Genomic DNA, 113,711 nt, shown 5'->3' with positions numbered 1-113,711 from the left:
TTAACATGATTAACATGACTAGCATGATGTTATAATGATTAGCAAGGTACTAGCATGTTGTTAGCATGCTTATAGGATTATTAACAATTTACTAGCATTTGACTAGCATGGGGCTAACATAATTAGCAAGTTACTAGCATGTTATTAGCATGTTACTAGCATGATTAGCAAGCTACTAGCATTTTACTAGCATAGTGCTAACATAATTAACAAGCTACTAGCATGTTGTTAGCATGATTAGCAAGTTACTAGCATGATTAGCAAGTTGCTAGCATGTTTCTAGCAAGATTAGCAAGTTAGTAGCATGTTGCTAGCATGATTGTAGCATGATTAGCATGTCGTTAGCATGTTATTAGCATGATTAACACGTTACTAGTATGTTACTAGCATGATTAGCAAGTTACTAACATGTTGCTAGCATGTTTCTAGCATGACTAGCAAGTTACTAACATGTTGTTAGCATGATTAGCAAGTTACTAGCATGATTCTAGCATGATTAGCAAGTTACTAGCATGTTTCTAGCATGACTAGCCCGTTACTAGCATGTTTCTAGCATGATTAGCAAGTTACTAGCATTTTGTTAGCATGATTAGCAAGTTACTAACATGTTGCTAACATGTTTCTAGCGTGACTAACAAGTTACTAGCATGTTGTTAGCATGATTAGCAAGTTACTAGCATGTTTCTAGCATGATTAACAAGTTACTAACATGTTGCTAGCATGTTTCTAGCATGACTAGCAAGTTACTAGCATGTTGTTAGCATGATTAGCAAGTTACTAGCATGTTTCTAGCATGATTAGCAAGTTACTAGCATGCTACTAGCATGTTTCTAGCATGATTAGCAAGTTACTAGCATTTTTAACATAATTAGCAAGTTACTAACATGTTGCTAGCATGTTTCTAGCATGATTAGCAAGTTACTAACATGTTGCTAGTATGTTTCTAGCATGATTAGCAAGTTACTAACATGTTGCTAGCATGTTTCTAGCATGATTAGCAAGTTACTAGTATGTTGCTAGCATGTTTCTAGCATGATTAGCAAGTTACTAACATGTTGCTAGCATGTTTCTAGCATGACTAGCAAGTTACTAGCATGTTTCTGGTTACTAGGCATAGATAGATAGATAGATAGATGAGTTTGAATAAGTTTAAATGGATTAGAAATACAGTACATAGAAGAGAAGCTTGATTGAGTCTCAAAGGATTCTGGGAGTTTTGACAGTTGGAGTTTGAATAGTGTTGGCTCATTTGAACATTCCGTCAATGAAAGTCTATGGGATTTTTCCCAATTTTAATCGTCATTTTTAGGAAAACCGTAAGTCCGATCAGTAAGAAAAGACAACTAACTTCAGATCAGTCTGAAGATCTGGGCTGAGTTTGGAGTTTGTAGAGTTAAAGCTCTAGGACGAGTTAGTGTCGACAGATTTAGTCTCAGAAGAAAATAGCATATCAGTAAGTTGGCTTTCTCAAGCCAACTTAATAAGCAAAAGCAGGAAACAGAAAAAGCAAACCATTTGGTTTCTATCAAGAGTAATCATTAATCATTAACTACAGTAAAAAAATATTTTTATGTTCTTGTGTGATTTAATTCATACCGTTTTTAATTAATTAATTATTTTATACTTTATTTGAAATTTATTTCTTTTTCTTTTGTATTTTTATATTTTTGTTTTATTTTATTTTATTTTTTTGGCACGTGTGTACGAACTTGCCGGCCTGTTAAACTGTTAATGGGCAGTTGTGAGCAGGTTTAATCTCTGAGAGCAGGAGTAGCGCACGACAGACCCCCGGAGGCCGATCCACATGTATCGATTAACCCGCACGGTGGATGCGGAGGAGACGATTAACCTCTGCGGTCATTTTACAGTCTGCTTCCCTGCATTGCCAAACGCAACACACCCCTCTCTCGTGATTCCGCTCTCCATTTGCTCTGCGATAATACCAAAATCCTGCTCCGTGCCCCACTCCACAAGTCTGAGCCAAGAAAATTACCCCATCTTTCCAGCCCAGGTTGATCGATACACCGCATATCTCAGCGCGCAGACTCCAGCACATCTTCATTCTGCAGAGGCCTGACAAAACTTCTCAATTCTGAGCTGCATAGACTTTCAGAGTGCAAACACATCTCCTGCTAAGGGTTCATGGAGGGCCAGCAGTGAAGAGACTGCAAATAGGTTATCATGCTCAGAATAAAGCTCACTGCTGGGTGTGTTTGGCAGGGAATGCTCCTGAAAATATTCCTTAATGGCAGAAAAGAATCATAGTTGAATAGCTGAATGGAGGAATGCTGAAAGCAATCTCCAGGGAGAAAATATGCCCGCTAACACCGGCATCGATCACATTGAAGATGACACAGCAGTAAGAAAATGAGACAAAACTCAATTCGAACAGTTCATATTCCATTTTTCTCCCTTGCAGCTGAGGACTAAAAGGGCAATTACCTAGCACTTCAGAAATGCTTCTTTCTTTACAAAGAGATAAAGAGAGACGTACCCCGGGCTTGTTGTTTTATTCTGTGGGGATTTGTCATATCGGAGACATTTAGCCATTTTCTCAACTGTCAACTCATCCTCTCACTCAGCTCCATCATTTTGTGGCAACATTCATCATATCCCGATATCAGCGGGACAGTATGTGTGTGCGTCCGTGGAACAACACTCAGCTCGATGGGCTATTTTGGTGGAGATTTCAGCTTCACGGTGGATCTCTCACCTCACCGAATTTAGTATTCCAGCGTAAATCTGCAAAAAAAAAAGGACAGTGAAAAGGCAAACGCCAGTCTTGCGTGTTTTAGAGTGGGAGTGGAATGGCAGGCCGAGGGGTAGGTCACGCCAGAGGTTAGTGCTGAATTACGGACTGTCACTCCTTGGACAGGGAGCGCAGACGCCAGGGGACCCTGTCATTGTGTCCAGACAAAGAACAAGCCGCAGTCAGACCGGACGGCCAAACGTTCTTTCTATAAAACAGTATTGGACTTAGACTTTGCTGCTGTCAGTGCGTAAGACAAGAGACAGCTTTAAATAAATTGCACTTGCTATAGATACCACATTTAGGCAGCGTATTTAGACTGCTAGATCTCTAATTCATCTTCACCTCTGTGAGACAGGGACAGGCCATTATATCAGCATTTACAGTTTCTTTCAATCCAAACAGCCTAACATAATTAGATTTTAATAATAATTATTATTATTATTTATTGAAAGCAGCCTGTGCCTTTTATTTTCAGCGTGTATTTTATAATATTATCCATTACATTTAAAATTATTATTATAACTACTACTACTACTGAGTACATAATATTATAAAATACTACTTTTATTATTTTTATAATATTATTGATATTAAAATTCCATTGTTAGATGTAATAATAATAATAGAAATAATAAAAGTAATAAGGATGATGTTTATTTTAAACAGTCAGTGCTTTATATATATTTTAGAATATTGTCCATTACATAACATTTTGTTATTAAAAATGACATTATAAGATGTAACAACAACAACAATAATGTAAGTAATGGTTTATTTTGAAAAGTCATTACTTTTTTATTTGCAGAATATATTTTATAATATTGTTCATTACATACAAAATATTATTAGTATTAGTGTTACTACTACTTAGTACATAATATTTTTTAATCCAGTTATTGTTTTTAAAAATTACATTAGATGTAACAAAAATAACAACATTAATAATAATGATGATGATGATGATGATTTATTTTGAACAGTCAGTACTTTTTTATTTGCGGAATATATTCTATAATATTGGTCATTACATAAAAAAATTAATATTAGTATTACTACTACTTAGTACATAATATTATAATTTGTTTTATTTTTATAATTAAAAAATACATTATTAGATGTAACAACAAAAACAACAATAGTATTTATACAATAATATTTATTATTGTTATTAATAATAATAATAATGTTTATTTTGAAGTCAGTGCTTTTTATTTGCAGAATATATTTTATAATATTATTAATATACATAAAAATATTAATATTAGTATCACTACTGCTTAGTACATAATATTATATTTTTTATTTTATACAAAATATTGTTATTATTGTTAATAATAATAATGATTATGTTTATTTTGCATAATATACTTTATAATATTGTCATTACATAAAAATATTATTAGTATTAGTATTAATACTAGTATTAGTATTAGTACTATTTACATTATTTTTTAGTAATATTATTGTTATCAAAATTTACATGGAACAACAACAGCAATTAATTATTATTATTACATTTGTTTTGTATAATATTATTAATTATATTAGTACATATATATATATATATATAATATTGTAATATAATATAATATAATATAATATAATATAATATAAGGCTTTCATTTGCTGTAATACTAAATGATTTATAGAATATTTTCAAGGTGACCTGCTTTCTTTGTGTTAATATGGTAATTCATTAAAAGTCTGATTAAAGCTCCATTCACACCCCCCCCCCGATAACGGCCTCATAACACACAGATGAAGGGAGAACAGAAAGACAGCATTGTATCACCTCAGGGGCTCCCATTAGACCGGTCATCTGTGTGTCCCTTAGTGTTAACGTTTGAAGAAACTTAAAAGGTGAAGATGCTGATGCTCTTCAACTGCAACTTCACACTTTTCCCCCAGGAGTCTCTTTTTCGCAGGCCTTGTGCTGCTTTACACACCTCTGGACCCTGACTCCATATCCTTTCATCATAGATCCTCACACATCTAACATGTCTGAGAACTACTTCCTGCTCTCATTTGCCCACGAGGACCTGCATCCTGCTAGATTGTTTAGCCCAATAAACAACTCAGCAAGACAAGAAATGATAGTATACCTCACTGAAATACTCTCCTGACCTGTACATTTTAATCTGATCGTAATAAAGCCCATTAAAGAGATTTGGTGTGTTCCTAATACTTCTTAGCAAGATGACATGCATAAGGAGTCATGTCATTACATGGGAACTTTTGTTTTTCCGCTGATGCCATCAAGAGCGAGGGCTGGCACCGGCAAGCTATATAAGCAGCACGATTCATCCCACTCTTGACTGACTGTGCTCATGCAGGAAAGGTAAGTGGGTGCTTTAGGTGTTTTCATCAGTTTAACTCTTGCACTGGCTTTCAAAAATGTGCTGTTCACTCATACATGTTTATATTTCCATTCCAGGCAGTACATGTCCACAGCTTCTGCCCATCATGGTCCGGTTGCTACAGGCAGCAGCAATAATCCTGCTGCTGGCCTCCCTACCTGGATCACTCCCTACTCCATCACAGCATCTGTGCGGCTCCAACCTGGTGGATGCGCTTTACCTTGTGTGTGGGCCTAGAGGCTTCTTTTACTCCAGCAGAAGCAGGAGGGACCTGGAGACTTTGCTGGGTGAGCAAACATGCATTTTTATGCAACAGGCATATAGTATCTGAATAGTGGAACAAAACCGTTTTAATGGAATATTTACTTCCTCTTCCAGCCATGCTCTCAAATTTAGCAGATTATGAGGTAGCTGAGGCTGATCCATTGAAGCAGAAGGTGATGATGAAGATGAAGAGAGGAATCGTGGAACGTTGCTGTCACAGGCCCTGCACCATTTACCACTTGGAGGACTACTGCAGCTGAACAAGCAGTAATGCTATAGAAAGATTTAAGATTTTAATAAACGATCATTACATGCAAGAACAATGTGTTTGGCTGTTTGCTTGTAATTTTGAATAGAAGCTTGTAAAATCAAGAAAGTTTCTCTGGAAGTATATTAAATGACAGAAACATGTTCTGGGTTTTTCTTGTGTTCTAGCACCCTCTGCTGGAACATTTATGAACTTCAGCTCTCAAACTGACGAGAAATGGATGTTAGTTCACTTCCAGAATAAAAATGTCCTGGTAATTTACTCAAACCCCTGTCATCCAAGATGTTCAGGTCTTTCTTTCTTCAGTCGAAAAGAAATTAAGGCTTTTGAGGAAAACATTCCAGGATTTTCTCCACATACTTAAATGGGAGCCAACGGGTTAAAGGTCCGAACTGCAATTTCTACACAATCCCAGCCAAGAAATAAGGGTCTCATCTAGTGAAACAATTGTTCTTCTTAAAAAGCAAAAAACAATATTGTACATACCGTGATAGTACACATACATCACAAGGACGTCTATTTGACGTCTGCATTTACATCTGGAAGGTGTATTTTTTTAGAGGGTTTGCTCATCTGCAGTACGTCTATAGGACGTTTCCTATCAGATGTCAAATAGACGTCTATTAGATGTCTTTAAGATGTTTATGATTTAGAATCTATGTAAAACTTACATCTTACAGACCTCAGTCAGATGTTTGTACACAGCAGATGCTTTCCAGATCTAGTGATCTTTAAGAGACATCCTGCAGATGTACATGTGCTATCTGGGTATTTTTTAACCACATATGCCCCTGATAGCACACAGACATCTCGGAGATGTCTATTTGACATCTAGATTTACATCTGCAAGACGTATCTTTTAGAGTGTTTGCTCATCTGCAGTACGTCAATAGGACGTTTCCTATCAGATATCAAATAGATGTCTACTAGATGTCTTTAAGATGTTTATAATTTAGAATCTACGTAAAACTTACATCTTACAGACCTCAGTCAGATGTTTGTACACAGCAGATGCTTTTCAGATCTAGTGATCTTTAAGAGACATCCTGCAGATGTACATGTGCTATCTGGGTACGTTTTAACCACAAATGCCCTGATAGCACACAGACATCTCGGAGACGTCTGTTTGACGTCTACATTTACATCTGCAAGACATATTTTTTAGAGTGTTTGCTCATCTGCAGTACGTCTATAGGGCGTTTCCTATCAGATGTCAAACAGACATGTATTAAATGTCTAAGATATTTATGATTTAGAATGTAGGGGTATATAAAGCTGTTTAAATTGAAATAGTTGTAACGCACTGAATATTTATTTTACCATAATAAAAGTAAATTTCTGGCTGAAGTAAATTTTTCTTCTCAGTTTTTAGTATTCATTTCAAATGAGGCAAATCTGCTATTATTTTATTCGCCAAACTGTTGTTTATCAGTTTTGATAGTTTATTAATGCTTGGCAAGTCAGCAGAAGACACAAACCAGTTTTATATTCTAGTCGCGCTGATGGGGAATGTTGTAACACTGCGTTACAATTTGCCCCCCCTATATTAAACTACGCTATTCTATGACATGGCATAGCCATAGCCATGTAATTTTCACTATTTACTTTTATGGATTTTAAAAAGAAACCACAAGAAACAGGTAATAAGTTTGTGTGTCTCTTGTTCTATGAGAGCTGTGTTTGGAGGGAGGGGTGTGTTTTTTTTAATTGTCTTAATGTGATTCATTTATTTGCTCACATTGTTTTGAACTATACTGTATAGCTGTGTTTTGCAATCAAGGCCGTCCCACGCATGGCTGTGATGTGTTCATTGTGAACCTTAAAAATTAGATTTTTTTTTTTATTCTTAAAAAACGCCATTATTTTATTTGAAAAAGTTAATCATTTTATTTTGTTGACAATATTTTAGTTTGTCGTGTATATATATATTTTTTTTTTCATTCGATCAGATAACATTTTAAGCTGTCATATGGTCATGTTACAACATCCCCTCACATGTTACAATGTACCCGCTATACGGGGCATGTTGTCACTTTTCACTTCCTTTTTTTTTTTTAAGGTAAATAACGAAAAACGTATACACTGTAATTATGAAACAAACATATTTGTACAAGAAAAGAGTGAAATTAACGTGGATAAAAAAATTATACTCTGAACCTGGATTTACACAAACTGAGAAATTCAAAAAGTGTTAGGTTAATTGTGCCCCGCGCTCCCCTATGTAAAACTGACATCTTACGTCTGTCAGAAGTTTGTACACAGCAGATGTTTTCCAGATCAAGTGATCTTTACCTGACATATTGCAGACATACGTGTGCTATCTGAGGCTCATCTTGCTTCAGCTCTAGCTAGGAAGATGACACGCGGTTAGTTCTTTGTCTGTTTACTTTGGTTCAAAAAGGTAAGGGCGAAAAATAAACCATGGTTTTAGTACAAAACAAAAACGTGTTACAATAGTTAAACCATGGTAACCACAATTTACAAGTATCTATCTATCGATCTGCTCTTAAAATTTTTTGAAAACCACTGGTGTAGATAGATAACAGCCATCTGGACCTTCAACCTATTGGCCACCATTGAAGTTCACTATATGGAGAAAAATCCTGGACTGTTTTCTTCAAAAACCTTAATTTCTTTTCAACTGAAGAAAGATAGACATGACATCTTGGATGACATAAGGGTGAGTCAATTATCAGTACAAGTCAAATAGAAAAAAACAATATTTTATTTTATTTTAAAATGATTCCACTCACACTTTCTACTCTTTTAAAATAAAAAGACGACACATACAATTAAGACATATATAGTTTAGACATAAAAGGGACAGTCCACCCTAAAAACAAAATGGTTTAATTGTTTACTCACTCTTATGCCGTTCTAAACCTGTATGACTTTCTTCTGTGGACAACAGAATGATGCGTTTATAACTAAAGTTTTGGGAATCAGTGGAACCAAAATGGTTTAGTCACCAACACTCCTCAACATATCATTTATGCTCCACAGAATTAAAAAAAAAAAAAAAGCATACAGGTTTGGAACCACATGTGGGTGAGTAAATTATGACAACTTTCATTTTTTGGTGGACTATCCCTTTAAGACCAGTGACAGACAAACAATCAAATTAAGCATTAACATTATAAAATATTGCAAGAACTAAACTTTCATAGAAAAGAGGACTAAACAGAACTGCTCCTCAAAAGGCTCTCTGGACACTTTTAAACAAAGAGTGGGCTAATTTTGAACTTTTTTTTAAAGGTTCAAGATAATCAGACACCTGGTGCTGAACAAAAAACAGAACATCCCAAGTGAATCAAAGCCCATTTAAGCCCATTTTCACCACTGTAATCAAATCAAGACCAACATCTAAAAAATGTTGTCAAATATACATAGATATTGAGTGACAATAACAATGGTAATACCACTGTATTAAATTCACACACAAAATAAAAACATACATAAATAAGATCAGCATCATCGTAGAGGCACAGTCAGGACATCCGAGCGCTGAACTTCCCCGTCACAGTGCTCGTGTTTCAAACTCGCCCATAGGCCACAGGCATTACACAGGAGTAGTCCGTGAGTGATCCTTCAATACAATTTTTTGTTGCCTTGGAAACAAAGGAAAAGCATAATTAGATTAGATAGAGCAAGTTAGTCTATCATGTGCTGTTTCACTGTTCTCTTTAGTTAGTCACCTGGTGTAAGAGCTGAGGTGGGCTGCTGGTTTTCTTTGAGCTCGTGTTTGAAAGCCTTGCTGGGGTCAAATCTCCGAGATGTCTGACTGGACTTGAGCCTATCGAGCTCTTGCTTCTGTTTCCCAACCTGTGCCCTTAGCTTGGACACTTCCTGCAGAACACATGAACACAGTCAGCTACAAAGCAAAAACATCAGCCAGTGACGACTGCCTTATGACTAATGCCTTACTTGTTTGAGCTCCAAGTTCTCCTCTTTTAGTTTGACCATGTGTTTGATCTTCTGTTTCTGGTTTTGATGACCCATCAGGTTGGCGTAGGCATCAGCTAGCTTGTTCAGTTCGGCCTGCGTGGCTCCTTTCTCACTCAACAAAGCGTTCCTTTCTGCCGCAAAGCGGTCCAGCTGTTCCTGAGGACCAGAATAAGCAAAATAATTAAATACATAAATTTCTGTTTTCGCTATATAAACCAAGTGGTGTGTAGCACCTTCCACTCTGCACAGCCTTCACAATATCAGGGAAAAAAAAACAAAAAACAAACAAACAACCTCACTAATCATTTTAGTGTGATCTTGACAGCATATATATATATATATATATATATATATATATATATATATATATATATATATATATATATATATATATATATATATATATATATATATATATATATATATATATATATATATACATACATACATGTGCGTATATATACACATTAGGGGTGGAGCCGAACCCGAATACGGTATTCGGAAAGGCACAAATAGCGTGTTTTTTACAAATACTTATTTCGAACAAATACTCAAAAAAATATTTGTATTCGGGAACAAGAAAAACTTTATATCAAAAAGCTGCGTTTCCTCCTGAGACTGCAGTGCATGCCCGCATGAGCGAGTGAGTGAGTGACATTCAGGAGTCGGAGGGGTTGGGGGCAGGGCTCGAAATTGCGACCGTTTTGGTCGCATATGCTCCCAAAATTTAATCTGCGCGACCTCAAAATATATTTGGAAGCATTTGACAATTAAAATGTCTCCATAATCTGCTTTTGAAGAAATATACTATATTTTGTGCTACAGCGCACATCCTGGCATACATTCACATCAAATGATAACTCCACTCACACAGGGGCGTAATTTCCACTGGGGACACACTTTTCAGAATCCCGTTTGTGTCCCACCACTTTTAAATTGTTTTGTTAAATTAATGTCTTGTATTGTAGAATGGACGGTCAGCACCGCAGAGAGTTTCGCGCCATCGTTAAAACGAAACCGAAAGTAAAACGCGCGCGCGCATTCAAAAGCAATTTTAATACCCCACGTTTAGAGAGCGACTCCCCAATTAACCTTAGCATAGCTTCCCGTCACTCATTACCTTAGTTGAAACTCCTCACATGGATTTGGGCAACCAAATAGAAAAGAGTGTGGCTGCTGCTGAGCCATCTCTTGGTCCTCCACCAGCCAAAAAAAAGTGTGTAGAAGTGTAACACAAAAAAAAAAAAAAAAAGGATTTTTACGCCTATTTTGAATTTTACTCGAATACAAATACAAATACAAATACTTTTCCCCCCTCAACAAATACAAATACAGATACAAATACCGGCTGCTTTGCACACCCCTAATACACATACATATTTTATATAAAATATAAATATAATTTTATATAAACATAAATAAATATAGAAATATTTATCTAAATATCGTAAATTTATAAATATTATCTAATAGGAAAATGAGTAAAAACTAACATCAACTGCGGAAGAAAAAAAAAAAAAAAAAAAAAGTTCAATTGTATAAAGGGAATTGATTAACAATAAAAATAAATAAAAAAAAAAAAAAAAAAAAAAAAAAAAAAAAACACACCCAAACAAAAACTATTAAAAAGGTTGTTTTCTTAAAAAATTACATATACATCAAAAGAAATTGAGAGAAAAAAAAAAAAAAAACAACTAATAATAAATTAACTGGAAAAAAAAAAAAAAAAAACCCCTTAAAAAAAATAAAAATAAAAATAAAATAAAATAAAAAACAATAGAATAAAAAAGTAAATAAATTGATAAGTGGAATAAAAGGGGAAAAAAAACCCAAAACAAACAAACAAAAAAAAACAAGGGAATAATTAAGTAACCAAAAATGGATGAAAGAGAGAAAAAAAATAATAATAAAAATGCTTAAAACAAACAAACTTGAAAAACAAGATATACATGATACGAATATGAAAAAACAATTTTTATTTATATATATACACACACACACACACACACACATAAAAAAGGGTTAAAAAAAAAACCAAACAAAAAAAAAAAAAAAAAAAACAAAACTTGTTAAAGAGAATCTTTGCTTACCTGGAATGGCTTTACTTTAGCGTAGAGCTCTTCATACAAGTTTCTCCAGTGTTCAGTCTCTGCATCACACGTGCTAGGGGTAAATGAAACAGTATGGGATTAAATAAGAACAATGCAACGCACAAAGTGACTGAGCACTGCACGTCTTAGTGCATGGGGAAACCAAGACAGACTAGAGACCCTTCTAAGTGCATCCTTTCAACTTCTCAACTTCCTCACCTCTGCATCTGAGCCTCTGCGAGTTGTTTGTGGTAGTCTTGTCTTTCCTCTTCCATCTGTCTGCATAGCTGTTGTCTCTCCTGCTGCCATTCCACAGCATGACGGCGAGCAGTGTCTCTTTCCTCTTGCACCTGCCTGTTCAGCTCTGAAACCTCATCTTCCAGTTCCTCCACGCGACCCTGCAGACTGCTGGCTTCTGCAGAGCGGCCCTCCACCGACTGCCTTCTCTTCTGTTCCCTCTCCAGCTGGGTCTGAGCCCGCTCTCGCTCTCCTCTCTCCTGCTCCACCTCCGTCCGCAGGAGTCTCAGCTCCTCACTCCAAGTCTCTGCTGCTCGCTTTGACTCTTCCTCTCTCTGAGCCAGCTTAGTCTGAACTTCTAAAAGCATCCTGTAACACAGCAAAACAACCAGCAGTTTAGTCACTGACAGACATTTCAAAACGGTGTATATTCTGAATAGTATGCAGTGGACATATGACCTGATGTGACTATTTGCAGGCTAAACAAAGTGCTGGTCTATGTCATTATGTCAGTAATGAGCCACAAAACCGTATTTGTTTGAATTTCTTAAAAAGAACATTTTAAAGCTGAGACTGTTTCATACTAGAAGTAACCTGCTTTGTCTTGTCTGTCAGTGTGTTGTCAGTTTCCTCTTTGTTCCGATGCATTTTTCAATGCATGAGAACATGGGTAGTGTGAAAGTGGCATTGTTTGTCAGATATAGCAACAGTAACTAAGGAGGCGGGTTTCTGCGAAATTCTCCTCTCTCTAAATAGTAAGATATAAACCCAATTCTGAGAAATGAAGTCAGAAAGTATTGTAATTTGATAAGTTTTGATGAGACACAAACTCGCAATTCTAACTTTTCTCAGAATACAGAGATATAAATTAAATTCTGAGAAGTGAAGTCAGAAAATATTGTATTCTGATGAGATACAAACTTGTAATTCAGATTTTTTTCCTCAGAATTGAGATCAACTTGATTCTGAGAAATGTCAGAAAATAGTGTAATTTGATATGATTTGATGAGATACAAACTTGCAATTCAGATATTTTCCCCGGAGAATTGGACAAACTCAATTCTGAGAAATTAAGTTAGAAAATATTGTAATTTCATCCGACTTGAGATACAAACTCGCAATTCAGATCCCCCCCCAGAACTGAGATATAAACTTAATTCTAAGAAATTAAGTCAGAAAACATTGTAATTTGATGATGAGATACAAACCCGCAATTCTGACTTTTTCCTCAGAACTGTAAAATATAAGCTCAATTCTGAGAAATTAATTGGAAAATATTGTAATTTAATACAATTTGATGCTGAGAAATACAAATTCAATTCTGAGAAATAGTCAGAGAAAAAAAAAAAAAAAAAAAAAAAAAAAAAAAAAAGTAATTTGATATGATTTAATGAGATACAAACTCGCAATTCTGATTTCTTTCCTCAGAACTGAGATGAACTCAGTGAGATACTCAATTCTGAGAAAAGTCATCAGAAAACACTGTAATTTGAAATGATTTGAGAGATACAAACTCGTAATTTGGATTTTTTTCCTCAGAATTGTGATATAAACTAATTTTTGAGAAATGAAGAGAAATGGGAAAAAAAAAAAAAAACCCAACAACAAACAAACAAACAAAAACAAAAACAAACAAACAAACTTATTTTAATATAATTTGATGATACAAAATCTAATTACATTTCTTCCCCCCTCAGAATGGTGATGTAAACTCAGCCCTAAGAAATGTCAGAAAATATTGTTTGATATGATTGAAATTTGATATGATTTGATGACATGTACAAACTCAAAATTCAGATTTTTTTCCTCTGAGAATTGAGATATAAACTCAGTTGTGAATTATAAATGTCCAATTCTAAGGAGGAATTCTAAAAATATTTTCTCAGAATTGCAAGTTTATATCTTAATTCTGACTTAACTCACAATTGCATGTCAAAGTCAGAACTTCAAAATATTTCACAATTCAATAGGGAGAAAAAAAAAAAAAAAAAAGGTCCGAATTGCAAGATAAAGAATTTATTCATTGGAGGAAACTGGCTTTCATAATCCCTGCTAATAAACCAGTTAAAAAAAAAAAAAAAAAACACTTTTTTTTTAATATAAATATTTAAAATACTGCATTTATGCCGTTTCCCCTTTAATGTGGAGATTAAATGCGAAAATATATATGCTAGAGAGGTTTGTTTCACGTTTGATAAGACAGGATTTAAACATAACCAGCATCAAATCATTTCAACTTACAAGCAATTATAACAACTGATTACATTTTTTTTTTTTAAAATGTTTAAAATTGTGTAGTATCTTTTAATCAGAAGGTCTATTTAAATCTTTGAATTTATCATAATTTTTATTTGTTATATTAACAGAGATCAGTTAGGTGATTTGGTCACTGGGGTGCAATATAAAGTTGGTTATTTAATGATATTATAAATTGTTATTTAAAAATTAAATTTAATAACGTTAATACATTTGAATGTATAAAAACATTGATTTGTCAATTACCCATTTATTAATATACAATACACTCATCTTGTTTATTTTGTGGTTATAACTGACTGAACATTACTCCTTTAACTTGGGCCACGTTATCAATTATGTAGGAGCTGCCCATATATAGGAAGCATGGCAGATAAACACCATAAATCTCTGAGACAGGATACTGACCTCGCATGCTCCTCTCGTTGTTTATCCTGCATCTCCTGGTAGCTTATGAGTTTCTGCTGGTCCTGCTGCAGCTGTTGCTTCAGTTGGTTCATCTCTTCCTGCAGCTGATGGGCTTGAGCCTCTGCTTGCACCTTCTGCTCACCCAGAGACCGTCTTGTGCTTTTAGAATTTGATAACATTTAATGCACACAGTTAATTGGGAAATCCGGAAGTCATTTCAAATGTCTATTGACAGCATTTTAATAAACAAAAAAGTGTGTAAAGTAACACCTCTCAAAGTCAGTAGTCACATCTCCCAGCTTAGCAAGACAGCTGTTGTGATCCTCTTCTAGTTTTTTGATTGTCATCACATGAGCCTCTTCTAAAGCCTGCATCTCAGCACACTTCCTGGCAAAGGAAAAACAAACACTGGTCAGCTTTAAACCAACGAGAAGTGATCCATTTCAGCTCGGTAATAAGTTGTTCTCACTTCTCTAACTCGATGCAAGTGTTCTTCAGCTCTTGCTCCAGTGTCTGGTTCTTCTGCGTGAGGTGCTGGATGGCCTCCTCACTACATCGTTCCTGCTTCTCCAGCTCCGACAGCTCCTCGAGCGCGTCCTCCAGCTCCTCGCCGAGCTGTCTCCTGTCCGCCTCAGTCTCATCTCTCAGGCGCTCAAGCATGCTAGCCAGGGAGCCGCTGTGAGTCTGCAGCAACACACATTAGAGGAGCTTAAGAGACATTAGCCTAATCCACAAAGTCGATCAGGGAGACTTTGACTTCCTGATTGAGAGACGACACAGCACAACCTGCTTAAAGTCTATTAAGATGCACTCTTCACTTAATTGTCCCACTCACGCAGACATAAATCACATCACAACTTTATTCACTATCGATTTTTCCTCTGAAAGTACCACAACTAATCACAAAATGGCATGTTAGTAAACTTTCCCTTGTCACGTCCCAAGATACAGATACTCAAGCTAATGAAATACTGGAATACAAGAGGGGGAGGAAAAAAAAAAAAAAAAAAAAAAAAAGCTTTTAAGTGCCCTTCATACCAAGGGACTGAACAATAAATGTGCAGCAATGAACTGAGGAATAAAAGGGAAAGAAATCCCAATAATATAATGATTTCTTTGTAAACTAATTTATGCTTCCTCTGTGCTGTATTAATCTAGTGTGCTGATTTTCTTTGAGGCCTCTCAGAATGAAAAATCTTTAATTTGTTTCCCCATTTTTGATGAGCCCTGCGTACACTGCCATTCAAAAGTTTGGGATCAGTAAGATTTTGTGTTTTTAAAGACGACTTTTCTGCTCATCAAGACTGCATTTATTTGATTAAAATACAGAAAAAAAAGATAATATTGTGAAATATTATTGCAATTTAAAATGGTGTTTTTTTATTTTAATATACTTTAAAAAAGGAATTTATTCCTGTGATGCAAAGCTGAATTACTTAAGTCGTCAGTGTCACATGATCCTTCAGAAATCATTCTAATATGCCCATTTATTATCAATGTTGAAAAAAAGTTTTAATTTAAGCTTAGTTTTTATTTTTGGAACCTGTGATACTTTTTTCAGGACTTTTTAAATAAAATGTTAAAAAGAACAGCATTTCTTTAAAATAGAAATCTTTTTGTAACAATATACACTCTACAGTTCAAAGTTTGGAGTCAGTAAATATTTTAAATATGTTAAATTGATAAAAAGTGATAGCAAAGACTTATATTGTCAGAAAATATTACTATTTTAAATAAATGCTGTTCTTTTTAAAATTTTTAATCAAAGAATAAAAAAAATAAGCAGCAGTTCCCAGCATTGATATTTAGCATATCAGAATGATTTCTGAGGCATCATGTGACCCTGAAGACTGGAGCAATGGCTGACGAAAAATAAGATCTACACCACAGAAATAAATTACATTTTAAAGTCTATTAAAATAGAAAACTTATTTTAAGTTGCAATAATATTTCATAATTACTTTGTATTTTGGATCATATAAATTAAACTTTGAGCATAAGACTAAAAAACAAACAAACAAACAAAAAAAAAAAAAATTTAAAATCTTACTGATCCCAAACTTTTGAATGGCAGTGTATATGCAGTGTATTAGAACACTAGTATTTTCACTAGCTAAAAAGTGGTTTTAAGTCATCTTTTGCTGTAGTGTGTCAGAAATATCAGTTTACATTTCCAAACATTCATTTTGCATTAATTTTAATAATCCAGTGAGATTTTTGTTTGCACAAGGAGTCTGACAACAGCCAATGCTCAACAAAGATCTGATCTCATCGTCATCATCCAGTCTGTCTGGAATGATATGAAGAAACAGAACAAGCCGAGACAGACTAAATCTAGAAGAACTGTGGCAACGTCTCCAAGATGCTTCAAGAGACCTACCTGCAAAGCTACCTGAAAAACTATGTGCAAGTGCAGCTAGGGCAAAAGCTGCTTTAAATGCAAAGGATGGTCCCACCAAATGTTGATTTAAATGTAGTTACTAGACATTAATTGATAAAGAAAAATTTATGACATTTTTGACAGAATCCTTATTTTACAGCATTTTTACACAAGTGCCTAAAACTTTTAACAGTACTGTAAATCTAATGTCTTTATTTTATTGGTTTAGAATTAAAAACATTAAATCAAACAGGCCCAAAAAAATTAATTTATTGCTGTGAAAATGAATAAGATTAATTAACAAGATTACCTTTTCTTCTTCCAGCTGTTTGGTCAGTGCATCATGTTCCTCCTTCAGCTTTCCAAATGCTTCTTTCTCAGACTTCCTACTTTCCTCCAAAGAGCTGATCTCTGCCTTCAACTCTTGTACCCGTCGCAGACCCTCCTCCTGTGTCCTGGCTGCACACAACCATGGACAATCAAATAAAACTGACAATGTGCTTATTCATGTGCATCTCAAAAATACTCCAGCTTAGTTTAATGCCACATTTTAAAGCCAAATCTCAATTCACCCCTTTCGTCTTCTAGAACCAAGCATCGCTCGCCCATGAGCGCCACACGCTGATCTAGCTCGTCCTCGGTCCTCCTTAAGATCTCCTTCACGCGGGCCAGCTCCTGCTCCTGTTGCCGTACCACGCTCTGGGAATCTTCAAGATCCTGAGTTGCCCGCTGAATCTGCTCCTCCAGCTCTTTTAGTGAGGCCTGTGAGGCATGGAGATCCTGCACATGCTGCGCCATCTCCCTCTCCTTCTCTTCTAGAGCCCTCTGGGAGCCCTGCAGTTCCTGCTGAGACCTCCGCAGCTCCTCTTCCTTTGCTTTCAGCACCTCCCGACAGTCCTGCAGCTCACTGGTACGTTTCTCCAACTTTTTCTCCGCATCACTGCACAAGCCATATAGAGCTGGATGAGGATGTGAGCACTGACACAATAACAACAAAAACAACAATATGAAAATGCACACAGTTCTAACCTGAGGTTCTCTTGAGTGTCGGAGAACCGGCGCTCCATGGTGGATTTGTCCTGGAGCTTAATCCGCAAATCCTTTGACATTGGAGAGTGAGACAGACAGCTTATCTCAAACCAAGCAGCACTTCAAAGTCTGATGATTCAACCTAAGCGGTGAGTAAATGTCATCTGGCTTAGGAGAGTCAAATTCTGTTGACCAAAACCAATACCTGAATCTCTTCATTTGCTGAGTCCAAGTAACTCTGCAGGGCTTTGATTTCCACCCTCAGCTCCTGGATTATGTCTTTATTTGAAGACAGAAGAAAGCAAGATGTAGCCAATCCGACTGACAACATAAAACAAACACGGATCTTAGCACACAAACTTACTATGCAGTTTATCCATCTCATTCTCGAGCTGCTCATTTTGGACTCTGGTCTCCTGATGAAGGTCCTCTGAAAAACAACATACTTAGTAATTATGTGACCCTGGACCACAAAACCAGCCATAAGGGTCTGGTTTTATTTTTTTTTTAAATCAAGATTTATACACCATCTGAAAGCTGGTGTAAATAAATAAGCTTTCCACTGATTTATGGTTGGTTAGGATAGGACAATATTTGTCCAAGACAGAACTATTTGAAAATCTGGAATCTGAGGAAGCAAGCAAGCAAACAAATAAATATTGAGAAAATCTCCTTTAAAGTTGCCCAAATTAAGTTCTTAGCAATGCATATTACCAATCAAAAATTAGGTTGAGATATATTTACGATAGGAAATTTACAATACTTCTTCATGGAACATGATCTTTTCTTAATATCCTAATGATTTTTGGCATAAGAAAAATCGATAATTTTGTCCCATACAATATATTGTTGGCTATTGTTACAAATACACCCATGCTACATGCTACTAGGGCTAGATTTGCGGTCCAGGGTCACATGTAATTTGTGCGCAAATTCTTTATGAATCAAACAAATACATTAATGGTTTCTAAACTACCCGACTCAAAGTCTGAACTGTCAATTGTCACTTTGGTTCCAACACGCCTATACAATTCTACTTCTAAAACAAATGCATAAGGAGGTCATGTGAAAATACTGATGGAAACACTTACTGTAAGATTCAGTTTCACTTTATTTTTAAGTGTACATTCTGTGCAGTTTCCAGCAAGTATTATATTTGGTTGTGAACATGGTCTGACTTCAGCTTAGAGACACTGAACACTTGTCAGATCGATTTTATGAAGTGGAACTGATCCAAAAATACACAATATCAGACAAACTTCAAGGTAACTCACCAAGATCTTTGTTCCTTTCCTGGAGAACTCTAAAAGTTGTTCTGGCGGTCTCCAGGTCCGTTTCCAAGACCTTTACTTTCCCCTCTGAGCTGATCTGAAGGAAACTCAGCTCCTGTTCACAAACCAAAAATTACACTGAGCAACTTGAAGTTACACAAACTCCTCTCCATGTCTAAAGAGACTAAGATAACTTACTTTGTCTTTGGCATCCAGTTTATTTTTGGCCTCAATAAGCTCCATAGAAAGAGAGTTGATCTTCTTCTTGGTGATATCCGCAGAGACCTGTGAAGATCAATGCACCAAGACATTCCTTAGTAAACTTGTTTATGTGAAGTAATTCCTCAGTAAACTTGTTTATATGTATGGGCCAAAAAGACTAGTCACCTTGGTCTTCAGGAACTCATTAGCCTTCTTTAACTCTGCGAGCTGCCTCTCGAGAGAAGCCACATTGGCTGCGAGGCCCGTCTTCTCTCTGACAGCCACAAGCAATTTAGACTCCAACTTCTTCAGCTCTTGCTCCAGGGTCAGCAGCCTGCGGTCCTGCTCTCCTCTCTGCTGCACCAAAGAACGGATCTATATGCCAGCGTTAGCAGTGACAGTCAAGGTTAGGAGAAGAGGCCATAGAAATTGATCGGGCCTCAAAGCAACAAACGGGCATGAAGGAAATGTTCAAGACATTTTGAAATCTACCTCTTTCTCTAGAAGTCTCTGATGTTTCATCTCAAGTGTGAAACTGTTTTTGTCCTTTTTGGAACTTAATGCATCAGCCTATATAAGGAAAAATCAAGAAAAGCAAACTGTAAGAGCATAGGAATGATTGGCCAATATACTGGACAGACAAAAATAATACTGACTGTCTGTTTTTCTGTATACACTTTGGTGAATTCTGAACAATTCTGCTTGTTCATCCAAATCAACATTTTATTAGATATCTGAAAGGTCTTAAAAACATGGCTATTAAATAAAACATCTAACACTTATAGACAATAGACCTGTAGACAATATAGTGGTTTGCCTTGCAAAATAACCAACTGGTCATACATTAACCGGCAATATTAGTCACATAATATAGTAATTATATTAATTGTATAATTAAATTATAAACACTACCAGTCAAACGTTTTTGAACAGTAAAATTTCTTTCTTTCTTTCTTTCTTTTTTTTTTTTTAAAGAAGCCTTTTCTGCTCACCAAGCCTTCATTTATTTAATCCAAAATACAGCAAACACAGTAATATTGTGAAATATTTTTAATATTTAAAATAACTTTTCTATTTGAATACATTTTAAAAATGTAATTATTCCCCTGATCAAAGCTAAATTTTCAGCATCGTTACTCCAGTCTTCAGTGTCACATGATCCTTCAGAAATCACTCTCATATCCTGATTTGCTCTTCAAGAAAAATTGTAATCAATATTTAAAACAGTTGAGTACACTTTTTTTTTTTTTTTCCCAAGATTCTTTGATGAATAGAAATATCAGCATTTATCTGAAAAAGAAAGCTTTTGTAACATTAGATAGTATAGCATTCAAAATCTTGGAGTCAGTATAATTTTTTTTTTTGGTGGGGGCTGTGGAAGAAATTATAGAAATTAATACTTTTATTTAGCATGGATGCTTTAAATTGATGATAAATACATTTTTAAATGTTACAAAAGAATTCAATTTCAGATATATGCTGTTCTTCTCAACTTTCTATTTAAAGAAAAAAATATTCTACTCAGCTGTTTTCAACAAACTTTTTTTAAATAGTAAATCAGAACATTAGAATGATTTTCGATTATGTGACTGGAGTAATAATGCTAAAAATTCAGCTTTGAAATAAATAAATTACATTTTAAAATATACTCAAATAGAAAGCAGTTATTTTAAATAGTAATTTTTTTTTACTATTTTTGCTGTACTTTGGATCCAATAAATGCAGGCTTGGTGAGCAGAAGAGAATTCTTAAAAATAAAAAATAAATAAATAAAAAATAAAAAAAATAAAAAACACTAACATCAAAAATCTTACCACTCAAAACATTTGACTGGATAAGCAAGAAATTACTTCTTAAGGTCTTAAAGATATTTGACAATTTACAAAAAAATTAGACTAGCAATAAGACAGACCCTGGAACAATATTTTAAACAAAAAAATAATTTTAAAAAGGGATAGTTCAGTCAAAAATGTTTACAAATCTGCTTTAATTTACTCAACCTCTTGTTATATGGACTTACTTTAGTCTGTGGAACACATAAGAAAACATTTTCAGACATAACATTTCTGTCCATTCAACGAATGTCATCATGGTGTTTTCTCTGGACTTTTATTATATGTCCACAAACACTTTTGTACAGATTTGTCACAAACATTAAAGTTAGAAAATGTCAGAATATAGCCGTTTAATAAGTGTTCTTGTAATTTTCTCAACTTTGTGTACTAATAATTAACTAATAATTCAGGTATGGTCGACCACAAGCAAATAACTACAAATACAGCTCTTACCAAACCATCAACAGACATGGTCCTCCGAACTGGAGACATGGGTACTTCTTTTGATGGAGAAGGCAGGGGTACCTCTTCTAAAGAGCATTTTCAAAAGGAAGTAGACATTATAGAAAAGCAATGTTTCTCATTCATAACCTACAAATGGAAAATGAACTCAAACGCCAAGAAAAGCTGCTCTCACTTTTGGAAGCTGTCCTGAAGCGCTCTGCTTTATGAAATGATGCAGGTCCTTTCACCTCACCAGACTTCACATCATATGTACCAGGTGGAGGAGCACAGCCTAAAGATACAAATAAAAGTGATCAATAATCAAAGACTATGAATATAAATCTCTAACTATCAAGGAGACAGCTGACATATCTTAACATATCCGCTCAGCTGTGAGAAATAAGTTACATGAGCAGCATGAATGTCGGTTTTTCGATCTTCATTGTGTTATTGAATGACAGATTGATTAGTTAATGAATTAATTGATTTAATTCACAAAAGACTACACGTCGTGCTATTTCTTCGTCATGACGTACGGTTGTGTATTTGACAAACTTTGTTTGATAGTCTCTGGCAGATAATCGACTCGTCGCAGCTGCAAGAAGACATCCGTTTAACAACAACAAAAAACTACGAAATTATAAAGATGAGCTTGAAATAAGTTTTGACAGTGAGAACTAAGCAGATACCTTTATTAATATCCCTTTAATAATTTCATAAATATGCTCTTTAAAGCACGTAACAGTTGCTCTCAGATTCATTCACGTCGTAGAATAGTAAACAGACGAGTTTAACTTACCGACATGCTCGTTAAATCTCTTTAATGGAGCTCTTGAGAAAGACATGACCGACAAAAGAGGTCGAAATCTGGAAGACTGTGGAAAACCCTATTAAAGATGTTAAAATGGTTAAACTTAAGTGTTAAAACTTCAATACGCCCGAGCGTCAAGAACAACACACTCACAGCCGCTGAAATTTTGAATTCGTGAGCCCGCCCAATAACACAGACGCAACGGCTTTAGCCAATGATATTGAAGAATCTGTGACGAACAGAAACGTAAACCAATCAGTAACGAAATCTTGCTATACGTCACATCTGGTTACGTAGAGTTCCCCCAAATTCAAACTGCATGCAGTGGGGTCAGTAAATATGAAAACATCGAATGGAAGAAAATATGGTCAATAACAAATTTTTTTAAAAAAAGTAATAAAGTAAAAGAGGTAACTTTTAAAACATTACAAAGAATTTACCCTGTTAAAGAGTTATTTGAACGGTTCGAACTGGATATGGAACACTTTTTGGAAAAAAAATGTTAAAGAATCTGCGATTCATCTTTTCTTTCAGTGTGTATACTAAAGATTATTTTTGGTAGATATCTTAATTTCTAGGACGTTTGAAACATTAATACAAATCGAAATGTATGTTATATTTGTTTTTGTACAAGATACCATTGATTGTAAAAGAACAATTAATTTAGTTACAAAACTAATTATTTTACTTGGAAAAAAAATATATATATATTTTTTAAATTTAAAGAAATGGGCTAAAGCGAAGTAAAAATTAGAACATTTTATAAAACAAATTAAACAATATGGTGCGTATATATATATATATATATATATATATATATATATATATGTGTGTGTGTGTGTGTGTGTGTGTGTGTGAGACCCTGGACCACAAAACCAGTCATAAGGATCAAAATTTTACCAAATTGAGATTTATACATAATCTGAAAGCTGAATAAATAACCTTTCCACTGATGTATGGTTTGTTAGGATATGACAATATTTGGTCGAGATGTAACTATTGGAAAATCTGGAATCTGAGAGTGCAAAACAATCAAAATACTTAGAAAATCACCTTTAAAGTTGTCCAAATAAGGTTCTTAACAATGCATATTACTAATAAAAAAATAAGTTTTGATATCTTCATGGAACATGATCTTTACTTAATATCCTAATGATTTTTGGCATTAAAGAAAAATCAACAATTTTAACCCATACAGTGTATTTTTTGCACTATTGCTACAAATATTGCTATTGCTACAAATATACCCCAGTGACTTAAGACTGGTTTTGTGGTCCAGGGTCACATATATATATATATATATATATATATATATATATATATATATATATATATATTATATATATATATACATACATATATACATATATACATATATACATATATATATAATTGCAACAGTAGTAGCTATGTGAAATATTCATGGATGCAACTGATCAACTTAGGAAAAAAACACTTTGAATACATTACAAACACTATATGTGACCCTGGACCACAAAACCAGTCATAAGTGTAAATTTCTCAAAATTGAGATTCATACATCATCTGAAAACTGAATAAATAAGCTTTCCATTGATGCATGGTTTGTTAGGAAAGGACAATATTAGGCCAAGATACAACTACTTGAAAATCTGGAATCTGATGGTGCAAAAAAATCTAAATATTGAGAAAATTAAAGTCGTCCAAATGAAGTTCACAGCAATGCATATTACTAATCAAAAATTAAGTTTTGATATATTTATGGTAGGAAATTTACAAAATATCTTCATGGAACATGATCTTTCCTTAATACCCTAATGATTTTTGGCATAAAAGAAAAATCGATAAATCCAATCCAATGTATTTTTGTCTATTGCTACAAATATACCCGTGCAACATAAGACTGGTTTTGTGGTCCAGGGTCACATATTTGCTTGTGACTCTGAATAAAAACATCTGCATAAATGAATAACGTGAAATCACACAAACACGCAAGAAAGATTTGTTTACTTTTATTCAAAAAACTTACTGTCTCCAGACAGATACAAATCAGAAACATTACAGTGGATAACAGAGGACAGGGAAACGGTTATGTATGAGTTTATATCTCTGAACAGGGAAAAGGTGATCATAATATGTTTTAAATGTTAACAGAAAAAAGCACTAGAAAATTAAGCTTTACGTTTAAATGCATGTATATTTACACAATCTATTCAGCAGTTTAATTAATGTAGTGGTGAGGAACAGAAGACAGTTTAAGCCGAAGGGCATTTACTATCATAAATTCAAAATCTGTCTGCACACCTTCTTTTAAATAATTACACTCATGCCATTTTAGAAATGCACTGCTCCTTTTCTGATGCGAAAGGAATCCAATGTACCTCACATAAAAGTTTCAACATGGAAGATTTGCGTTTAACCACCACCTTCTTTTCCTTTTTAAAACAAGGATGTTTTAAGGCCAAGGCATGGAATGATTAAAAAGTATACCCCAGACAAAATGCACATGTCTGCAATATAAGTTAACGTATTAATGTATTAGTCAAGCTTCATAGAGCTGCCGAATGCAATGCTGTAACATTAAAGGATCTCGTAGGATGTTATTGTTACACTCTGAATATTTCATATCGGGAAAAACAAACTTAGCTGAATGAAACAGTTCTGTCCATGATTTGCAACCAAACTAATTTACAATTAGGAAAAAAGGTGAAACCTAAAAACCTCTTAAGACTGACCCAAAAAAAAAAAAAAAAAAAAAAAAAAGATTCAAACAATACACACACACAAAAAAAAAAAAAAAAAAAAAAAAAAGAAAAAAAAAAATATATAAAATATCTCAAAACTTTACTTGCTGCATGGCTACACACTTTCATGTTTAGACATGTTCTTATACATTTCAAAACCTTTTAACTCTAAGTTGGAGTTTTAAAAATAAAAAGGGAAAAACAAACAAACAAAAATAAACTAAAAGCACAATTATAAAATCAGCACCAATTTATATATTTATATATAACTTTATTTAAATGTAGATGTCTACATAGCTCTAATCAAGGAGAAGAAAATCTCCACCAGACATACTACACTAAGTTTTGTTTTATTAGAGACAACACAATGGCACTACTGGAGAGATTTCCTCTTCTTTGCTTGATCTTAGATTTTAGAGGGACAAGCGAGCAGATCTGATCTTTGGATAAGCCTTGTGACTCAGCGGAAGAGTTAAAGTCCTTTCTGCGCATCTCCACAGAGCGACTGGGATTCGAAGTGCCTGATTTACTAGAGCGGTTGGCACATAAAAACAGTTCTGCTGGTGCAAAGACAGCAACAGGGCCACTGAATGGTCGAGGCATTTAACGTACACCAATCGCTGATTCGTGTGACTGAAATTGCACCAATTCTCAAAAATGCACCAAAGGCGGTAATAAATCGGGGTTTGTTGTGTTTTGATTTGTGTTGCATGTCATGATTTTCAAGGGTGGAATAAAAGGAAACTAAATACTAGATATAAAGACCTGGAGGTTTTCCTCCATTTCACATATTAGATAAGAAGAATAAAATATATCAATACTCACTATGATGAGCAAAAACCTGCTTATAAATTACTACTTTACACCAGATTACTCACTATTACAAAAGGGCTATACATAACAAAGTTGTCTTTAAGTTAAAAAAGATGCATTCACCCCCGGTTTCAAGAAATACCACAACTCTAAGAGATCTCACATATTTTTCTTCAAACATGATGACGTTCAACTGTGAAATATTTATATATATATTTATATATATATATTTTTCTTATCATAAACTCATGTATGGCTAAGGACAGTCCGAGATTCCATGGCGTTCAGTATCTACTGTCGCTGTTTTGCACGATCAGGGAAAGCCCACACAATGATTGCAAAGACTTTGAATTGCTCCTTTATCCTTTCTGCGTTTTAGTAAGTGTCAATGGTACGAGCTGATTTGGATGCCAATCACTCCATTGAATTTAATTCTCTTTAGAGAATCAATGTGAATTCACACAAAATGTCTCTTCTCTTCACACGCCTCCAATTATAATCTTAAAACATGGGCACTCCCAGGACCTACAAAAGAAAATGTTCAAATTCAGTTCAGTGTTTAGAGTTACCAAACAAACCTTTCATTCAATCATCAGTCCAGATGGGTCTGATTTAGTATTTATAATAGTGAGATGCTCTCCCCCTCTCTGTCTTTTTGCACAAGGGCAATTCAAACTATCTGAAATCACTCCTGCTAGTGCCATCTAGTGGTGATCTCTCTTTTACGTCCTTAGTGGCGGAGTGAACGAGTCCCCCATTACCGCTGAAAAGCATCATAACCCAGGAAATGAGTGCTTCTTACAGACTCATCCATGATGGAGGCAGGGTCGAAAAAGTCGGGCTTCAGCTCCGATCGCTCTCGTCGATTCTTCGATGGGGGCTGCAAGATAGGAAAGCGCAGACAGTAAGGACAAGATGTGGTAAAAGCTACAAAATGCTCATTTGTGACCACAAAACCAGTCATAAGAGTCCATTTTTTAAATTGCATCTGAAAGCTGAATAAATAAGCTTTCCATTGATGTATGGTTTGTTAGAATAGATAAATCGGGAGTCTGAGGGTGCAAAAAAAATCTAAATGTTGAGAAAATCGCCGCTAAAATTGCCCAGATGAAGTTCGTTTTGATATATTTCTGGTAGGAAAATTACAAAATATCTTCATGGAACATGATCTTTATTTAATATCCTAATGATTTTTGCAATAAAAGTAAAATCAACAATTTTGACCCGTACAATCTATTGTTGGCTATTGCTACAAATGGTTTACCAGGGTAATTTGTGGTACAGTTATAAAATGTGTCATTAAATTGCATTAAATTTAAATATACATACACAATACTGTTTGAAAGCTGGATATATTAATACTTTTGTTTTGAAATAAATTCATTCTAAAATCTATTGACTTTTTTTTCAGCAATGATTGTGTAAATTCATTCCAAAAAAACTTAGCAGCACATCATGTTACACTGAAGACTGCAGTAATGATGCTGAAAATTCTGCTTTGCATCACAGGAATAAATTACATTTTGAAATATTTCAAAATAGAAAACCGTTATTTTAAATTGCAAAAATATTTCACAATATTACAATTTTTACTGCATTTTTTAACAAATCAATGCAGCCTTGGTGACCATAACTTCTATCATAAGCATAAAAAATAAATATCACAAACTTTTGAACAATATACAGTCACTTACACAAAAGTCTACTTTTAGAGACCACAATCATAATGACTAATTAGTATTAGCATAAGTTTATTACCAGATCAATATCCATGGTGTCAAAGTCCATGCCTTCATTGAGATCCTCAATTCGGCCTTCTGATGACATCATCACATCTTCCACAATGGGCTCCTCATCATCCTCCATAAGGCCTGTTCCTCGACGACTGCAAGCATTTGAAAACCAATGCCACCATATTTGTCAAAAACATGTTTTTGTGTGCACTCAAATAGCATCTACGTGCTGAACATGAAATGCAGTGTGAACTTCTCTTACATGGCATGCTGAAGGTTGCTCCTTAATTTGGCGTAGTTCATAGCTCTCTCCTGCTGCTGTCTGGCCACCTCCTCTTGCTGCTGTCTCTGTGCTAGCATCCAGGTGACTTGTGTGCTGTAAAACAATAACATTACACCTCACTATATCCCTTCACTCCCAACCTAAGCACACGTGCATGAACATTTCATTGCTGAAACTAGCTGTACAAAATCTAAAGCTTGAGCATCAATGCTCTTACTTGTAGTCCATGGATGCTTGGTGGTGTTGTGGCTGAGGGGTCTGAGGGTGCGCGTGCTGCTGTTGCTGATCGGGGGTCATGGTGTATACCCCCATGTAGCTCTCCTCAGGACGCAGGCGTTTGGGCTCTCTCATGACGGTGGAGGTGAGGTGGGGTGAAGGCATCATGACGGGCGTCTGCATGGTCTGCTCACGGTTCATCCATACCTCGGTGCTGCTGCTGCTGCTCTCCTCTGCACACAGACAGCAGGACAATCATTAAAGTATTGATACAACTGAAATGACAGATCTTTTCTTCCATATTGTGATGTACATTTGAGTGTAAGGGATAATAAAAAAGTAAGGCATAGGATTTTAGTGATTTGGTCACTGCATTCAAAAAAAAAAAAAAAAATTAGATGAACATGAGTTTGCAAGGGTGGATTTAAAGTGATTCACAGGAAAATTAAAATTCTGTCATTTACAGCTCCTGGCCCTCACTGACTTCTATAGTCAATGGAAGTCAATGGGGACCACCTACTGTTTGGTTACGAAGGGTGAGGAAATTACAGGATTTTCATTTTTGGGAGAACTATCCCTTTAAGAAGACTGAAGAGATGACATATATATGAAGAGATGATATATATGATATATATGTACACACACACAAATGATTCATTCACAGTGAGATTTATAGCATGCATTTCCAAAACAGATGAATTATCATTTTACGCCGACTTGCTGACATCACGAATAAAAACTAGCATGATTTACTTTTTAAAAAAATGTCTACAGTGTTACACACTATCAGTCAAAAGTTCTTGAACAGTAAGATTTTAAATGTTTTTTTTTAAGTCTATTCTGCTCACCAAGCCTGCATTTATTTGATCCAAAATACAACAGTACATTTTTAAAACATTTTTACTATTTAAAACAAATACTTACTTTTAAAATATATTTTAAAATGTTATTTATTCCTGTGATTTCAAAGCAATTTTTTTGCATTATTACTCCAGTCAAATGATCCTTCAGAAATCATTCTAATATTCTGACTTGCTGCTCAAAAACATTTATTATTATGAGTAGAATTTTTTTAGGTTTCTTTGATGAATAAAGAGTTCAGAAGAAATCTGAAATAGAAATCTTTGTAAAATAACAAAATGTTTTTATCATCACTTTTAATCAATTTAAAGCATCCTAAATAAAAGTATAAATTTAATAACAAAAAAAAAACTGACTTCAAGCTTTTGAATGGTATCGTGTATAATGTTACAAAAGCTTTTATTTGAGATAAATGCTGATCTTTAGATTTTTCTATTCAAAGAATTCTGAAAAAAAAAAAAAACTGCTGACTATATATACTCAGCTGTTTTAAATATTGCTAACAGTAATAAAAAAAAGTTTCTTGAACAGCAAAAAGAATCATGTGACACTGAAGACTGGAGTACTGATGTTAAAATTTTAGTTCTGATCACAGGAATAAATTACATTTTAAAATATATTCAAATAGAAAACAGTTATTTTAAATAGTAAAAATATTTCAATATTTTATTGTTCGTGCTGTGCTTTGAATCGAATAAATGCGAGCTTGGTGAGCAGAAGAGATTTTTGCCTGGTTGTGTAGTGCACGATGCATCAATGTATGTTATTCGGTCACACTAAATATATCACTTGTCTGGTTGTTGGAATTCAAACTGTTTTACCTTCTGGTAATTTCCTCTTGCCAGTGGCAGGTTTAGCTTTTTTACTCCTGACAGAGGAGCCTCGGCTACTGATGCCACTGACCACAGACATAGTGTCATCATCACCACCCGCCTGCAGTGAGTTCCTGTAAGAGATGAGCGGCAGCCAGCAGTCTTCTCTCTGCAGGGCCATCTGAAATGTCATGAAGCGCTCCAAATACATGTGCCTTTGGAAACAGAGAGAAAGGACCAACATTAGATCCAACAGTTAATGACACAACTATAACACACATGCTGAGATCAATAAATGGCTGCTTACACAGTGCGCTTGTCCTGACGCATGAGTTTGGATGAGAACTCGCTGAGAATGTCAAGAAAAGCCAGGTTGAGGGGAGGATGTCCCTCCCCTTGAGGATTGGGCTCTTTGAAGGCAAACTCAATACCGTCCCTTTAAAGAAAAAGCAGCATTTGGTGTAAACATGCAATGTAGCTCCACACACACTTCCTCCAAGAGGAACTAAATGGAGGCTTACTTGTGTAACATGGCGATAGCCTCTCTGGTTTTGAGCTGATCCAGACCAAAAGTCAGAGAAAAGCGTCGAGCGAGCTCTTTAATGCCGCAGAAAGCTGAGGATGAGCGGTCAAAGCTGGGTCCCAGATCTGACAGCATCTCATTGAACAGCTGCACTCAGCAGAGGGGGAAAGACAAGTCAAGAGTCTGCAAGTTAAACCAGTTTTGATGGCAGATATGAAACCTTATAGTCACCAACCTGCTGTAAGCTCAGAATGAGCGTCTTTGCACACTGGATTTTGTCGATCTGTCTCGTCTTGCTCATAGTTTCCTTGATGATGTCACCGTAGTCATTGTAATACTGGATGGGAAACAGAAAAACTTGCGTTTGAGTGAATGACAAAGAGAAGTCAGGGTATTTGCGACTGAAAACTACTGCGTGCAACTGACCCGATCAGCATATGAGTGCCTGCGCTGACGGGAGGTTTAAAGGTTTTTACATGTTTCTGTAACATTGAGTAATGTATCACAGACATATCTCATGAATTCTTTCATAAAGTGTATAAATAAGAGATTCATTGTGCAGTGTAGAGAGATTCGTTGATTATAATGGAACTTTGTGAGATCGCGATGAACTAAGATGAGTGATGGCCTTTAATGATTTTTAAGGGAGTTTGTAAATGAGATACTGATTTAATACAACAGTTAAATAAACAAGAAGTTAATATTAACTGACTTTCATTGTCCGACTATAACACTGTTGCCTAATTTTGATCTTTCATTGTTAAAAATAGTCTGAAACAAGTCACAACTGAGCCACTTCGCATCTCCATTCAAACACAGCGTTTCATTTATGAATGAACATGTCTTTTCAAACTAATAAGTCGTGAGTCAGTGATTCAATTACCCATTCATAAAGAGTCACTTGCTTTATTCCTGAATGAATCAGCCGTTCGAACAAATCAAATGAATGATATGATTCAGTAATTAAATCAGTGACTTGCCACCACCTACTGGCAGAGTTTGTTTGTTTTAAAGTATCTTTTCAGTTATTTAAATCATTTAATATTTCTGTATTTAAAATGTAATATTTAAAACATTAATCTCAACATGAATGAATGAATTTGATGCACTCCTGCCACCTCTGAGCCTCATTAAACATGAAAATACACCTACAAGCCACTTTTGTGTTCTTCTGTGCCACTTCTGTAGTTAAATTTTAAAGTTTAAAAGTGTAGTTAAAGTTCTGTATTAATTTTGTTAATACTGATTTCATTTGTTTGGTAACTTATTCTTATTATACTTGTTCTTATTCTGTTGTCTTAATTGGAAATTTTAAAAATCTTATAAAAATATATGTATTTTTTAAAATTTGACAAAAGATGACACTTTTAATAAAGTCAGAAAAATGTCATTACAAAGGTAAAAAAACAAAATTCCCCTGTAAATCACTTTAAGGAGTTAAATATCACCTTGTAATGGGAAGGCTATTTTTAATCAGATGTTTTGATTGAGTCATCAAAGTAAGCGTAGCGCCCTGGAAGCAATGATCTAAAAAACGCATATTCACAGAATGAACTGAGAACCTCACCCTCATGTATTGCTTGAAAATATCTGCACCAGTGTTCATCTCCACTACATTGTAGATAATGAGTTTGCAGTATGCAGCCAGCAGGTTTCGCCTCTTGTGCAAAGCTTCGATTTTCCCGGCTTCATCATCCTGTTGCCCATCTGTTAGAAAATAAATGACAACAGATGTTTAAAATACTGCTTGCACTACAAAGAAAACTGCTACCCTCTAGTGGTCACCTTTTAAACGCGCTTCTTGACAACAAAACTTTGATATTTGTCCAACAACTCCCCTTTGAAACCAGTCAATCTTCTTCAACAAAGCTAAGTTCACAACAGGATTAAGTGTTGCTACAGTCTTTAATCTCTAAATCTATTAAATGCTTCTAAAGCCAATTCTCGGTGCTGTCTTAGTGTTAGCATTGAACATTAAACAGCCAGGGGTGCTAAATCCATTCAGCAAAGCTTGTTAGCTCTAACCGAAAGTCATTAACAGTGATAGACCTGTGCTGTTGCTGTCTTCATCCTGGTCAATGAAGACGTGGTCCAGGATGAAATTGAGAAGCTCGGACTGCAGGGATGCCTCGGGTGTGTATACTAGGGGCTCGAGAGCTTCCCTCCCTCCTGAGATGATCTGATGGCTGAAGATCAGCAGCAGGTCACAGAGGATGGTGAAGGCCTGAGGGAGAACACACAGTCAGGTACAGGATGTTTGTAGCATGAGGGATAAAGACTTCTTGTGACCTTTGATACCAACCTGCTCTTTGACGGCGGTATTGACGCTGGTTAGGTAACGCTGGCACATTAGACAAAACGCCCTCATCTGCTTCCTCAAAGTCAACATGTCCTCCTACAGAGACCAAATGCATTGTTGACATCCAACAAATCACCGCAAATAAGGAGAAAGGATGAATGCATACAAATCATATGACTGGGAGCTACCTTTTTAGAAGTGCCCTCAGAGACCTTGGCTAAGCTCCAAAGGATGACGTAATGTGTGCACTGCAGTGCGTGAATGACAATCTGAAACATAGAGAGAGACCGTAAAGTTACCCGACAATCATGAGGCAAATGCAAAGTTTCAGCTGTGATTTCTATAAAAGCTTGTTTTTATCTTAGAAAAAAAGAGTAAGAAAAAAAAATACACTCTGAAACTGCAAGTTGCAATTCTGAGAAATATAGTTCTAACTGTGAGAAAAGTCACAAATCACAAAAATTTGTCACAGTTATATAAACAGGACACAATCACGAGAGCTGTGAATATTAAGTTGCAACTATTACAAATGAAAGCCAAAAAGTGAGCCTTAATTGTGAGACAAAGTCACAACTGTGAAAGATGAACAATCGTAAGAAATGAAAGAAAAGTCAAAGAAAGTCAAAATGAAGAGAAAAAAAAAAAAAAAACAATCCACAATTTTGACAGATGGAGTCAAAATTGTTGGCTATAACATTTCAATTAAGGGGAGATACTGCAGGCAAAAACACTTTTTTCGTGCACATGTCAAGTTTGAGATTTTGGGCTTTTTGGTTTTTCATAAAGTGCTTGAGTTGAAAGAAAACATCAAAAAAAAAAAAAAAAGGGTTAAGTGTTACCATTTTCTCAAAATTAGTTTTTTTTCCTCCTACACTGAGCCATAAATCTCCACTTAGCACTCACACACACCAAGACTTACATTTTTATTTCTGTCTATATCCTGAAGGTTTTTACAGAGGGATTTGTTCCTATATAATTTGCTTGATTATATACTACATTTTATTCCCCCAAAATTGTGCAAATATATTGTTTTTTGTCTGTTCTAAGTATTTTCTGAATTATGAAGTGACAAAATGAGATTCCAAAAATCCCCTCTGCAAAAACATTTGACTAATATGTCAATAAAAAAAAAAATTAAACAAGAATTATGAAACTGACTTCAACTAGTGTTTTGATTTTTTTTACTAGAAATGTATACAACTTAGCATGTATTTCATTCAATAATGTCTTATTTGCATATTCAAACCTAACATTTTAAAAAAACTTGTACTACAAAAAATGTTTGCAATTATCAATGTAATTAATCAACTGGGTAAGTAATGAGATAACAGATTTTTTTTTTACCCTATCCACCTGCAGTGTCTTGCGTTAAGAGGAAAAAAGTGGCAATTGTGAAAGATGACGTTAACAGTTACAAGAAACGAAGTCATGACTATGACAACTGTGAAGGAAATGTCATGGCCCAGTTAGCCACTACCTCAAAAATTATTCATATGCGCATGAATACCTGCTCAGGCATGTCTCCGTTTTCAATACCAGTGTTCAGTAACTTGTAGTTGCTGGTGAAGAGGTCCCATTTGGTAAGATCATGAGCACTGAACAAAAAAAAAGGTGCAGAATGGGTGTTAGAAAAGTAAATTACAACCTTCACCTAAGGTGATAATCTGAGATGAAACGCTTGATAATACTCCTGGGAGTGAAACAGGGAAGCCTTACTTGTGGAAAGCTGTGATCCTCTTCAGTGTGGACAGAACTTGATAAGCATCATCTTCATCTGGGTCTTCACCCTGTGGAAGAAAAAAGCTATATATTAGACAACCGCAACTTTCTGAGCTTCTGATTGTGGCAGCATTCAGAAAGAAATTGTATGAATCAAGTACTAGGGATGCATAAAATGTACTACTTCCAATACTGACTAGTCAGAAAAGTCTATCTTGAAGTTCACTTCCAAAACAAAAACTCAGGTGGATGCTTTTTGTTTGTTTTTTCTTAAATTGTAGGTTTTGATATAGACAGGGTTTTTGCAAAAACAAAACATCCATATAATCTGTACTTTAACAAGACAAATAAACAAATAATATGGAAGTAAACATAAGTTATTACACAAACCCCACAGAGGGGGAAAAAAAAAAACAGTGAATAAATCAAAACAGAAACAGAAAACAGTATCGCCATTAAAAACAAATAACAATAAAACAAAAAAAAAAAAAAAAAAGTACAATACGGGCAGCCTTTTTAATCTTTCCAAGCTAAATTCTGGATTCCCAAAGTTAATAATCATGTTTCTTTCACCCCCAGATAAATGAGAAAAGGGTCCCATATACGAAATTGAAAGGTTTGTCCTTTAATGGCTTCACAGGGAATTTGATTTTTAGCTGTGTTTATCCACTGAATAATTGACGGTGTTTGATCTGTTATCCAACATACAAGTATGCATTTGCAAGGACAGTACAAGAGAATGTGCAGAAGGTGAATCCCTTGGAATCTGAAGAGAAAATTCCTGACTTATACCTAGCAAACATGCTTTTGGTCCAAGTTGTAATGGACAGCGGAATATATTCTCAAGTTCCTTTAGGACGCCCTTCGATTGTTGGATCTTCATACAATTCCAAAAACAAGGATGTACATTTTATATTTTTATGTTTTATATATTTTATATATACACACATTCAAACATGTGACTAAACAGTGACCAGCAAGGCCTAACAAAGGCATCCATCTTTACAGAAGCAGCGCGGAGAGCCACTTCTGGGACGTTTCTAAAACTGAAACGAGCCGCGGCGTGCCTGGTATGAACACAAGCACTGACTAGAATGGCTGCGATCAGCTCTGCAGACTTGTGCAGTGCAAATAGCAAGGAAGGAAAACCACTTATGAGCCCTTTATGAGGAGTATTTTTGAGGTTATAGTACATTAAATGATCATGTGACTTATGTAAGCAAGGTGAACTGTAAATGTGAAAAAGCCACTTCCATTGCAGTTTTGTGAAATAACTGCCTAAAAAAAAACAAAAACACACCTCATGTGAGCTTAAAACCTTTTTTGCAATATATGGGAGTTTTTGCGAAATTGACATGTTTACATTAGGCATATTTTCAATTTGCAATTTCAATTTGCGCAATTTGACGGGTAATGGAAACACAGCTACTGTGTAAATATATATTAACTGAAATAGTTAGGATAGAAATGGAGGACTATTCAGACTCATTCGTACACAGAAACCGCCAGAAAAACTGACACACAGTGTTACGGTAGAACCAGAGCACAAATACTCTCGCCAAACTGCCGTTCCTATACAAACACAGAGGACAGAGCAACATCAAAGTGCTCCTGATGCTCCACCCTGAGCCGCCTGCTGCCCTCACCTCCTGCAGGAAGTCTTCCAGTAGCCTGTTGAACTTGTCCACTTGCTCATCCAAGAGCTGGCTACGGGCGATATCCACCCGGTTAAAGATAGTGAACTCCTCGTTGCACAGGGCGTGGTAGGTTTTCGAGCAAGCCTCGAGCACATCTGTGTCCGTGTGCTTCTCCACAATCTCTCTGATTTGTCTTAACAATGAATCCAGGTGCTATGAGAGAAAAAAAACGGCTTTTATTCATATGCTGCACAATCAGCCCATTGTGAAAAATCAGTGTTCATTCTGTTTAAAAGATATGCGGTACAGACCTTTTCCAAACGCCCTGTGGTATAGATCTCCAGATCAAAAAACTGGGGCAGCTGCAGCAGATTTGTCACTTTCTCTGCATCCACAGAGTACTGTGAGAGAGAAAAAGAAAACACATCTATTAGTTTCAATGCTCTGTAAAAGCCATTTTATGCTGCCTTTGATTTTTAAGACTTTAACCTTTGCAAGTAAAGCTGGCAGTGCTATAGCGAAGAGCTCTGTCATTCTCGTTCGGTCATCAAGCTGAGTCTTCTTCTCCTTCGCTGTCAGAACCTGAAACGAGATCAAGTGAGAATTGAGAACAGCATGTAACGGGTAACGTGTGAGAGCAGGGATCCGTCTTCAAGGGCTGGCCGATGCGTGTGGCATCAGGTCTTACCCTCTTGCCTGTGCCTCTGCCCACAGGAGGATGGCACTCTGCAGCCTGACGGATGGTGCACAGCATGATCTCTATCAGAGCAGTCTCCTGTCTGTCTGTCAGAGCTGGAAAACACACACAAAGGTAATTAATCTCTCACTCCCTTTGGAGCAACCCTGTATGTTCTGGTGGTGTGTCACTGGGTCGAACCTTCCTCTCCAGGCAGTGGCTCGTCCAGTAGTAGGCTGATCATGCACTCCCAGTCCTTCAGGATCTCTGCTGCACAGTCCCACATGCTGTCTACTAAGTAGGCTGCATGCTCATGAAGCTGTGGATTAAAAAAAAAAAACAAAAAAAACAAAAGACACCTTATAACATCTTTGATTTATAACAAAAATTATTCTTCATTGCATATTAATATGACTTCTGAAGGATCTAGTGACACTGAAGACTGGAGTAATGGCTGCTTTTGTTTTGCCATCACAGGCATAAATTACTTTTTAAAATATATTCAAAGAGAAAACATCAATACAATTAGAACATAGTTATATAGGGCTGACATATTACATTCAAAATATAGACTTAAGACTACCACGCCTCAATATTAAATTGTATTTCCCTTAAACTGTATAAAATGAAAGAAAACTGATACACCGCAGCACACACTCAGGGCCCTATGATTTCCATAATGTAGAAAATGCAGACCGAATCGAGTCATAAAAATGGAATTTACTGTATAACGTTGAATGTTACAGAATTGGCCAAATTTGACATGAATAAATCAAAAGTAGCTCAGTACACAAATCAAAATGCGATATGAACTAGTGTCTGAATATTAGGCTGCTACATACTATGCAGTTTTGTTTACTACACACATACTGAAACGCTTGTGATACTTGCTGGGTTTTCAATAAATGAGCCTCAATATGAGTACATGAACACATAATGTCTAGAACTGTTCTAAGAGTCACTTCGTGAGTATTTTACCATTTCTTTGGAGAAAAAAAAAACTACTGTCATATCACATACAAAACAGAAACTTTGAAGGTCTGCACAGCAACCTGTCAGAATACGTTTGGTTTAACTTGAAGAAACTGTGACATAAATTACTTAATGCAATGATAGTACTACTACTAATACAACTATTAAACTAATACAAAAGAAAAAAAAAAAAAACGACGACCTTGGAAAAAAATACATTTCATATATTTATAGGACCTTACACACTGTATGCAGAAGGTGTGTTTAATAAAACGGTCTAAAAATCATAATTTTTCCAACGCTGTTTGGTGACACTGGTTGCACAGAAATTGCACGCTTCAACTTCATCATACACACAGCACTTGATTTACTGACACTTTATTTTTAATGATGTTCTTTATGTTAGCTCACCTCACTCTCCAGGAAGAAAAAGACAGTGGTTTTGATGAGGTTGGCGTTCACACTCTGTCTGCCTCGTCTCTTGGGCATGCTGTCATCTTCAGGGTCTCGATGACTGAACAGTCTGCGAACAAAGTTGAAAATGTAAACCTATTCAGTTTACCTCAAGCTATTGTTGTCTAAATCACACACGTCTCCACTCAGTCTAAATGCAGTGAAAAGCTTTATGACTTTTGGTAGGCTGGCGACTGGGTTTATAGAAAAAGAGAAATGTGAAGGGTCCTATACAGCTTCATGGGATATGAATGAGGGAAACTTACTTCTTAAAGAGAAACTCTCCTGCTGCCACAGCCACGGGTCGGTGGGCTGAATAGACTAGGTGGTACACGCTCTCACAGTCTTCTGCAGTCAGAACTTCATCGCTGCTACTGTAATAGCAAACAACAAAAGCATATGAGCATCCCGTCATGCTGATTATCACACCTGAGTTGTGTCTACAGTGTTTCTTGACAATTATCTTTTTTTGTACAACAAGTACACTTATTTGGGACCCTGGACCACAAAAGCAGCCATAAAGGATTTTGTGAAATTAAGATTTATGCATCTAAAAGCTAAATAAATAGGCTTTCCACTGATGTCTGGTTTGTTAGAATAGGACAATATTTGGATGAGATACAATTATTAGAATATTTAGAATCTGAGGGTGCAAAAAAAAGTAAATAAATATTGAGAAAAACGCCTTTAAAGTTGTCCAAATAAAGTTCTTAGCAATGCATATTACTAATCATAAATGAAGTTGAGATATATTTATGGTAGACGATTTACAAAATATGTCCATGGAACATGATCTTCACTTAATATCCTAATGATTTTTGGCATAAAAGAAAAAATATATAATTTTGACCCATACAATGTATTTTTGGCTATTATTACAAATATACCCATGCTACTTAAGACTGGTTTTGTGGTCCAGGGTCACACTTCATTTGAAGTTGTTAATAAAGTAAAGGTTCATTTTGATTCAATAACCACTCTGAAAGATTCAGTGAGCTGAATGAACCATTCGACTGAATCAAAACAATATACTACATTTCTGTTCAAAAGTTTGGGGTCATAAGATTTATTCAAGTCTCTTATACTCATAAAGGCTGCACTTACTTGATAACAAATAGTGTAAAAACAGCAAAATTGTAAAATGTTATTACAATTTAACATTACTGTTTTCTATTTTAATTGTTGTCAAATATAATTTATTCCTGTGATCTTAAAGCTGAATTACAGCATCATCACTCCAGTTGTCACATGATCCTTCAGAAATCATTCTAATATGCTGATTTGCTGCTTAAGAAACATTTATTATAATCAATATTAATAAGCAGTTGTGCTGCTTAATACTTGCTTGGTAACTGATACATTTTTTAGGTTCACTGATGAACAGAAAGTCGTTTCGTAACAAACAAATGCCTTTTCTATTACTTTTAATCAGTTTAATGTGTCTTTGCTGAAGTTAGGGTTTTTAATAGAGAGTATTAATTTCTTCAAACAACAAAAAAACTAAAATAAGTGTTGTCTCAACAGTATTTTGTGGTACAAAATATTTTGTACTTATACCTCAAATAAAATCTGATTTATTTTGGTATTATGCATGAATCTGCTACAGCAATAAGTGTATTCAGTGTCTGTTTTGCACGTACTGTAACACCAGTGTGAGCAGTTTTATTGCTTGCACTGCAACGTCGTACTCTTTGTCCAGCGTCATAGATACAATGCGGTCCTGATGAAGACAAACAGACAATTTATTTTAAAAATATTAAAAGGATACATAAAAATACATTAAACCATTTAATGAAACCGAGGAGTACTCTGATGACTAATTTCTGTGTTTGCTCTATTTTGGATGAGAAGCTTCCCCAGATGGTTCTCTCACCTTGAAGCGGCTGGTGAAGAGCTCCAGCTTGGCATTGAGCTCGCGGTTATAGTACAGCCCCTGCAGTGCCGTGAGACACTTCAGACGCACCTCACCTTGCTGAGAGGGAGAGAGGAAGAGAGTTACGGTTTGGTTCCAACTCCAGGATTGTGTCGTGACTGACTCCATCTGACACTATATTTAGGGATTAAAGAAATAGAAGAGAAAAGCGATTGAATTCTCACCTTGTCGTGCATGGTCCAGCCCACGTACTTAAGATAGCTGTCGTTAAGAAATGCATCACTGTACATTTTCATCCACACGCCGATTTCCTCAATGCAGATCGCCCGGATCTCTGCTATTGCATCACTGAGGAGGAATAACAGAAGCACTTAAGCCCACAGACACCCACGTGAACACATTGGAGCATTATTCAGTAATCACTGAAGTAGTAATTGGTGATGAGAGTTTGTGCTGGTAGAAAAATCAACACTTGTGAGCGTGCATACCGATATCGGTGAACAAAGACACCCTTGAAAATGGCATTCATCATGTTTTCAATCTCATCTTGATTTTCTTGCAACTGTAAAGAAAAAAACAGTTCATTATAATCATTGATGTAGGCAGCACTTGATGGTAACCTACATCAATAGTCAAAAGTTTGTATCAATCAAACGTATACTTTATATTTGAGCTTCTTTAACAATTTTGACTGCAGCTCTGCTCACTTTTCCCTCTTGCTTTTCTTTCTCATTTCTAATTATTATTAGTTTCAATAAGTGGGAATAACAACTCTCTCTCTCTGTCTCATTTCAAATCAAGGGCTCACAAATATGCGAGTCATTTAGTTTTATCCATGCATATGGCCATATGTGACCATAATCGTACAGGCTGTTGCTCTAACCTCAAACCCTCTAGCATTAATTTAAAACAAAACAACAAAAGGTCAGAGATATTTCTTAAAGAACCAAGGTTAATACAGAAAACTTGGACATATGTGACCCTGGACCACAAAACTAGTCGTAAGTAGCATGGTTATATTTGTAGAAATAGCCAACAGTACATTGTAAGGGTCAAAATGATCTATTTTTCTTTTATGATAAAAATCATTCAGATATTATGTACAGATCATGTTCCATGAATATATTTAGTAAATTTCCTACCGTAAATATACCAAAACTTAACTAGTAATATGTATTGCTAAGAACTTCATTTGGACAACTTTAAAGGCAGTTTTCTTAATATATTGATTTTTTTTTTTTGCACCCTCAGATTCCAGATTTTCAAATAGTTGTATCTCGGGCCAAATATTGTCCTAACAAACCATACATCAATGAAAAGCTTATTTATTGAACTTTCAAATTATGTATAAATCTCAGTTTTAAAAAAAATGGACCCTTATGACTGGTTTTGTGGTCCAGGGTCACATATGAGGTAGTCCACATTTTTAAAAAGTATTATTTTAGATCTGAGAAAAAAATAAAATTACAAAAATGCCCATGCAGTTTTAGGTTTTATTCAAGAATATACATTTTAATCTATATCTATGATATTTTATCGTGTTCTAAATGTAAAATAAAGGAATACATTTAAAAAATGGTTAAAATCTTTATCCAGTAAATCAAAAATGACTAGAAAAGTCATATAAATCCACTGGTTATAAAGAGTGAAATTCCTGAAGCAACTCAGCACTTTGAACTTCTGGAATTGAGAATTTTAATTATTTTAATTTCATCTATAATTAAAATTAAATGAACTAACTACAATAATTATTATTACTTCAGTACACTTTTATTTGACCTAGAGAGGTGTGTCATTATCCACAAACACTCCTAATTACCGTAAATAAAAAAAAAGCATTGTTTTGAAAAAGCATTACAGCTGACATACTGAGGAAACCTACTATCCTACATAGGGAAGGAGTATTTGAATATTTTATTGTTGGGAGTCAGATAGGACATACATTCTGCAACTCTACAGAAAACAATTTGGATTCTTAGTTCATAAAAACAATAAAAAAACAAAAAACAAAACAGTGACCTATAGGGGTGTATGCTTGCTCTACTGACTTCACCCATTTTTCTGTACATATATAAATCGACGGAATGCCACAGATGCTGTCATACACCTCTAAACTAACTACATTACAACTCATCTTCTCTGCGTCCACGTGGTTTAATTCAATACTATCAAGACATCAATAAAGCCTCACACACGCAGATGGTATAACAGCAGGCCCTGTTATTACATAACCCAGTTAATTTACAGCGCCAGTTAAACACAGCTTTCGTACTCGGCCATTCAGGCGAGCTCTAACCCCACGGGCGCTGACAGCGCGAGAGTGCTGCGGTTGACCCAAGAGCCCGCAATAACACAGAGTTCTCATTAGAACAGGATCTTTTTTTAATCACTTTATCCATGTTTACTCAGCTTTAAAGTATAGGAAAAGAGTACAGATGAAACGTGCTGAGTGTTTGGTTGGTTGTGTGTTTTTTTTTGTTTGTGGATGTTGGCCAACAGAGGCGTAGGTGTTTGGAAGGAAAGCAGCAAATGCTGCAGTGACCTGGCAGCCTCACGCAAAGGGAAGTGAGTCTCCACAGGGAAGAGTGCAATGAATTCCCTGTTCCTCTGAAGGCTTCATTTATTCCCCTCTTCCCTTTTCAGCTTTCAACGTTGCTCTAAGATGCAGAATTTACTCAGACGTATGCAGCATCTCTGTCTCGGCCGACACTCACCTCCTTGCGTTTCTGCAGCAGGAGTTCTAGTCTGTCATTGGCCCTCTTGCCAATCATCTTGTTTCTCTCTGCTTCATACTGCCGCTGAGTGTTGTCCATGTTGATGCTGAGGTTCAGCGCTACATTCACAAGGGCCGTCATCAGCTTCATAGCTATGGGGAATAAAACACTGCATTTAGTTACTAATCAAAACAAAGCTCAGATTCGTAGATCAGCAGGGATACTGACCTGCCAGTGTGCTGGTGTGTCTAAAGGCTCGGACTTGAGAGTCAGAGAGTCCGGTGAGCAGTGAGATGACCGTGTCCATCATGTACTCGTCATAGATGATGCTGTACTGACACTGCCGCACTAACACGCCAATAAACTCGCAGAAACTAGACTTGAACTTCTTCCACTGCGGTCCGGCCATGGTGAGTGGGTAATCACCGCTGTCCTGCAACAATATCAAATCTCACTGGTTAACACGTGCACAAAATTAATAAAACACACTAGTGGGTGATGAAACATGTTCTTGATGAGAGTCTTGTTCAGGGTTGAAGTGTGAAGATTACCTCATCAAACTCTTCTGTCATTTTCCTAATGATCTCAGAGTTTTGCATGTTGCGGAACATCTCACCAGTGACAACACCTGCAAAAATAACACTCAAAATAAGACTTAAAGTTTGGAAGGTTTCAAAAAGTAATAACATTAAGAAACAAAACTAATATAAGTGAGCCTAAGTTAGCAAAGTTGTACCAAGTTTATGTTGCACCAGTCAGTTCATTTATTTGTAGCTTTTTTTAATGAGTAAATGAGTGCGCTACTAGGGATGTAACAATATTATCAATATTGTGGTATCCTGATAGCAAAACTGTCTCGATATTATTGTGGCCACATGATGATATGAAACGATATGGGTCTTTCAGGCAAAAAGTGTAGATTTTTTAAATATTGTAACATAAAAGGTCTTTAAAGTTGAGTTTTGGGACATTATGCTTTGGCACAGTATCTTTCAAACTGTGAATGAATGCAGTGAACTCTTTTATTGCATGTGCTGTGAGTTTAGCACGTGTTTGGAAATGCAACGGCCACCAGTTATGCTTTATTTTCACGGCAGATGATTACAGCATTTCATTAGATTTGTATTGAGACTGGAGTTTTCTGGCAAAATAAAAGCTCTACTGCCATTTCCATCACAATAAAAGCTTAAAAGTGCAGTATGAATTGCTGACAGCGAGTAGTTTAAATGGGCAACGTTACTGCAGTCCAAATTCAAAACATCTCTTTCAAGTGTAGAAATTAGAAAAGAAGTATTGTAATTTCCCTACTGTAGTGTAAAGCAAAAATAATATACCTATGAAACATTTATTTTGCAGTGCAATTGTTTTACAATATATGGCTATTTCTGTCGTTGTTATTATTATTATAATATTTTAATTTGTTTGGCTTCCTAAAACACCAGCGTGAATGTAAATTACACTGAGACAGGAGACCACATCTAAAAAGAGGGTCGAGTCCCCTCAAAGTTCAAGTACAAGTCAATTCACTGACTTTTTTTCTGACTTAAGTTTTCTTAGTTGAGAACACGCGTTGAGGCTCTTAATTGTGAACTCTCAAAAAGCATTAGATTTAGAAAAGTTTAAAGAATTAAACTTTTAAATGCACAAAATTGTCATTTTTTCCCATTTGTCTTTTTTTATATAAATAATCACAATAAATATTGTATCGTGGACTTCATATTGTGATATCATCGTGTCGAAAGCGTTACATCCCTATTAATGAATAATGACTTGGGCTTACATTTTGGTATGTTCCTCATACAAAGCTATCATATGGATTAAAAAAAAAGATGGAATATAGCACAAGAACCACTTTTCTGATTGTTTTATGCCCTTTTTGGAGCTTGATAACTCCAGTCCCTATTTACTTTCATTATGTGGAAGACAGCACAAAAAGTAATGCAGTTTGGTGTGAAATGAGGATGAATGTCTGTCACAGCATTTCTTCGAGCACAAACCAGATCACATGAGAAATGACATTCAAACCTTTGCAGCCAGAGCACTGGATGAAGAAATTGATCAAGTCCAGAAGTGCGACGTCTCTGTCATGTTTGTAGGACTCAATCCAGTCATCAACGACCGACTGCAAAAGGGGAGAGCAGAAATCTCGCAAAGGTCAAAATCTGCTCAACTACACAGCGGTACATCTGTCTGCATATTCTCCTGCCAACACTCAAATCCCACCAGAAGCCACGAACCCACATGAGGGAATTTAAGATGTGAATGCCAGAGCGAGACAGAGGGCAGTGTAAAAGCCGGTAATATGCTCACTGACCTGCATGGCACTCTTTCCCAGCCTGACCACTTCAAAAAGCATGACATTTTCCATGCCGTTTTCCTGGTGGTGACCGTTCATGCGTCCGGCTCCTTTCCCCACTCCTTTCCCCTTCTCCCCAGGGCCCTTCTTTCCTTTCTTCGCCTGAAGCAGAGTGACATCACAGGTCAACAGTGACGAACTAGATCAAACTCTCCACAAGTGAAAACAGCTAAATTCAGAGATTGTAGTAATAAAAAAAACAAAACAAAAAAAAAACAAAACATAATGGCTACACCAAATACAGTTCCCAGATATCATGTGCAAATCAGTAACTAGAATTTTATATATTTAAATAATTTCAATCATATAATTTATGTTACAAAATGTTTTAGAAACATATGTTTTATAAAATATGTTCGTTGGCAGGTTATATAGATACATGGTTACCTCATCATTAATTAGTTAAAGAAATAGCTGAAACATTTGCTGAAAATGCACTCACCTTCAGGCCATTCAAAATATGGAAGTATTTGTTATCAGAACAGATTTGGATAAATTAAGCATTACATCACTTGCTCACCAATGAATCCTTTGTATTAAATGGGTGTCCAATGAAAATAAGTGCATAATTAATTGTCCTCTCATATCAAAATGCACTGACATATTAGTTTAGAAATGTTTTGAACTGTTTTCTCTTGTAAATTGTGCTTGATCTGTGCATATGTCTCTTCTGATTCAGCAATGGTTAGAAGTTAAAAATGCCTTGATAAATTTAGTACAAACTCTCAGCTGTTTGGACTCTCATTCTGACGGCACCCATTTAGGATCAATTGGTGAGCAAGTGATGAAATGCTGCATTTCTCCAAATCTTTACAGATGAAGAAACAAACTTATCTACATCTTGGATGGCCTCAGGGTGACTACATTTTCAGCAAATTTTCATTTTTAAGTGAACTATTCCTTTAAGTCACAAAAAGTTCACGACCCCTGGCCAATTATTAGCTCCAGAACCCTTTCCATGGAAAAGGGGGTAAAAGGCCATTTAAATTAACCTTGTGAAATCTTGTAAAGACTTTCTGACAATCAAAAAAAAAAATGTCAGAGTCCACTCATACCTTCCCTTTCCCAATGATGACATTCCTCCCATCAGGATCATCGAAATCAGTGTCTGATGAGAATCGGGTGTCAGTGTCCCTGTTCACACAAACAGATCAATGTTATCAGAGTGCAGGAGAACGTGTGAACGCATGCATATACACAATCTGTATTCATTACTCCTGTGTGTCTGTGCACTCACTGAGGGTAATGAAACTCTGTTTGTAATTCCGGTGCAGCTATCATTTCTTTAACATCTTCTGGTCCACTTCAACTTATCAAGGGCTTTGTCTTCATGCACACAGGGCAACAGCGGGTACTTTTGTCTCATAAACCTAAAACACACACACGCGCAAACGGAAAAACATTAAAATCTTGTTAAAGAGGTTAAAAACAAGCACACATACATTAGCAATATATTAATTCTTGCCTAACATTAGAAATCAACTCTGGCTGTTCTGAATTCATTTTTAATTGCTGGCTTATTCGCATCTCACTTTTTTCATGTTCTCAAGCTACGAGAGGTGCATTTTAATACAGTCTGAATGTCACAGTGTACAGTGTTGACAAACTCCTGTGTGACAAAACAGTTTGCAAGGTCTCGTCAAAAGTTAAGGCGTAACCAGACAAAATTAAAAACCTCTGACACACTTCTGATACACAAGGAATGCTATTATTGAGTTTTCATGTTCATCCTTATCCAAAAATTATACATCTAACATAATTATAAATGTTTCAGTACTGCAGTATATGGGGGCTATTAAAATCAATCCAAAACACTTGTAGCAATTAGTTTGGTCGCTTTACTATGTCTACAACTTCAATCAGTCTGTCATTATGGTTAGGCAGAATAAATGCATTTATATTATAGCCACAGGGGGGCAGTATGGCTCCATATCAGCACTTCTGAGCCGATCACTCAGACAGAGAGACTCTTTCAGTCAGCGTGAAGGAACTCCAGTGAAAGCTGCAGGCGTCTGCACCTCTTTATTTCTAGTAATAGCACCATTTCAAAACAACGATAAGAATAATGAATACATAAAGCAGACAGTTTTGCCTTCAGAGTCATTTCTTCATTTCTTAAGTTAATGATATTTAAAAGCACACTTTCACAGAAAGCTACAGACCATGTTTTAAACACAAGACTACCCTCCAGCAGAGGAGTTCAGACCAGAACATGACATGTTAAAGGGATAGTTCACCCAAAATGACAAATCAGCTATCATTCAATCTCCTTTGTGTCATTTTAAACCTGTATGGCTTTCTTTCTTCCGTGGGTCATAAAATAAAATATAAAAAAAGAGTGGTTTTTTTTTTCCAAAGGGGGAGTAAGTTTTATTTGTGGGTGAAGTATCACTTTAAATTTTCTCTATGAACTACAACTGTTTTCTAAACCAGTAAGTTCTCAAACAAAAAGAAAAGTTCTTCAATATGTACAGTAGAGGAGGAACATATCAGAGCAATATATTATCAGCCCATGAGTGGACCACAGCTTTGCAGTGAAACATGTACACAACAACACATGTGCACACATGACATGTACACAACAACACACTGTAATAAACCATATGCAATTTAATGTAACACTGACTGAAGAAAAGACTACCATTATTATCCTTAAAGACCTAAATGGCTATTTCACACTAAAACAGGACGCCGATGCTGGAAAATATCAAATGGCATTAATAGCCAACAGCACGTAGCTCACATAACAGCCAAGAACAAGATCTGCTATTGCTAGTCAAAGACAGGTGGTATTAGAGAAGGGGGAATTGACATTTTAGGGATCATTTTAATAAACAAAAACCTGGATACACCATCAGCACAGAATGACGTATGAGCTCATGTTCACTTACAGTCCTGTTCATCTACCACTACTCAGACATACAGTCCCACCCTAAACTTAAACCTTTGGCTAATACTGCACTTTATGCACTTTCAGGCAATCAAACAAACAATCAATTAATTTATATTTGCCTCTTAAGCTGGGTCAGGAGCAATCTTTTTTTTTTTTTTTACAATGCATTTTTATACTAAACCTTTAAGAAAGCGTAAAATCAACAGCCAATATGAATCAACAGAGCATTTCTCTGATAAACGCTAAATATTGTGAAGTGGTACTTTCACTCTAATGCATCCTGCATTATTTTTGTCATTTGACTATATACTTCAAATGCCTGTGGTTCAAAGGTACACATCAAAAGATATTTTACTCATTCTAAAAACATTCTGGAAGTCACAACAATGCAGCTATATGTTATGTCACTAAAAATTAGGCACAAGTTATAAAATAAAGATCCCCCCATCCAAAATAGCAGGTAAATTGGCTAATACAGATACAGTTTTTTGCTGCACGTGTTACTATGAGTTATAAAATTCTAAAAAAGGGCGTGTGTGGCAAAGTGTTTCAGATGCATTGGGGTAAACTGTGTCACTGACAGCTAATATTGCTAGGAAATTGCCAAGAAAAAACATTAATTATATTAAACACTACACAAGTGTTGATGTTTGTTTGCTTGACATATTTAAATATTGAAAGCATTTGTTTGTTTTATGAAAAATGTGAAAATGTCAGTTGTACCTCTCATTTCTCCTTGCTCAGAGGACCATAAATAAATAAATACACACAGTTTACCCCTCACTGAATGTATGAATATAAGTATTTTTTAGGTGCTTTACTGAGATACCACTTCACCTAGCAGCTAGGTGCCACAGAACACTAAAGAGCAGACGGCATCTGTGTTGACACAATAAGTTTTTTTAATCAATCATTTAGCAGGTTTAGCCTTTACTATAGAGGCACTTATTTCTTCAGACAGCACTGTGGAAATAATACAAACGACTTGTAAAAACGCCACTAATTTAAAAAAAACAGCACGAGTGTGGAGAACTACAGTGCCATGAAAGTGATACAGGCTGTTCTGAGCCGTGCGCTGAAGATGTGCCCGCGGTTCAGAATGAAAACAAGTGGGCGTGGCTCGCAGAGTCTGTCATATCGCGCCGCTTCCTTGCTGATTGGCTATCCAGATTCCACCGTTTCCAGGAAACATCTCCGAGAGCCGGGGCTTCACGTCTACCTCTGTGCCCATATAAGGAAGTATCACGTCCGCCCTCCTTTTCACCGCATCCAATCAGAGGCCGCCAGTAACATTTGTGGACGTAAACATGAACAGAGCGAGAAGGAAGGAACCGGGCCACCGCTGTAAAAATGACGCATTTAGACACGAACCATTATTTCAAACGGATCATTTTGTTCGTTTAACGAACGTTCTACTAATATTCCAAATGAAGGATTTATTAAAAAACATTCCAAAGAGAGCAAGTATTCTAAGAACAAATTACCCGCGACCCCTTTTGATTCCGGCTATATATGTGCATAAAGAGGTGTGGCTTTCAGCACTCGAAGGAGTGCGAATTAAATAAACCAAGTTACATTTTAAATAATCACATAGCACATTATCAGTCACGGAAAAAAATAGACATGTCGAATACGATGTCCCTCTCTCTGCACCAAATACAGGGCAAAGCGTGTGCTGAGAACGTGAGATATCAGTTATGTAATACCCAGCAAGTAACAATAAGCGGCATTTATGCGCGGTGCACAGACGCAATAAAGCTTAATATTCTTTGAGAGAATAATCGGCGGTAAGGCGGGAATTCAAAAACCACGGCATCATCATTGACAAAGCGTTCAAAGGAAAAGTGGCGCCAAATGACGCTTCCATCCACAGCCATTGTAACACACACACACACACACAGAGACAATGACAGCTTAGCTCAAAACTAACACTGCACCATTATTTCATCCCATGCTTTCCGGTTCACGTTCGCTACAAATGTGTGTACAGATCAGTTGTCTATATAATGTCAAATACATATTTGTAAACACGACCTGGCCTATATATTAAAAAATCCGTATAGATATGCATCCGCTTACTCTTCTATCATACAATGGCAGTCTAAAACAACTGGTTTTCACTTTGGACACTAAGCCAAGTAAGCAAATCAAATATCGGAATGTTTTAATATCGCAGTGAACTGCACAGACCCCGTTTCACGTCCCATTCATCCTATGCCAACTTTATAACAACATGCAGCAAATAGAGTATCAACTATTAGCCATTTTACCGAGTGACAGATGAATTTGCGCCAAAATACCGTAAAGTTTGATTGGACGTACGGCCTCTGACGTCAACAACAAAAGATATGGGAAGTGTCTTTTCCACCTTTAAAAAGTTGATCATCACGTTTATTTTTGCTGCCCTACATATGTGCTATTGCACAGTTAAAGTAAGCATTGTTTCAGAACTCTATCAAAACATAAGTGACACCCATTTTTGGGTCACGACCCACTGGTCTAGAGAAGTGAGAAATAATGGGCTCTGCTAATGTATGGAGCTAGTATGTGAAGTTGAGTGCTGAGATCAGGCGGACGCTCGCAAACTCCTCCTCGTCGCACTTCTTACCACGATATTACTTCATTACTCGCGGTGTTTTACTTCCAACGCACTATTAACAACGTTAAACGACGAGCTTGTCAGCACAAATACAGGCTACCGTCGCGAAATCGCACATTAGTTTGACGGAACGATTAAAAACACGATCAGAAAGGGAAAAAATCTCCATCTTGAAGTCAATCCAGCACAGCTGTTTTCGGGATTCTCCATTTTGGCTCCGCTCGTTTCCAGTCATTATGCCCGCGCACCGACCACACGCTTACATATAACGCGTAAAAATGGCCAGCGAGTGTGTTTAAAATTGACAATGTGATGAAATTAGCATAATAGGTGCGACATCAGCTTTTCCATCTCGGAAAAGGGGGGGAAAACATCGCGTCCTCGTCCTCCATCTTGCTTCTCAATTTGTGTTCCTGACTGTGCAGGGTAAGGTTAGCCCGCTAGCTAACTGTTTACCAATGAAACGACACAAAATACACAAACTACATTCGTTCGTGAACCCATAACACGGTTGTTTAAATTCCTAAGGAGCACTGCGAGGTGGTTTTTGTTGTTTAAATACGACAACGGAAGCACGGCGGCTCGTTTCGTATCCTGTCCCTCGCTTAACAGGCTAGCGCGGCTAACACATCATCCAAATAACCCTAAAGCCACTAATTTCTATAAATCTCTCCGCCATTTTACCACTTACCCGATCGTCAGGGTCGGTTCCGGATTGTTTATAAGGACTTCTTGAAGAGCTAGATGGACTCCAGTGGCTTTAAAGTGCGCATTCGCGGCTATTTCATGGATGTAGTTTGAAAGTGGCGGTCAGAGGCGGTTTTGGACACGCTCTTACCCCGCTTGCTCCGTTCGGTTTGTTGTTCCGATCACTCAGAGACAAACTGCTGGTGTAGAGCTGCCACCTCGTGGACAGTGGAGGGATTGCACAGAGCTCGACACTGACATTTAGTGGTCGAGGCCTTTAGGTGCAAAACGCTCAGTGCAATACACGATAGTATGAACTTTTTATTATTAAGGGGCAATATTTGCCTCATGATTTTTATTTTTTGGGGGGCGTTTTATGTTTTGTTTTCTTTCATGTACACTACCAGTCAGAAGTTTTTGAACAGTAAGATTTTTAATGTTTTTTAAGTCTCTTCTGCTCACCAAGCCTGCATTTATTTAATCCAAGGTACAGCAAAAACTAATAATTTGAAACATTTTTGCTATTTAAAATAGCTGTTTTCTATTTTCTGATTTCAAAGCAGATTTTTTAGCATTGTTACTCCAGTCACATGATCATTCAGAAATCATTTTAATTTTCTGATTTGCAGAAAATTAAAAACTTTCATTATTATATTTATGTTGAAAACAGCTGAGTAGATTTTTGTAGGTTTATTAAATAATTAGAAAGTTCAGAAACAACATTTATCTGAAATAGAAACATTATAAATGTCTTTATCAGTACTTTTGGTCAATTTAAAGCATCCTTGCTAATTAAAAGTATTAATTTCTATAATTTCTTTCCCTAAAAAACAAACAAAAAAAGTACTGACCCCAAGCTTTTGAATGGTATAATGTATATTGTTGCAGTAGCTTATTTCAGATAAATGCTGATCTTTTGATCTTTCTTTTCATCAAAGAATCCTGAAAAAATGTACTCAGCTGTTTTAAACATTTATGATAATACTTGTTTCTTGGACAGCAAATCAGCATATGATTTCTGAAGGATCTTGTGACACTGAAGACTGGAGTAATGATGCTTAAAATTTAGCTTTGATCACAGGAATAAATTATATTTTAAAACATATTGAAATAGAAAGCAGTTATTTTAAATAATAAAAATATTTTTACTATATAACTGCTTTTGCTGTACTTTGGATCAAATAAATGCAGGCTTGGTAAACAGAATTCTTTAAAAACATTAAAAATCATACGGTTCAAAAACTTTTGACTGGTAGTGTATATCTGAACATTTGTCAAACAAATGTATTTTTAATAAATGCATTCAGTAATCAGTTTAGTAATCTGAAAGCAAAATGTCACTTGCAGAAGCATTTACAAAACCCATAAAATATATAACACAGTAGAATGAAATATATAAAGTGAAATACTTTAACTTCTAAGCGGTCAGATATTATGGTGAGAATTGTATTCTGCTGTAAGCATAACAGCTTTTAGCCTTTTTTTCCAGTTTATCAGTTTTAAAACTGACAGATGAAACAGAACAGAGAACACTTACTTTGAATTCCACTTTATTGTCATTATAATGGATGAAAAAAAATCATTATTCAAGGAATTATGACAACAGAAAGGTTTCAGAAGAAAAAGTTTGGACTGGTGAATCAAACTAGAACATTATTAAAAGTCTCAAGCAATTATTATTTTGTAAGAAATAAATAAAAGATCAAATACAAATTGTAAAACATGATTATGTTGAAATGTTAAACAATCAAAATGTTCATTAAAAGTAGTCTACATAAAAGGCACTGTGGTAATTTACATCAATTTGAGACTATTTGTATTTGAGGGAAGCAGCTAAGGAGGTATGAACAGGTAGATATAATAAACATGTCTGTCCCTTCAATATATTATGTAGTGTCCCTGCCTTGAAACAAACAAACATGTATGTACAGCTTATTCAGAAGTCTTGCTGAAAAAATAAAATATCATTTTAGTTTAGTACATCTACAGATGTATATCTACATATATATACACACACACACAAACACATCTACATGCAAATTTAGGAATGATTACACCCTGCCACTTTGAATAAACAACAGTGTTTCTTTTGGAGTGTTGGTCTCTTTGTCATTTAGGCATTGTAGGTCTTGATCTTCTGTGTGATGGCGGCACAGCAGATGGGACACTTGTTCAGGGGTTCTGAGCATTTCTGACAGGTGACCAGGTGTCCGCACGGAATGAAGACGATGTTAATGTCACTGTCCATGCAGACTTTACAGAGTTTCTCCCTCTGGAGTTTCTCAAGTTTCGTCATGGGGTCATCTGTAGAAAATATGTAAGAAACAAATGTTAAAACAATAACAGAATGAAAGAATTAAACATAAGCAACAACAAATGGTTCTCTGCTTATATTATGTTCATATATTCTTATTTTATGGTATTACCTTATTAATGATTTATGTATGAAACTTATCTTCCAACTGCCATGGAAGTACTTGAAACTGATTTAGATTTTTACAATATTAATTTAAAAATTAAAATAAATGTACATTGGCAATTCAAGTGTAAATACATTTTTTTTATAGCAAAACCTGAAGCAAAGCATGGGTGTCTTTTTTTTTTTTTTTTTAAACTATGTTGGAATTCACTTGATACAAGCCCCTTGCATACCAAAAAACAAAAAAAACAAAACAAGCACTTGCCAGCTTTCTCGGGTATAGTACTCTCACTCTCCAGTTCACTGAGGTCTTGAATAAGGGCCTCTACTGAAGTATAACCCTCAGTGTTCTGACGTAATTTCTGCAGAATGGTTTGCTCCACTTTGATGGGGTCAAAACCCATACCTACTGCCTTTTGTGCAATTTCTGACTGCAGGACTTTCTGTGCTACTGAACACAAAGTAGAATCAAATGAACATCTGGTGAAGACAGGATTTTTCCAGAGACATTGCAGACAAAAGTTATAAAAACTACGGTTAAAGCTTCATTGGATTCAAAAGTAAACTAAACTCAGAAATGCTTACCATTCTCATGACTTGAAAAGCCATTCTGACTTGATCTCTGTAAAGGCAAATTACATGTAAGACTACATATAGTGCACACGATTTATGTCTTATATTAGAATAAAAGGATTTTCATTATGAATTCTACATATTCACTTAAGTACAAATGACTGTGTACAGTAAAGTTAATGACTCACTGAATGGTCTCTATTTGGATATCTCAGCTGCACGCTGTTGATATATTCTTCTCCTTTTTCTGCCAGAACGAAACGACAGCTGTGGGTCAAATATAATAAATTTCACAATTAGACATTTCTCACTAGGGTTAATGCTTACCTCACATGATCCATATCAAAAATATTTTGATAAAAATTATAGCTTCTAAGCAAGTTTTTAGATTCAAGTATCAGTAACGATATCAATCAAACATAAAAGGCAAGATTTTTTTGTATGATTTTCACAGAATGACTTCCATTCATGGACCAATTTTCTTTCGGGATACACAATGTATCAGTACCGTATCAGTTATCAGATTACATTAGAGATTATAATGTGGCTGTTTCTGTTAATATAGGATATATAAATATAAATATAAATATAAATATAAAGGACAGATTTATGCCTTAGCCATTGTATAATGTACACAAAGTTAATTTAACTCTTACGTGCTGTTCGTTTGGAAGATTTATGATATATATTTTTTTTATTTATACAAATACAATTTTTTTTAAATAGGTTTTTATACAACAGCTTTTATTTTGAAAAATTCACTTTATAAAAGACCCACATTCCTAATTTTAATTCATAGGGACAACATGTCCAATGTGCCATAGTTTAATACCTAATTGGGTAAACCTAAATTTGAAAAACACTCACAAAAAAAAGAAAAGAAAAACATTAAATTAACTAACTACAGCCACCAGATGGCTCTAGAGATTTATATTAAGAGATTATAAAATCATTACTGTAAGAATAAAATGAACAGGAATATATACATATAACAGGAATATAACAGCATTTTTTTTTACAGAAATATCACTGGGTGTGTGTGCAAGCATAATCGTTCTGCATTGTGACTGGAAAGGTTTCCACTTCATTTTCGTGTATTTTGTGGTGGCTACAGTGATTTTATTTGTCAAATTAAAAAGAAAAAGTATGAATTTGATCATTTCCCCATTCATTTCAATGTGGGGTCTTTTTTTTTTTTTTTCTTCTTCATACTAACATACAACCAGATATCAATACAGTTTTTTTATTTAGCTTACAAATTCTCATGCCATTTAAATAAAGGGAACATTTCTTTTTCAGCAAATGTCATTTGGGGTCAAAAAGACTAAAAGACGAACAACAGTATTTATTTAAAATACTGTAAAATGTTATATTTAATGAATCTTAAAACCAATAACCTGTACAGTATGAAAATGGATATTATTGTTAGCTAAAATAAAATAAAACATAAAAAATATTTTAGTTTAGTTTAACTTGAAGTACTAAACTAAAACCAAATAATAGAAAAAAAAAAAACTATAAATAAATAATATATATATTTATATATTTACTATTATATACTGTTTAAAAGATTAATTTTTTGTTGTCGTTTTACCCAAAATTAATTTAATTTACTTACTATAAAATATTATGGAGTTATTTAATTCTACTTAATCAGCTGTAACACAATAACCCACTTCTCTGGCTGCTTTTGGGAGCTCGACCGCACCATTTCATTAGGATACTGGATATTTGTTAAATTTGGCAGATGCAAATCAATGTATGAAAACGTAATTTACCCTGGATAGTTCCTGGCATGCTCCTCCCAAGGGTCTTCATCAGGCATCCACTCCTTCATTCCTCCTCCACATCTGAAGCAGAGCACATGGTCCTGTTCTCCTATATAACCAAACACCACAATAGTTTGTTCATTTTCTTCCAGCAGAGTACTGCAAAGAACACATTTTTAAAATCCAAAACTCAGAAACAAATGAGTATTTTAGCATTTCTGGCCATCCTGAAGTTTTTTTTTTTTTTTAAGTCATGTGACCATGTTATAGGCCATTTACAGCCTACATTTAGCCTTTTAACTCTGCCAACTGTGGAAAAAAACAGGGTTTTGTTAAGGGAACCAGGGTGATGCCAACTTCTCCATATATATCAAACAAAGCTATTTCTCGAAAGCTATATGAGAGGATTAGTTTAAGCTTGGAGAAACAAAACAGCAGCTACCTGTGCTGTAGAAACCAGCTCTGGCTAGTCTCTCAGGGTCTATGGGATGTTGTCTGCCTCTGAAGCTTTCAAGACGCCCCTCAAAAGTCTCCACAGAGGCTCTCTGACCATTCACCCTGGGTCTAGGTGTAGGCAGTGGCACATTGCCTACATCGTGGCCCAAGATGAAGAAGCAGTTTGGGTAGTGCTTTGCATGTTCACCCCAGGCATCGTCGCCTGGCTCCCATCCTGCCAGCAGCCCCCCACAACAGAAGCACTTCACACAGTCATTTGGTCCTATGTAATACATCCCTGCTGCTGCCAGGTCTTCAGGTTGAACTGGAACATCTGCAGGCCAATTGGTGAAAGAATTCAGCCGAGCTTCTTCACTCTTCATGTGTGGCACAGTGGGATAAAGGGACAGATCCTCCACCGCTCCTGTGCGGAGCTGGAACTCCCTGGCCTCGGCCTCTTCGTCGTAAGCAGGGCTTTCAATGAAGTTGGGGCTTCTCACACCGTGAGCACAGCTGAGGAACCTGCAGTTGGGAGATGCTTGCTGATGTCTCTTCAGTGGAGTATCCCCTCTATTCCAGTCTTCCACTGTCGCATGGCAGCTGAAACAACGCACCCTGTCTGCCTGACCTGTAAAATAAAAGCCTGCCCGGGCCAATCGCTCAGCTGGAAATTCTTCAGTACGGGGGAAGCGTCTGAAGGAATTCACACGATTAGGCATGGATGACCATGCACCATCAGCTTCAATTTCACCATCTTGACTTGAGTACGCCATTATTGCAACAAAATGTCTGTTAAAAAAGAAGAAAAAAAAACAAAGTCTGTCAAAATTAAATAAAAACACGTAGACATTAGCAGTCAAAAGTTTGGGGTAATTAAGACAGAAGTCTGTTATGCTCACCAAGGCTACGTTTATTTGCTGAAAACGTACAGTACAGTAAAAAGTAACATTGTGAAGTCAATTCAGCTTTTCATAACAGGAAGAAATTACACCTACCAGTCAAAAGTTTTTGAACAGCAAGATTTGTAATGTTTTTTTTGTTTATTTGTTTGTTTGTTTTAAAGTCTCTTCTGCTCACCAAGCCTGCATTTATCTGTTCCAAAGTACAGCAAAAACAGTACAATTTTTAAATATTTTTACTATTCAAAACAACTGTTTTCTATTTGAATAGATTTTAAAATACAATTTATTCCTGTGATCAAAGCCGGATTTTCAGCACCAATACTCCAGTCTTCCAGTTTCACATGATCATTCTAATATGCTGATTTGCTGTTCAAAAAACATTATTATTATTATTATTATTATTATTAATTATCAATATTTAAAACCGTTGAGAACATTTTTTGATGATTCTTTAATGAATAGATCCAAAGATCAACCTTTCTCTGAAATAAAAAGCTTTTGTAACATTATAAACTATACCAGTCTGTATATATATATATTTTTTTGGAAATAAATTTTTAGAAATGAATACTTTTATTTAGCAAAAATGCTTTAAATTGGTCAAAAGTGATGATAAAGACGATGTGATGTGAAAGTGATGACTTATAATGTTTCTATTTCAGATAAATGCTGCTCCTCTGAACTTTCTATTTATCAAAGAAACCTGAAAATATTCTACTCAGCTGTTTTCAACAATAATAAAAATAATAATAATAATATATATTTTTGGAGCAGCAAATAAGAATATCAGAATGATTTCTAAATGATCAGGTGACTGGAGTAATGCTAAAAATTCAGCTTACATTTTAAAATATATTTAAATAGAAAACACATTTCAAAACTGTAGCGTTTTTGCTGTACTTTGGATCAAATAAATGCAGACTTGGTGAGCAGAAGAGACATCTTTAAAAAAAAAAAAATCTTACATTCAAACACTTTTGACTAGTAGTGTACATCTTTAAAAAAAAATTATATATACAAAAAAATTGTAATATTATTTTATAATATTATGGCAATTTTCATCAAATAATTGCATAAGAGACTTTTCATTAAAAAAAAATATATATATATATATATATTGAGGAGGTTCTTAAGAAAACAGAATGCCAACAACAAAATATAAACAACTTAATTATTTTTACATTTTCTAAAGCAATGTTTGTAGATTGTTAAGGCCGGCGGTTAGGGTGCTGACATGTGGTCGCTCAGATCAATAAGATCAGGTAAGATTGAGCAATAATATTGATACTCGCTTTTGTGTAATTATTGCAAAGTTTTTAAAAATCAATCATTACGTCATTCAAAAATGCTGTTAGGAAAGAGGTCATATGTCATTTCCACAACAACAGTGCAACATCAAATTGAGTCACCAGGACATTGTGAACCTGATGGGCTGATCAGAACATTCTACAGCTGACGTGAAACCGCCTGTGTGTGTGGGGGGTTCACATTATTTGTGCATGATTCATATCCAACAGTACTTCACTGACACATTGAATGGAGTTCTGCAGTCTTTGAACCAGGAATTCAATGCTAGGAATGTTTTTAAAAGAATCCAAAAAATATAACCAGGAGAGTCATTCAGACTTTCTGCCACTTTAAGAGACAAGAGGCGTTGTCAGTCACGTGTGAGCAGCGCCTCCAGCATGTGTAGCGTGAATCAGATATAACATCCACCCTGCTTCTTACTGCTCAAGAACATTTTAACCATCATCACTGCATCATGTGGTTGTACATCATTAATAACACAATTCAAATGTCTCATTTAACTTTTTTTAACAAGTGGAATGACTGTGCCTCATGTCGTCACCTTTTGACACAACCATGACAATCAGTGATATAATCACACCTTTCTATGCATCACAACATGCCACTCCTAGAGTTAAAAAATGTCCTTCCCAAAACGTCAGTATTAATTCCTAGATGTTTGCATTAGATGTTAATGTCATTTTATAGCTTAGCATTTGAACTGCAAGTAAATTACATTTAAAAAGCATCGCCTTTCCATCCTATTTTAAGACTTTCTTTAAATCTAAGAATTCTTAAAATATAATGTATAACATAACATATAGATGCATACAGAGCAATGCTCAATCTGTCCTGTTAAAAATCCCCTGCCATTCTGTACATTAAATTCCTCCTGTCATAAGCAAGGAAAACAAATGCATATAAACATACACACAAATTTTAAATATATTAATTGCAAACTCCTAAACTGGTATGACCTGAGGGTAGCTGGGCTGGCATTAGACGGTCATTAGCACTAGCTAATGTCCAGCTAGAAACCGTCATAACAACAACCGTTTTAAACTTGAAAACAATTATGTAATTTAAGGTTTACTAATAGCAAATGACATACTAACTGCATGTGTACTTAATGGCACACTGCGGTAACACGCGGCAGGTTGACATGGTTTCGGTTTGACAGTCCATGTGTTACATATTGGATTGTAAGGCTTTCGCTTTTCAGCATTTGCGATCAACATTAGCACAATCAAGGCAGGCAAAACATTGAAAAGAAGGCCGCATCAGAGGGTAGAGTCGGACTTTGACCTTAACCGTACAAACAGGCTGTTATGATTAAAGTACAGCACTAGCGTTAGCATTAGCTAACATTCCGCGATGCCATAAACCTTAACGTCTGCTTACCTTCGGTCAGAAAACGCGTTGTGGACTGAACATCAACTTCAATACTTGAAAGACGACAGGCTTCACTCTGTTCTGCCCTTGGACGAAGCAAAAAATGAGTACTAGGCAACGCAGAGGGCGGAAACCATTTAAATACGTCTATAGCGACACCCCAAACTGGTATTTACTGTGGGCGAAGACTTGGCTTATGAATATTAATTAGGTATTGTGAAGTTCGAATAACCGATTGGCTGTGGCCGTCTCATGAATGTTAATTAAGGGGCTCTCCAGTACTTTCCAAGTAACGGCAAATTTTTTTACGGTAAAATTATAGTAGTAATTTGATGCTTTCTATACCAGCATATTACAGGGACTTTTCCTTGAAGCACCTACAGAGGGGGAATAAGGCAATTTCTAACCAAGAGGACCCTTCCTAAGAATTTCAAAAAAATTATTTTTCATACATTTTCATAAACGTGAAGCACTTCACACAGTCATTTGGTCCTATGTAATACATCCCTGCTGCTGCCAGGTCTTCGGGTTGAACTGGAACATCTGCAGGCCAATCGGTGAAAGAATTCAGCCGAGCTTCTTCGCTCTTCATGTGTGGCACAGTGGGATAAAGGGACAGATCCTCCACCGCTCCTGTGCGGAGCTGGAACTCCCTGTCCTCGGCCTCTTCGTCGTAAGCAGGGCTTTCAATGAAGTTGGGGCTTCTCACACCGTGAGCACATCTGAGGAACCTGCAGTTGGGAGATGCTTGCTGATGTCTCTTCAGTGGAGTATCCCCTCTGTTCCAGTCTTCCACTGTCGCATGGCAGCTGAAACAACGCACCCTGTCTGCCTGACCTGTAAAATAAAAGCCTGCCCGGGCCAATCGCTCAGCTGGAAATTCTTCAGTACGGGGGGAAACGTTTGAAGGAATTCACACGATTAGGCATGGATGACCATGCACCATCAGCTTCAATTTCACCATCTTGACTGGAGTGCGCCATTATTGCAACAAAATGTCTGTTAAAAAATGGAAAAAAAAAAAAAAAAAAAAAGAAAATAAAAAGTCTGTCAAAATTAAATAAAAACATGCAGACATTAGCAGTCAAAGGTTTGGAGTAATTAAGACAGAAGTCTGTTATGCTCACCAAGGCTACGTTTATTTGCTGAAAAAGTACAGTACAGTAAAAAAGTAATATTGTGAAGTCAATTCAGCTTTTCATAACAGGAAGAAATTACACCTACCAGTAAAAACCTGCCTGTTTAAAGGTCTGTGCTGACCAACTGGCTCCTGTCTTCACACAGATCTTTAACAGATCACTGGAGCTGTGCTTAGTTCCCAACTGCCTCAAACGTTCCACCATCATTCCAGTCCCCAAAAATCCCAAAATCACTGGACTTAATGACTACAGACCTGTCGCTCTCACGTCTGTGGTCATGAAGGCATTCGAGAAACTGGTCCTGGCCTATCTGAAAGACATCACTGGACCCTTGCTGGATTCTTTTCAGTTTGCCTACAGAGCAAACAGGTCTGTGGATGACGCAGTCAACATGGCACTGCATTACATCCTGCAACACCTTGACAGAACTGGGAATTATGCAAGGATCTTGTTTGTGGACTTCAGTTCGGCCTTCAATACCATCATGCCTGACCTTCTCTCAGACAAACTGACACAGCTTTCTGTGCCCACCTCCATCTGTCAGTGGATTACCAGCTTCTTGACAGACAGGCAGCAGCTAGTGAGGTTGGGTAAACTCACATCCAGGACTATCACAACCAGCACTGGTGCCCCACAGGGTTGCGTTCTCTCCCCACTGCTCTTCTCTCTCTACACAAATGACTGCACTTCAAAGGACCCCTCTGTCAAGCTCCTGAAGTTTGCGGACGATACTACAGTCATCGGCCTCATCAAGGACGGAGACGAGTCTGCTTACAGACAGGAGGTTGATCAGCTGGCTGTCTGGTGCAGTCTTAACAACCTGGAGCTAAACACTCTTAAAACAGTGGAGATGATCATAGACTTCAGGAGGAACCCCCCTGCTCTCCCCCCACTCACCAGTAGAGTCATTCAGATTCCTGGGTACCAACATCTCTCAGGACCTGAAGTGGGACAATCACATTGACTCTGTTGTGAAAAAAGCCCAGCAGAGGCTGTATTTCCTCCGCCAGCTGAGGAAGTTCAACCTGCCACAAGAGCTGCTAAAACAGTTCTACTCGGCCATCATTGAGTCGGTTCGGTTTGGTTCAGCTACCAAAACAGACATCAGAAGACTACAACGGGCAGTCAGGGCTGCTGAGAGGATTATTGGTATCCCTCTACCCAACCTCCATGATCTTTACACCTCCAGAGTCAGGAAAAGGGCTAAGAAAATCACTCTGGACCCCTCACACCCAGCCCATTCTCTCTTTGAACTGTTGCCCTCTGGCCGACGCTACAGAGCGCTGTGCACCAAAACAGCCAGACACAAGAACGTTTTTTTCCCCCAAGCCATATCCCACCTGAACCACACTTAACACACCTCAGTACTGGTCATGTGTATTTACTTAACAAAACTTTTGTATATAGCACATATGCACATTCATAGTTCTGTCTATGGACATCTTTTTTTTTCTTTCTGTATATTTTTATTACCACTGTTATTTATAATTTATTGTATATTCTTTTTTAATATTAGTGTTTATTATTACCTTAACTTTATGTATGTCTGTACTATGTTTGTATTTTCTGTACTGGAAGCTCCTAACACCAAGAACAATTCCTTGTGTGTGAACACACTTGGCAATAAAGCTCTTTCTGATTCTGATTCTGAAAAGCTTTTGAACAGTAAGATTTGTAATGTTTTTTGTTTGTTTGTTTGTTTTTTTTAAAGAAGTCTCTTCTGCTCACCAAGCCTGCATTTATCTGTTCCAAAGTACAGCAAATTTTTAAATATTTTTACTATTCAGAACAACTGTTTTCTATTTTAAAATATAATTTATTCCTGTGATCAAACCTGGATTTTCAGCACCATTACTCCAGTCTTCCAGTTTCACATGATCATTCTAATATGCTGATTTGCTGTTCAAAAAACATTTTTATTACTATTATTATTATTATTATTATTATTATTATCAATATTTAAAACAGTTGAGAACATTTTTTTAAATTCTTTAATGAATAGATCCAAAGATCAACCTTTCTCTGAAATAAAATGCTTTTGTAAAATTATAAACTATACCAGTCTGTATATATAATTTTCTTTTTGGAAAGAAATTTTAGAAATGAATACTTTTATTTAGCAAAGATGCTTTAAATTGGTCAAAAGTGATCTAAAGACGATACGATGTGAAAGTGATGACTTATAATGTTTCTATTTCAGATAAATGCTGCTCCTCTGAACTTTCTATTTATCAATAAAAACCTGAAAAAAATTCTACTTACCACGCGTTGTGGACTGAACATCAACTTCAATGCTTGAAAGACGACAGGCTTCACTCTGTTCTGCCCTTGGACGAAGCAAAAAATTAAGTACTAGGCAACGCAGAGGGCGGAAACTATTTAAATACGTCCATAGAGACACCCCAAACTGGTATTTACTGTGGGCGAAGACTTGGCTTATGAATATTAATTAGGTATTGTGAAGTTCGAATAACCGATTGGCTGTGGCCGTCTCATGAATGTTAATTAAGGGACTCTCCAGTACTTTCCAAGTAACGGCAATTTTTTTAAGGTAAAATTATAGTAGTAATTTGATGCTTTCTATACCAGCATATTACAGGGACTTTTCCTTGGAACACCTACAGAGGGGGAATAACGCAATTTCTAGCAAAGAGGACCCTTTCTAAGAATTTCCAAAAAATTATTTTTCATACATTTTCATAAACGTGAAAGCATATAATTCCATTTCAGATAAGTAGAATTATTAATGATTTTATTCAGGTGTCACCACTGCCCTGTGTATGTCAGATCTTAAGTCTTACTGCATTTCTGATTAAACATTTTGCAATTTTTTTTTTTTTTTTTTTTTTTTTTTTTGTAAATAAACACACGTATAGGCTATGTCTTATTTGTTTAAAATTAGTAAAATTAGTAAAAAAAAAAAAACAAAAAACAAAACAAAACATGCATTTCTAACTTTACTTAAGTCGGACTTGTCTGTTGCGTTGTCAAAAGTAACAGTAGCCTACTTCGGTACCAAGTCAGTATCTAAGTTTTAAAAATGTAATGATATCAGCATTTCTGCAAGACCGGTGGTAGTATCGGGTTAATTCGGTTTTTTAACGACTGTGGACTGCTCGAAACTCTAGACCTACAGTTTTTATTCAGCGCTTGCTTTAGTGTTTTGTGCGATCGTGAATCCTTTCATTATAATTAACAAAAGGTAAATAAGAAAAAAGAAATTTATTGTGCAGTGACATCTTCATTGATTAGGCTGCAGTTTTCACAAGAGTGCAAATTTTTAAATGCGGAAAATACTAATAATAATAAAATTAAAAATATAAAAAAGTATCTCAAAATAGATCATGGACTGTAAATTCAGAATATGCTGTTTAATGTATTATTTACTTCATTATTATCATCATTAATAAATAACACATTTATTTAATATTTTTTAAATAGCTAAAATAGTTAAATAGTTCCAAAACTGGTTAGTACTAGTTTAGTACCGTTAAAGTATGAAATTAATTCAATTAAAACAATTAATCAAATTAAAAATTAAAGTATCTTTAATTGTTAGACACAAAGATAAGTCTGGAAAAGTATGTAATTTTGAAATGGAAAATGTACACTGTAAAAAATAAAAAACAATTTGTTGAGTCAGCTTAAAATAATTTGTTACACTGCTGCCTTAAAATTTTAAGTTCAGTCAGCTAAAATAAGTTTATTCAACTTGAAATGTTAAGTTGTACTAAGTAACTTAGATATTTGTGTTTGCTAAACTTAACAGATGGGCAAGTAACCCAGCTGCCTTAAAATTTTAGGTTGATTCAACTCAAATATCTAAGTTGTCACTTAGTATAATTTAACATTTCAAGTTGAATAAACTTTTTTTGAGTTGACTGAACTTAACATTTTAAGGCAGCCAGGTTACAAATCATTTTAAGTTGACTCAACAAATTGTTTTTTACAGTGTATATGAAATTATGTGCTTTATATAGCCCATGGGACTATTTGAATTCACTAAAATCATAATGAATACATACCAGCTGGTAACAGGAGACCACATTTTTGTCATAGCCATTCACAGTTTCAGTTACGTAACTAAAAACTTGCACCCAGCTTCATTTCCACATTTAAAAACCTATTATCATACAACCTGAAACCAGGTAAACTAAAACTCCCCAAACCTGGGTTACGTCTATATATATATATATATATATATATATATATATATATATGGCACATACAGTTTATGTGATTCTTTAAAACTGACTGAACCAGTTCTGAGTATAAGCAGCTATACGAAACAAATGTGATTGAAAGTAAGACTGCAGAAATACTACTAGAGATAGTCATTTTTGTAGAAACTTCAGGATGGTAACTGTGGGAATGGAATTCATACAGTGGAACACTGGTTATTTTTAACTATAAGATGGGATTGGTTGATACAGGATTTGGAACTGGAATGCATGGCCGTAACCACCATTCAGTTTCAGTGGAGGTGAACCACTCCCCAAAACGTAAAAAGAATGGCGCGTGAAGGGGGTTTTTATGTTCACAGTTCAATATCATTATGGGAAGTTGCGGCAAAGAGTGGATTAATGTCTAAGGAAGTTATCTTCAACACTACCCTACATGGTGAAACTTTTGCTGACAAGCTGGCATCTGGAAATGGCATTGCATGACATGCATTCATTAGATTTAAAAAAAAATATATTCTGGTCAGCAGTTCCTTTGTTTAAGTAACCTCAAACAATTTAAAAGCAGTTGTTGTAAGAGGAAGTCTGCCTAAATCCAATATTTCCTTGGGAAAAAAAAAATGGCCTGAAGTGGAGAGTACGAGGAAGCGAAAACAACTAGCTGAATGACAAAGTAATTACATTCAGTAATAATATTGTAAAATGTTATTTATTCCTGTGATGGAAAGCTGAATTTTCAGCATCATTACTCCAGTCTTCAGTGTCACATGATCTTTCAGAAACCATTGTAATATGCTGATCTGCTGCTCAAGAAGAAATCATGCTGATTATTAATTTTGTGGAAACTACAAAACATATTTTTTAAAGATTTTTTGATGAACAGAAAGCTCAAACGAACAGCATTTTTTAAATAGGAAATCTAATGTAAACAGTATAAATGTCTTCAGTGTTACTGTTCAATTTCAATTGATAAAAGTATTCATTTCTAATAAAAATCTTAGTGACCACACAACATTTGAATGGTAGTGTACATGATGAGCATGCTCTGTATTCATTTGAGTCATTTACTTGTAAACATGTAGATATGACTCTAATAAACTGTATTCAATTCAATTTATTTTTATTATAAAAAAATAAGCATCAAGATGGAAGAATACACTATGGTTTAGTGATTTTCGCACAGGAATACAAAACTAGAAACTATGTTAAGTGAGTAACCAATAGCAAAATCAACTTTAGGTTTAGCAGAAATAAAGCGTCCATGGCTGAAGTACACAAATAATAATCAGAGTGTTATCTGTACGTCTAAAACTCTTGTACTTAATAGAATTCATGAAAAGTGACCAACAAATCAAGGTTTTAAACTGCCAAAAAGTGAGACCACATCATTCTTCTCTTCAGCAAACATCTGTGCGTACTGTGTTTCTTCCAAATACTCTCACAAACAAGTATCCATCATACTTGAACAGCAGCTTAATTAACAGCTCCAAGTGCATTATACTCAGGGTCCATCAACCCTCTACGATCCGTTTCAACACAGATCCCAAGGCACCTTTAGCCACTTGTAGAGGCGTCATCTTTTCCTTGTTCTCAATGTAGATGCTGGCACCATGTTCCACAAGGAGTTTTGCAGCCTCTGTTCGCTCCTCGTCACACGCAAGATGACTGGCAAAAACAATAAAAAGCTCATGCACAACTGTTCTGAGAAAGCATTTTACATAATTATGAGCCAATAAAGAATAATAACACTTCTACTTACAGTGGTGTGTTTCCTTCCGAGTCTTGAATATTGGTAGAAGCGCTCTCTTTCAAAAGAAGCTGAATGAGTCGGTAGTTGCCCTTTGCAGATGCTCTGTGTAGAGGTGTGGATTCCAGTTTATCTGTTGCATTAGGATCTGCACCGTTTTCCAGCAAAATCTGGGCTATCTGTTAAAAAACAAACAAACAGACAATTCATCATAATTATGTTATATATGTGACCCTGGACCACAAAACCAGTCAAACGTCACACAGGTATATTTGTAGAAATAGCCAATAATACATTGCATTGGGCAAAATGAGTGATTTTTCTTTTATGCCGAAAAACGTTAAGATATTAAGTATATTAAGATCATGTACCCTAAAGATATTTTGTAAATTTCCAACTGTAAATGTATCTAAACTTCATTTTTGATTAGTTATATGCATTGCAAAAAAATTCATTTGGGCAACTCTAAAAGCGATTTTTTTTCAATATTTGGATTTTTTGCACCCTCAGATTCCTGATTTTCAAATAATTGTATCTCGGACAAATATTGACCTATCCCAACAAACAATATATTAATAAAAAGCGCATTTATTTAGTGTTCAGATGATGTATAAATCTTAATTTAAGAAATAAAATAAAAAAATCTCAACAAATTAGAGTATGGTGACATGCCAATCAGCTAATGAACTCAAAACACCTGCAAAGGTTTCCTGAGCCCTCAAAGTAGTCTCTCAGTTTGGTTCACTAGGCTACACAATCATGAGGAAGACCCCTGATCTGACCGTTGTCCAGAAGGCAATCACTGACACCCTTCACAAGGAGGGTAAGCCACAAACATTCATTGCCAAAGAAGCTGGCTGTTCACAGAGTGCTGTATCCAAGCATGAAAGTTGAGTGGAAGGAAAAAGTGTGGAAGAAAAAGATGCACAACCAACCGAGAGAACTGCAGCCTTGAGAGGCTTGTCAAGCAAAATCGATTCAAGAATCTGAGTGAACTTCACAAGGAATGGACTGAGGCTGGGGTCAAGGCATCAAGAGCCACCACACACAGACGTGTCAAGGAATTTGGCTACAGTTGTCGTATTCCTCTTGTTAATCCACTCCTGAACCACAGACAACATCAGAGGCGTCTTACCTAGGCTAAGGAGAAGAAGAAATGGACTGTTGCCCAGTGGTCCGAAGTCCGAAGATGAGAGCAAGTTTTGTATTTCTTTTGAAAACCAAGGTCCTAGAGTCTGAAGGAAGGGTGGAGAAGCTCTTAGCCCAAGTTGCTTGAAGTCCAGTGTTAAGTTTCCACAGTCTGTGATGATTTGGGGTGCAATGTCATCTGCTGGTGTTGGTCCAGTGTGTTTTTTGAAAACCAAAGTTACTGCACCCGTTTACCAAGAAATTTCAGAGCCCTTCATTCTTCCTTCTGCTGACCAGCTTTTTAAAGATGCTGATTTCATTTTCCAGCAGGATTTGGCACCTGCCCACACTGCCAAAAGCACCAAAAGTTGGTTAAATAACCATGGTGTTGGTGTGCTTGACTGGCCAGCAACTCACCAGATCTGAACCCCATAGAGAATTGGTATTGTCAAGAGGAAAATGAGAAACAGGAGACCAAAAAAATGCAGATGAGCTGAAGGCCACTGTCAAAGAAACCTGGGCTTCCACACCACCTCAGTGCCACAGAATGATCACCTCCATGCCACGCTGAATTGAGGCAGTAATTAAAGCAAAAGGAGCCTCTACCAAGTATTGAGTACATATACAGTAAATGAATATACTTTCCAGAAGGCCAACAATTCACTAAAAATGTTTTTTGTATTGGTCTTATGAAGTTTTCTAATTTGTTGAGATAGTGAATTGGTGGGTTTTTGTTAAATGTGAGCCAAAATCATCACAATTAAAAGAACCAAAGACTTAATAAATATATATATAAAAGTCTTTTATATATATATATATATATATATATATATATATATATGTATATACTATATATTTTTATAGCCCAGGGTCACATTATAAAATGCGGTAAGACTTTATTTTACAGTGCCCATGTTACAGACGTTAAATATACTACTTACTATAGTAATAACAAGAATTATGCATAATTACATTCAACATACCCTAAATCAAACCCTAACCATATAGTAAGTACATGTAGTTAATTAATATCAGTACTTAAAGAGTACTCAATGGTATAATTATGCTGTAACAAGGAGACTGTACATAGTGTAACCAAAAATGCTTCTTATTGAATATAATGATTAGAAAATTGTAACATATTAATAGAAAAATAAATGTTCACAATTTTCAGAAAGATTTAATGTAATCACTTAATCTAACTGTGAGAGCTGGCAATATATTAATATAACAAAATATCAATATAAAAAGCTAATGATTTTTAGAAAGATTTAATGTAATTATTAAATATAACTGGTTTAAAATATGTTAGCAATCTATTAATATAAAAAAAATGAATATAAGAACCTATTATACAATTTTTTTTAATATAACAACATTTTATATAACTGAATAAAAAGTTAAAATATTAATATAAAAATTTATATAAAAACAATATTAAAAATGTCATTTTTCTAAAGATTTCATGTAATAATTCAATAAATATAATTAAAATAATTTTTAAAAGCTGGAAATATATTAACATAAAACAAATAAGAAAGTATTAATATAAATGGTTTCACAATTTACAGGGAAAAAAATATGAAACAAATGTGATAGGAACTGAGATTCTCTAAGTACTACCAGAAAAAATAACTTTCCTCAAAACTTAGGGGCAGCCAGACGTGGAAGTGGAATGCATCAGAATGGAAATTTTGCTTCCTCATGATCAATCACTTGTGTTCCTCATTTGTACGTTTCTGAATGAAGCGTCTGTTATATTAATGAATATAATCAAAATGGTTGAGAACACCGGTCCAGTTTCCCTCTTTGCCCTATACATTAATATGGCTGCAACAAACAATTATTTTGTTAAATGATTAATCTAACATTTATTAGAATGATTAATCGACTAATCAATGATTTTTTTCTTGATTAATCCGTAGGCTTTGATCGATTAATATTTAGCTTTTGCAATATGTTAAAATATTGAGATACACATATTGTACAAATATTCATATACACACAGAGCTGCTTTTTAGCAGAAAATCAAATTACACTTCTAACTGAAAGTGACATTGGCAATGCTTTTTTTACTGAAAACTATAAAAATGTTTGCTTTAAAGCAATCTGGTGCATTAACTGTTATACACATAAATGTGAGTCATGCGACTTTACTAAAGTGCTGATAGCAGTGGTTGTGCAAACATGATCAGGTGTGCTATGATCAGGTGATTCCTTAAGTGCTGTCATGTTTGTGGTGTTGAATACGCTGCTTGCTTATATCAAACTTATTTTTACTCTTAACTGAAGATAAATACCCTTAACTAGTCAATAAATACTTATTAATACTATTAATATGCACTACAGAGGTGGCACAGAAGAACACAAAAGTGGCTTGTAGGAGTATTTGCATATGTTTAATGAGTCTCAGAGGTGGCATGCGTGCAATCAAATTCATAAATTCATGTTGAGATTAATGTTTTAAGTATAAAATTTTAAATATAGAAATATTAAATGATTTAAATAACTGAAAAGAAGATACTTTAAAAATTAAACTAAAACTGCCAGTAGGTGGCGGTTTTAATTACTGAATCATAAAATTCATTTGATTCCTTCGAACGGCTGATTCATTCAGGAATAAAGCAAGCGACTGTCTTTCTGAATGGATAATTGATTAATGGACTCACTAAATCTGTTTAAAAACACGTTTATTCATTAAGGAAACACAGCTGATAGAGATAGAGATACGCAGTAGCTCAGTTGTGACTGTTTCGATGAAATAAAGCAAAATCAGGCAATAGTGTTATAGTCAGACAATGTTAGTCACTTAATATTAACTTTTTTTTATTTAACTGCATTAAATCAGTACACAAACTCCCTTAAAAATCATTAAAAGATATATATACAGTGGGTACGGAAAGTATTCAGACCCCCTTAAATTTTTCACTCTTTGTTATATTGCAGCCATTTCCTAAAATCATTTAAGTTCATTTTTTTTTTCCTCATTAATGTACACACAGCACCCCATATTGACAGAAAAACACAGAATTGTTGACATTTTTGCAGATTTATTAAAAAAGAAAAACTGAAATATCACATGGTCCTAAGTATTCAGACCCTTTGCTCAGTATTTAGTAGAAGCACCCTTTTGATCTAATACAGCCATGAGTCTTTTTGGGAAAGATGCAACAAGTTTTTCACACCTGGATTTGGGGATCCTCTGCCATTCCTCCTTGCAGATCCTCTCCAGTTCTGTCAGGTTGGATGGTAAACGTTGGTGGACAGCCATTATTAGGTCTCTCCAGAGATGCTCAATTGGGTTTAAGTCAGGGCTCTGGCTGGGCCGTTCAAGAACAGACACGGAGTTGTTGTGAAGCCACTCCTTCGTTATTTTAGCTGTGTGCTTAGGGTCATTGTCTTGTTGGAAGGTAAACCTTCGGCCCAGTCTGAGGTCCTGAGCACTCTGGAGAAGGTTTTCGTCCAGGATATCCCTGTACTTGGCCGCATTCATCTTTCCCTCGACTGCAACCAGTCGTCCTGTCCCTGCAGCTGAAAAACACCCCCACAGCATGATGCTGCCACCACCATGCTTCACTGTTGGGACTGTACTGGACAGGTGATGAGCAGTGCCTGGTTTTCTCCACACATACCGCTTAGAATTAAGGCCAAAAAGTTCTATCTTGGTCTCATCAGACCAGAGAATCTTATTTCTCACCATCTTGGAGTCCTTCAGGTGTTTTTTAGCAAACTCCATGCGGGCTTTCATGTGTCTTGCACTGAGGAGAGGCTTCCGTCGGGCCACTCTGTCATAAAGCCCCGACTGGTGGAGGGCTGCAGTGATGGTTGACTTTCTACAACTTTCTCCCATCTCCCGACTGCATCTCTGGAGCTCAGCCACAGTGATCTTTGGGTTCCTCTTTACCTCTCTCACCAAGGCTCTTCTCCCCCGATAGCTCAGTTTGGCCGGACGGCCAGCTCTAGGAAGGGTTCTGGTCGTCCCAAACGTCTTCCATTTAAGGATTATGGAGGCCACTGTGCTCTTAGGAACCTTAAGTGCAGCAGAAATTTTTTTGTAACCTTGGCCAGATCTGTGCCTTGCCACAGTTCTGTCTCTGAGCTCTTCAGTCAGTTCCTTTGACCTCATGATTCTCATTTGCTCTGACATGCACTGTGAGCTGTAAGGTCTTATATAGACAGGTGTGTGGCTTTCCTAATCAAGTCCAATCAGTATAATCAAACACAGCTGGACTCAAATGAAGGTGTAGAACCATCTCAAGGATGATCAGAAGAAATGAACAGCACCTGAGTTAAATATATGAGTGTCACAGCAAAGGGTCTGAATACTTAGGACCATGTGATATTTCAGTTTTTCTTTTTTAATAAATCTGCAAAAATGTCAACAATTCTGTGTTTTTCTGTCAATATGGGGTGCTGTGTGTACATTAATGAGGAAAAAAAATGAACTTAAATGATTTTAGCAAATGGCTGCAATATAACAAAGAGTGAAAAATTTAGGGGGGCTGAATACTTTCCGTACCCACTGTATATATATATATATAAAGAAAAATATAAATATATAATACCTCATATCGGTTTTTCGATGCCGCGTAGTGTAGTGGGGTGCAACCATTCTGGTTCACAGCATTCAACTGAGCCCCTTTGGATATTAAGGATCTGACAATTTCTTCTCTCCCAGCAGATGCTGCTATATGCAGAGGAGTCCAGCTTGCCTGGAATGATATAAAAGGGTAAAGAACTCCACCAAGAGGATATGCAGTGAATGACAAAGTATAATGGTGCTACTATTTGGACATTTAACCACAAAAAAATTGATGTCATGTATGAACTACACATCTAAATGCACTAGAGATCAGCAATAACACTGAGAGGTGTTTCTTTCTAAATACAATAACATTAACTGATGCAGTATAATAAGGTTTCTGAACTAAAGAATGACACAATGCTGACTCACATCATCTTTGAGATCCACTTCAACTCCAAGATCCAATAGGAACTGCACGATATCCACATGACCAGCTGAACAAGCCCAGTGCAGAGCAGTCCTGCTGTCCTGTATGACACGGGAACATTCAGAGCACTTTTAACATATGACAGCTGTCTCTGAATCAATGGATAGACTTCAGTATAGCATAATGCTAACCACTGTGCATATGCACCGACACTTCCACATACCTGGTCTGTTTTCGCCGCTAGTGAGCTGTCAGACAACACGCATTTTTTAAGTTCTTCAAATTTACCTGTATAAGCCAAATTACAGATTTCTACATTTGATACTCTTCCCTCCATCTCTGATTTTTGGGAGCACCAGTAGTAGTAGTATGACAAATCAAGCTAAATGGTCCCGCCCCAAACAGACAAGCTGCAATTTCATTGGATAAAACAACTTACTTAGGTGCCGCAGAATGGTGCCTGATTAAAAGAAATGTACAATAACAAACAAACGTACCTAAAATTATAAGGCCGAGTTAGTTTATCATTTGGCAGGTTTTTAGTTGTTTTCACATTCACATTCTTTATATTTAGAAAGTTAATATTTATAAATTCTGTATATGTATATTTATATATAAAAGGAAAATGTTTTTGAAATGATTAACGTTACCCTGAAATTACTATATATTTACTGTGGCTTTGTATTACATTTTGGTGTACAAAGAGTGATTTTAAAATACATTCACCTTGCTGTTGTGGGGAAAAGTGCTATTTTGGCTTTACACATGATCAAAAAACATATGATAAAACTTTTAATCGTGTTATTAATCAATTTTACTAATGTATATATGCATACATGTAAATGTAATAATGGAATATACAACCAAATTAGAACAATGAAAAAGGAAAAAGTTTTGAACAGGAAGATTTTTATTGTTTTTTGAAGAACTATCTTCTGCTTGCATTTATTTGATCCAAAATACAGCAAAAGCAGTAATACTGCAAAATATTTTTATTATTTAAAATAACTGCTTTCTATTTGAATATATTTTAAAATGTAATTTATTCCTGTCATCAAAGCTACATTTTCAGCATCATTACTCCTGTCTTCAGTGTCACATGATCCTATATGAATGATTCTAATATGCTGATTTGCTGTTCAAAAAACCTTTTTTAAAAAATTATTATTATCAATATTTAAAACAACGGAGTACATTTTTTTTCGAGACCTAAAGATTAGCTTCAGTATAAAATTCTTCAGTATAAATTTTAAAATTGCTAAGACATTTATAATGTTACAAAAGATTTCTATTTCAGCTAAATGCTGTTCTTCTAAAACTCCTATTTGTCAAAGAAACATGAAAAAAATCTGCTGAGCTGTTTTCAACATAATAATAATAATAATAAATGTTTTTCTGAGCAGGAAATCAGAATATTACAATGATTTCTGAAGGATCATCTGACTAAAGTAATGATGGTAAAAATTCAGCTTTGAAAATCACAGGAATAAATTACATTTTGAAATATATTCAAATAGAAAACAGTTATTTTGAATAGTAAAAATAAAAAAGTTTTTGCAGTACTTTCGATCAAACAAATGCAGGCTTGGTGAGCAAAAGACACTTCTTTAAAAAACATTAAAAATCGTATTGTTCAAAAACGTTTTGCTGGTAGCGTAACTACACTTGACCAAAAAAATTAAATTAAATATTTGTACACTCTAAGTATGTAATTGAATTATTTATGCAGTTTACTTTGCCTTTTGTCGTCTTATGCTTATGCTTTTGACACAGTGAATCATCAGATCCTCCTGTCCACCCTCTCATCACTGGGTATCACAGGGATTCCACTTCGCTGGTTTGAATCCTATCTCACAGGTAGGTCTTTCAGGGTGGCCTGGGGAGGGGAGGTATCCAAAGCACATCATCTGGTCACTGGGGTTCCTCAGGGATCAGTTCTTGGACCCCTCCTCTTCTCCATTTACACTACATCACTGGGGCCCATCATACAGGCACATGGCTTCTCCTACCACTGCTATGCTGATGACACACAGCTCTATCTTTCATTTCAACCAGATGATCCAACGGTAGCTGCACGGATCTCAGGCTGCTTGGCGGACATCTCGGGAGTGGATGAAAGAACATCATCTCCTTATTTTCCCTGCCACTCCGACTCTACAGCATGATTTCACCATCAATTTAGGTACATTAACAATTACCCCATCAAGTTCTGCCAGAAATCTTGGTGTTGCTAAAACTGCTCGATCTTGCAGGTTTGCCCTACACAACATTAGAAAGATCAGGCCCTTTCTAACAGAGCAGGCCACACAACTTCTTGTCCAGGCCCTGGTCATCTCCAGGCTGGACTACTGCAATGCTCTTCTAGCCGGTCTTCCCTCATGCACAATCAAACCTCTACAAATGATTCAGAATGCAGCAGCACGACTGGTCTTCAACGAGCCCAAAAGGGCCCATGTCACACCTCTCTTTATCACCCTGCACTGGCTCCCAATTGCGGCTCGCATCAAATTCAAGACACTGATGCTTGCTTACAGAACAGCCACAGGCTCGGCGCCTGTCTGCCTCCAAGCACTGCTACCAATCTACACTCCCTCCAGAACTCTGAGATCCGCCAGTGAGCGATGCCTCATTGCACCATCACAAAGAGGCACAAAATCACTTTCCAGAACATTCTCTTACACCGTTCCTGGCTGGTGGAATGATCTTCCCACCACTATCCGGAATGCCAACTCCCTAACAACTTTCAAGCGACTGCTGAAAACCCATCTCTTTCGACACTATTTGACTTAAAAAAAATAAAAAATAAAAAAAATAAAAATTTATTTTTTCTACTCTTTTCCCTTTCTAGCTTGTACTTATTTGAACAATGCCTGTTTTATGGTAATTTGAGCACTTCGTAGGTCGTTTTGCCTCTTTATGACAAATCGCTTGATGTATTCCCCACCTGTAAGTCGCTTTGGATAAAAGCGTCTGCTAAATTAATAAATGTAATTGTAAATGTTATGTATTTTATTCCTCCTGCAGTTTTCTATTGTCCGGAACTAAGAATGGCGGTGTAGTTTTCCGGCGGAACAATATTCGTGAACACACACATTTGAGCACATTTTCTCGATGTTGGGTTTGTTTATTAAAAGAGTAAGAGAGCATAATTCTAAAAATTCTTTACACGCAATATCGTTCTTTTCCAAGTGAGCATAAACTACTTTTCCAAGTTATTTTCTAACATACCGTAATTTTACGCTGCGCAGCTTTTTTTGGTGCGTAGCTACATTTTAAACCTCTCTGGTCGTTTTATGTTTTATTAGTAGTTTGGATATCAAATTCGACTGAGCTCAAAACGACTGAACATCACAAATAATCGGTGAAATATACATTCAGCAGCATGGCTTCAACAGTGGTGAGTGTTCACTGATGTCAACATTCATGCAAATATGTTTCACAACGCTTCTAATCAGTTCTGTTCGATGCTGATCAGGACTTCAGGACTCTAGTTGATCAGTCATGCAGATACTCGGATGAATTCGTCAATATCTATTATGACTGTATGGACAAGAGAAGAAGGGTATGCTCGTTTTAAACTAAACTTCTAATATGGTATTTTCTGATCTGTTATGTTCATTATCTGTGTATATTATAATAAATCATTGATTTTAGAATTTGACGAGGCTGTATCTGGACAAAGCAACGCTGGTGTGGAATGGCAATGCTGTCACAGGTCATGATGCTCTCAGCGAGTTCTTCGAGTCTCTTCCTTCCAGTGAGTTTCAAGTGCAGACTCTTGACTGCCAACCTGTGCATGGTATGTAACAACATGTACTTATTCATCATATGTGACCCTGGATCACAAAACCAGTCATAAGGGTCATTTATACACCATCTGAAAGCTGAATAAATAAGCTTTCCATTGATGTATGGTTTGTTAGGATAGGACAATATTTGGCCGAGATACAACTATTTAAATCAGGAATCTGAGGGCGGAAAAAAAATCAAAATACTGAGAAAATTCAAATAATGTTATTAACAATGTATATGACTAATAAAAAATTAAGTTTTCATACACTTACAGTAGGAATTTTACAAAATATCTTCATGAAACATGATCTTTACTTAATTTCCTAATGATTTTTGCCATAAAAGAAAAATCAATAATCTTGAGCCATACAATGTATTTTTGGCTATTGCTACAAGTAAACCCCAGCGACTTAAGACTGGTTTTGTGGTCCAGGGTCACATATATGTGTTAAAAAAGATCAAATGTGTACAATTGTTATATCTAATTCTTTTTGTTTTCTAAACAGAGCAAGCAACTCAAGGCCAGATGACTTTGTTGGTGGTTACAGCTGGCTCAGTGAAATTTGACGGAAACAAACAGAGATTCTTCAACCAGAATTTCTTATTAACAGCCCAAGCCTCTCCAAACAGTGACCAGCCGGTATGGAAGATCGCAAGCGACTGTTTCCGATTTCAGGACTGGGCGAACTAAATTGTAGCTTTTGTACAGCATCCGTTTTCCTTTTTGTAAACTTGTTGCAATTTCTGTAAATAATAAAAACATTGACCGTTGAACTGTTTCTTAAATGAAATGCCACACAGTTTGAGTAGAAAACGATTTTACTTGTCCTCGGCAATTATCGCATACAGTGAACCACAATAAAAAGAATAAATAAGCATCATAGAACATTCTACAAGCAAATTCACAATTTCTCAATGCAAACACTTGACTGCTGTATAGCCTTGCTTGTGGTGATTGGAAACCCTGAGGGTTGTGGAGGGGCAATAACTGCTCAATTTGTTGGCTTAATGGCTATTCATTTAACAATGGCTAAAATCCCTGACTAAAAGAATAGTGCAAATGGCAAAATAATTATAAATAAAACACCTACAATGAGACATTTGGTAAACCAAGAGAGAACACGTTACAGTGTTTGTACAGGTCATACTTTTTAAAAAATAAAACAAATAAATTAAACAAGGGTTAAAAAGAAATGTATAGTTTTAACCAAATAAATTAAAATACAGTATACAATATTGACTGACTGACAAGGGTACCTCACCCTCCAAAATTTATATTATTGGTTTGAATTTCCAAACTTTGTTCCTTTTCAGATTTACACATCAAGTATTGAAGACTGTTAAAATGACATATTACCAAATATATTAATAGCCTCCAGAAGTGGAATTTACAACAGACAAGAGCTTGTGACAATCAGACACAGTGGAACAGTAAAATAAGTGGTAAAGATGATACAAATGTGGTGCTATTCCTAAAAATGTTCCCTTCATTTAAATTCAGTCAAACAAACAGGACAAATGAGCAATAAACCACTTGCCAGTCATCTCAAACTGTCCTGAGTCAATGAGCATGTGTTTACTAGTAAATGTGTCAATTAGTACTCAAAACATTGCAATTCAGTGACATTTTCATTACAAAAAAAATTTATATCTCAGAAACATAGTTTGTAACCATTATAAACACACTAACTCCTAATGCACTGCATGAATGAAGCACAGGAATCTAATTTGCAGCCAATAAGGAATCGACATTAAAACAGTGACCAATCAGAAGGCACAGAAACGTCACTATATATTACTTGCCTCAAAGAGGAGGCGGAATTTCGCAGTGCAATGACTTCACCTCAGCTAACAGTTTCTGTTTTCAAGCTCTATTAAACCAAACAATCAAACAGTTTTAGAAAGAAAAGAGTTTCACACATAAAAAAAGAAAGAAACTGCAAGGTGATGGCAGTATATCGCTGTGGGATGAATGAAATCCTTTTTACAAGAGACTCCTTTTGTATACTAAAAGGAGGAATTAGTGGCGACTGACAGGTCTTGAGTTAACCGGCTACGACTTTAATTGTAAACCATTTCACAGCAGAGAGACTACAGAGCTCCGAATGCAAAGCCCACAAAGCCCAGGAATAAAAATACACAGACCGACGGCTTATCAACATTGTTCGTCTTGGAAAATTTGTGCGCGTATCTAAGCAATGGGCAGTGGTGAACGTTGTGGCAAAAAGTATTGAACATTTATTGATATACAGCAACGCTGCACGGGGAGGAGCTGATGAAGATGTCTTTGGCTGTGATAGAGGTCCTACTTGTGGCCATACATTCTTTCGATGTCGTTGAGATAGTGGTTCTTTAGTTCCTTCCTCTTCAGTTTGAACGCGTCCGTCACCAGGCCCGTTTCGGGGGTCCAGGGCTCTGGACTCAGATGGACCATAACTGGTATCTCAAAGCGCTGGAGTTTAACTAGAATGATGGGAAGATAATTAGAAGACATCATGACATTTTATACAACTCCGTTTTATGTACACTACTGTTCAAACGTTTTTGAAAAAGTCTCTAATGCTCATCAAGGCTGTGTGTACAGTGAGTCGATGCAATGCAATAAAATAAAAATGAAAAAAGGGAACAGCTTAAATAATAAAACAAAAAATAAAATGAATGAATAGATGAATAAATAAAAATGAACAAAACCAATACAAAATATAGCTGCAAGCAGCGATTACCGGGATTCAAGCGTCTAAGGCATTTAAGCATATAAGGAAAAAGACATTACATATTATTTAGCCAGGCTGTATCCACCCAAATCAGTGATTAAAAAGCATTTTTGGCAAATTCAGGTCGTTTACTATAGAAATACTGTGTTTCTGAGTCCTTTTGAACTGTCACCTGTCGCATGTGCTCATTAGGTTTTGTGAAGTTTTGAGTTTTCCTTTAGGCTTTATAGGATTTTGGGTAAATTTGGAGAGGCCCCTTTTCTAAACGAACCCGTTATAGCCTCCTAAAGGGTAAATGTAATTTTTTTTCCTGATAATTATTGACCTAGACAGTCTAGAGAATTGTACTGCAGTTTTTTCCAGATTGATTCCAGGACTAATATGCAAAAGTAGGTTTTTGACATCTTCTCAATTATTTATCAATTGATTTGAATGACAGCAGTGGTTCTAGAGGCAAAGTTGTCAAGAATGTGGAGTTCTATCATGCGATACAAATATCGCATGTATGTGCAAAAAAACTGCTCAACGTACAGTTCTTTACGCCTTTGAAAAATGCGATATTGCCCCTAGAGGCCGATTTCTTTCCTTTTAGACACTTGTGGGACACTTGTAGCACACCAATTTTCATGTTAAAAGGACAAATAGTTGCGCAGTTATAGCGATTTTTATGTTTTATCCCCTCTAATAGCACCACCAAGTGGCCAAGCTCTGCAATTTTTTTCCTGTAACCTTAGATTGAGCTCTTAAAGGAACACTCCAATTTTTTTTGAAAATACGCTCATTTTCCAACTCCCCTAGAGTTAAACAGTTGAGTTTTACCGTTTTCGAATCCATTCAGCTGATCTCTGGGTCTGGCGGTAGAACTCTTAGCATAGCTTAGCATAGATCATTGAATCTGATTAGACCGTCAGCATCTCGCTCAAAAATGACTATATATAATGACGATATCTTTCCCATTTAAAACTTGACTCTTCTGTAGCTACATTGTGTACCAAGACTGACGGAAAATGAAAAGTTGTGATTTTCTAGGCTGATATGTCTAGGAAGTATACTCGCATTCTGCCGTAATAATCAAGGAACTTTGCTGCCGTACCATGGGTGCAGCAGGTGAAATTATATTACGCAGCGCCTGAAAATGACTGGCACTAAGTTTGTGTAGATGTAGAGTTGCAGCCGGCAGAGTTGACGCCTGTGTAATATCATTGCGCCTGCTGCACCCATGGTATGGCTGAAGAGTTCGGCTGAATGGATTCGAAAACAGTAAAACTCAACTGTTTAACTCTAGGGGAATTGGAAAATAAGCCTATTTAAAAAGTGGAGTGTTCCTTTAAATATGTGTTGTGAGCTTAGTGAAGATAACTCATTTCCTTCAGGATAGTTTTACTAAAAATAGCCTTGCCCCTTTGTACTTTTTTTGTACTTATTTTGTACTTTTGTTCGCTGTAGCGCCCCCATCAGGTCGATTGGGCAGAGCCTTGGTCACATTGTAGGCGGTGTGAGTACTACCATCCCTCCAAGTTTCAAGTCTCTACAACTTACAGTTTGGTCTGCACGATCAGTTTTACATGGACATTGCTGATCCATGACCATTCTAACAACTACAATAGGGTTTCAGTGCTACGTGCTTGAACCCCTAAATGTTAACAAAAACTACAGAAATACATAATGATTCTAAAATAACAATGTAACATTATAAATGTCTTTAAAGGTTCTTTTGATCATTGTAATGATCAGGGATGCCAGATTCTCACAATTAAACCCGCCCAACTGCTACTCAAAACTAGACCAAAACTAGTGCAATTGCTTTTCTGGGGGAATCCCCTGGTAAAAATTGGTAAAATACCACTTTTTTTATGGTGTTCCCCTGGTAAAATTTGCATGTTATTTAGGGCTCTTCAATCCGCGGACGTGAAAAACAACCTGCAGCAACAGAGTTAAAGTAGGCCAAATATGTGGGAAAACTGCAGAGTTGGCAACTCTGTTAACAGTCCATACTGAAGTTTTAAATTATTTCAAAGAAAACCTCTTTCTGAACCCAAACTTTTATATGGTAGTGTTTGCTGAAATAAGTGTCACGTGTGTCAAGTGTCAATGTCAAGTGTGCAGAAAGTCTGGACTGAAAAAAAAAAAAAAAAAAAAAAAAAAAAGATAAAAAAAAATCTTTTTATTTGCATCATGGTCTTTGAATAAAATATTTTAAATAATATAAAAACAAAATAAAATGGCATATGAATGAAAAATAATAATCTTGTGCATGCTTTTCTTGTCAAAAATTCAAATGTTGTTTTAAGCATGCATTCAGGGGTCTTAATTAGATTAGTGAATTTCTTGATACAGTGTCCACATTTTGTGTCCGCACTCACACACCACATACCTTGCTGCTATAAATACTTTGAATTCTACTCACTTGATGTTGCAACTTCTGTAATTTCTCTCAGAACTTCCCTTTCCATAACTGGTTGGTTGCAAATCTCTTCCCATGTGCCCTCAATGCCCTTCTGATTGGCGAGAGCTGTCAGCTTCTTCTGATTAGGAACAATGAAGCTGATAACGTAGTTCTGGTCACTGGTGGGCAGAGAGAGAGAGAGAAAAGCGGTTTGTATACAGTACGTCCGCTGTTCTAAAGAGAGGACCCTTTGTTGGGGTCAGTAACATCCCATATGCGTCAGACAAAGCCGAGAATACGAACCTGTTTGCGTAAGCGCAGATGTTGTCAATGAGAGAGCAGTTCTTCAGAGCTGACTCAACTTTGCCTAAAGAGACATACTCCCCAGCTTGAAGTTTCACAAGATCCTTCTTGCGATCTAGACATTGCATATATACAAAAAATCAGGTTTGAATAGTACAGATAGACAACATAACTGTGTGGTTTTAACTAAAACAAGTAACAACGATGCTGAATCTAAACATACCGACAATCTGAAGACAGCCGTCAGGGTGCATCTCTCCGATATCACCAGTGCAGAACCACCGCTGACCATTCTCATCCACAAAGAAGTCCTCATTGTTACAGGCTTCACTCCTGTAGTAGCCCATGGTCACATTAGGGCCTCCGATGAGGATCTCACCACGTGGATGAGGCTTGTCACGCTTTGTATAGCCACCTGAAGTGTAAGTTTGATGATTTTTCAAGTTAAATGAATAGTTCCGCCAAAATTGACACTTGTTACTCAACCTCATGTCTTTCAAATCCGTGTATATATTTTTTTTCTTCCATAGAAGACAAAAGCAGATATATTTAAAGAATTGCTGTGCAGCACTTCATGCAACAACACCTCATAGTTTTGTGACTTAAGCCATTATTCACAGATAACTTACCAGCAGTGTTATTTTAGTATTATTTATATGCTATTATGGTGTTTATGATTTTTTAAAATTCGTTTTTATTTTTAATATTTTTAGTTTTAATTTTAGTAATTTTATGTGCTTTTGTATTTATTATTACATTTTATTTTATATACATTTTATTAAACTTAAAGGTCTTCACAGCAATCCGTCAATTGTGTTTAACTTGAAGAAATTGTAACAGAAAAATGTTACATAATGAAATGATAGTTCTACTACTTATAAAATTATTATTAAAACATTTTAGGAAGATTTACAAGAAGAAAATATTTACAAATATTTATTTACCAGAAAAATATGTAAATACACAACACCATTTTTCTGGAAAATTAATAAATAAATACATACATACATACATACTTTTTTTAATAAACTTAAGTAATTTGAGATGTTTTTGATTATTAAAATTTAAATTAAACCATTAAAATCAAATCCGGACAATTAATGGTAAACACAGAATTTGAGGAAATAAAACAAAACATTTTATAAGGCTATAAAAAATCATTTTTGTTAAACTTTTAATAAATTGCTGTTAAAATGTTTCTTGAATTAAATTAATTACACATGCTTTTTGAATAATATTTTTAACAATTTCACCATTAAAACAGAATCTAGAAAACAGATTTCACAGGGTCCTATGTACAATTTTAGTAATTTTATTACTTCAGCTTGAACATTTTATTTCAGTTAGTGCCAAGGCAACATTTCTAATTTTTAATCTAAAATGTCTTACTGCTTTAAGACACATTATCATTTCATGCATTCTCTGGGAATTTAAACTATGACCTTATTTCTGTTGTTTGCGCCACACTCTACTGTTTGCGGTACAGGAATGCTGAAATAAGTATTGCCAAAGTTGAAGAAAGACTGTTCCTCAAAGCAAATTTTCACACAACTTAGTAAACTTAGTATACAGTGGATGTCTCTGGCATTCATTTTGTCCTTTTTTAGTGCTTGACAGCCATGGTGGTAAAAAGGTACTGCTGTTTTATTGCAAGAGATTACTTCTGCACAATTTCAGATAAGAATAAGTAAACTAGTACTATTGACAAACCTTCTGCCCAGTCTTTGAGTTTGACCTCACAGCAGATCAGTGGAGCTCCAACTCGTCCTGTGCTATAGTCAGCAACTGCACAACATAGAAAGATGTTATTATTACTGCACAGTTTGAAGCACCGAGATCAAGCTCAGATGAATTTTAAAAAATATGACTCTACAATAATAATAAAATAAACAGTGCAAGATGAGCTCCTCACCCTCAGTTATAGTTCCCGCTCCACAGGTCTCAGTAAGACCATAACCCTGACCAACAGGACAGCAGAAGCAGATGTTCATGAAGCGCTGAGTGGCTGGAGACAGAGGAGCTCCTCCGGACAACATCATCCGTACGTTTCCACCCAGCAGAGCTCTGACTTTCTTAAACAAGCTGAACACATGAGGGAACAAAGACGATTAAAACTCCAGACTCATTAACAGGAGCAAATGTGATTAACTGAAGGCCTATTTTAATCTCCTCTTACATATTGCACAGAGGTGCATCATAACCATTCTTGATCTGCTCGAGCTTGTAGTCGTAGGCCAGTTTGAACAGTGTTCTCTGTACACAGCTCATCTCCTGCACTTTACTCATGACGTTCTTATTGATTCGGTCCATTATTTCCTGATGGAAGAAACAGGTCAATCAGTTGACTTGATTGACGTGAATGAAACAAGATGAAAATGTTTAGAGAAGGCCGACTTACAGGTACGGCGGCCATTAGAGAAGGTTTCAGCACCGTACAGTCCCCTTTACTTCCCTTCTTAATTTTGGTTGACTACAAAGCAAAAACAAGCCATTCAATTACTTGAGATTCATCATTTCCTCATAAATCTGTGTAAATGTGTGTCTATATTTATCTGATCCAGTAACAAATTGAAGTACAGTACCTGATCAGAAAGTGTTTGTGGTGAGGAATAGCCGATCCTGCACCCGTATGTCACGCAGGAGATCTCAGCCGTCATTTCCAGCACATGAGCAAGTGGAAGATAGGCAATATACGTATCTGTTGGTCTGTGGAGGCATACATGCATGTTAAAACAAAACTTGTATGCATTTTATTCAGGCACTGTTGCATTAATGGAGTGCAACAACCAGGTTCCAACAGTAAAAATCCCATTTATTTTCTCTACTGGGGAACGGATTTTTAACAATAACTTTTGAACCTTTAAAGACAGACCAACTCTGAGCTATGAGACTGTTAATTGATAGTATATACTTCTGAAGAAGCCAATAGCCTACATTACTTCACTTTAATTTTTAATAACTGTGTTGAAATGCAAATTCCCTGGTGAAAAACTGCATTACCCATGATTCTGCAGAGAATTTCCACCAATCAGAGAATGGAACTCTATATACAGTTGAGGTCAAAAGTTTACATCCAATTACTTTACTTTACTTTTAGAATCTGCAAAATGCATGTTATTGTTTATTTAGTACTGACCTGAATAAGATATTTCACATAAAAGGGTCCACAAGAGAAAACAGCAGTTGAATTTATAAAAATGACCCTGTTCAAAAGTTTACATCCCCTTGATTCTTAATACTGTGTTCTTATCTGAATGATTCACAGTAGAGGCCGAATAGTAGCGTGGTACTGCATGACAGAGGCGCCGGTGCGGTCACTTGCTCTTAAAATACCGTCATTTTTGGTCATACAGATAAGAGTGATAGGCATCTTTCGAATCTGTAAAGAGTCAACGTTTATTTGTGTGCACTCAGAAAAACAAGGAAACATTGCGCTTTTGTAAACTAATTAAAGCAAAAAGGACGCGCTTTCTGCCGTCTGTCTCTGTGAACTTGAGCGCGTCACTTCGAAACTCTGTGTATACTTAGAGTGAAATGTCTACTTTCAAATGGACCAATTCAAATAGGAAACGTGTGTTTGCATTAATGATTTACATGAAATTTAGTGTGTGCAATGCACACTGTGCATTTGTTTAAGATGGCTTTCAGTTCAATTAAAAAAAAACCCTACATTTTTCATTTTTATTCAACTAATGCAAAAAAAAAAAAGTTACGGGCATACTGTGATACTGTATTCTTTACTGTAACTGGCAGATTCCACCAAAAAAATATAATACGGGAGTGGGAGGGAATGGGAGTCATTCTTCCGGGATTGGGACGGGATGGAATGTTCTCCCAGTTTTTTCGTGGGATTGGGATGGGATGGGATTTTTTTTGTGGGAGTGGGACGGGAGAGGTTTGAAAATCCACTCCCGTGACACCTTCTAATTCACAGCTGTGTTTTATTTATTTTTTTTTTTAGTGATAGTTGTTCATGAGTCCCTTGTTTGTCCTGAACAGTTAAAACACCTGGTGTTCCTCAGAAAAATCCTGGTTTTTCAGCATTTTTGTGTATTTGAACTCTTTCTAACAATGACTGGGATTTTGAGATCCATCTTTTCACACTGACGACAACTGAGGGAATCATATGTAACTATTACAGAAGGTTCAAATGCTCACTGATGCTCCAGAAGGAAAACACAATCCATTAAGTGCCGGGGGGTGAAAACGTTTTGAATTTAAAGATAAAGGTAAATTTTCCTTATTTTTTCTTCTGGGAAACATGTAAGTATCTTCTGTAGCCTCTGAAGGGCAGTACTAAATGAAAAAATGCACACATTTCCATTCTGTTCAAAAGTTTTCACCCCCCCGGCTCTAAATGCATCATTTTTCCTTCTGAAGCATCAGGGAGCATTTTAACCTACTGTAATAGTTGCTCAGTGCGAAAAGATGGATCTCAAAAATCATACAGTTATTGTTGGAAAGGGTTTAAATACACAAAAAATGGTGGAAAACCAAAGAATTTGTGGGACCTGAAGGATTTTTCTGAAGAACAGCGGCAATTTAACTGTTCAGGACAAACAAGAGACTCACGAACAACTATCACTAAACAAATAAACCAGCTGTAGATCATTCAGGTAAAAACACAGTATTAAGAATCAAGGGGATGTAAACTTTTGAACTGGGTAATTTTTCTAATTCTAAAAACAATTATTTTCTCTTGTGGACTATATGTAAACATCTTTTATGTGAAATATCTTATTCAGGTCAGTACTAAATAAACACTAACAATTTTGGTAAAATTAACACTTTGCAGATTCTGAAAGGGGGATGTCAACTTTTGACCTCAACTGTAAGCTGAGAGAAGACTGGTTTTCCTTTGCTGTAAACAAAACTAGTCTTGCAAGACTAGCATATTCTCACTGAAGTTTCCACTACGCCTAAGTCATCCGCTGGAACACTAGCGATTTACGGTAATAAATAAGGATATTTTTCCTGCACAAATGCATCAGTTCATTTCAGAGGGCCTTAATTAGACACATGGAGTACTTTTTATGCACTTTTTTGGACTTCAAAATCTCAACACCCATTCACTGGCATTATAAAGATTGGAAGAGCCAGAACATTTGTCAGTATAACTCCATTTGTATTTGTCTGAAAGAATAAAGTCATATACACCTAGGATGGGTCAAGGGTGAGTAAATCATGGGGTATTTCATTTTTGGATGAACTATCCATTTAAGTACACAATCTTGTATCTTTGTGTTTTTGTATGTTTTTCAAATATTGTGGTAGCTTGTAGGCTTAAAATAAATCGGAAAAACACCTCCGGAACCAAGGCTGCCACTGTGGCACTCTACTGATGTTTATACACACCCCAATCCTGGTATCCTCTCACACTGTCCCGCCATGCCCCCGATCAGGTTACTGTGAATGATCATCACCCCTTTAGGTCTGCCGGTGGAGCCGCTGGTGTACATAATAACAGCGAGGTCTGACGGGATGGGCTTCACTATGGGTCTGCTCACTGCAACACAAAGCGTACACTGTTTTCTCCTGTGGTGATACAGATAAATCTATTACAGCACAAATCTCTATTCAAATCAGTATTGTATGGATGAACTGTGGGAAAACTACAGGCAATGACTGAAAAGGTTAATTAGCATATAAATAAAATGTCAACCGTAAAGTTAGTGCCCTTTCTTACAGTTTTCTGGCTTGGCGCCCAGCTCTTGCACAGAGTGCATGCTGTGGATCTGGATGCCCTGTGGATATCCTGCTGCGCTGATGCCCTTCCTATCCACGTAGATGATGTGCTTCAGATTTGGAATTTGAGGGAGAACACTCTGTATGGAAAATTATAAAAACAGAACATTTAACAAAAAAAAAAAAAATGGGGCAAGTAAACCCATGTGCCACCAGACGTCAAGTTGAATTTTGGTTTATTTGATTGACGTCCAAACCCAACATTGTACTGACGTTTAATTTTACTTACATCTAATGATGTTATATACTAAAACTGTGTGGAAGTTAGCATTATGACATTTAGCAGATGTTGGTTTTTGGTTACCATCATGGCTAAATGTCAGTGTTTGACGTTGATACGTTGCTGGCGTGAGACTGTGAATTTTGGTTACTTAACACCACACCTTAAAACAACAAAATATCAACATCAGCTGTCATCTGTATTCAGTGTCAAGTTGACTTTGGCATTAGAACTTGTCCTGACATTGATATTTGGATAAATATAGGTTATATCAGGTGACCACAATTTAAAAGTCTTATGATATTGGTGACTCGCTGAGAAGTCAAACGTGACTGAGTGATTCAAACTAATAACTCATGAGTTCATACGTTCATAAGACTATCTGTAACTGTTTGAAAGCACTGATCATTTGTTTGTTTGTGATATGGACTAAACTAGTTTTTGAGTGCAGCTGGCAAAGACAATGGAATTGAAAAACATGCTAATTTGGAACTGATTCATGACACTCAGTCATTTTAACCCATTCATTTCAATTCAAATAGAGTAATACAGTATATGTGACCCTGGACCACAAAACCAGCCTTAAATAGAAATAGCCAAAAATACACTGTATGGGTCAAAATTATATTTTGATTTCTTGAAAAAAAATCATTAGGATATTAAGTAAACATCATGTTCCATTAAAATATTTTGTAAATTTCCTACTGTAAATATATCAAAACTTAATTTTTGATTAGTAATATGCATTGCTAAGAACTTCATTTAGACAACTTTAAAGGTGATTTTCTCAATATTTAGATTTTTTGCACCCTCAGATTCCAGATTTTCAGATAGTTGTATCTTGGCCAAATATCGTCCTATCACAACCATATGGGTCATTCTATAATTAGGGGTACATTTAGAATTTGATGAAATGAATGTGAAGAAAAAACGTTTTTTAACATGACCCTACATAGCTGCTTTGAAACAATCTATACTGTATAAAGTGCTATATAAATAAAGGTGATCTGCAGCAACATGTGCATAAAATACCATCTGTGTTTGCTACTGTCCACCATGTTACCTTTACTGGGTAACACAGTTGACAGGTAACTTAATTGACATTTTTAGTGTTTTGAGCCTATACTCAACATGGAAGCCTAGAACTCCTGAGCATATGGTATGTCTAGAAATATATTTTTATAAACAAAACATAAGTTGGAATGGGACAAACCATTCATTCTGTTTTTAGTGGGTAACTTAGTAGACAATGTTTTTTTCAAACACAAATAAAACAAGTTATATCACAATAAACATTATTTTTTAAAGCGGACACCCAGATGTCTTGATAACATAATCTAACTGAAGGCAAAACTATGAAATTAATTTATATTTGAGGCAATTTTCATAGCCTCATAGTAGAATGAGCAACTTTACAAAATCGGACAGCTGAACACCAGGGTTGAATGTGATATGAACATAATTTTTGAACAAAAGATATGGCTTTTACAACATATAGTAGTGTGATTGGGAAAAATATAATTGTGTACTAGAAAATTAAGAATTTATATTAGCTTTATATTAATGAAAATATATTAAAAATATACTTCATGGACATGAGATGTACCCACAATTAATGACTCTTATGACTGGTTTTGTGGTCCAGGGTCACATATATTCTTATGCTGTGAATCTGTGATAGTAGTGCAGGAAACAGTAGCTTGTTACATCGCAGTCTTTGGCTCACCTTCAGTTTGGTTTCCAGCAGTTCCACGCTGGTGACCAGGTGTGTAACTCCACACTCGTTTAACCCGTAAGTCACTGCCTCCTCTCCTAGAGTTGCATAAAACGTGACCACTACGAAAACCACACGAAACACAGATTAACAAAAGATCAAGGCAAACAACACATTCACAGAACATCTATGCGTCATCACATTAAAGCATTAAGGGATAAAAACCATGACTCACGTAATCATTTTTCCTTAGGGTAAAAAAAAGAGAAAGTGTGGCAAGTGAGAATAAAAATAATTTGTTTCCTTACATGGGAAATTGCGTCTGAAGCAGGCCTGAGCCGTAATCATCCACTCTGCCCGTGTCTCACAGAAAATCGCAATGGTACTTTTTGGCTGTTGGCCTAGTGCTGCCAGTCCGCTCCCAAACTGACTGACCTGAATGTCCATCTCCTCATAGGATATCCATTTATACTTTCCCAGAATTAACTGCAAAGACAAAACCAATCACCTCTGTGTTAAAAATACATTTATCCCCTCTTCTCAACAAATGGCAATGTACATATTGCATTTGAATGTGATCCAATGTTGGATGATGGTGTAAACAGTCCCCAAATATAAAAAAAATCAGATACATCAGATGTTTTCTGATGTGACTTTACTGTGGACTCTCAGGTAGAAATTGATGTGATTTTATGTCAATTTGACCCAATTTCTATAATAGATTTACCTTTGCTGTGAACCATAAGTACAAGCTAGTTTTTAATAGTGAAATTATATTTTAATTTTACATAATAATAAATGACATATAAATATGTACACTACCAGTCAAAAGTTTTTGAATGTTTTTTTTAAAGAAGTCTCCTCTGCTCACCAAGCCTGCATTTATTTGATGATAACTGTTTTCTTTTTGCATATATTTTAAGGTGTAGTTTATTCCTGTAATCAAAGCAAAATTTTCAGTATCATTACATCAGTCTTCAGTGTCACATGATCCTTCAGAAACCATTTTAATATACAGATTTGCTGTTCAAGAAACATTTTTATGGTTATAATTATCGATATTTAAAACAGTTGAGTACATTTTTTCAGGATTCTTTGATGAATAGAAAGATCCAAATATCAGCATTTAACTAAAATAAAAAGCTTTTGTAACATTATACACGATATTATTCAACAACTGGAGTCAGTATAACATTTTTTTGGAACAAAATTATAGAAATTAATACTTTTATTTAGCAAGGATGCTTTAAATTGATCAAAAGTGATGTTAAAGACATTAATAATGTTACAAAAGTTTTCCATTTCAAATCCTGTTCTTCTGAACTTTTAATTAATCAAAAAAACCTGAACAAAAATATACACAGAAAATCAGAATATTAGAATGATTTCTGAAGGATCATGTGACTGGAGTAATGATGCTGAAAATTCAGCTTTGAAATCACAGAAAGAAATTACATTTTAAAATATATTCAAATAGAAAACAGTTTTTTTTTTTAAGTAAATTTTTTCAAAATTTTACTGTTTTTGCTGTACTTTGGATCAAAAAAATGCAGGCTTGGTGAGCCAAATAGACTTCTTTCAAAACATTACATATCTTACTATTCAAAAACTTTTGACTGGTAGTGTATAAACTAACATTTAGAAATATATGTATCGATAAATATAATGTTTATTCATAAACTTTTATTTAAAGGAATATACACTATATACACTAAGATTCATTTAGAAAGAAATTACTACTTTTATTCAGCATGCATGCATTAAATTGATGAAATGTTACAGTAAAGACTTTTACATTATTACAAAAGATTTCCATTTCAAATAAAGAAACAAAAACACTAAAGACTGGAGTAATGATGCTGAAAATTCAGCTTTGCATTACAGGAATAAAATTTATTTTAAAATATAATTAAATAGAAAACAGTTATTTCAAATTGTAATAATATTTCACTATTTTACTGTATTTTTATAAAATAAATGCTGCTTTGGTATAAATATCACACGACCCCAAACCTTTAAATAGAGTACATTTATTATTATTTTTTTTTTTTTTTAATGAATAAAATCAGTTTAGGAGAGTCACTCGTTTAGACCAGCGCCTGATATGAGCTAAATTAAAAAGGTCATGTGAACAACCTCACTATATAAATTAGATTAGAGCAGAAATTTTGAATTAGGCACTATGGCTTGCATTGTGATCACAGCCGTACAGAATATGTCAGAGGAGGACGTACCTTTTTGAAGACCTTCCCACTCGGCTGAGTCTCATTTTCTTCACTCAGAACTTCTCTGGTTCCCAGGCAGTCGAATTTACCGAAACGCTCCACCGCATAGTCGAACAGCTTATCAAGGGTGTCTTTTCCAGCGAAATCCTCCGTGACGAGAGAGTCAAAGCGATCCAGGGAACGATACGGCCCATCTGCCTGACCGGTGGTTGACTTGGATTTGAGCCTCTTTGCCAGGGCTTTCTTTTGCTGAGCTCCAGTCAGGAAGTACCATGGTAGAAAACTCACGAGCGAGTACAGCCACACTACTGCATGTACTGGGAACAAGAGAACGGTACTCAGGTCCATGTTCAGACGCAAGTCTGCTGAGAAGCTGAAGGGGACTGAAAGATGAAGTGATCTGAGATAGGGCACGTTTGCTGGTCTGTGTCCAACTGGGGATCCCAGATCAAAGTTCAGAAAGATTAAGGAAGTGTCCAATGTGTGGCTCCAAATTGCGCAACCTGACAAGAATGATAGTCACAAATAAAGAAAAGGTATTTTATTCAAGTGTGCTCAGCTAAAACAGCCCTACGAGTCCTCAAGCGGAACACTTTGTACTCATTCAGCTGCTTTAATGAGACAAGTGAGGCTTGTTAGAGGATGGTCACATGTGACACACAAAAGACACATTCCAAGCCAGTGAATAGTTTCTCTCCGGTTCTTATTTAATGACTAGTTTGAAATCACAAACATCCTGCGGACGCTCCTCTAGCCTAAAGACAGGGTGGACTGATGAACAAACCAATGATATAACACGCATCTATTAATGTTTGCACAGATGAAACTTGATCCACTTATTTTATCTACTCTTCCTGGTACAGCGTGGCATAAATGCCAAGGTCATAGTTTAGATTTCAAGGGAACATCCAAAACAAAACAAATCTGTAAATTGAGTTTAGCAGAAACACTTTATTTTCGTCATTACCCACGTAAGCGACCCCCTGCTTAAGGTCATCTCTTGATCACATGACTGGTGTCAGATTAAGGAAGTGGAAATAAGTTGCTCATAAATGGATACCACAGAAACAACAACACCTTAATGCTACTGTTACAAATTTACATCGTTTTGCATCTGCTTGTTACTACGCTGCCAAGATGTACATTGTCACATTGTGAAATTAGATCCCTTGAAACACAAATCCTTAGTGACAGTGAAAACAAGTGTGACCAACTGCAGGGGCTGTTGCAAAAGTATGAGCTAATGGCAAAAGGTTAATGCAAGACATGCTCCACTGACTCAGCTAGACACTCAATAACAGCAGATAACCAAAGCATTTTTACTATGGCAGTTTGTAACCTCTCTCAGTTTGTTTAGGATGACAACATCATGCTTCAAAGATCAAACAATGAACAGTTCTAGTGAAATGACATGTGATGTTGACAATCCACAGAGTGATATATAGTTCTTGGCTTGGGCAAAACAAATGTCAAGCAATTGCTATTGTAGTATAAGAAAGACCACATACTGGTCAATTAGTGTTTTGTTTTGTTTTGTTTTATGTGCTGATAAATGGTTAATTTTTAAATTCTGAACTTGTTTGTCTAAATAAAAATACCATAAACAACCATTTTATAAATGTTAGAAATAATTTATATTAGAGATGCACCAATATTAAAATTCCAGCAGATAACGATAAGATATAATTAAGGCAAATATCCAATAAATTGTGGATATATTCAAACAATTCATTTTTGTCTAAAAAACTAATTTTAAATGCTATAAACAAGTTTAGACATCAATATTAATTCAAAAGCTTTTTAATGTTTTTTTTAAAGAAGTCTCTTCTGCTCACCAAACCTGCATTTATTTGATCCAAAGTACAGCAAAAACAGTCAGATTGTGACATATTTTTACTACTTAAAATAACTGTTTTCTATTTGAATATCTTTTAAAATGTAATTTATTCCTGTGATTTCAAAGCTGAATTTTTAGCATCATTACTCCAGTCACATGATCCTTCAGAAATCATTCTAATATTCTGATTTGCTGCTCAAAAACATTTTTATTATTATTATTATTATTATTATTATTGTTGAAAACAGCGGAGTATATTTTTATCTTTTATGTTTTTATTGTAACATTATAAATCTCTTTTTCATCACTTTTGATCAATTTAAAGCATCCTTTCTAAATAAAAGTATTAATTAAAATAAAAAATACTGACTACAAGCTTTTGAATGGTATCATTTATAATGTTACAAAAACTTTTTATTTCAGATAAATGCTGATCTTTGGATCTTTCTATTAATCAAAAAAAGAAAAAAAACATATACATATACACATACACACATATATATATATATATATATATCCTGAAAAAAAAAATCTATTCAACTGTTTTAAATATTGATAATAATAATAAGGTTTATTGAACAGCAAATGAGCATATAAGAATGATTTCTGAAGGACCATGTGACACTGAAAACTGTTTTAATCACAGGAATAAATTACATTTTAAATTGTATTCAAATAGAAAGCATTTATTTTAAATAGTAAAAATATTTTACAATTTTACTGTTTTGCTGTACTTTGGATCAAATAAATGCAGGCTTGGTGAGCAGAAGAGACTTGAAAAAACAAAACAAAAAAAAAAACATTTAAAATCTTACCGTTCAAAAACTTTTGACTGTTAGTGTATTCAATAATTAAACATTCACATACCTTCACACTGGGAATATCGAATTAATTAAAGCACTACCCTTGCTCATCCAAACTTAACTACATTACCTTAAAACAAATTAGCTTAGGGAAAAAAAAATGTTGATGCTGACAGGTGCAATATTTAATCTGCCCTGATGAGTTGCAACCGGCACAAAGGTTATACTCAATGTGAACCCTAAAGCCTGGTGAGAGTGGTCAGTGAGCAGAGACAGCCAATGATATCAATCCCTCCAGCTCACCCCACTCGCTGACCAGAGATCTTCAGCAGGTGGACGCTCAGCAGACTGGAATAGAATGATTGGATCCTGGATCTGATCCCATTATCTTTCTAGCATTTGTTATCACCATAAACAAACTGACCTCTGTTTACTCAAAGGACACCTTAAGACAAGTTGACCAGAATGAACACTTTCAAAATACACATCAATACTGCCATTGAGTGTCTGTTTTTACAATTCTTATACAGATATATACAGCATAATTGAAGATCAAAGTCTAACTTTATGTGAACATGTCGTTTCAAAAGTCAAAATGTCAGAAAACATAAATACAAGAGACTTTATCTAATAGCTGTCCTATAATAAAAGCTATGACCTCGAGATATATAAAAATATATTTGCACCAATTTTGGGCGCGATCACATGATGTTCAAAATGTTCAGGATTTGAGGCGCAGATACACGTGTTTAGTGCATCACCGTGGAAACGGCTCGTTTTAATAAACCAAACATGTTTTTAGCTTTTGATTAATCAAATTCGATAAAGCTCTTTTAATCCACCTAGTTTGATCGTTTAAATCTGATGATGAAGATGAAGATAACGATGATGATGATGATGATGGCGCTCTTTGTCGGATGCGAAACGTCAAACGCAGCATCATCATCCTCATCATAAAGGATGCCAAGACATGCTTTACCATCACCAAGCCTCATATTAAACCATTATCTATTAAAACTCAATCGATACACTTTAATCTTCCTTCAAATCCAGTAATGACGTGTTAAATTCAGATTTGATGAAACCGCCTGCTGTTAGCCTGCTAGCGTCCCCTTTCTTTCAGTCATCTATAAAGTTGTCGCAGTAAGCGAGAAAAAAATAAAAACAATCCCCTCATTAGGCATTCCTGAGGTATTAAGATTATAGTAATGTAGAAGAAGCTGGCTAGAAAGTGATGCCGGTTCAATCTTACCGGCTTTTCGTCTCTTACCTCCACAGCCGGATCGGGTACTCAAGTCTCTCGCTGCCAAGCGCAATGACCGACAGTTACCTCCAGCGCACGCTGTTACACCCGGAAATATTGCGTCATCTGACTCCATATTTTTCAGCCAATAGTCGACTAGACAATGAAGCGAAATCACACGATTGACTTCCTGTCTCTGTTAGTGCACTTAAGGTCACAGCTGTAGTTGCTCTAATAGTAATATTATTAATAATACACTTTAAACGACACGCATTTCTCGTTCTCTAGTTTCATAAAGGAAACAATCGTAAAAAGCTAATTGTAAAATCCTAATCATATTCTAGATACTAGAGTCTAGACAGTGAAGTAAGAGAAAGTATTGCTAGTGTTTCAGGATAATATAATTCAGGATGTAATATTAACATAATATATTTGTTCTGTAGTTCAAAAAATATACTTATACTACTGTTTGTGTGTTTTTTTTTAGTGTTTTTTTTTTAAAGAAGTCTCTTCTGCTCACCAAGCCTGCATTGATTTAATCTGAAGTACAGTGAAAGCAGTAAAAATGTGAAATATTTTTACTTAAAATAACTGTTTTCTATTTGAATATATTTTAAAATGTAATTTATTTCTGTGATTTCAAAGCTGAATTTTTAGCATCATTACTCCAGTCATATGATCCTTCAGAAATCATTCTAATATTCTGATTTGCTGCTCAGAAAATATTTATTATTATGTTGAATTTTGAGTTGAGTGGACTTTTTTTCAGGTTTCTTTGACGAATAGAAAGTTCAGAAAAACAGCATGTATCTGAAATAGAAATCTTTTGTAACATAAATGTCTTTATCATCACTTTTGATCAATCTAAAGCATCCTTGCTAAATAAAAGTATTAAAAAAAGAAAAATAAATATATATATATATATATATATACACACACACACACGTTAGGGTTAGGGTTTGTGAATTGTGGGGACTTTCCATAGACTTCTATAGATTTTATACTGACCAAACGATATTGTCTATCCCCTAACCCAACCCTAACCCTAAACCTGGCCCTCACAGAAAACATGTTTGCACCGTTACACTTTCAGATAAACATCATTTACTATTTTTAATCATTTTTTAACATTGTAGGGACATTTGGTCCCCACAATGTAGCAAAAACAAGTAAACACACACACACACACAAACACAAACTGACTCCAAGCTTTTGAATGGTATAGTGTATGTTACAAAATCTTATTTCAGAGAAATGCTGTTCTTTAGATCTATCTATTCATTAAAGAATCATGAAAAATGTACTCAACTGTTTTTTAAATATTAATATTAATAATAATAACATGTTTCCTGAAAAGCAAATCAGCATATTAGAATGATTTCTGAAGGATAATGTGACACTGAAGACTGGAGTAATGATGCTGAAAATGTAGCTTTGATCACAGGAATAAATTATATTTGAAAATATATTCAAACAGAAAGCAGTTATTTTAAATACTAAAAATATTTCATAATATTACTGCTTTTGCTGTATGGTTGGATCATATAAAAGCAGGTTTGGTGAGCAGAAGAGAAAAACATTAAAAGTAAAGAAGATTTGACTGGTATGGTATGTAGTATATGGAAAGCATCAGTAGTGTAAGTGACAGAAGGCTTACAGGAAATATGATGTTACTACAAAATGTGTGAAAACACAACCACACCCAACACTGAGAGAAATTCATTGGAACAGTTTGCTCATTGGGACCAGTGTTTATTGGATGCTATTTACATGGTGATATAAAAAAATCCAATCTTCCATGACTGCAAAATGCATTGCTGCCAAGTTGTAAATGCTGTGTTTTAGATTCATGAAATGGAATTGTACCACAACATCAAGCTATTAAGTCCATTTACTTTTTGCCTTCAACCATGATGATGTGGTAACCAAACTTTGTTTTCACAGGAGGATCAGTGTATACAGGTTTGTCCATTGTGCTGATGGGTAGTGCGAACGCTGCATCCTGAAATGGTCCCACCATTGATCCTCTTGTCATCCAGCCAAGGTCACCCTGTACGCAAATCAAAACTTATAACTATACAAGCCGTCGTTAAGGTTATCTTGATACTTAAAAAAAAGCATAATTAGAATAACAAATTACTAAAAAATACTAAAACATACTTTAATCAAATATGTAAAATTAACAGCATATACAGGTTTAAAGGTACTACGCAACAGCTTTTTCCAGATGTATTAGTTTTCTACCTCAGTGCACAATTCAAATGATAATACAGTACTGAAAAACACGTATTTATTATTATTATGAACATATATATTCTTTTATATAACTTATTACAGAAATTATTTACAGAAATAATAGAAAGGCTGTAGTGTTATTGAAATTCTATCCATCTTATTCAAAGTAAGCCTATTGGTGAGACTTCCGGTTCATTAGCTGCTATGGGGAAATAAGCCACAGAGCCATAAAATTTAAATGGATGCACCTGCTCTTACAGGACAAATAAGGTGGATAGAATAATATGGATTCAGTATTCTATGCAAATTGATTCTAAGGGGTTCTCCTGCATGGATAGTGCATTGAATGCCATCTGCTGGTAAAAAACAAATAGTACCTATAGGAACTACAGGATTTTTTTTCCTTTCCACATCATGCAAGTGTCACATTACTGTTACTAATCCACTGATACACATTACAAAATGTCTTACTCCTTGTCTGGCTTTGTCTTCACTGTATTGTGTTGCCACTTCACTGAAGCGCATGCCAGACTTCAGCTTCTCCATTGCTTCCATGCACTTGCCATGCTTTTCACACAGAATATGCCGAACCTGTCAGAAAACAGACCCAAAAGAACATAATCAACAAAATGTTATTCATTTAAATGACGGTTTGGTGGTGACAATGTGCCTTCACACAATGCATTTAAATGAAATTTTATTAACAAAGTTAGGGAGGAGCACATTCACATAATCAACTATTGTAGTTCAGCAAAGGTACAGTTTGTTCAGATAATCAACTTAATTAGCATAATAAATATATACAGCTAACACACCTCTGTCTCACGACAGTTTTTCCCGTATCCCTCCTCCACCCCAACTTCTCACGCTTAACTATTCTTAACACCAAATTTGCTTACTATTTGATTATATGTAAGTGTGAACTTGTGAAAGGTGTTTTGAGAAGACTTAGAACAGTACATTCATTTGTATATTGCAGTATATCAAAAATGACACAACTTTTTAAAGAGTTTACCAGACTTTAAATAAAAAAAATTGAAAGCAAAAACAGAAAGTGTCAATACAGGCTGTTAAAATGTAAAATTAGAATGTGACAATGTTAGTCTAATTTCACATATTAGTATTATATATATTATGTAAATATTTATAATTGATATTTATATTATTTATAATAATCTAAACATTTATGAAGTACATTTACAAATGTATGCAACAATTGAATGGTCATATTCTCATGTAAATGTATATTCATAGGGACTTAGAATTAATAATGGCTGTTATTCAAAAACTTTAAATGCTAAAATTGGTGATTGTGGAAACAGTATAGTAGTGTTATTTTTTAATCATTTTGTCACTACTACAGTTGTTTTTTAAGTCAAATTCTGAATTATTTTTTATTTTCATGTTTTAATTTCTAATTTTAGTAATTTATTGTGTTTTATTTTATTTTTGCTTTTGGCATATGATATACTTTCAGCAAAGCTGAAATTTCAGCATAATTACTCCAGTCTTTAGTGTCACATGATCCTTCAGAAATTATTCTAATATGCTGATTTATTATCAATGTTGGAAACAGTTATGCTGCTTAATACTTTTTTGGAACATGTGATAATTTTTTCAGGATTCTTTGATGAAAAAAAAAAAAGAACAGCATTTACTCAAAATAGACTTTTTTTTAAACAATGTTAGTCTTTATTATAATTTTTTAATCAATTTAACACATCCTTGCTGAATAAAAATATTAATTTCTTTTAAAAAAGTGCTGTTGTAACAAAACATTTATGTTTCAAATACAGGCTGTTCTTTTTAAAATTCCAAAAATATTAAACAGCACAACTGTTTCCAACACTAATAATAAATCAGCATATTAGAATAATTTCTGAAGGATCATGTAACACTAAAGACTGGAGTAATGGTGCTGAAAATTCAGCTTTGCATCACAGGAATAAATTTTATTTTAAAATATATTAAAATAGAAAGCCACTATTTTAAATTGCAATAATATTTCACAATATTACTATCTTTGTCTATATTTGATCAAATAAATCTAGCCTTAATGAGCATACAATTCTTTAAAAAACATTTAAAGAATCTTACTGATCCCAGCAGTGTTTTAGTCAACATTTATAGTATTTGTAAGTAACAGTATACAGATGTTTACCTTCACAGCTGTCCCTCCTTTCTGAGCCTTCTCCTTCTTATCACTGTCTCCACTGCCTGAAGCAGCAGCCCCTGTCCAAATACAAATGTATGTTAGTATCTTAAAAGTACAACTATGCAACTAATATAATACCTATCTCATTTGTATGTGCATTTTGATATACTAAACGAATCACACATTTGGCCACATTCCTCTCGCATTTTACACTTCAACACCATTAGTAAAAATACAACAGCCTGAAATGTTTCATTAACACTTCTTGGTTTTGTACAAAACGAGACAACCTCAACAGAAATACAGCAGAGTATAACAATGTTTACAATCTGTTAACCCCAAACACTACAAGCTAGCTAGCATGTCAGCATAACAGCAGTGCAACTGTCAAATTATATGCTTTAAACTGCGATATTGTGTCAGTTGTTAGATTTTGTTCATGCAGCATATATATTTAACGTTTACCTTTTGCACCTTTGCCACCTTTTCCTTTTGGTGGCATTTTCTATCTCCTCGTGTCGGATGTTTCAACCTAACGTTACACCTTAGCTAGCACACACGAGCTAGTAACTCACAGATTCCCACGCGGTTAGACTGAAAATTACACAGCAGCTTTTTTTTCAGCCTACAGTTTACTGTAAACGTTATTTCAGTTTGTGTTGTGTGGTGAACGATGCACACAAATGCAACAATTTAGCCGATGCAAAGAAATTATACTTAGTTTAAATATATAACTTTGCGCATTTATGAGTGGAAAGGACGCGCTTGAGTACATTAAAGATACATCAACGGTTTTCGGTTTTCCCTCCAGTGAGGATCTATCTATCTATCTATCTATCTATCTATCTATCTATCTATCTATCTATCTATTGTGATGAGTTGATATGTTTTAATTACAGCTATATTTTTATTTCTTAAATAAAGATTATAATAGTAGGATTGTCAATGACATTTCTGCGCAAATGTGTCCAGCAAGGACGTTCATGAACAACCCAACTCCGCAGACCCTCATGATGAACCGCCCCTCTTTTGTGGAAATATCGATTTTATAGCAGTAAAATCATTCAGATGTTCGACGTTATCGATTTTACCCATTTATGTTTAAAATTACGATTTGTATCATATAAAATAAGCAAGTCGTTTACCTTTAAACAGCTAAAACGCGGAACGAATCAGATTGTCGTTTGTTGAGAAGCAGCTGTTGCCATAGTAACATAAAGACAACACAAAAGCCGCCTTCTGTTCTTGACACGAGTTGCAACGACGCATTACCTTAAAAAATACATAATTAAGACTAGTTTTTGTCAATAAGGCATGATGATCCAAAGGTAATAAAGATTTAAAAAATGCTTATTTTCCATAAAGTTTTGTTTCACCTGTCAGTCAAACCGTTTACAAAGTTTATTGAAAACTCATGTAACTCTTTATATCTGGTGTTTTCTTTAGACAGGCCGTTTCTTATTCAGAAGATAAGCGGCTGTAATCATATCCAGCTCTCAACGGGACAAATGAAATGCTCCTGCAACCAAAAAGGGAGTAAAGAATATGATTGGTGATTTAATAGTGTCATGGAGAAATATGATAAAGTCCTGACTCTTGGCAGAGGAGGAGCAGGTGTTGTGATGTTAATGAAACATGTGGACACAAAGAAATTATGTGCAGTCAAGAGAATACATGTGGACAGCTCTCGAAAAACAAAGACTAAAGATGTTGTGTTGCAAGAGGCGGATATTCTCAGGAGCTTGAAGCATCCTCATATTATAACATGGATTGACACTTTCTTCGACGCAACTAATGAGCACATTTACATTGTTATGGATTACTGTGATGGTGGAACGCTGGACGATCACATTAAAGAGCAGAAGAGTGGAGAATACTTTGCAGAAAGCAAAATCATGGACTGGTTTGTGCAAGTAGTCATGGCCGTCAGCTATATCCACTCTGAAAAGATCCTTCACAGAGATATCAAGCCTTCCAATGTGTTGTTAACCAAAAGAGGTGTGATTAAGCTTGGAGATTTTGGAATATCAAAGATCATGAACCACACGCTCGATATGGCCTCCACCTGTGTGGGAACCCCCAGTTATCTAAGCCCTGAACTCTGTCAAGATGTCCCATACAGCACCAAATCTGACATGTGGGCTGTCGGCTGCTTGCTATATGAGCTTTGCGCCCTCAAACCAGCTTTTGAAGCCAAAAATCTCCTGAGTCTCTTTTACAAGATCATAAAAGGAGAGTATATCCAGATCCCCGAGAGATATTCAGAAGACATTCATACATTAATTGAGAAAATGCTGTCCTTGGTTCCCGAGAATAGACCGAGTGCGAGCAGCATACTTAGCATGACCTACATGCAGGAACATCTGGGAAACTTCATCGCGCATCAGGAGAAGGAACTTACGAAGGTGAATGTTGAATCCAGACCTCAAACAAAAGATGATGTTAATGTAGAAATGACATCGATGGAAAGCAGAACAGATAGTGCCTCGGCTGTCTCTGACAAAACAGAGACATCATGCTGTCCTGAGGAGGAAGTGGCCCATGAAGGAACAGAGTCTGATTATTCAGAGGACTTTGACGAACATGATAGCTATGCGTCCTCAGAGGATGTTTCGAGGGAAGACGTGCCCTCCAGTCTTGCCAATGTGGCTGAAGAGGCATGTGAGGAACCTAGTGGTAAGTGTGATGTAATCATATTAATGTTTTCCGTTGTTTTATTATTAGGAGTTATATCTCCAAGGCAACAGGCGTAGGGCTGATGGTGATCTAAGAATGATTTCATATTTTTCCTGGCTTTTCCAATGCCTTTGACGATTCCCTACATGTGTTTTTCAACTTTTGACAGTTGTGTCTGAAGATGAAGACGAAGACATCTCTGACTATCCAGATGACTTTGAAGAAGCTGAGGATGATGACCTGGCTGACGTGGTCAGCTACGCCAGGGATGCCATGAACTGTGTTTCAGAGAATGACATGTTGGATGTGGAACTGGAGCTCAAAGACGCAGATGGTTTCTCTGTCACAATGAAAATGTTAAAAGAGAGATACATGGGTAAATATGCTTATAGAACATGTAATGATTACTGTCATTACTGTTTCAGAGCACTTAAAATAATTCAAATAATTGAAAATGGTTCAATCTCTCTCTCTCTCTCTATATATATATATACTGTGCCTTGCAGAAGTATTCATACCCCTTAATTTTTCCCGTTTTGTTGTGTTGCTGCCTTATGTTAAACTGTTTTAAATTACTTTTTCCCCCACATCAGTCTATACTCCATACACCATTATGGCAAAGCAAAAAAACAGGTTTTTAACATCTTTACAAATTTAAAATAAAAAAAACTTAAATGATTCCATTGCATAAGTATTCAAACCCTTATCTGGGACAGTTGAAATCCTGTTGAAGTTGGAGTCCTGAGGTCAAAAGAACTGCCTGTAGAGCTTAGAGACAGGATTGCGTCAAGCCACACATCTGGGGAAGAGTTCAGAAAAAAAAAAAAACACAACCAGGACTCTTCTTAGAACTGGCCTCCTGGCCAAACTGAGCAATTAATGGAGAAAGGCTTTGGACAGAGTGGTGACCAAGAACCTGATGGTCACTCTAGTTGAGCTCCATAATCATATGTGGAGATAGGAGAAACCTACAGAAGAACAAATACAACTGCAACACTCCATCAGCCTGGGCTTTATGGCGTTGTGGCAAGACTCAAAACTCTCCTCAGTAAAGACACATGAAAACACACTTGGAATTTGCAAAAAAGCACCTAAAGGACCCCCAGACTGTGAGAAACAAGATTCTCTGGTCTGATGAACCTCAATTCCAAGCGTAATGCTTAAAGGAAACCAAGCACTGCTTATTAACTGCAGAGTACCATCCCAAAAGTAAAGTGTGGTGGTATGAGGCTGTTTTTCAGTGGCAGGGGCCAAGGGACTCGTCAGAGTAGAAGAAAAGCTCAATACAGCAAAATATAGAGATGGCCTTAATGAAAACCCAGTCCAAAGCATTCAAAACATCAGACTGGGCAGAAGGTTCACCTTCCAACAGGACAATGATCCTAAGCACACAACAAGAGTGTCTTATAGACAACTCTGTGAATGTCTTTGAGTGGCCCAGCCAGAGCCCGGGCTTGAACCCAATCAATTATTTATGGAGAAACCTGAAAATGTGTGTCTGCCCCATCCAACATGACAGAGCTTGAGGGGTGAAGTGGTGAGAAGAAGAATGGCAGATAATTGCCAAATGCTAATGTGCAAAACTTGTTGAGGCTGTAAAGGCGTTTCAACTAAATGCCTAGTTACTTCTGCAATGCACTTATTTCAGGTTTTTTATTTGTAATAAATTTACAAAGTTGTGACAGTTCTGTTTTTGCTTTGACATTATGATGTATGGAGTGTAGACTGATGTGGAAAAAAGTAATTTAAAGAAGTTTAACATAAGGCAGCAACATAAAAAAGAAAAAATTAAGTGTTATGAATACTTTCGCAAGGCACTGTATATATATAACAAGTGCATCTGCAGATATCAGAGTAGTTCTGGATACTGTTTGCCAACACATCTGCTCTCAGAGTGTCTCTGCATGCGTAAGTAAATGCTTTCTGCTTTCTTGATTTATAGAGGATGTTGGAGCCTCGGTCTATGTGGAAATCAGTGGGCACTTTCTAAACGGCCTCACGCCAGAAGACCTGGAGCCACAGTTTCAGCACATGATCGGGACAGACCATCTGGAGACCTGCTACCTCATTTTCAACCTTGACCAAGAGACCACATGCTGAATCATGTCTGTTGAATTTAGAGAAAGTCGTTTTCTGTCATTCTCTAATGATGAACCTCAGCAAATGCTGGAATTGTATGAAGCATACAGAGTATATTAAGTACAGAGTTTTGTAATATATGTAATCGTACATGAATAAGTGACGTCTTATACACATTTGACATTAAGAAAATAGGACGTTTGCACTAAAAATGAAGCACTCCTTTGAAAGTGTTACCTTGTATAACCAGTAGGTGGCACTCTATAGTAAGAAAACGTATAGTCTGGTGTTAACATACCAGTTCCGAAAATAAGCATTTCATAGTCCCCCATATCGACACTATTAGTCACAGGGACTGAAGTATAAAACAGCTGCCTTTTAAATTCACTATGTAGTGAATACAGAAATTCATTTTATCAGTGGCACCCAGTCGACTACTTTTTCAAGTCATTTAACTGATTTTTTTGCCTACAGCTGAGAAATGATCTCTTAACATAGCTGTTAAACAATGCTTGCAAATGTGAAAACAGTGGAAAATATCATGTGAACATTTCCTGCTGTGATTTCACTCCAGTATTGCGATGTTAAAACAGAAGGCATTTGCTGAATTTGTAAATTTATGGGCCACAGCTGCAGTTGTTTTTCACTTAAGGCGTTTTCCCTTAAACTTGCCCAGATTATTCCAACAGAGAATTAGAGATAGAGAAACTGCCATGTGTAACTGTATGAATGACCCTGTATTATATTTCATTTAAGAATGTTCACAATCTGCCTCTAGAGGAAAGTCTGTTATCAAGCCAGCATTAGCATGGGAAAGCTGGATCAATTTTTTTGCCAGTATAAGATGACATAGATGTCCTCACATAATAGGGTTTTGGCTGTTGATGGTCTTTGCACATAAAAAAAACTGTATTGATTATACTTAAAAACCTGTTCCCACAAAATACATTTATTTTTTCATGCTATGTCCTGGAAAGAGTAAAGCACGGATTGAGGAGTCATTCAGGGTAGAGGTTTAAACTTTCCATAAGCCTGATGGATTGCAGTGCGTTTCTTTATTCATCCGTCTATGCATTATGAGTGGATGAGAGACCAGAATAGATGCAGACAGGCCTGAGTCTGCTTTAAGTAGCAATCACCTCTATGCCTTGTCACTTTAAAACCTGTCAATATTTCATCCATAGTAAAACAAGCGACTGAGAGAGCTTGTCACTTGTGTCTTCTGGGCTTTGTACTAAGTTTGATGCATTATTGATTGATTACTGCATGAGTGCTCCACCCTTCAGCTCAAATATGCTTTCTTCTTGCTTTTTTGTTTGCATATTATTCAAAAATGAGGCTAGGGTCCTAATTAAGAGTCTTTCTTTGTTTTGAGTTGGAGTGTTTGACATGCATCATTAGAAAGAAAATAAAGTTTTTGACAAATGACAAGTTGATCTTTTCTTTATTCACTCCTTGTGTTGTTGTTTTCCTTGGTGTGTCCTAATTATATTTTACTTCAGTGATGAATTTAACAACCTGGATGAATTTTAAATGTAGTGTTTATAGTCAAATGAGATTGTACATGTTGTGCATACATATTTAATAAGAATATAAAACAGAATATTTTAACTTTTTAATTATATATATTGGCCATTCTACAGAACTGATGCAAAATACTGGCCCACAATGAAAAAACACATTTAAAAAGCAATTAAGAATTCAAATCATGGATATTTACTAGAATTTACTAGAATATCTATTGAAACCAACATTTAAAATATCAGCAAGCTTAATATATATAAAATCATATATATATATATAAAAACGTTAAATTGTGAAGTGGCTATCCTGAACCCTAACCCCTAAATTTCTTAAACTTATGAAAACATTGTTTTCCCTGGTAAAAAAAAAAAACCTAACACAGTCCTGAACAGTTTTTTACACATATAAAAACCCTTTTATGGAATAACATCCCAAAACAACAACAACTACAACTACAACAACAACAACGAAACAATTATCCCTGCTGAAAAAAACAGCATATGCTGGTTAGGTAAGTTTTGGTGCTGGTTTAAGCTGGTCCTTTGGTGGTTTATGCTGGTCCTTAGCTGGTTTATGGCAACATGACCAGCTAAGGACCAGCATAAACCAGCAAAAGACCAGCATAAACCAGCTAAGGACCAGCATAAACCAGCTAAGGACCAGCATTAATCAGCAAAGGACCAGCTTAAGCCAGCATCAAAACCTACCTACCAGCATATGTTGTTTTTTTCAACAGGGATAATTGTTTGTTGTTGTTGTTGTTCAGAAATGTGTTAGCTAACCATGTGCCTATTAGCATCTTTGAGCTGGGCTCAAAAGTATCTAAAATTGTCACTACTGAAACAGTCATGATTAAAACATTTGGTGAAGTTTCAGTAGTGACAATTGTTTTGTTGTTGTTGTTTTTTTTGGGGTGTTATTCCATAAAATTTGGGGGTTTTTATGTGTACAACTGTTCAGAACTGTGCTAGCTAACCATGTGCCAATTAGCATCTTTGAGCTAGGCTCAAATGTATCTAAAATGTCACTACCAATATAGTCATGACCGAAACATTTGGTGACATTTCGGTAGTGACAATTGTTCTTTTGGGAGTTATTCCACAAAATGTAGATTTTTGTGTGTGTGTGTACAACTGTGCTGATTAGCACCTGTAAGCTAGGTTCAAAAGTATCTAAAATTGTCACTACCATAACAATTAGACCGAAACATGTTATTTCGGTAGTGACAAAAGAGAACACATAAACCTTATTTGGGAGAAATAAACAAAACTTTGGTATAATTATGCAAGTGTCTATTATTTTAGTATGTTTTAGTAGTGTTTAAGTATGCAAAGTATACGTTTTTGTTTGTCATGTTGCTGGTCAAGAACCAGCATGAACCAGCAAAGGACCAGCATAAACCAGCTAAGGACCAGCTTAAACCAGCATCAAAACCTACCTAACCAGCATTCCAGCATCAAAACATACCTACCAGCATATGCTGGTTTTTTCACCAGGGTTGTCAAAAAAAAAAAAGAAGTAAACTGAATTATCAACTAAAATGTTATGATAGTGTTTGTTTCAATGCATATTCAAACTAATGAATCCTTAAGTTTGAAATCAGTATGATTAACTTTATGCCTTTTACAAAGACAGATTGGATTGAAAGTACAACAAATGCCATAAATCACACTTGAAATATTGTTAAAATTGTAATTGTTATTGATTTACTCTAAAAATGTTTTAATAAAATAGCAAAAAATATATTTATAAGGTAGATGTAAGCAAAATCTAAATAGGTCAATATAACCCTTCTTATTAAATTATATATTACTGTTTTGGTAGTGACAAATTTGAGGAGAGGACAAATACTCCCAAACTTTCTGAAAATACAATATGAGAATTAACTGCACAGTTACTAGAAATGTGTACCTTGGATATTTGCAAACATATAAAATTTGTGGAAAAAGACATTTTGTTTCAGCTCTGACTTCAACTCTGGGCCCATATGAATATATTCAAGAAAACGTTAAGTTTTGATATGGAATGAGCTTTGTTTTATTGCTGAGCTGCAAAAATCAGTATTTTTTTCTTATATGCCATATGTTTTTTGTCTGGGGAACTGCCGCTTTCTTTGCCAAACATATTCAGGAAAGTCATCCTTAACAGTCATGATATTCCAAAGAGAAAGGAAGTGCTCCGGAGAGAATGGGAGGAAACTCAGGCAAACATGTTTCCCTTGACCTTTAATAGACAGCACATGTCTGGCCTCCATCGGTGTGAGATTTCTCTGCTAGATAGACTAGATTAGCATACGGCTTCTCACACATGTCTTCCATTGAAAGCTGGATGTTTAAATTCCAAATTTTTCTTATCAGAACATATTTTTATGGAAAATATTGGTTCCAGCAGTACTGTAAATCTAACCCACTTGGCTAGATTCATTCAAGACCATAGGAAGGAAGTAAAGAAAAAACATGCATGAGAGTGAAGCTCAAAGCATAAAAGTTTTGTTCCTCTTCCAATACTAGTAACAATAATAACCTCCAGGCTGACTGTTTTTGTCCAAGCTCTAAAATATTGATGTGCCATTGTTTCCGGTGCAACAGCCTCACTTGAGACCGGTGAGTATTAGAGAAGTGAGGTGGAAGATGGTGACAGTAGCCTGCACTCTAACCTGCTCCCGATGGGTCTCCAAGGACGGCACAGATCACCAACCCCCATCTCCCTGCGAAAAGCAGCCCTATTCTAACCCAAAACCAGAGAGACTAAAAGCAGCACTGGAAATTACATCTAACTCATCAGCTACGACTGTGTATGAAAGCAAATTGCTTTATCCAGCGGAAGAGTAAAAGCCGCATGTACAGGAAAGGTTGATGGCACTTTACCTGATCTCACCATCTTGAGCTGACGCTAGGATAAAAATAACTACGACAACAGCTGTCTGAATGGCTTATGTCAGGATTGTACAACATGAATCTAACTATGAAACTGTACCGCAGAGATTTATACTACAGTTCAGCTGTTAAATATGTAGGCTTATAGGTGTTACTACTTTGAATAACCATATGCTTCAATTAAATGTTGTTTAGAAAATATCTGCTGATTACTATAAAAGCCGGTTTAGGCCTTAGAGTACAAGAAAAGAAAAAGATATGCAACTGTGTCAGTTATTTTAGAACTTATTTTTGACTTTACATGTTGCAATATGACTTTTTTCGCCCTCCACAATGTGATTTTAAATGTCAAATATGTGACTTTGTTTCTTATAATTGCTACTTAACTCACAAACAGAATTTATATCTCCTAACTGTGATTTTATTTTACAGTGTGACCTTCAAATTCACAGTTGCAATGTTTATTTTTTCCCCTCATAATTGCAATTTTGTAACTCAGTCACAATGGGATGCAATATGAATTTATATTGCCACAATGTGACTTACATCTCAGTTGTGAGTTTCTCCTAACTGTGATTTTATAACTCACAATGTGACTTTACATGCCAAAATATGACTTTATATCTCAATAATGTGACTGTAAATCTTACAGCTGTGACACTGTTTCATAATATCTCCTAATCTTTGATTTAATCTCAGAATGTGTTTTTAAATCTTGCAGTAGCAATGATTTTTCATCATAATTGCAATTTTGTAACTCAGTGACCTTATAAATCACAAAATGAACTTTTTCGCAATGACATTAGGCCTGAATATTGCAATGCGATTTTAAATTTCACAACTGTGACTTTCTCAATATTGTGATATTATAACTAATGTATCCTATTTTAGGCTTCATCTCAAAGTATAGATTAACCTTTATTTTTTTTCTCTGACACAGAGACAGGCTGTGTCAGAGAAAAAATATGTGATTTTAAATCTTGCAGTTGCACTGTTTTTTCATCATAATTCATCATGTGACTTACATCTCACAGTTGCGGTAGTTTCTCATAACTGTGATTTTATAACTCACAAAGTAATTTTATTTCTTTCAATTGTGGTTTCATCTCACAATTGTGACTAAAGTTTCTGTTTCTCTCATAACCGAGATTTTATAACTCATAATGTGACTTTGCATGTCACAATATGACTTTATATCTCCATAATGTAAGTGTAAATCTTTCAATTGCAACACTATTTCTCATAACTGAGATTTTATAACTCATAATGTGACTTTATATCTCCTAATCTTTGTTTTTATCTCAGAAAGAGATTTTAAATCTTGCAGTTGCAATGTTTTTTCTCATAATTGCAATTTTGTAACTCAATGACAATGGGGTGCAATATGAATTTATTTTGCCACAATATGACTTACATCTCAGTTGCGAGTTTCTCCTAACTGTGATTCTGTAACTCACAATGTGACTTTACATGTCAAAATATGACTTTATATCTCCATAATGTGACTGTAAATCTTACAGTTGTGACACTGTTTCTTGTAATTCATAACGTGACTTCATATCTCCTAATCTTTGATTTGATCTCAGAATGCGTTTTTAAATCTTGCAGTTGCAATGTTTTTTCATCATAATTGCAATTTTATAACTCACAAAATGACATTTTTTTGCAATGACATTAGGCCTAAATATTGCAATGTGACTTTAAATTTCACAACTGTGACTTTGTTTCTCAATATTGTGATATTATAACTAATTCATCCTATTTTACACTTCAAGTATAGATGAACCTTTATTTTATTTTCTCTGACACAGAAACAGGCTTTGTGACTCTTTAAATAACGCACCATTTCGCCCTGTTGAAGTGGTTAGTTTACTAAGTAGGCTACTGTAAAGAGCGACTAGAGAACAGCGCTCACGTTTGCCCTCACCCTGCATGACACGTTAATCACAAATGATGAGACCAGGTCGAAAGCAATTACATGTTAGAAAGCGGTGTCATGGCACATAATTTCACTTTAGTACCTGACATGAAGGAGACCTTGAGGTGTGAATCTCGATTCGATCTCCGACCAGTCTTAGGGTTGCGGTGGGGCACTTTAATAAGAGCTATTGTAGATGTCCTTGTAAATGATCAGTGTCAACAGAGTGCACTTTATAGAGTTTGTAGTGCGCTCCTGAGCGGATTATCCAATGACGAGAGGTGATACGGGTCTTCACGCCCTTCAGACGGTAGCCGAAACTGGCAGAATGTAATTTCAAACTTTATAAAATTGATTTCAGAGTGCAAAGCTCTGACACTGACACCCTTGCCATATGAGGGATTTTGTGGATATTATCACTGAAATTTGGTATTTTAAATCATGCATAGACAGATGTTCTCTAGCCCAGTATGTTTGTCCTTCACTGACAGACTTTAAAAGCCCCCTAGGTTAGATTACGAGATGCAACGGGGAGCAAGATCAATTTTTCCCCTCAGATCCTTTAATCCAGTTTATTGGAGGTCCAGTAACACACGGCACAATATTGTGCTATTAAAGGGTATTGGTCCCATTCTGCTATTGAGGTTGCTGGTCCGTAATCTTCCTGTGAAGGTATCTCACAGGAGCTGGATCCATATTTCACAATAAGTGGTGCAAAACAATTTGGACCACTCAAAAGTGGAGTGTTTGATGTACTGGAACAGTAATAGGCCTAATGCGGTTTTGTGGCCCCTCAGGCATCACTTCAACATTAGGATCTCCTTGGTGTTCATTTTTGATTCACTCATAATTCACAGTGAAGCTCTCTGACATTTGAATGCTTAGATACTTGGGCCCATAGAGAAACATAGTAGCACTTTTCTACTGCAGATGGCATTTGTGTGTGTGATTAGACCTATGTGTGTTGTTCAGACACAACTGTCTTATGAAGGAATCACAATTGCACTGAATTAATTCAGAAACGAAACAAGTGACTATATGTGTCTTAAACTGCATACTGATCAAGTACTGAATGAATTAAATTCATATGCAGTACATCATGTTGTTATTACCGTGATCTACAGTGTCCGTTTGTGTCGCTTTACTGCCATTCTCATTTCATTCAATGAATAAATTCTAGTTTATTGTTGTGTAAAAGCAACATCACTCATCCAATCGTAAAAATACCAAGGCCATGAGAGCTCACAATGACAACAACCTCTATAAATCAATCTGATTAAAACTTGGGAGAATGCAGGAGCTTTGTTTCAACTGAAGCTTATATCGAAGTGCTTTTTATATTTAATACTGGACAAAGACAAGTAGAACTGACCTCCGCGGCGACCAAAGACAGCTTTCGTCCTTCCAATGGTTATTCCTCTAGTCTTAAACCATATTCTCCACAGGCTACTTCATATTTCATTTTACAGCGGCATGAAAACCCGCTTTTTTCTCAGTGGGTGGTAGAGATTTTGTAAGGGCTTTGGAAGCGTTCTCACAGGGAATCCCAGTCGTGTGGAAACAGCAGAGATTTTGAAGATAAGTCTTGTCTAAATGGAAGATCTGCAGAAGGGAACTTGATGGACAACTGTGTTCCAAGATTTCTATCTAGGAATGTGCTGTGCTTTCACCTACCACTGCAATGTGAGCAGAAACCAGCAATATATAAATACTTTTTTTCATATACAAACTTTTTTAGGAATATGTTATAAGAATAACAACAACAATGTTCTAAGAACATTTTGCTAACATTCTCACTAAGTTATGAAAACGTTACTACAAAGCTTCTTCAGAAAGTTTTGTAATTTGTGACCCTGGACCACAAAACCAGTCATGAGTAGCACGGGTATAATAGCCAACAACACACTGTATGGGTAAAATTATTGATTTTTCTTTTATGCCAAAAATCATTA

At 35.7% G+C, this 113,711-nt stretch overlaps 10 protein-coding genes across 19 annotated transcripts; 3 read left to right on the top strand and 7 right to left on the bottom strand.

The window, feature by feature from the left end:
- The first annotated feature begins 5,027 nt into the window (after window positions 1-5,027).
- insb (preproinsulin b) lies at window positions 5,028-5,650 on the top strand. Its single transcript, XM_051127539.1, has 3 exons — window positions 5,028-5,090; window positions 5,187-5,396; window positions 5,488-5,650. The coding sequence occupies exons 2-3, from the start codon at window positions 5,216-5,218 to the stop codon at window positions 5,631-5,633; spliced, it is 327 nt and encodes a 108-aa protein (XP_050983496.1). The 5' UTR covers window positions 5,028-5,090; window positions 5,187-5,215; the 3' UTR covers window positions 5,634-5,650.
- Window positions 5,651-8,348: 2,698 nt separating this feature from the next.
- On the bottom strand, window positions 8,349-22,727 carry hmmr (hyaluronan-mediated motility receptor (RHAMM)). Of its 4 annotated transcripts, none has more exons than XM_051127515.1 (21): window positions 22,702-22,727; window positions 22,537-22,624; window positions 21,931-22,029; window positions 21,747-21,823; window positions 19,951-20,028; window positions 19,645-19,833; window positions 19,456-19,542; window positions 19,261-19,372; window positions 18,351-18,416; window positions 18,192-18,265; window positions 17,987-18,057; window positions 17,530-17,897; window positions 17,268-17,416; window positions 15,047-15,261; window positions 14,848-14,964; window positions 14,578-14,736; window positions 11,896-12,282; window positions 11,677-11,749; window positions 9,566-9,742; window positions 9,337-9,487; window positions 8,349-9,249 (listed from the first exon to the last, which is right to left on the bottom strand). In XM_051127515.1, the coding sequence occupies exons 2-21, from the start codon at window positions 22,580-22,582 to the stop codon at window positions 9,230-9,232; spliced, it is 2,715 nt and encodes a 904-aa protein (XP_050983472.1). In that variant the 5' UTR covers window positions 22,583-22,624; window positions 22,702-22,727; the 3' UTR covers window positions 8,349-9,229. The 4 variants fall into 4 exon arrangements, with proteins under 4 accessions (XP_050983472.1, XP_050983473.1, XP_050983471.1 ...); XM_051127516.1 differs by having other exon boundaries at window positions 22,537-22,612; XM_051127514.1 differs by having other exon boundaries at window positions 22,537-22,721.
- Window positions 22,728-24,523: 1,796 nt separating this feature from the next.
- Window positions 24,524-51,592, bottom strand: stag2b (stromal antigen 2b). Of its 2 annotated transcripts, XM_051127513.1 has the most exons (34): window positions 51,395-51,592; window positions 46,449-46,581; window positions 46,267-46,345; window positions 45,170-45,313; window positions 44,881-44,977; window positions 43,407-43,483; window positions 43,084-43,288; window positions 42,856-43,007; window positions 40,630-40,703; window positions 40,366-40,489; window positions 40,142-40,240; window positions 39,909-39,988; window positions 38,535-38,642; window positions 38,227-38,338; window positions 37,045-37,162; window positions 36,856-36,959; window positions 36,657-36,749; window positions 36,479-36,568; window positions 36,177-36,380; window positions 34,528-34,598; window positions 34,319-34,406; window positions 33,000-33,080; window positions 32,815-32,907; window positions 32,562-32,736; window positions 32,080-32,219; window positions 30,748-30,849; window positions 30,511-30,659; window positions 30,297-30,425; window positions 29,999-30,204; window positions 28,318-28,549; window positions 28,080-28,193; window positions 27,843-27,969; window positions 26,887-26,964; window positions 24,524-26,609 (listed from the first exon to the last, which is right to left on the bottom strand). In XM_051127513.1, exons 2-34 carry the CDS (start codon window positions 46,490-46,492, stop codon window positions 26,586-26,588), a joined length of 3,813 nt encoding a protein of 1,270 aa, XP_050983470.1. In that variant the 5' UTR covers window positions 46,493-46,581; window positions 51,395-51,592; the 3' UTR covers window positions 24,524-26,585. The 2 variants fall into 2 exon arrangements, with proteins under 2 accessions (XP_050983470.1, XP_050983469.1); XM_051127512.1 differs by having other exon boundaries at window positions 24,524-26,964.
- A 1,331-nt stretch (window positions 51,593-52,923) lies between these two features.
- Window positions 52,924-60,338, bottom strand: LOC127176082 (E3 ubiquitin-protein ligase XIAP-like). Of its 2 annotated transcripts, none has more exons than XM_051127529.1 (7): window positions 60,177-60,338; window positions 56,594-57,375; window positions 56,161-56,260; window positions 54,571-54,649; window positions 54,395-54,431; window positions 54,075-54,260; window positions 52,924-53,694 (listed from the first exon to the last, which is right to left on the bottom strand). In XM_051127529.1, the coding sequence occupies exons 2-7, from the start codon at window positions 57,357-57,359 to the stop codon at window positions 53,504-53,506; spliced, it is 1,359 nt and encodes a 452-aa protein (XP_050983486.1). In that variant the 5' UTR covers window positions 57,360-57,375; window positions 60,177-60,338; the 3' UTR covers window positions 52,924-53,503. The 2 variants fall into 2 exon arrangements, with proteins under 2 accessions (XP_050983486.1, XP_050983488.1); XM_051127531.1 differs by having other exon boundaries at window positions 54,075-54,257.
- Window positions 60,339-60,475: 137 nt separating this feature from the next.
- LOC127176084 (E3 ubiquitin-protein ligase XIAP-like) lies at window positions 60,476-61,162 on the bottom strand. Its single transcript, XM_051127533.1, is given in 2 exon segments — window positions 60,476-61,062; window positions 61,064-61,162. Coding segments are annotated over 2 exon segments (543 nt in total). The 5' UTR covers window positions 61,151-61,162; the 3' UTR covers window positions 60,476-60,606.
- Window positions 61,163-66,590: 5,428 nt separating this feature from the next.
- Window positions 66,591-73,705, bottom strand: psmd10 (proteasome 26S subunit, non-ATPase 10). The gene is made up of 5 exons (XM_051127532.1): window positions 73,538-73,705; window positions 73,317-73,415; window positions 72,928-73,074; window positions 67,247-67,413; window positions 66,591-67,152 (listed from the first exon to the last, which is right to left on the bottom strand). The coding sequence occupies exons 1-5, from the start codon at window positions 73,649-73,651 to the stop codon at window positions 66,999-67,001; spliced, it is 681 nt and encodes a 226-aa protein (XP_050983489.1). The 5' UTR covers window positions 73,652-73,705; the 3' UTR covers window positions 66,591-66,998.
- Window positions 73,706-76,368: 2,663 nt separating this feature from the next.
- On the top strand, window positions 76,369-77,911 carry nxt2 (nuclear transport factor 2-like export factor 2). Of its 3 annotated transcripts, none has more exons than XM_051127535.1 (5): window positions 76,369-76,502; window positions 76,623-76,711; window positions 76,790-76,876; window positions 76,969-77,113; window positions 77,613-77,911. In XM_051127535.1, exons 2-5 carry the CDS (start codon window positions 76,697-76,699, stop codon window positions 77,795-77,797), a joined length of 432 nt encoding a protein of 143 aa, XP_050983492.1. In that variant the 5' UTR covers window positions 76,369-76,502; window positions 76,623-76,696; the 3' UTR covers window positions 77,798-77,911. The 3 variants fall into 3 exon arrangements, with proteins under 3 accessions (XP_050983492.1, XP_050983491.1, XP_050983493.1); XM_051127534.1 differs by having other exon boundaries at window positions 76,620-76,711; XM_051127536.1 differs by having other exon boundaries at window positions 76,378-76,449; window positions 76,620-76,711.
- A 325-nt stretch (window positions 77,912-78,236) lies between these two features.
- acsl4a (acyl-CoA synthetase long chain family member 4a) lies at window positions 78,237-96,411 on the bottom strand. Of its 3 annotated transcripts, none has more exons than XM_051127526.1 (15): window positions 96,324-96,411; window positions 92,423-92,916; window positions 90,497-90,674; window positions 90,201-90,310; window positions 88,196-88,334; window positions 87,865-88,015; window positions 85,092-85,215; window positions 84,908-84,979; window positions 84,686-84,825; window positions 84,422-84,591; window positions 84,220-84,294; window positions 82,733-82,924; window positions 82,510-82,624; window positions 82,228-82,385; window positions 78,237-79,569 (listed from the first exon to the last, which is right to left on the bottom strand). In XM_051127526.1, the coding sequence occupies exons 2-15, from the start codon at window positions 92,759-92,761 to the stop codon at window positions 79,412-79,414; spliced, it is 2,121 nt and encodes a 706-aa protein (XP_050983483.1). In that variant the 5' UTR covers window positions 92,762-92,916; window positions 96,324-96,411; the 3' UTR covers window positions 78,237-79,411. The 3 variants fall into 3 exon arrangements, with proteins under 3 accessions (XP_050983483.1, XP_050983484.1, XP_050983482.1); XM_051127527.1 differs by having other exon boundaries at window positions 96,306-96,378; XM_051127525.1 differs by lacking the exon at window positions 96,324-96,411 and adding an exon at window positions 95,118-95,273.
- Window positions 96,412-98,016: 1,605 nt separating this feature from the next.
- Window positions 98,017-101,426, bottom strand: pin4 (protein (peptidylprolyl cis/trans isomerase) NIMA-interacting, 4 (parvulin)). The gene is made up of 4 exons (XM_051127537.1): window positions 101,152-101,426; window positions 100,693-100,763; window positions 99,003-99,122; window positions 98,017-98,346 (listed from the first exon to the last, which is right to left on the bottom strand). The coding sequence occupies exons 1-4, from the start codon at window positions 101,186-101,188 to the stop codon at window positions 98,188-98,190; spliced, it is 387 nt and encodes a 128-aa protein (XP_050983494.1). The 5' UTR covers window positions 101,189-101,426; the 3' UTR covers window positions 98,017-98,187.
- Window positions 101,427-101,699: 273 nt separating this feature from the next.
- Window positions 101,700-106,461, top strand: nek12 (NIMA-related kinase 12). Its single transcript, XM_051127528.1, has 4 exons — window positions 101,700-102,014; window positions 102,133-103,362; window positions 103,532-103,738; window positions 105,305-106,461. The coding sequence occupies exons 2-4, from the start codon at window positions 102,255-102,257 to the stop codon at window positions 105,460-105,462; spliced, it is 1,473 nt and encodes a 490-aa protein (XP_050983485.1). The 5' UTR covers window positions 101,700-102,014; window positions 102,133-102,254; the 3' UTR covers window positions 105,463-106,461.
- Window positions 106,462-113,711: the final 7,250 nt, after the last annotated feature.

This window comes from Labeo rohita, chromosome 14 (genome assembly GCF_022985175.1).
Source record: "Labeo rohita strain BAU-BD-2019 chromosome 14, IGBB_LRoh.1.0, whole genome shotgun sequence".
In the NCBI taxonomy this organism is placed as follows: domain Eukaryota; kingdom Metazoa; phylum Chordata; class Actinopteri; order Cypriniformes; family Cyprinidae; genus Labeo; species Labeo rohita.
The sequence above is the reverse complement of the archived record's forward strand: the minus strand, read 5'-3'. Positions and strand labels throughout refer to the sequence as shown.

Excerpts from the sequence above, each read along its gene's own strand:
- insb (XM_051127539.1), top strand. The coding sequence starts at position 5,216 with ATGGTCCGGTTGCTACAGGCAGCAGCAATAATCCTGCTGCTGGCCTCC. Across the intron at positions 5,397-5,487 it reads GGACCTGGAGACTTTGCTGG|CCATGCTCTCAAATTTAGCA; the intron begins GTGAGCAAACAT and ends TTCCTCTTCCAG.
- hmmr (XM_051127515.1), bottom strand. The coding sequence starts at position 22,582 with ATGTCTTTCTCAAGAGCTCCATTAAAGAGATTTAACGAGCATGTCG. Across the intron at positions 18,266-18,350 it reads TGAGATGGATAAACTGCATA|ACATAATCCAGGAGCTGAGG; the intron begins GTAAGTTTGTGT and ends CTTCAAATAAAG. Across the intron at positions 14,965-15,046 it reads ACTTGCATCGAGTTAGAGAA|GAAGTGTGCTGAGATGCAGG; the intron begins GTGAGAACAACT and ends TTCCTTTGCCAG.
- stag2b (XM_051127512.1), bottom strand. The coding sequence starts at position 46,492 with ATGATAGCTGCACCGGAATTACAAACAGAGTTTCATTACCCTCA. Across the intron at positions 34,407-34,527 it reads AGGATCACAGCTTTCCACAA|TGCTCATGATCTTACCAAAT; the intron begins GTAAGGCTTCCC and ends TTTTTTGTTCAG. Across the intron at positions 28,550-29,998 it reads CAAGAGGAAATTACCAGAAG|AGGAGAGCAGCAGCAGCAGC; the intron begins GTAAAACAGTTT and ends GTCTGTGTGCAG.
- LOC127176082 (XM_051127529.1), bottom strand. The coding sequence starts at position 57,359 with ATGGCGTACTCAAGTCAAGATGGTGAAATTGAAGCTGATGGTGCATGG. Across the intron at positions 54,432-54,570 it reads ATCCAAATAGAGACCATTCA|AGATCAAGTCAGAATGGCTT; the intron begins GTGAGTCATTAA and ends TTGCCTTTACAG. Across the intron at positions 54,261-54,394 it reads CTTTTCAAGTCATGAGAATG|TAGCACAGAAAGTCCTGCAG; the intron begins GTAAGCATTTCT and ends CTTTGTGTTCAG.
- psmd10 (XM_051127532.1), bottom strand. The coding sequence starts at position 73,651 with ATGGAGGGAAGAGTATCAAATGTAGAAATCTGTAATTTGGCTTATACA. Across the intron at positions 73,416-73,537 it reads TAGCGGCGAAAACAGACCAG|GACAGCAGGACTGCTCTGCA; the intron begins GTATGTGGAAGT and ends CGTGTCATACAG. Across the intron at positions 67,414-72,927 it reads CATCGAAAAACCGATATGAG|ATAGCCCAGATTTTGCTGGA; the intron begins GTATTATATATT and ends GTTTTTTAACAG.
- nxt2 (XM_051127535.1), top strand. Across the intron at positions 76,877-76,968 it reads GTATGGACAAGAGAAGAAGG|AATTTGACGAGGCTGTATCT; the intron begins GTATGCTCGTTT and ends CATTGATTTTAG. Across the intron at positions 77,114-77,612 it reads TGACTGCCAACCTGTGCATG|AGCAAGCAACTCAAGGCCAG; the intron begins GTATGTAACAAC and ends TTTTCTAAACAG.
- acsl4a (XM_051127526.1), bottom strand. The coding sequence starts at position 92,761 with ATGGACCTGAGTACCGTTCTCTTGTTCCCAGTACATGCAGTAGTGTGG. Across the intron at positions 90,675-92,422 it reads GTGGGAAGGTCTTCAAAAAG|TTAATTCTGGGAAAGTATAA; the intron begins GTACGTCCTCCT and ends TTGTCTTTGCAG. Across the intron at positions 84,592-84,685 it reads GATGCACCTCTGTGCAATAT|CTTGTTTAAGAAAGTCAGAG; the intron begins GTAAGAGGAGAT and ends TCATGTGTTCAG.
- pin4 (XM_051127537.1), bottom strand. The coding sequence starts at position 101,188 with ATGCCACCAAAAGGAAAAGGTGGCAAAGGTGCAAAAG. Across the intron at positions 100,764-101,151 it reads AGGTGGCAAAGGTGCAAAAG|GGGCTGCTGCTTCAGGCAGT; the intron begins GTAAACGTTAAA and ends GTATTTGGACAG. Across the intron at positions 98,347-99,002 it reads AAGACAAAGCCAGACAAGGA|GGTGACCTTGGCTGGATGAC; the intron begins GTAAGACATTTT and ends ATTTGCGTACAG.
- nek12 (XM_051127528.1), top strand. The coding sequence starts at position 102,255 with ATGGAGAAATATGATAAAGTCCTGACTCTTGGCAGAGGAGGAGCAGGT. Across the intron at positions 103,363-103,531 it reads GGCATGTGAGGAACCTAGTG|TTGTGTCTGAAGATGAAGAC; the intron begins GTAAGTGTGATG and ends AACTTTTGACAG. Across the intron at positions 103,739-105,304 it reads GTTAAAAGAGAGATACATGG|AGGATGTTGGAGCCTCGGTC; the intron begins GTAAATATGCTT and ends CTTGATTTATAG.